The 144,179-nt window shown below is 43.7% G+C and overlaps 1 long non-coding RNA gene across 1 annotated transcript; it reads right to left on the reverse strand.

The window, feature by feature from the left end:
* Positions 1 to 33,977: 33,977 nt before the first annotated feature.
* Positions 33,978 to 86,122, reverse strand: LOC116972306. The gene is made up of 3 exons (XR_004411771.1): positions 85,746 to 86,122; positions 36,338 to 36,432; positions 33,978 to 34,157 (listed from the first exon to the last, which is right to left on the reverse strand). It is a non-coding gene; the product is annotated as an uncharacterized LOC116972306 (long non-coding RNA).
* Positions 86,123 to 144,179: the final 58,057 nt, after the last annotated feature.

Raw genomic sequence — 144,179 nt, forward strand, 5'->3', positions numbered from 1 at the left:
CAGGTGGCAAGAGTAATTGGGAAATTAGTAGCAGCATTTCCAGCTACTCAGCTTGGACCTTTGCATTACCAAAACTTACAAAGAGCAAAGGTGCAAGCGCTAAAACAACATGCAGGTCATTTTGATCGACCCATGAAATTACCAGCTAAAGTAATTTCAGAGTTACAATGGTGGAAAGTAAACATTTGGCATAGTTCAAGCCCAATCATTATCAGTAACCCAGCAATCACGATACAAACGGATGCCAGTGCTCAAGGCTGGGGAGCAACTAACATTATATCTAGTACTGGTGGTAGATGGAACATACAAGAATCATCACTACTACAGACACTGGGTATAAATTATTTAGAAATGTTGGGAGCGTTTTATGGGCTAAAAGCTTACTGTTCAGCTATGCACCATTTGCATGCCCACCTACAAATTGACAATACCACAGTGGTGGCTTATATTAACCATATGGGCGGAATAAAATCGATATCGTGTGACAATCTGGTCAACACAATCTGGCAATGGTGTGTCAACAGACATATTTGGCTATCAGCAACTTACCTACCAGGTAAGCTCAATACAGTGGCAGACACCAGGTCATGAAAATTCAATGACAACACCGAATGGATGTTGAACCCCAAAGTATTTGCTGAAATTACAAAGCGATATGGAACACCTGATATCGATCTCTTTGCATCCCGACTGAATCACCAGTTATCAACATATGTCGCTTGGGAACAAGACCCTGAGGCAGCAGCGATGGACGCGTTCTCGCTGAATTGGGGAAATGTATTTTTCTATGCCTTTCGCCCCTTCTGCCTCATCAGTCGGGACCTACGTAAAATACAAATGGAATCTGCTTCAGGTATTTTGGTAGTACCCGACTGGCCTACACAGCCATGGTTCCCTGTGGTCCTTGACATGGTCACTGAACCACTCATGACTATTCCCAAAAGACCAGATCTGTTGGTCCACCCTGTTACGGGTGAAAGTAATCCGTGCCATGACAGGATAAATCTGTTGGGTTGCAGAATTAAAAAAGGCCACTATTGGAACTGGAACTATCAAACAGGACCATGGACATGATGATGGCAGCCTACCGACAATCAACCAAGAAGCAGTACCTCTCCAGCATCCGGAAGTGGGAAGCGTACTGCTCGAGGACTGGGGTAGCATATAGAACAGCTACAATAACGAACGTCCTGGAGTTCCTATCCAGCCTTCACTTCGATGAAGGGCTGTTACAGCACAATTAATAGTGCTAGGAGTGCTCTGTCAGCCTATCTATGGCAGGCACCATGACAGCAGTCCATAGGATCACATCCACTGGTGACCAAGCTAATGAAAGGTATTTTCAATACCAATCCCCCTAGACCAAGGTACACCCAGATCTGGGACGTCAGTGTCATCCTTTCATTACTAAGGGGTTGGTCACCAGCCAGATCCCTGTCTCTGGAACAGCTCACTCTGAAAACTGTAATGCTGATGGCTTTGGTCTCAGCCCAAAGGGTCCAGTCCCTACACTATCTAAGACTGGACAATATGGTCACATCAGCTGACCAAATTACATTCAAAATCTTGGAGCTGGTCAAGCAGAGCAGACTGACGATGGAATTCTGGGCGTATCCACCTGACCCCCGTTTATGTGTCATGTCACATCTGCTGCTATACCTTAGCACAACTAAAGCATTAAGAGGGAGCGAAAAGGCACTATGGGTCAGCTTCAAAAAGCCACATGGTTGGGTGTCGGTACAAATCATCTCAAGATGGCTCAGACAGGTATTGGGAGCTGCTGGGGTGGATACTGACATTTTTAAATCTCACTCCACCAGGGCAGCAGCAACATCGGCGGCCAGGAATATGGAGGTACCAATGGACCATATCCTGGCAACAGCGGGATGGTCCACGGAAAGGATTTTCCAAATATTTTATAACAAGCCGATTGCCAAACCTGCATTGTTTGCAGAAAGAATTTTAAGTTCTGCAAATATATAATTTAAGCCCGGGGGAGCGTTATTTTCTTTGTTTAAAAATAAATATTGTTATTGTTTTTAAAAAATGGATTCATGTTTAATTACGATAACATACTTCCTCCCTTGGATGACTTCAGCAGTGAGTGAAGCATGGACTGTTACACGGCTTGAAATCACAGAGCTTTAAAATCTTCACGTAGTTACTCACGTGACTCCGAAGTAAAATAGTAAGATTAAACGAGAACTTACCAGTTTGAAGTTTGATCTTTATTTTATGAGGAGTTACGATGAGGGATTACGTGCCCTCCGCTCCCGCCCTCAATTATAAAGGTCAACTGGTATCCTAGCTCTTCTTATCTTTACTATGTTTATTTCAATTACTACTTCTGTGATTCCACACCGCTGCTTTGAAGAATGTCGCGCATGCATGCTGGCGGGGTCTTCACGTAATCCCTCATCGTAACTCCTCATAAAATAAAGATCAAACTTCAAACTGGTAAGTTCTCGTTTAATCTTACTATTCTCTGCCACAGAAGGTAGTTGAGGCCAGTTCATTGGCTATATTTAAGAGGGAGTTAGATGTAGCCCTTGTGACTAAAGGGATCAGGGGGTATGGAGAGAAAGCAGGTACAGGATACTGAGTTGGATGATCAGCCATGATCATATTGAATGGCGGTGCAGGCTCGAAGGGCCGAATGGCCTACTCCTGCACCTATTTTCTATGTTTCTATGTTTCTATGTTTCTATGACAACTATGTCCTCACTCAAGGTCAAGACCTCACATTCTAAGTGAGCTTTCCTGACATATCACCCAACACATTTGTAATAATGGCCAAGATACAATTAACCTTTCTAACTGCAAGTTTGATCTGCGTTTTTAATTTCACCTCGCTCGAACCAGCATACCATGTACTTCTGTTGATGAACATCTGCTCCCCGTTTAGTAATTATTCTGCGTTTCTTATCAAATTGCAGTCTCAAATTTTCCCTCTGTGGGGTCCACCTGCCCACAACTTACTGACTCACTAACCTGCTTCTATCCCTTTTGTGGCCACTGCATAATTCACTTGCCTTGCTAGCTTTGTGCCAACATTACTCACAAATACGTTACAAATCAATTTTTTTCAGCTGGTCAGGTCATTATTTTAAATTGCGAATAATAAGGGTCCTGTGCGCATCGCAAAAGTAAACTATTGTGAGAATGAGGAATGATGCGTTATGGCAATCCATTTTGCTTTCAATCTATGTTGCGCTTCATTTTTGAGATGAGTTTCTTGAAGAAACATTATATCAGCTTTGAGTGATTTTAAATATGCTAATACTTTACCTCTCTTGATTGGTTCATTAATACCATTGACGTTCCAACCACAACATGTACTTCCTTCACCCCCAATTTTCATATTAACATCTTGCATCTTATGGGTAGGATGGTCTATAAAAGAGCAAATGGTTCAACACACTAAACCCGACATTCTGCCAGAACACAGGATAGATGAACTTTAGATTTAATAAGTCTTCATCCCGAACATATCTCCTTAAAAAAAACTTAAGATTGAATTTAATATTAAAGTTGTAATTAGATAAAGAGTAGAAAAAGTTGAAAAATAGATGGTTAGAAGAGTGCAAAGAAAAGAAATAAACTACATCTACAATCAGTGTAGTTAGTGGCTAACCCTCTAAAGACTTCCATAGCCTTAAAAAAAATTTAATACTAGCTCCGTGCTTTAATAAAAAAGAACATTTCAATAAAAACAATTTGTAAAAGGGAGAGGGGGGGAAACATTTTTAGTTCCAAAGAGTTTGTAATCCAGTAGTAAAATATTATTATTCTCCTAAAACAAATTAGTCAAATATTAGTCAAATATATATATATTTTAAATTTATTAATAAAATACCTAAATCAAACCTTATTTACAGTTTTTATTTATAACTAATTCTAACAATATCTTGTTAATTATAGTTAGTAATAATTAGTAGCGATTAGTACTAAATAATAAGGGTTGTAAATCAATAGTAAGATAACTTGCTCAACTATCATTATAATTATCAACTATAATTTGTCCTTAAGTATAACAATTTAAAGTTCCATTTGTTCTCTGCAAGATGATGACATCATGGGTATAATGTTCAATCATCAGTCGGATTCTCAATAACCTGGGCGAACTCCAATGCTTCCTTGTAATCGGTGAAGAGATGTTCCTTCCGCTTGTAGGTGACTCTCAGTTTAGCAGGGTACATCAGTCCATATCTCAGATTTGGTATCTTCTTGAGGATTCCTCTTGTCTCATTAAAACGCACTCTCCTCCTAACAACCTCTACAGGATAGTCTCTAAATATACTGATCCTGTCTCCTTCAAATGAGAGATTTCTGTTGGCAGCAATTTTTGTCATGATGTCATCCAAAACATGGTCATATTGCACCTTCAATATCAGTTGTCTTGGGGGGGCGCTAGCACTCGGACGAAGTTTCAGTGCTCTGTGTGCCCGACCTATTAGAGGCTTTTGATCTAATCTTAAAACGTTTTGTAATAGATCTGCAGCAAGTCACGGAGGTTTCTATTTCCCTCTTTGCCCTCTTTAACACCAACAATTCTTAGATTCTGTCCCTCCAAGTCAATACATTTTTCAGTCACTTAATTCAATAATAATCACTTTGTTAAACGCTAAGTCTCGGAGAGAATTCTTTTTGTATACCAATTCTTCTTGAACATAAGCAGTGATTTCTTCTTTAAAAATTTTCAGTTCTTCTTTAAAATTCATTTCTTCTTTAACATTTTTCAGTTCTTCTCTTATACTTGCAATTCCTCTTGAAATAAAAGTACGAAGGTCCTCCATTTCAGCTTTTTTAGTCTTTGTCTTCTGGACCTGTTTTGAAACTTCCTCCTGGGACGATGCTGAAATTGAGCCCGAGGCTTCAGTCGGGCATACTTCTTCCACCGGTGGTTTAGTCTTACCGGATTTCCTTGCCTGTCCTTTTGGTGGAGTACGTTGTAACGACATCAAACCACCGCAGTCTGATGACATCACTCACCCTCGATGCAGGCTGCCGGTGAGTTCTCTGCAGGTCAGTCCCGTTTTTTTCTCCCGTTTTTGTTCGGATTTAGCGTGGAGCTAGCTGGCGCATGCCTCTACTCCAGCATAGTGCCACCGGATGTCCGATCAGTACATACCACCGGAACGTATCATTCCTCATTCTCGCATAAGTCTAGAGGGGTTGCAATTTTAATCCGTAAGGTTATACCTTTTAGACATATATCAACCATATCGATGGTAGATATATTATACTGGTGGGTGAATTATATTTTTAAAAAGTGACCCTTCTTAACGTTTATGGACCAAATTTTGACAGCCCATTGTTCTTACACTTAATACTATTCCGGAACTTACACAACATAATTTAATGTTTAAGAAGGAACTGCAGATGCTGGAAAATCGAAGGTAGACAAAAGTGCTGGAGAAACTCAGCGGGTGCAGCAGCATCTATGGAGCGAAGGAAATAGGCAACGTTTCAGGCCGTAACCCTTCTTCAGACTGATTGAGGGTGGGGGGGGGGCGGGGAGAAGAAAGGAAAAATGCGGAGGAGGAGCTCGAGGGCTGAGGGAGAGCTAGGAAGGGGAGGAGACAGCAAGGGCTAACGGAATTGGGAGAATTCAATGTTTATACCACTAGTGTGCAGACTGCCCAATTTCCTTCGCTCCATATGAGGTGCTGTTCCTCCAATTTACGGTGGTGCTCACTCTGGCCATGGAGGAGGCCCAGGACAGAGAGGTCGGATACGGAATGGGAGAGGGAGTTGAAGTGCTGAGCCACCGGGAGGTCAGGTTAGTTAATGCGGACCGAGCGGAGGTGTTCGGCGAAACGATCGCCAAGCCTACGCTTGGTCTCACCGATGTAGATCAGCTGACATCTAGAGCAGCGGATACAATAGATGAGGTTGGAGGAGATGCAGGTGAACCTCTGTCGCATCTGGAACGACTGCTTGAGTCCTTGAATGGAGTCGAGGGGGGAGGTAAAGCGCCAAGTGTAGCATCTCTTGCGATTGCAAGGGAAAGTGCCCGGGGAGGGGGTGGTGCGGGAGGGAAGGGAAGAATTGACAAGGGAGTTATGGAGGGAGCGGTCTTTGCGGAAAGCAAACGGGAGGGGGAGATGGGAAGATGTGGCGAGTGGTGGGGTCACGTTGGAGGTGGCGAAACTGATGGAGGACTATTTGTTGTATGTGACGACTAGTGGGGTGAAAGATGAGGACTAGGGGGCTCTGCTCCTGTTGCGAGTGGGAGGATGGGGAGAGAGAGCAGTGTTACGGGATATGGAAGAGACCCTGGTGCGAGCCTCATCAATCGTAGCGGAAGAGAACCCCCGTACCCTGAAAAATGAGGATATTTCCAATGCCCTGGTGTGGAACACCTCATCCTGGGAGCAGATGCGGCCTAAGCGGAGGAATTGGGAGTAGGGGATGGAGTCCTTGCAGGAAGCAGGGTGGGAAGAAGAGTAGTCCAGATAGCCATGGGAGTGAGTGGGTTTATAGTGGATGTCGGTCAGAAGTCTATCACCTGCGATGGAGATAGTGAGGTCAAGAAATGGTGGGGAAGTGTCGGAAATGGTCCAGGTGTATTTGAGTGCCGGATAGAAGTTAGTGGTGAAGCGGATGAAGTCAGTCAGTTGTGTGTAGGTGCAGGAGGTAGCACCAAAGCAATCGTCGATGTAGCGGAGGTAGAGGACGAGGATGGGGCCCTGGTACGCCTCGAACAAGGATTGTTCGACGTACCCGACAAAGAGGCAGGCGTAGCTGGGGCCCATGCACGTGCCCATAGCTACGCCTTGTATTTGGAAGAAATGGGAGGTCAAACGAGAAGTTATTGAGGGTAAGGACCAACTCCGCTAGGCGGAGGAGAGTATCAGTGGACGGGTATAGGTTGCTTCTGCGGTCAAGGAAGAACTGAAGGGCTTTGAGACCATTCTGGTGGGGGATGGAGGTGTAGAGTGACTGGACGTCCATGGTGAAAATGAGGGGATGGGGGCCTAGAGAATGGAATGCGCGGAGACGACGGAGAGTGTCTGAGGTGTCTTGAAAATAGGTAGGGAGTGATTTAACCAAGGGGGATAGGATGGAGTCAAGGTATGTGGAAATGAGTTTGGTAGGGAACGAACAGGCAGAGACAATGGGTCTACCGGGACAGTCAGGTTTGTGGATTTTGGGGCGAAGGTAAAATCAGGCCGTGCGGGGCTGGGGAACGATGAGGTTGGAGGCTCGGGGAGGCAGGGAGCCAGAGTTGATGAAGTCGGTGATGGTGCTAGAGATAGTGGCCTGGTGCTCGTCAGTGTGGTCATGATCCAGGGATAAGTAGGAGGAGATCGGTTCGCCGAACACCTCAGCTCGGTCCGCATTAACCAACCTGACCTCCCGGTGGCTCAGCACTTCAACTCCCCCTCCCATTCCGTATCCGACCTCTCTGTCCTGGGCCTCCTCCATGGTCAGAGTGAGCACCACCGTAAATTGGAGGAACAGCACCTCGTATTCCGCTTGGGCAGTCTGCACACTAGTGGTATAAACATTGAATTCTCCCAATTCCGTTAGCCCTTGCTGTCTCCTCCCCTTCTTATCTCTCCCTCAGCCCTCGGGCTCCTCCTCCTCCTCCTTTTTCCTTTCTTCTCCCTGCCCCCCCCCCCCCCCCCACCCTCCATCAGTCTGAAGAAGGGTTTCGGCCTGAAACGTTGCCTATTTCCTTCACTACATTGATGCTGCTGCACCCGCTGAGTTTCTCCAGCACATTTGTCTACCTACAACATAATTTGATAATTGGTGGAGACTTAAATTTTACATTAGATTGTTATTTTAGATAGATCAATTGAAAATTGATTTTGAATTGAAATTGAAATTGAAAATTGAATTGATCATCAAGACAAAGGAAAATAAAATCCAAGGCAAGGGAAATACTAAATTCATACATTAATACTACTAATATCAAAGATGTCTGGAGAATCGAAAATCCATCTGGACGAGAATATTCATTTTACTCACCGGTACATAAAACTTATTAAAGATTTGACTACTTTTTAGTAGATTCTAAACTTATCCCATTTACCTATAATTCGAAATATCATAATATTATAATTTTGGATCATGCACCTTTAACATTCATGACTAAACTAAATGGAATGACCGAGAAGCAGACACAATGGAGACTTAACCCTCAAATTTTAAATGATAAAGCATGCTACAATTATCTTATTACACAGATTAATATGTTTTTCGAGTCGAACGGCCGCCCTGAAACATTTGTCTCCCTTCTCTGGGAAACCTTTAAAGCATTTGTACGAGGAGCGTTATTTCTCCTCACAAGCCTTTCATAATAAAAAATAATCGAGCTAAACAACATGTATTAGAAATGGAAATAAGGCAATTAGATATAGAGAATGTGGCCGCCCCATCTATGATAAAACATAATAAAATCGCTGCACTTAAATATAAGTTAAATCAAATATATTCAGATCAAATCATAAAACTTTATCAACACACTAAACAACTACAATTTGAAATTGGTGATAAACCACAAAGACTATTAACTCGTCAACTTCGTAAATTGGATGGGGAAAAAACTATTCATAAAATTAGATCAGATATGGGAGAAACACTAACATTGCCCAAGGATATCAATGACAGATTTTTACAATATTATTAAACACTTTATTCAACCAAAACGACAGTGTTCTGCAAGAATGGAAACATTTTTACAGAAATGTAATCTTACAGGTTTAGATCTGAAAGAGAGGGAATTATTAGGTGCTGAAATATCAGTAAAAGATATTGAAGAGTCCATTAGATCTTTGAAAAATGGAAAGGCTGCAGGCCCTGATGGCTTAAACTCTGAATTCTATAAAAAATGTCATGATCTGATTTCTCCACATCTACAGACATTATATAATTATGCTTTTACTCAACAGAAACTGCCAGAAACTTTAAACGAATCAACAATAACACTTATACCAAAAATGAATAAGGGCCTTGAGGATCCAAGTTCATATAGAGCAATTGCTCTTTTAAACACTGATCAGAAGATATTAACTAAAATTTTAGCCCATAGATAACGTTTAGTGATTCATAAATTAATACATCCCGATCAAACAGGTTTTTATCCCAAAACGTTATTCATTTTATAATCTGAGATGATTATTTAATATTATATATTCAAATAGAATAGCTAATGTAGATTTAGCAGTCATTTCGTTAGATGCTGAAAATGCATTTGATCTATTTTTGGTGATGGAAAATTTTCAATTGGGTGAGAAGTTTTGTACATGGTTTAAACTCCTATATACTAACCCAACAGCTAGAATATTGACAAATCAAATGTTATCACCTAAATTTAATTTATCTAGAGGTTGTAGACAAGGATGCCCATTATCTCCGTTGTTATTCTCCCTAGCTATTGAACCACTTGCAGAAAGTGTTAGAGCCCATCCAGAAATCTATGGGTATAATACTAAAGATACAGTTAATAAAATGTCTTTATACGCAGATGATGTATTACTATACATTACAAACCTAGAAACTAGCATTCCAAACTCATAACTCAATTTGGCTCATTTTCGGGATATAGAATTAATTGGAACAAAAGTGAAATTATGCCAATAACGGAACTTAACCTACATACATTGCCACAATCTCCTTTTAAAATAGTCTATGAAAAATTTAAATATCTAGGAATTTATGTGACTAAGAAATATACTTCTTTATTTAAATTAAAATTTCCCCCTTTACTTAATAAACTGCATAAGAATATTCAGTATTGGAAAACACTTCCCATCTCAATGCTCGGTAGAATTAATGCCATAAAAATGATTTTTCTACCACAATTACTGTACCTTTTTAAATCAATTCCTATATATCTCCCAAAATTTTTTTTTTTTTAAAGTTGATTCTATTGTTACAAGTTTTATTTAGGATTATAAGAACCATAGAATAAGTTAAAAACATTTATGTAAATCCAAGATGAATGGAGGATTATTTTACCAAATTTTTTATTTTATTTTTGGGCAGTTAATATTAAAAATATAAACTTCTGGTTCGAAGATAGGGATCAACAACCAGATTGGTAAAGATGGAAAAGAAAGATTGTTTACCTTTTGAAATTGGCTCGATTTTCTTAGCTCCCACACAACTGAATAAAAAACCTTATAGTGAAAATCCGATAATATATAGTGTACTTGGAAACAATTAAAAATGACTTTAAAATTGGATAATTTATCATTCCTTCTCTCCATTGTAAATAATCCTTCATTTAAACCTTCTGTGTTGTATAAAGGTTTTGCACAATGGAAAAATTATGGAATTAAAAAGGTGGGACACCTTTACAGAAAAGGTATTTTTCTTTCATTTCAGGAGTTACATCAGAATTATGGACTACATTCAAATAATTTTTTTAGATATTTACAACTTAGAGATTATGTTAAATCACATACACAAGAATATAGAACTAGGGACCCAGAGATCCTTGATGAATGTTTGAATAAACATCCTAACACAGATAAATTAATATCTCACATTTATAATATTCTTTTAGATGGTGAGGTCCCGTCAATGGAACTATATAGACAAGCATGGGAAAATGAATTAGCTCAACCTATAATGAAAGATATATGGGATGAAAGTTTACAACATATACATCAAGGCTTGTTAAATGCCAGACATTCTTTAATACAATTTAAAGTACTACATAGACTGCACTATTCTAAAACAAAATTAAATAGAATGTTTCCAAATATTTCTCCTATCTGTGACAAATGTCAATATTTAGAAGCTAATTTAACTCATACTTTTGTAAACTGTATAAAAATTAAACATTTCTGGACAGATATTTTTTAAATTATTTCTGAAGTTGTTAATATCCAATTGGATCCTGATCCAAAACTAATAATATTAGGATTACCAGAATAAAGCCCAAAACTTACAACAAAACAAAGACATTTCCTTGATTACAGGATAATAATTGGGAAAAAATTAATATTAAAATTTTGGAAAAACCCAACAACCCCCACAATTAAAATGTGGATTATGGAGATGTCTGAGACCTAACACTTGGAAAAAATTAGACTTGTCTTAATTGACAAACCAGAATTATTTGCTAGAATATGGTCTCCATTTATTGATTTTCTGAAAGGGTAAATTGGTCCATCTTTAGCTCTATCTTTAAAAAAAATCTATAAAAAAATAAATAAATAGAAGCTGTGTTAATATGTAATTGATAAACAAATTGTGTTTTGGTTATGATATGTATATGCTTCTAATAAAAAAATATTTTAAAAAAAAAAGTAAACTATTGTTGGTGTTGGAAATTGGAAATAAAAACAGGAAAAATTGGAAATAGTCAGCAGCTGTGGTAGCATCTCCGAAAACAGAAGCAGGACTAAAGATATGTTGATGGGTTTTTATCAGAATATTAACCACTTTTCCTCTCTGGAGATGCTGCCCCATTTGCTGAGTAATTCAAGTGCTTTCAGTTCTTAATTTTGATCTGTCATAGTGGGCTCTGTGTTGGCTAATAAACCTTGCAGGAACTGTAATGGGGGGGGGCAAGCGATGGCTATTGGAGTGGTTGTGTAATGAACCGCTTTCTAGTGCTCGCAACACACGGCCTCAAGGTTCTCAGTACTATTCCGAATGCTCTTGCTTTTGATTCCTGGTGACCATTGAGAAACTTGATCTAAATTCCATGATGTGATAGGTTGTAATCATTCCACACAACAATTTTTAATCCAGGCAGCATCAAGACAGTGAAATAGTGAAGCTCCGATAAAAATGTTACAAACATTTAAGGGACCTGTCAACATCTGAAATATCTCAGGTGAAACTCTCCTATTTTGTCCACAAAGGGTGATGTGTTATACCTGGTCTATCGGCTCGTATATAATGTAGAAACAAAGAACTTGTTTACATAAAGAGGCACAATGTGCCACAAAGAGTAACTCAGCAGGTCTGAAGAAGGATCCTAACCCAAAATGTCACCTATCCATGTCCTCCAATTGGCCAAACACAGGCAGACGGGACTTACGTAGATGGGGTATCTTGGTCAGCATGGGCATGTTGGGCCAAAGGGCCTATTTCTGTGCTGTACGACTCTGTGACTAATAGCTGGCAAGAATAGATAAATGCATGAAAGCTATTTGCTGACGGATTTGGGTCTGAAAATTGAATGACGGAGTGATAAAATTGTTTCCAAAAATCTGGGAACATGTCTTCCATTCTACTATTCCTTGGGTTTTCTCAGAGAAGCCGGGTAACTTTGATGGCATCAACAAAGCTTTTAAAAAAAGCCTCTGAGAGAATGGAGGGAAAGAACAAAGAAGTGTCCAAGTCAACTGTCATTTTGTAATCAGGGAGTTTCAGGGAGTTATGGACCTGGATCCTAAGATTCCACTGTACATCAATACTGTTAAAGGTCATGCCATTAATTGTATATTTTCCCCTTACATTCGATCTTACAAAGTGCAAAGTCTCACACTTGATCAGATTAAACTCGATCTGCCGTTTCTCCGCCCATTTCTATAGCAGACCTATATCCTGCTGTATACTTTGACAGCCTTCTTCACAGTCCGTGACCTTAGCAATCTTGGTCTCCATATCATTAATAGATTTCACCAGTAGAGGTCCTAACATAGATCCCTGCGGAGCTTCACCGGACACAGACTTCCAGACTGAATATTGTCCTTCCAGCACTGTCTTCTATCAGTAAACCAGTTCTGAATCCCTTTGGCCCACAATGTCTGTGCCAAACATGATGCTAAAATAAACTAATCTAATTTGCCAGCACATGATCCATATCCTTCCATTCCCTGCATATTCATGTATCTATCAAAAAGCCTCTTGAAGGTAAGGATCATACATACCTCCACGATCACCCATGGCAGCGTTAACTTAGCCTGCACATCACCTTTAAACTTTGCACAACTCATCTTAAAGCTATTTCCTCTAGTCTTTGACATTACTATTCTGGGGAAAAGGTTCTGATTGTCCACCCTATCAATGTCTCTCATGATTTTATATACTTCTATCAAGTCTCCTCACAACCTTCAATGTTCCAGGGAAAAAAATCCAAGTTTGTCCAACCTCTCCTTATAACCAATATCCATGTATCCAGGCAGCATTCTGGATAATGAGATTATATTGTAGGGAAAATAATTATGCAAAAGGGAAAATATAGCCAATTTTGCAGTTGCATGTCATTTATTAAGTGCCTACCGGACTTCCAAATAACGATGCAATGAAGAAATAAACAAACTGATCTCAGTAATAAATATTCCTTATTACTACCCTATTTCCTTAGTATTTATCACAACTTTTTGTTAAGTGACTGCCTGAGTCCTAGATGATGAATTTATGTCTTTTTTTTCTAATAATAAAAGAACAGAAAATGATTGAAAAGGTAGGAGGTAAAACTGGAGTTTGTTGCCCCCTTCTTCCCACAAGCCCAGCATTTTCTAGGTATATAACGAGGCCCAGTTTAGGCTCATGTTTCATGCTTGAAAGAACGCTGTAGCAATCTAATTCCTACCCCACAATATTTCAGCTGCCATATTTGCCTTTTATGTATTAATTAACAATAGGTATTCTTAACCAAGAAGGCCAAGCACTGCCATAAGCTCAGGATTGAGGAGCACTTCAACAACAACTCCGACCCCCGACGCATGTGGCAAGGCATCCAGGCCATCACGGACTACAGACCCTCCAACACCACCCCCACATCCAGCGACGCCTCCTTCCTTGAGGAGCTTAACCACTTCTATGGCCGCTTCGACAGGGACAATCTAGAGACAGCCATCAAGGCTGTGCTACCTGCCGATCACCAACCCCTCACACTCACCCCCTACGACGTGTACGTGGCACTGAGTAGGACTAATGCACGTAAAGCTGCTGGCCCTGACGGCATCCTCGGGCGCGTGCTCAGGGCCTGTGCTGCGCAGCTGACAGACGTCTGGACTGACATCTTCAACCTGTCACTTGCCCAAGCAGTTGTCCCCACGTGCCTTAAAACCACCTCCATCGTGCCAGTGCCAAAACACTCCACTGCGGCAAGCCTCAACGACTTCCGCCCAGTTGCACTTACCCCCATCATCACCAAGTGCTTCGAGAGGCTGGTCCTGGCACACCTCAAAAGCTGCCTACCCCCCACACTGGATCCCTATCAGTTTGTCTACCGCAAGAACAGGAGTACGGAGGATGCCATCTCAACGGCACTTCACTCCGCCCTCTCCCACCTCGACAACAGAGACACTTACGTAAGAATGCTGTTCATCGATTACAGCTCAGCATTCAACACCATTATACCATCAAAACTGATCACCAAACTCGGTAACCTGGGCATCGACCCCTCCCTCTGCAACTGGATACTGGACTTTCTAACCAACAGACCCCAGTCTGTTAGGTTAGACAAGCACACCTCTTCAACCCTCACCCTGAACACTGGCGTTCCACAGGGCTGTGTGCTGAGTCCCCTCCTCTACTCCCTCTTCACCTATGACTGCACACCTGTACATGGTACTAACACCATCATCAAGTATGCAGATGATACAACGGTGATTGGCCTCATCAGCAACAACGATGAGTCGGCCTACAGGGAGGAGGTCCAGCACTTAGCAGCATGGTGCGCTGACAACAACCTGGCCCTTAACTCCAAGAAGACCAAGGAGCTCATTGTAGACTTCAGGAAGTCCAGGGGCGGCACGCACACCCCCATCCACATTAACGGGACGGAGGTGGAACGTGTTTCTAGCTTCAGGTTCCTGGGAGTCAACATCTCCGATGACCTCTCTTGGACCCACAATACCTCAACTCTGATCAAGAAGGCTCACCAGCGTCTCTTCTTCCTGAGGAGACTGAAGAAGGTCCATCTGTCTCCTCAGATCCTGGTGAACTTCTACCGCTGCACCATCGAGAGCATCCTTACCAACTGCATCACAGTATGGTATGGCAACTGCTCTGTCTCCGACCGGAAGGCATTGCAGAGGGTGGTGAAAATTGCCCAACGCATCACCGGTTCCTCGCTCCCCTCCATTGAGTCTGTCCAAAGCAAGCGTTGTCTGCGGAGGGCGCTCAGCATCGCCAAGGACTGCTCTCACCCCAACCATGGACTGTTTACCCTCCTACCATCCGGGAGGCGCTACAGGTCTCCCCGTTGCCGAACCAGCAGGTCCAGGAACAGCTTCTTCCCGGCGGCTGTCACTCTACTCAACAACGTACCTCGGTGACTGCCAATCACCCCCCCACCCCCCGGACACTTATTATTACTTATTATTATTTATTCAAATCATTTGCTATGTCGCTCTTCCAGGGAGATGCTAAATGCATTTCGTTGTCTCTGTACTGTACACTGACAATGACAATTAAAATTGAGTCTGAATCTGAATCTGAATCTAATAATAAGGGTGCTGTCTTGACAAAGTTTGTATGTTCTTCCTGTGACCATGTGGATTTTCTCCAGATCCTCCAGTTTCCACCCAAACTCCAAAGACATTTACTGTAGGTTTGTAGGTTGATTGGCTTTGGTAAAATTGTAACATTGTATCCTAGTATGTAGGATAGTGCTAGTGTTCAGGGTGATTGCTGGACTGTGCAGACTCAGTGGGCCAATGAGACTGCTTCCGCACTGTATCTCTAAAGTCTAAATTCTCAAGTCAAGTCTAAATATAGAGAGCAGTTTTACCAGGCAAAATGGAATGAGGAGCAAAACAAAATTTATAACTATTTTTTTTAAATTGGAAAGCAGGAATTCATTGTTTTTAATTTATGCATTGATTTTCTTGTTTTACTGCAGTCCTTTTCTACTGCCAAAAATGGTTCTTGATCTGTTGCACAATAGCATTGGCCAGAATATTAAGCTTTGAACTGAGCTACATAGCAAAAATCAGTTACATTTTACAAACGTTGTAATTAAGCAGTACTGAGGCATCAATCATCTCATCATCTGGATATTTACCATTGGGTGGCTTTTGTTCACTTGCTGAATGAGTAATTTCATTCCCTTCCAATTTTATTCCATAGATTAAGAACTGCATGTGCCCGATGATTGTCTTTGAATGAACAACTTGCACATAAATATTTCCGGAAAGCCTGATTCTCTTTTAATTCTGGATTCCTGTTAACGGTATATGTTTTTCCATAGATTTCAATCTCAAGTTCATTACTGTTCGGAGCCTAGATCGCATCTTATTTTTAGCCTCACTCCCTGACTGGTTGCTGCAGTAACCACACGATTAGAGATCTCTCTATCTGATATGCTTGTGGGACAGTAATAATATTTAAATAGCTTCTGAAAGAAGCATAATCAGGAATATAGTTCAGCGTTATGTCTGGGGAGTGGGAATAACTTACTTGTTCCTTTTAATGAGTGTGGGAAGCGTACAATTGAAAGCAGTCCTGCAGCATAGGGCTGAGTACTGGTTGATCTCGCTCCTTCCCAACTGTAATCAGGGGCGGAATTCCCGGGGGGGCCAGGAGGGACACGTCCCCCCTCTGTTTTGAGAGGTGGGGGACGACCCCCCCCAAGTTTTTGTAAGCTGGATTTTAAAACCCGGTGAAATCTCCGCTTTCCACGAGACAGTGGGGGTGCGACTGATGATCGAGGGTGCCGATTGGACGAGAGAGACGTCGGTCAGCAGGCAATGGGGCGGGACATGATAATTCAGCGCGGTCATTGGAGGAGGGAAGAGTGGGGGGGTGGGACTGAGGATAGAGTGCGGTGATTGGAGAAGGGAGACGTGCCAAAACACTCTCGGCACAGACCTGTGCCTCATCCACAGCCAGGATCGATCCCGGCTCTCCAGCGCTGTCCCATCCCCACCCGAGTGCCCCCCCCCCACGGGTGGCCAGAGATGTCGGGGTCAGACGGGAGCTGTACCCCCAAGCCCACAGCTAGCGCAGAGAAACAGCGCTAAACCCAGCTCAACTCTGCCTGTCCCGCCAGGTTAACCTACAGCCCTTCCTGGACTTGCGGGAAATATGGCCCAGGTTTACAGCCAGTGCGGAGAAGTGGTGCTGGTGTCCCGTCAGTCCAGGCAGGGCTGTAGGTTAACCCGGTGAGACAGGCAGAGTTGAGCTGCATCTAGCGCTGGATTGAGCCCCCAAAGCCTCGCGCGCGTGTGTGTGTGAGTGTGCGCATGCGCGCGCGGCCGCCAAGAAATTGTGTCCCCCCTGTCCCCCATCCCCTCCATGTTTTGATAGTGATTTCCATGCCTGACTGTAATGGTGCTACTCTCACCTTTTCAACATCACGTGACAATAACCCAATTAATTCAAAATGTAATCACATGCAGGAGCTGCTGAGAGGCTCAGAAGCAATAATAATCCTTTTGCTTAAGCAATGGACCATTCACTGCTACTTTTTTTAGGTGCTGTTTCTAAGAACGTGAAAAAAACAAAACAACCTTGAATAAAAATGATTTTAATGAGCTATTGACCTATAGGCCCCAAGCCTCAATATATACCCATGATGCTGGGGGCATAAAGTGGAGAGAACAATCCAACAATTTTGTTAAACACTGGATTTCCACATTCAACCTCGCAACAAGAAAAAGGAAAGTTCGAACTGTAGAGATATCTGTGTGTGCACACATGTCTTTGTATGGGGTTTGGTGAGGACATTTTTATGGGAGTGGTGAAGGTGTTTTTGTGGTTGTGTGTTGGTGTTCAATTGTGTGTGCTGTGCATTTGTACACATGTATGTTTGTAAGTTATTATGCGTGTGCTTGTGTGTTTATGAAAGTTAGTTTATCTGCGTGTTGGGTATTTAGCATGCAACAAACTGAGCTACAGGTTAAACTGATGAATATGGAAAATACTTTGATTTAGACCACATCATTGACACTGGTGGGAGAAGGTTGATGCAGATCAAAGAAAAGTTAAAGGTAGAATCATCTTGAATACCAATAAAACAACGTGGCCTTCAATGTTGACTTTAATTTCAATACTCAGGCTCCATCCACTTGCAGCACATGAAAGAGTCAAGGCTAGGTTAACCATTTCACGAATGGCAATTGTTGACCCAATAAACTGTTATCACAAAGTGGGTGACCTATAAATATTGATAAATCCTATTCCTGTTTTGAAACTAAACAAGTGTGGGAGTGGTTTATCACAGGCAAGCAAGGGTGCTGGAGAAAACTGCCAGGATTGATTGCCAATTGAGCAGTTTGCTGAAAATAGAGGACTGCAAGGCAAATAAAATCAAAAGAGCCACTGGTGTCATTCACCAATGTGATCACTCATTGCTTTGCTTTGTATTTTTGAGTTTCTTTTTACACAAATACCATCTGACCTGCTGAGGGCACCCAGCACTTCCTGGTTTCATTTCAGATTCACAATGTTAGATTCATTGTCATGCTTCCCTTTGCTCCTCGAGAATATTCCTTCCTATGTTTGAACAAAAGCAATGAGCATCTTTGTCTGTTGAGCTGTGCCCAGAAAGCATGATATCACCAACTCCTGCCAACGTATCAGCCACTCTAACGCATGTAGTTACATTGTCTTCAATAAGCTAAAGCCAGAACGTGACAACACCATGTAGCTGATAGTCTGACATTTTCAATGCTAACAACTAAAGTTACATTTTCTCCCCACCATCTACATCAAATATCTATATCAATAACTCAGATGGCATTCGTTTCATCCATTGAAGAAAACGTTTAGAAATAACTCATTTAGAGTCTGACCTATGGTGACAAATTTTAAATACCTCCTTTGTTGCAAACCAGACATGTGATCAGATAATGTTACCCATCTCTCAGGTCAGGACCCTTCTTCAAACTGATCAGTCTGAAGAAGAATCCCGATCTGAAACTTTGTTAGTCTATTCACTGCACAGATGCTGCCTGACCTGCTGAGTTCCACTAATATTTTGCGTTTTGCTCATGATTTCAGCATCTGTAGTTTCTTGTGTATCCAGGCTCCTTTTATATGCATCTCAAAATTATTTACATTAGCAAGAAAGGAGTTGGAACCTGAAGATGCTCAAATAAATGGTTTTCTTCACCTTCCTTATAGGGACGTGAGATGTCAGATTCTTTTTCTGGTCTTAAGAATTAAAAGTTTGGGCCCCCTACCCTTCCGCTTCTATAAAAAATAAGCTGGTTCCAAATCTGTTAAACACCTTCATCCACATGTACAAGTTTCCAATATTTCCTCCTCATTTCAACCCAGAATGGTACTTGTGACAAAATCTAATTTCTCCTGTGAGATTTCATACAATGCACCCAAAATGTTACACAGCTCCATTAATTCAAATTAGCTTACAAAAATATTAGGGCTAAATTAATGGATATGGCAAGTTGGCTGATGGGTTTTAAATGAGTTGAAATGAGTGAAACTTCAGTTCTATTGAAACCGTGGAAATTTTCAGCTTGCTACCCGTCTATAGAGAATAAGATTGTGGCCTATATAACCCGAAAAATTGTACATACAAGCAATCTCAGTCCTAATTATTCCTATGTCATCATAAAACCTAATGTGCTGTTATTTTGTGAAACAATTAGCTTGCATTATTTAATTTTAAAACGCCAATCACTTCTTCTCATTAAAAATTCCCATCTGTCATAATACATTACAAATTCCAATCTGTCCTTATCACATTACCGTATCCTCCCAACCCCCATCATTCCTCCACCCTCCCTCTCTTCCCCCACCAAAACTACCCTGCCCTAATCTGTCATCAGTTCATTAAAAGGCTGCCTTTGCAGTTGCACTTAATACCATAATCTTCCATTTAACCAAGTGCTTACACTTTGTTTATATTCCAGGTTCTATATGTCCAGCAAAATCTTTGTGTTTATTATAAACATTATGCAGCTGAAACGTTCCAGTTATTTTATTGCAATGGAGTAGTGCCTTGTATATTTGCACTGATTTGCAATGTTATCAATTAAAAAAAAAATTAGACCAAGTGGGACCCGTTGGGTCCTGTCCCCGCAAAGCACGGTTGTGGGGGGAGGCGGCCTTCGGCGTCACACACACAATAACACCTCGCCCTTGATAATCAATATTCGCTCCTTTTACCCCATCCCCCGCCCTATCCACTCACGCATAACCCCCACCTGCGCAGGCGTGGCTAGAGAGGGGGTGTGGAGAGGGAGGGGGGTAGAGAGGGAGAGGGAGGAGGGTAGAGATTGAGGGGTGGGGGGGCGTGGCTTCCCAGGGGAGGGCTGCTTCCCGAACGCAATACTCCACCACTCACCCATTGGTCCCAATATTCACCACTCCCTAGAGAGGGAGGGGGGGCAGAGAGGGAGGGGGGGGGGAGCAGAGAGGAAGGGGGGGCAGAAAGGGAGAGGACGCAGATGGAGGTGGTAGAGGCAGCACCTACCCAGGTCGTAGAGAAGCAGCCTCCCCACCAGGCGCCGGGCCTGAGCGAGGCTGCGGGTGGGCGTGTATCCGTGCGAGGCCCCCCTCCCTCCCACCTCCCCTCCCCTCTCCCCCCTCTCCCCCCTCTCTCTTCCTCCCTCTCCCTCCTCCCCCCTCCCCCCTCCCCCCTCCCCCCTCTCTCCTCTCTCCTCCCCCACTACCCCTCTCCTCCCCCTCTCCACCCCCCTCTGCTCCCCCCTCTCCTCCCCCTCTACACACCCTCTCCCCCCCACCTCTCCCTCCCCCCTTCCTCTCTCTCTTTCTCTGCCCCGGGGAGGAGGTAGAGAGGGAGGGGGAGTGGGTAGAGGCAGCACCTACACAGTTCATAGAGCAGTAGACTGCCCCAACAGGCGCCGGGCCCAAGCGAGGCCCGGAGCGATCTGAGGACTGTCAAAAGCAGTGGAGGGCAGGCCGATCGTGGTTTCAGCAAGGGGAAGCCCACCCACCCGCGTGACAAATGATTGGGCGGGGAGACGGAGAGGAGGTCGTCCCCCATGACAGCCAGAGATCGGCAGGTGGGATCGGGATAACCATCGAGGAAAAGGCGTCACAATTCCCCGAGTCCCTGTGACCGATGGAGGAATCGCAGATCTCCACAGGCGGCCTCTCCCAGAGGGAGCAATGGCCACCACGGCCACCTTCCCATCATGCTGGTCCGCACCCTCACCCACACGGCAATAATGACCGCCCCCGCCATGTTCTAGAACTTCAAGCAGCCCAGCAGAGCGTGCAGCACGACCTGATCAGCAGTTTAATCCCCTCACCCGCACCCGCGCGGCGATAACGGCCACTGCCGCCATGTTCTAGAACTTCAAGGAGCCCAGCGGAGTGCGCAGCACGACCTGAGCAGCAGTTTAAAAATGCTAAGTGACAAATTTAAAGAAGTGAAAGTTAGAAGCCAAGAAGTACAGAAGACATAACGGGGTGATGTCACTCGCAGTGCGAGCAGAGGCAGGCAGTCAGATCCATTGTGACGTCATTAGAGAGACCATCTCATTTATTTTCTAAGTTATTTGAGATTTGTGAACATTGAGATTTGTGAACATTTGTGAACAGGCAGGAACGGGGTACTGATTGGGGATGATCAACCCATGCAGCGTCACACACACTAACTACCCCCCCCCCCCCCCCCCCGCACACATGCTAACTGCTCCCTTGATATATTAATATTATTAATTTGCTCCTTTTACCCCATAACAGCCCTATCCACTGACGCATAGCCCCCAACTCACAGGCGCGTCAAGAGAGAGAGGGGGAGGGAGAGGGAAAGAGGGGGAGAGATGGGGGGGAAGGGAGGGGGAGGGAGGGTGGGGAGGGGATGGACTGGAGGGAAGAGGGTAGTGGAGGGGTGGAGGGGAGGGGGAAGGGGATTATGGGAGGGAGGGTGGGGGAGGGCATGGGGGTGGGGAGAGAGAGAGGGAGAGAGGGAGAGAGGGAGAGAGGGAGAGAGGGAGAGAGGGAGAGAGAGAGAGAGAGAGAGGGAGAGGGAGAGGGAGAGGGAGGGAGAGAGAGAGAGAGGGGGAGAGACAGAGAGAGCAAAATGCAACCGTGCGTCACGCGTTCAGAATGTTCTGTTCAGGTGCAAAGGCATTGTGAGGTCAGTGGGCGGGGCCTGGAGGCAGTTGGGCCACGTGCAAAGGCATTGTGAGGCCAGCAGCTGGGCAACCTTACCATTTTTTTAAATGTCAGGGAGGGGGAGAGATCTCCCACCCCTGTCCCATTGTGATGTGATTGTACATCTGTGAGATGGCACTGTGACATGCAGCAGTTTGGTTTTAGTGGAACCACGTGAAGGTTCCAATCTCCCATCCCTGTCCTATTGTGATGTCATATATGTAAATGAGATCCATTGTGATTGGATTTGTGAGGTGACCCTTGACTCATGCAGCAGTTTGATTTTGAAATTTTTTGATGTTTTGTGAACCATTTTATTCAAAATCTGAGGAAATAGAGAGCCAAATCTAGAGAGGAGTGGATTTCTGAAATCATAAATTAAATCCCAACCGAAATATGTAAAGATCTCCGCGTTTTTGCGTCTGCTTTTCGAGGAAATACGTTTCACATGCAAAATAACACACACACATCCACACACACATACAGAGTTTTAATAGATACTAGAACAAATGCAGACACGTTGGGTCTGTTCCCCCAACGTGCGGTTGAGGGGGAAGGGGGGGCATCATGCGGCGTCACACACATTAACCACCTCCACACACACACTAACTACCCCCCCGCACACACGCTAACTACCCCCCTTGGTAATATATTATTATTATTAATTTGCTTCTTTTTCCCCATAATCACCCTATCTACTGACGCAAAGTCCCCAACTCGCAGACACGTCTATAGAGGGGGGGGTAGAGAATGAGGGCAGAGAGAGAAGGGGGGGGAAGGAGAGGGAGGGGGAGAGGGAGGAGGGTAGAGAGGGAGGGGGGGAGAGGGAGGGGGGGAGAGGGGGGGAGAGGGGGGGGAGAGGGAGGGCGGAGGGGGGGGAGAGGGAGAGGGAGAGAGAGGTGGGGAAGAGAGAGAGAGGTGGGGAAGAGAGAGAGAGGAGGGGAGAGAGAGAGAGGGGGGGTCACAAGGTTTTTATCAAAAGGACTTGCGAGAGGCGCGACTGGCAGCACGTTGGGTTTGCAGCAGGAGGGAGGGAAGGAGGGGGGAGAGGGAAGGAGGATGGGGGAGAGAGAGGGAGAGGGCAGACCTGAACTTGGTGAGCGGGCGGGTTGGACCACGAGCGGGAGAGCCTCGTGTTCCTGCGATCAACGGAGGAATTTTGGGTTTCCCAGAGGGAGTAATGCCCCGCGCGACAATAACTGCCGCCGCCATGTTCAAGCCAGTGACCGGCTGTGACCTACAGTGACCTACCGATCTGCAGAAATTTTTGAGAACGAGGGGGGGGGGGAGGTTGGAGCAGGTGGGCGGGCGGGGGGTTGGAGTGAATGAGCGGGTGGGCAGGGGAGTTGGAGTGAGCGGGCGGGGGTGAGAGTCCAGCTACGGGAGGTGTGGCGTGAGCATACGTGTGCTTTAATCCACAGAGGCGGGGGTGCCTGGAGGCAGGTGTGCCTGGATTGGTCGGCATGTGGGCATTGTGATGTCAGCGCCGTTTAGATTTTAAAAATTGAGTTTTGTGATCAATTCTATTCAAAATGTGGGGAAATAATTGACCAAGGAGTGCATTTCTGAACACATAAGTAAAATCCCTACCGAAATGGTAAAAATCTCCGCATTTTTGCGTCCGGTTTTCGAGGAGATACGTTTCACATGCAAAACCACACACACACTCCACACACACACACACGCACACACACACACACACACACACACACACACACACACACACACACACACACACACACACAGATTTTTAAAAGTATATAGATATGATGATATGATATGATATGATATGATAAGGATAGTTCATTGGATAATAAAGTATAAGTATACACTTTAAGATGGATCTTATTTGATTGTTTTATATTTCTCTTTTTACAGTCAAGAATTTTCAGCATTTATAAACAACTTCAACTTCATTGCTTTCAAGAGATAAAGAATAAAAATTAATTTAATCAGGAACACGGTCACCCTATCCTCAGGACAAGTAAAAGAGGCTTGTTTTATTCAGTATTCTATATTTACTGACAATTCTATCCTGCAAATGACCTTTTTCTAATTATTAGTAAACAGCAGGTTACTTTTGATATCCGTGAGTTATAACTCTTGTGCTGCAATGCGCTATTTTGCTCAGTGGGGATGATGGGAGTTTAAATGCGTTAAAATAGAACACAACTCAAGAAGCAATGGGAGCACACCTGCAATAACGCCACTGAGCTCCTTGTTGAGCTGCTAATGATGCACTTAATGAACTGAAATTTTTAAAACAACTTTGTAAATGTTCTCTCTGGTGTTTTTACTTCTGATTGGCTTACCAAGGATGTGGTAAATATTTAAATATTTTTATGTACATTAAAAATAAATCATCACAAGGCCTTGCGTTTACTCAGATCCTTAAACGGACAATTATACTTGATACCAATGAAATATTCCATCCGCTGTTAAAATGATTCATGGCAAATTCAATCTTTGCTGTTTGTTTAATGAGGCTTATCACCAGCTCCAATATACTTATTCGCCAACTGTTGGACAGGAATTACATTATTTTTAAAGACGGAGAGGAGCAAATCACCTCCTATATTTCAAGAGTCATCATATCTTATTGGTGCATGTTTTTACATAACATGCAGGGAATATATAATTCAGAAGTACTTCACAGATCAGTAATGTCTTCAAAGCCTGAGGCCTCGACTTGCTGACTAGCATTAACATAATGTCAATCGGAAAACCTTGACGAGTGTTATTCATGGAATGAATAAAAAAGGAAGCAACTATGTCTGTATTACAGTAGCTGAACATCCACAAAATAACCTAATCATGAATTTGGTGATTTCTCCACAAGCTAGTGCAGTCATCTGGACATGAAAAAGAATAATATTGAAATAAATGTTCCTGGCTGTAACTTGACACTCCATGTCACTGTTTCACCGCACAATAAAGTGAAATTCCTGCAAACTGCAAAAATCTACGGACCCCAAATATAAGCCAATGATAACACAATAGTTTTTTGCTCTTGCAGTACTAGTAATAATCCATCTTAGCTTATCTACATGTTTTTCCACTGATATGTCTCAGTTTCAATTCAAATGTATCATAAGAAAAGTAAAGTGAATTCACTCAAACTGCAACATTTTACTGAACCTAAATTTAAGCTAATGATAATACAAAGTAAACACACAATAGTTCTTTCCTCTTGTAATACGTGTAATAATTTGTTTATTTTAGCTTATCTGCTCCAGAATCAGAAGGAGAGATTTCATATGAACGTATTAACTTTCATGAGGCTGCTCTCTGACTCAGATCTTGAAACACATCTTTGCCAAGCATAATTATATAATTGAAAATCAAAATGGTAATCCATAAGTTATAAAAATGTTGACAGCGCAGAATCCAGAGAAATGCTGAGTAATTGTTTACCACTATTGCTGTTGCATAAAATTTGTTTTGTTAGCAGTTTCTGTGCGTACTTCAGAAAGTAAATTTGACACATTGCAACTGTTAAATATTCCCAATGCCTAGCCAGAGAACCATATTTGAAGAAAGGATTCAAGGATGTGCTCAAATGCAAAGTGCCCACTGACTTTTGTGGAAATCTGATGTGTGACTAGAGAAGCATCTTTGGGAGAGATCTGAAGATCAGGAAACAAGAAGCCCTTAAAGTCCCTGTATAAATGGTGGAAGGAGCAGACACGCCACACAAATGCCCACACATCTACCGCATCAGATCCATTCCTGTCCTTTGGCTATAAAAAGGATGTAATTAAGCTCTAAAGGGTGCAGGAAAGATTCACAAGGATGTTACCGGGATTAGAGGGCTTGGATTAGAGGGCAGAGGAGGTTGAAGAGTAACTTTATAGAGTTGTATAAAATTATGAGGAGCGTAGATAAGGTCAATAGTCTCAAACTTTTTTTCCCAGGGTGGGGAAGTTCAAAACTAGTGGGCATAGATTCAAAGTGAGAGGAGAAAGATTTAAAAGGGACTTGTCAAGCAACTTTAATGCACAGAGAATGGTGGGTGTATGGAATGAGCAACCAGAGGAAGTTGTAGAATCAGGTACATTTACAACATTTAAAATACATATAGATAGGTACATAGATAATAAAGGTTGAGTGAGATATGAAGCTTTACCTTGCACTCAATGTTATTCCCTTATGTATCTATGCACTGTAAATGGATCAATTGTAATCACGTATTGTTTTCCGCTGACTGGATAGTACGCACCAAAAGCTTTTCAATGGTACCTTGGTGTACATGTGACAATAAACTAAACTGAACTGAAGTGAACAAATCAGACTAGCCCAGGTTGGCATCTTGGTCAATCAGCATGGATGAGTTGGGCCAAAGAGCCTGATTCCATGTTGTATGACTCCATGACACTGAGTCTATAATTCCTACATTGGGTTCAGATTCCATAATCTTTTCTGCACCCATTCCTGTTTAATGACATCGTTCCTATAGTTGGATGACCAGACCCAAAGATCAGGACAGGAGGCAGCTGATGTGGTGGGTGAGTGGGCAATTTAGGTGGCAGTCTGCTCCTTCCACCATACATACCAGGATTTCCATGGTTTTCAGTTCCATCCCTCTGCTCCTTCTCTGGTCATGGGCCAGAATTCAACACAAGCTAGCAGGCACTTTTTGAGCACATCCTTGAATGTTTTCCTACAATAGCGCTATTCTGGGCATCAATAATGCTTAAATGAGGTAATGCGTCAAATATACCTTCTGAAGTAAGCACAGAAATTACTAACAAAACTCATTTTACACAACACCAATAGCTGTAAACAATTGCTCAGCTTTTCTCTGTGGGGCACGATTGGATTCTGCGCTGTCAACATTTTTCTAACCTTTTTCATTTTCCATCATATAATCATGCTTGAAGAAAAAGTGTTCAAAGCAAGTCGCCTTGACGATGGTAGACTGTCTGAGAGGAAGATTACAGTAATAGTTAATTGAGAGTCGCTGATTTCATGTATTTTCAGAGTAAACTGGTGTGCCTGTAACATAATTGTTGACAGCATAATCGTAATCGGATTTCATGGGCCTATGTGGTAGCTCTCTGCAGTGCTGTTTCTTCATGGAATTATATCTGATGTCACAAAAACATACAGCTGACCTCTACCGGTCTGAAGTCAGGCATCAACTCTCAGACACCTCCTCCTACTTATGCTTGGACCATGACTCTACAGACGAGCACCAAGTGGGTCGCCCAAGTGGGGCTGGCCCACTTAGGCGACCTAATCCGCGAGTTAAGAAGAGTGTCTTCGACCTTCAAGCTCGAGGGCACTCGCCTGGAAATCCTCGAGCTGGATCGCCCGTCCGCGTTGATACCATTGAGACACTTTTAAGAAGTATAATAAAGTTTAGCAGGCATTTTACCTACCGGTCGGTTTTCCTTTGTCCTGCAAACTCCAATGAGCCAATCAAAATGCCCGGTCAGCGAAGGAGATTGCCTACGGCTGCCCTCGACTGCCTGTAACTAAATAGCGGCCCCACTCCACTGCACTACGAGTCAAAAAGAACCATGCCGACCAAATTTTACTCGCGGAAAAGTTTTCAACATGCTGAAATTTTTTCCGCAACCTAGCTGAGGCCACGAGTATTCGGGAACTTCCCTCGAGCATGAAGGAGAGTTCCAGCTACCTCATAGGACCTCCTAGGACCATGCTGCGAGTTTGAAGGTCGAAGACATTCTTCTAAACTCGCAGATTAAGTCGCCCAAGTGGGACAGCCCCTTAAATCTCAAGCACCATCACTGACTTCATCACTTCCAGCTCCCTGCCCTCTAAAGCCTCCAGCCTCATCGTTCCCCAGCCCCGCACGGCCCGATTTTATCTTCTCCCCAAAAATCCACAAACTTAACTGTCTTGGCAGACCCATTGTTTCTGTTTGTTCATATCCCACCAAACTAATTTCCATATACCTCGACTCCATCCTATCCCCCCTGGTCCAATCCCTCCCCACCTATGTCCAAGACACCTCATATGTTATCGGATGGTGCTGTAAGTGGCTGCCTTGCCAGCAACGCGTCAGTCATTTCTACTTTTTTTGTTTTTTTAGTATGTCTAAATGAATGTGCTAAAGTTTCTCGGTATGTTTTTATGTAGTGTGGGGGGAAATCGTTTCCAGTCACTTACCTCGATGGAGATGCAACTTTTCTCCTAGTTGCATTTTCGCCTCCCTCGCGGCCTAACAACTTGGATTGGTGCGGCCTTTCCTGGAGACGGCCCAGAGCTTCAGCAGCAGGCATGGCGCGGACTTCCATCGCGGAGCCAGAAGAAAGAATCTGACCGCCGGCCTGCTGACTTTGACATCATGAGACCGCGGTCTGCGGAGCTTCTAGCCCTGGGCGTGGCGTGGATTTATCATCCCGGAGCCAGGGATCCCTTGCCGGGGATCACCAGAGAAGAGCTCCGACCGCTGGCCTGCCTGCGGCCTATAACATCGAGAAGCCGTGGTCTCCGGTAAGAAAGTGGCTGATTTAGGCACTCCAAGCGGAGTGTGTTCCATCCATCCCGACGTCGGAGCTTCGATCATCCCGTCAAGAGGGCTTGTACATCGGGCCGTCCATAGCGGCAACTACAGAGGGTCAAAGATCCAAACACGGGTCAAAGGAGGAAGAAAGGAGGAAGATTGAACGTTATTGCCTTCCATCACAGTGATCTCTGTAGTGGATGTTTATGTTAAGTTCTATTGTGTATTGTGTTCTTTTAATTGAATGGCTGCATGGTAACTCAAATATCATTGTACTTTAATTGGTGTATGTGACAATAAATATGTACGTGAACTTGAACTTGAACGCTTTTCGTCTCCTTCATGATTTCCGTTTTCCAGATCCTCATCCCTCGTCTTCACTATGGATGTCCAGTCACTCTACACCTCCATCCCCCACCAGGATGGTCTTCAAGCCGTCCGTTTCTTCCTCGACAACAGAACCAGCCAATTTCCATCTACCAATACTCTCCTCCGCCTAGCAGAGCTGGTCCTTACCCTCAACAACTTCTCCTTTGACGCCTCCCATTTCCTCCAAATCCAAAGCGTAACCATGGGCATGCACATGGGCCCTAGCTATGCCTGCCTCTTTGTAGGGTACGTCGAACAATTCCTGTTCCAGGCATACACAGGCCCTATTCCCGAAATCTACCTCTGCTACTTTGACGACTGCATTGGTGCTACCTCCTGCACCCATGCAGAAATCACTGACTTCATCCGCTTTGCCACTAATTTCCATCCAGCACTCAAATTCACCTGGACCATTTCCAACATCTCCCTACCATTTCTAGATCTCACCATCTCCATCGCAGGCAACAGACTACTGACCGACATCTATTACAAACCTACTGACTCCCATAGCTATCTTGACTACACTTGTTCCCACCCTGCTTCCTGCAAAGACTCTATCCCCTACTCCCAATTCCTCCATCTACGCCGCACCTGCGCCCAGGATGAGGTGTTCCATACTAGGGCATCGGAGATGTCCTCATTCTTTAGGGAACGGGAGTTCCTTTCTCCCATTATAGATGAGGCTCTCAACAGAGTCTCCTCTACATCCCGCAGCTCTGCTCTTACTCCCCCTCCCTCTATTGGTAACAAGGACGGAGTCTCCCTTGCCTCACCTTCCACCCCATCAGCCGTGGATACCACCACTGGCCACATCTTTCCATCTCCGCTCCTTTCTGCTTTCTGTAGAGACCGTTCCCTCTGTAACTCCCTGGTCAATTCATTCCTTCCCAACTGACCTTTCTGTCCTGGGCCTTCTCCATTGCCAGAGTGAGGCGCAGTGCAAATTGGAGGAACAGCACCTCATATTTCGCCTGGGTAGTTTACACCCCAGCGGTATGAACATTGACCTCTAATTTTAGATAGCCCTTGCTTTCTCCCTCCTTCCCCTCCCCCTTCCCAGTTCAACCCACGTCCTACTCTCTCCGCCTACTTCCTTGCTTCCCCCCCCCCTCCCCCCTGTCATCAGTCTGAAGAAAGATCTCCACCCGAAACATCGCCAATCCCTTCTTTCCATAGATGCTGCCTTACCCGCTGAGTTTCTCCAGCATTTTTTGTCTACCTTCAATTTTTCCCGCATCTGCAGTTCTTTCTTAAATGTACAACAGTCATGTTATTTATGTCAGCAAAAAGGTCGTCACCTGCATAATGTTGGTGGCAAGATGAGCACTTACTAAGCAAGGCAAACTTGTATGTTTTCCCATTAACTCAGTGCTCCATTTCCTTTACAAACCCTGTGGTTATTTGTTTGCATTCACTGTCTGTACCTCTCATTCTTTCTGCTACAGTAGCTCCAGCTGCTCTGTGGGAAGTGCAAAGCTGAAGAATTTAGTGTGAGATTCCTTTAATTAACAAGCTATTCACAGAAACTCCCTTTCACTGGAGCCATCAGGGAGGTATTTGGAATCGTACATTTTATATGCAGGGCACAGTAGTGCAGCTGGTAGCGCTGCTGCTTCACAGGCTGTTCGGCCCAGCATGTCCATGCTTTACTGTGCCAGAGTCCCACGTTCCATCCTGACCTCGGGTGCTATCTGCAAGGAGTTTGCACATTCTCCTTGTGACCCGGTTTCTGTTGGATGTTCTGGTGCTCTGGTTCCAGTTTCCTCCCGCAGGTTTGTAGGTTAATCGTCCTATGTAAATTGCTCCTAGTGTCCAGGGAGTGGATGCGAATGTGGGATAACATAGAATTAGGATGAATGAATGTAGGAAGGAACTGCAGATGCTAGTTTACACCAAAGATAGACACAAATGCAGGAGTAACTCAGCGGATCAGGCAAGGGTCTCAATCTGAAACGTCACCTATTCCTTTTCTCTGGAGAAAAGGAACAGGTGATGTTTCAGGTTGAGACCCTTCTTCAGATGAATGGGCGATGAATGGGTGGTCGAAGGTCAGCGTGGACATGGTGGGCCAAAGGACCTGTTCCCATGCTGTATCTTTCAATCAATCAAAGTGGAAATTCCAGCCATGTGTTAACTCTGGTTCTCCATTCTCATTGGCCGTGGCCCTCACTTTAATTTGGGGTAGGGATCAAGTAGGCTGGGCTAAAGTATCAACTTGAGCCTTTCTCCTTCAGATCCAGGTTTTGCTTGCCACCAATCATAATAACTGCCCAATAATACTGGCAGCAAATGGGGGGCTGGCACCATTGGGCAGCAGCCAACAATCAATTGAAGAATCATTTGTGAAAAGAGTTTGGTGTGATGCTCACAATTGTTTGGGGTGTAACTGAAACAGGAAAAGCCTAGACGTGCCCTGTGGCATCCAGTGGGGCACTACATCAATTCCATCCTTACCAGTATGGAAATTAATAAAGTGAAAACATTCTTTAATTTATAACTTTCTCCCAAATTCTTATTCCCAAGGATTTTAACACTAAGACTTTTTGTTTGTATGAAACTTATGCCAATTAATAATTTAGTCCTTCAATAAAAGTTATGCATTTTTAAAACCAATGCATTCTATACCTTGTTTTAAAGAGGTGCAAGCTATTGTTCATGTTTATGCAAGCTGCAATAAGAAACACTTTTGCTTCAAGCATCCACACCTCCCTCTAGATAACAACAGTCTGAATAATGTTTTTAAGAAGGAACTGCAGATGCTGGAAAATCGAAGGTACACAAAAATGCTGGAGAAACTCAGCGGGTGCAGCTGCATCTATGGAGCGAAGGAATAAGGTTTTTCATTTATTCAAAATGTCCATACATTTGAGAATTTGTAGCTTCAAGTTTGCGAAGGAAACCATTGATATGAGGCAGAGTAGATATTTTGCCTACTGCATTCTTGCTTCCTGGTCCTTGTTAATAACCATTCATACAGTTAGTAAATCAAGGCTTAAAGGCTAACACACTATCAGTGGAGAAGCCTAAGATAGAGTGCAGGCTGTGATCAGTGATTAGTGATCAGGTAAATTTTTACAAGATTATTTGTATGCCCTTTGTGTGCGCAGTACAGGACACAGTTCACCCCTCCCCAAACATGTAATCCTCTCTGAGCAAAGGGGGAAGAAAGTTGGCTTGCTAAATCCATAATTCCATGTAAATTATGCAATCTCCTTATGGGCCAAACATTTGTCAGGTTTGGCTGGTGAATGGAAATGTGCTGTTCATGCCCACTCCATGTTCTCCAATTCCATCTCTGGAAACTTCCTGGCAGCTTCCATTGTTTCAAGTTTCAGAACTTCATTATGGGGGGTCTACATTAATGGTAGACACAGAATGTTGGAGTAACTCAGCGGGTCAGGCAGCATCTCTGGAGAGAAGGAATGAGTGAAGTTTTGGGTCAAGGCCCTTCTTCATACATTAGCGGTAGTCTACCTTGAAGAACTGAGGGTTTCAAGACAAGACAAGAGACATTTATTGTTACATGCACCAATTGATACAGTGAAAATTGTGGTCACCATACAGCCATACGAATAAAATAAAGAACATAGAACACGATAGTCTTTAACATAAACATCCCCACACAGTTTCCCACTGTGAGGGAAGACACCAAAGTTCAGTCCTCCTCCTCTGTTGTAACTTGACTTTTGATCCATTATTTTCCCTGCAGTGCTGTTGACTATCTTCAATATATAATGTTCAATATATAATGTTTTTACTGGCAAAACCTCCTTGTGATTTTCCTCACAATGGGACCATGTATGGATTATGGATCATGGAAAGAATGGATCTGCGGAGCTTGTATTCACTGGAGTTTAGATGGATGAGAAGGGATCCTATAGAAATATAGAAATTACTTAAAGAATTGGACAGGCTGGATGCAGGAAAAATGTTCCCGATGTTGGGGGAGTCCAGAACCAGGGGTCACAGTTTAAGAATAAGGAGTAGGCTATTTAAGAGTCAAGACAAGAGTGTTTTATTGTGGGGGCGCTGTCCTGTGCGCGGCTGCCCTGCCAACAGTTGTCTGTCTTTTCACCGTTTTATTTTTATTTTTAGTTAGTTAAAGTGTTTTGTTTGGAGGTCTTGACTTTTTTGTGTGGGGGGTGGGGGGGGGGGGGGGGACTGCCTTTCAGGGTCCCTACCTGGTCGGAGAGGCAGCTTTTCTCCGGGCTGCAGCTTTGACCCGTCCTCACAGCCTACCAGCGGGCCTGGAGCGGCGTTTCCTGTCGGGGACCGCCCAGAACCTCGGCTTCGGCGGCGGCACAGCGCTGGAGCGCTATCGCGGAGTGGGCGATGCCTTGCCCGGGTCGCCGCGCTGGAGCTCCGGTGAGCTGGACCGGCGAAAAAACATCGCGGAGCTGCGGGTCTGAGGAGCGACCAGCTGCGGGCGGTGGCGCTGAACTGTACATCGGGAGCCTGGGATCTCGCGATGAGATTGCCAGTAGTGGAGCTCCAAACGGCGCGGCCTTGTCGGATTCGGAAGCAGCGGCCTCCAGTATGGAAGTGGCCGTTCCAGGTGTCCCAAGCCGCTGAGAGGACTCTCCCGACGCCGGACCAACATCACCCGGTGAGAACGGCCTGGAACATCGGGCCTCTGTAGAGGCAACTGTGGAGGCCTCAATAGGCCCGACTATGGGTGGACATGGGGATGGGACTGGAATCTGTGCCTTCCCTCATAATGGGAACCATTGTGGGGGGATGTTTTTATGTTTAAATGTCTTTATTACTGTTATGTCTGTATTCTTTCTTTATGTGCTGCATGGCAAGAAGCATTTCACTTCACCTAGGTGTATGTGACAATAAAATAACCATTGAACCATTGAACCATTATTGTCATAAATCCCAGATAGGACAATGAAATTCTTGTTTGCTGCAGCACAACAGAATAGTACATAACGGGAGAGAAAAAGTTCAGTGTGATAATATATACACATGCACACATACTCAATAAATAAACAAATATAGTGCAATCATAATAATAATCTGTTGTAGTTCAGAGCTTATTTGTTGTTGTGTTTAATAGCCTGATGGCTGTAGGGAAGAAGTTGTTCCTGAACCTGGACGTTACAGTTTTCAGGCTCCTGTACCTTCTTCCCGATGGTGAAATGAGTGTGTGGCCAGGATGGTGTGGGTCTTTGATGATGTTGACTGTCTTTTGAGGCAGCGACTGCGGTAGATCCCTTCGATGGTGGGGAGGTAAGAGTCAGTGATGAACTGGGCATCGGTCACAACTTTTTGCAGTCTTTTCCGCTCCTGGACGTTCAAGTTGCCAAACCAGGCCACGATGCAACCAGTCAGTATGCTCTCTACTGTGCACCTGTAGAGAAGTTCAGGAGAGTCCTCTTTGACATACCGCATCTCCGTAATCTTCCCAGGAAGTAGAAGCGCTGATGTGCCTTCTTTATAATTGCATCAGTGTGCTGGGTCCAGGAAAGATCTTCGGAAATAGGCACGCCCAGGAATTTGAAGTTTTTGACCTTCTCCACCATCGTCCCATTGATATAAACAGGATTGTGGTTCCTCATCCTTCCTCTTCCAAAATCCACAATCAGTTCCTTGGTTTGACTGGTGTTAAGAGCTAGGTTGTTGTGCTGGCACCATTTGGTCAATCGGTCGATCTCATTTCTATACTCTGATTCATCAGCATCTGTCATTCGTCCAACATCAGTGGTGTCGTCGGCGAACTTGATGATGGAGTTCGCACTCTGTAAGGCTACACAGTCATGGGTATAGACTGAAAACTTTTTCTCCCAGAGTTGTGAATCAGTGGAATTCTCTGTTCAACATTGGAATTAGGATCTGTTGGAATTAGGATCTTGCTGCTTGAGAGCAGAGCAACAATCAGGTGCAAATCTGGTAGGCAACAGAGTTCTCTGGGTCCAGTAATGACAAGAGTTGTACAATGGTGAGTTTGAAAGATATGAGAGTACCCATATGCCCTGTGTGTAGAATGTGTAAACATTCCTGATGGTGAACTGTACCTTCAAGTTTCTGGACGAGGACACGGACAGAGAAATATCGTCATACGAGGCCTTGATGAGTTTACCAGCACCCAGGAACTACATGCTATTTGGCATTGGGCACTTGAGAGATACTAAATGGTCAATAACACGGGGATTGGGCTTAAAAATGTGAAACGTAATTGCTGGACGCAAGATGGGAACAAGCCATAGAAATGGCTGGCTTTTTTGTCATGTGGACACTACAAGTTGGTTCAGTGGGAAACCAATCAGTCATATGGTTGCAATAAACAGTAGACAGCAAATTGCAATGAAGACTCTGTCATTTATTTGAACAGGAAGAGAGAGTCAAGGCAACAGTTATGCCTCAACAAGAATCTACAAAGTAAACAGCAAAGACGTGTGTGTGTGTGTGTGTGTGTGTGTGTGTGTGTGTGTGTGTGTGTGTGTGTGTGTGTGTGTGTGTGTGTGTGTGTGTGTGTGTGTGTGTGTGGGGGGTGCTATCATGAGTGATAAGATTCTACAAATGAAGTAAACAGAAAAGTGCTGTAAGTGTAGGAAGGAACTGCAGATGCTGGTTTAAACTGAAGATAGACACAAAAAGCTGGAGTAACTCAGCAGGACAGGCAGTATCTCTGGAACGAAGGAATGGGCGACGTTTTGGGTCGAGACCCTTCTTCAGACTGGTATGGAAAAGGAAAACAAGAGATATAGACAATGATGTAGAGAGATAAAGAACAATGAATGAAAGATTTGCAAAAAAGTAACGATGATGAAGCAAACAGGCCATTGTTAGCTGTTTGTTGGGTGAAAACGAGAAGCCAGTGCGACTTGGGTGGGGGAGGGAAAGAGAGAGAGGGAATGCCGGGCTACCTGAAGTTAGAGAAATCAATATTCATACCACTGGGCTGTAAGCTGTCCATGCGAAATATGAGATGCTGTTCCTCCAATTTGTGTTTAACCTCACACTGACATTGGAGGAGACCTAGGACATAACATAGAAACATAGAAAAATAGGTGCAGCAGTAGGCCATTCGACCCTGCGAGCCAGCAACTCCATTCATTAAGATCATGGCTGATCATCTAAAATCAGTAACCCGTTCCTGCTTTTTCCCCATATCTCTTGATTCCTTTAGCCCTAAGAGCTAAATCTAACTGTGTGCGAATGTGAGGAGTCAAGCGAAATATGAAATGCTGTTTGTGTTGTACTATCGTGCGTAGTAAGAGTCAACAGACAAAGTAAACAACAAAGAAATGTGTGTGTGTTACCATTGTAAGGCGATATCAATAAAGTCTGAAACTTCTGACGGAGAAGATGACTGTGCAACTTCTGGAGAAGAGGTCAGTGTCTACAAGACGCTTGCACAGTAGGCTTCCGTAGCCTCTTCCGTTGACTGAGAGCTTACGTCCTTCAGTCAAGGATGTCCTGTAGATAACTCTTCATCTGATGTATGCCTATGCTGAGAAACCTACAGACACTACATTGGCCCCCACTACTAACATTTTTTACAGCACACTTAACACACAAAACAGGTACCTTTCAATCTCTGGACGTCTTTCATTCAGTTCAAGATGTGTCATCTTTAGTCTACATCACTGTCCTAGTTTCTCATTGGAGCGCCACCTCTATATCTGTAAATGAAACGTGTGTCTTGTGTTAGTCCCATCATTTACTTCATGTTGACTGCTTCAATTCCCTCTGCTATGGAAATATGCCTCTATGGAATTCCTACACAATAATATCATGCCAATTTAAGTTGCACATGTTTCAGTAAATAGGGCCCACTCTGGGGTGAGGCCAAGTTTGAAACTTGATCTTGATATGGTGAAAGTGATGAACAGTCGCTTTTGAGTTTTTGGCCTTATGAAAATAATTCACAGATTTATGTTTTTCATTTCTTACATTAACTATTCTCTGCTGTTCATTTCCCAGCAATATGCCTGCATGAAACTGCAAGACCCCTGGTTAAGTAAAACCACAGGTAGACACAAAATGCTGGAGTAAATCAGCGGGTCAGGCAGCATCTCTGGAGAGCCCTTGCTTTCCCTTTCTATCCCCTCCCCCTTCCCAGTTCTCCCACTAGTCTTACTGTCTCCAACTACATTCTATCTCTGTCCCGCCCCCTCCCCTGACATCAGTCTGAAGCAAAGATCCTATCGCTATAGGATCTTTGGTCTGAAGAAGGATCTCGACCTGAAACGTCACCCATTCCTTCTCTCCAGAGATGCTGCCTGACGTGCTGAGTTACTCCAGCATTTGGTTTACCTTTGATTTAAGCTAGCATCTACAGTTCTTTCCTAGATAAAAGTAAAACCACAAATCAGTTGAGTAACTTTTACTCTAGTTTCAAACCAATCAGAAGCAGTTCTGGGTTAATTCATAGCACCACCTCCATTGCACTAAAACATTGCAGGCAATCAACATGCTTAATAATTTCTGACTAATACAAAGACGTAGAATATCCTCACGGGTATTTGCAAGCTCCTAAAATGAAATGAATAAAGAATAATTAAAGCAGATAATGTTGGAGAAACTTAGATCAGATAATATCTGTAGAGAGGAAAATATCTACGAATTTAGGCTGAAGACCTAGCAATAGAAGAAGCAGAGGATAGCAAGTAAAATATAATGTAGCAGGTAACAATTGTACAATGTGCGAGGAAGTGTCCCAACCCAAAAAATCACCTATCCATGTCCTTCTGAAATGCTGCCTGACCCACTAATTTCTCCATCACTTTGTATTCTAAGCAAGATTCTAGCATCTGCAGTTCCCTTGTCTCAATTCTATGAAGTCTTAGCTTTACCAATTGAGCTCCACCTTAAAAGCAGGGGGAGGCTTTTTTTTCACATTTATATTTCATTTTTACAATTCAAACTTATCACTTAAGAATTTGTAACTATTTCATATTTAATTTTGAAACAAAGAAGTACAGATGCTGGTTTATATAAAAGGACACAGAGTGCTGAAGTAAGTCAATGGGTAAAGCAGCATCTCTGAAGAACATGGATGAGTGACATTTCGGTTCGGGACCCTTCTTCAGAGTCTGTTCTCCAGAGATACTGCCTACTCACTGAGTTACTCTAGCTCTTTGTGTCCTTTCATATTTAATGTTATTGCCTATTGAACATTGCCTATAGGGTATTTTTCCTTTCCTCATTTACCCTGTTATTTCTAAATGTTATCTTTAGTTCAGACCAAATGAAGTTATGCAAATATTACAATTAAAAATCATCAGTGCTGGTTCAAAGAAAAACAATATTTCAACACACAATAAATTGTGGTTTGCTACACTCTTTGAAATCTTATGATGCTGTAGCTGAAATTGCATTACAATTTAAAGACATTCTAGTTCAATATTCCTTGTCAGTAATTCTCCTGGAAAAACAGAGGTTTGTATGTTTAGTGCTGACTAATCTGGTTACTGGAAATTGGCTTTTTTTTTAAAAGGTCTACATTCTTTAAAAGAAAAAAAAATTTTAAAGAATTTTTTTTTTCCAACTGTTTTCCAAATTTGTTTTAATTTTTTTTCCAACTGCTCTTCTTCTAACATCACAACTTTATCTTCTGACTAACATAAAATGACACGTTGGCACTTGCTGCTGCTGCATACAAATTGCTTCTTAATTCATTCCAAATATATACTGGTTAATTTAATAACATGAAGAATACATCATGTGTCTACTTGTATTCTTCCTAAGAAAGTGAACTCCCTTCACCATTTAATCCTGTATCTGTTATTTTAACCTGGTTTATTTATCTGTGAATCATCATTGTCCTAGTGTGATTATGACTCCAAAGAGTATAGATCTCAGCCCACGACATCCTTAATTCTCCAGGTATTGAGAGGGGACAAGCAAGATTAGTGCCCATGCAATTGAATCATATATTTCTGGCAAAATTATATAGAGTAGAATCCTGAAGGAGTCAGTGAGATTCAAATTCTGATAGCAAGAATCCAAGAACAAATAATATGACAGATATGTCTTTTAAGATAGGGTGGTCAAGAATGCTTTCGGCACAATGGCCTTCATCTGTCAGTGTATTCAGTACAGAAGTTAGGAGATCATGTTACGGTTCCATACGACATTGGTGAGGCCACATTTAGAGTCTTGTGTTCAGTTTCGGTCACCCTGATGTAGGAAATTTGTTGTTAAGCTGGAAGAGTGCAGAGAAGATTTACGAGGTGGTTGCCAGGAATTGAGGGCCTGAGTTATAGGTAGAGGTTGAGCAGACTATGACATTATTCCTTGGAATGCAGGAGGATGAGGGGAGATCTTATAGACCATGAGAGGATTAGATAGGTAAATGCACAGAGTTTTTTTACCCAGAGTGGGGGAATCAAGAACTAGAGGACACAGGTTTAAGGTGAGGGGTGTAAGACTTAATAGGAAACTGAAGGGAAATTGTTTTTACACAAAGGATGGTAGGTATATGGAACAAGCTTCTAGAGGAGGTAGTTGAGGCAGGTACTATCACAACGTTTAAAAAACATTTGGACAGTTACATGGATAGGATAGGTATGGAGGGATATGGACCAAAGGCAAGCAGGTGGGACTAGTATAGATGGGGCATGTTGGTCAGCATAGACAAGTTGGGCCAATGGGCTTATTTCCACGTTGTATAACAGTATGATTCTAAAATGAAAACAATACAAATGACCCTTTCATTCCTAATGTAGCTATAACTCTTGGCAAAATAATCAAAAGAGTGGGTTTGAGGCATTGGTCTTGGTTACTTGGTCCTCCAAAATATTCCAACTGGAATTTAAACTGGAGGTGGTGAAGGGAGGGATTAAGCCAGAAAGGGTTATTGGAAAGAAAGTGCTACTTTAAATTTAGTTGCATCTGGTTGGGTAACTATAGTTTGGTGGAGATTATTCCATGCTTTAATTGTGCGTGGGAAGAACGAATTGCTGTACACATTTGTCTTTGTAGCTGGGATCACAAACTGGATCGAATGCCCTCGTCTGCTCCTAATTGGTTTGGGGTCGGTGTAGGTCTTGTGATCTATGTCTAGCTGACCATTTAACATTTTGTAAAAACAGGTCAAACGGTGAGAGGGTTCCACCCCAGAGAATTCAGAAGTTTGTTGACACTCGCTTCTCTCTCATAGGTGTTAGTAACAAATCGAGCGGCCTGTCTTTGGACACGTTCGATGGATGAAATGTTTTTATCTGTGTATGGGTCCCAAGCTGCAACTGCGTAGTCCAAATGAGGTCTAACGAGGGTGAAATACAGCTTCTCCTTGACAGAAGCTGAACAATGATGAAAGTTGCGCCTCAGGAAGTTTAGGACACCTGTTGCTTTCACTGTTGCATGATGAGTCTGACCATTCCAACGCAGATCATTCTGCAATTTGATGCCAAGATACTTGGTTTGTTTGGATTCTTCAAGGGTGACACCAAGTATGTTGTAGGATGTGACGCCTGGATTCCTTTTTCTGGTGACACGCATGGTTTCACATTTGGAAGGGTTGAACTGCATGCCCCATTGTTGTGACCACTCGACCATAGTATCGAGATCCTTTTGGTGAGCATCTTCATCATCAGTTGACTTAATTGGTCTCTGGAGCTCAAAGTCAAATAAGACTATAATTACAATGAAATACTGATTCTTTCAATAACACAATTGAAAAAAGTATATTACTTACTTAGGTAAAGATATATAGATGTAATCCACTGCAGGTAAAGTACTTGCGTTTGAGTCTGCAGCAAAATGCTTAGGTATGTGGTAGTATTTAAATAAAAACACAATGCAACATTTGATAATACTAAGCCATCACCAGTGCATATTTTAATATCTAAAAGATAAAGACCAAGACCTCAAGTATTATTGATGGAGTATGATATGTGAGTTTGCATATCTGAATGACTGCTGTGTACTGATGGCTTATCTGTTATGATCATCTGTGATGTTTGAGGGAAGATGTTAATTAAACCGTTGCTTGTTCTTCAATTCTCTGGTAGGATGTAGATAACTGTATATAACAGGCAGTTAAACATTCAAAGAGAATCTGGCCTGATTTTATAATTCACCAGTTACAAACCTTGTGCACCAAAGCATTAAGTATATGCACAAATGTGATATGATCAAATGTGCTGCCCCGTGCATATTTTAATTTGTATTTTCCCATCGATTGGGTTTACTATTGTAACTCAATGTTGTAGTACTTTACCTTACTACTTTCCATTGTTAAACTATGCCTAAATCACAGAGGCTAGATGAAAAACAACTCTTCACTAAATATGACACTATTGCCTGTAAGTAAAAAGGCCTTTTTATTTATTTATACACAGGATGCAAACATCATCATGAAGAACAGTGTTAATTGCTCTTTCTAATTGGTGGGGGTGGTGGTAACCCCCTATTGTGCTTCACACATGACCAAATTACCTTTTCTTTTTGTCAATACCTGGTACAATGAGTGGTACATACGCAGTTAAAGGTGCACCATCTTTGACCTGCCCTTTAAATCCCAGATACATGCACAGTTCCTTTTTTTCCAAAAATAATCGTGTCAGAATAAAAAATATGTACAACATAAAATAACTGTGCAAAGCTCTTCACACGTTCTCAGTGTCTCTACATTCAATAGTATCATACTTACACCAATCTTTAAGCTAAACACCCTTGCCAGTACCTGTCAAACAGAGGCAGTGGTCAGACCAAAATGTCAGAGAGGACCACCCAAGAGATATAATGACTATGAAATGTATTGACATATGAAAATGATGCATTATCAATGTAATGGATGCAATATCCTAAAATGATATTGGAATGTTCAGTCTCCAATGTGATGATGCAGATATCCTTTTTGTTTGATAAGGGAGGGATGTCATGGTAACTGACGTTGTATTTAAATGTGTCACGTGTTACTATGACTCAGAAAGGTCAGAGGACACATGTTGCCAGGTTGTAAAGGAATGGCGGACAAATAAAACAAAGCATTCAGTGTCCTTGAAGTATGCTTATTACATTTGGATCCGGGCGAGGATCTGACACTCATGTGGCACCCTGAGATGATATCCTTTCCCTTGTTTGAGGGGTGTCCCAATCAGACTCTGCCCCTCAATGTCCAGCAGCGGAAGGGCCCAAGACTTTGACCCTTCCTCAGAGAGCCTTCGCGTTGGCAACACCAAGCTTCAGTGAGCCCTTTAGCACATCCTCCTGATTAGACAATACAAAAGTACGAGGAGCATTGGTGGAAAGATTGCAAAATACTCTTCCCCTTAGCAGAGATGTCTATAAAAAGGGTGCATGGGTTTAAGGTAAGTGATTTAGAGGAGATTTGAAGAGGAATTATTTCATCCAGTGGGTGGTTTGAATCCTAAACTGCCTGAAGAAGTGGCGCATGTAAATACTCTCATGATATGTAAGGAGTTGGCGGCGCGACTCACCCGTTGCAGCGGCCCCTACAGCTTGTCTGTCTTTTTTTATTTTTTGTCTAGTTAAATGTAGTGTTGGTGCTTTTTTTAATACTAGTTTTAAATGTGTATATGTGGGGGGTGGGGGGGGGGAGGGGGAAACCGTTTAAAATCTCTTCCCTGTCCGGGAGACCCGACCTTTTCCCTGTCGGGTCTCCGTTGTCGTTCGGGCCTAGCACCGTGGAGCGGCCTCCAACCTGAACAACCCGGGGGCTCGGGAGACTGCGGAGCTGCGGAGCTGCGGACTACTCACCATCGTGGGGCTGGCCGGCCTCGGAGCGCGGGGAGCGGTGGTGACTCGCTGCTGCGACTCGACTCCTGGGGCTCGGAGGCTCCAGCACCGCAGCCGCAGGTCCGGTGGACTGGGACATCAGGAGCTCGCGGGTCCGGGGGGAGAGAGAGACCGCTTCCCGGAGCTCCCGCGACGCGACTTCTCCAGCCCATGTCGCGGGGTTGGAACGACCCGGAGCGGGGACGTACATCGCCCGGCGCGGCTTCATGGCCGTGGGACATTCCAGCGCCCGCCGGGGGCTCCAACTTTATGACATTTAGACCGGGAGCGGGGCCGTAAATCGCCCAAAACGGCCTAAAATGGCCGTGGGACTTATCATCGCCCGCCTGGGGCTTGGACATCGGGAGAGACATGGAGAACAGGGGAGAGAAAAGACTTTGCCTTCCATCACAGTGGGTCCACTGTGATGGATGTTTGTGTGAATTAAATTGTGTGTATGTCTAGGAAATTGTCTTTGTTTGTATGGCTGTGGAAACAGAATTTCGTTTGAGCCTCACTGAGGCTCAAATGACAATAAATTGTATTGTTGTTGTTGTATTGTATTGAAATGACCAGTTGAAACACCAAGGCATGGAAGGCTACGTGCCAAGTGCTGGAATGAGATTGGTATAAGTATAAACTTGATGGCTGAATAACCTTCTTCCATCCTGTATGAATCTATGGCATAATGATATACTGGCACAACTCAACACATGGAAGTTTGGCACTGATATTTACCCCTCACAGTCATTCACCTCAAACCATATCTTCATCAAACACTACTCATCAGAATGTGTAAGAAGGAACTGCAGTTGCTGGTTTAAACTAAAAATAGACAACTTCAAGTAACCCTTGCATCCCCACCCTCTCTGTCCTTCGCCCACCCAAGTCGTTGTTCTAGTTTCAACGTCGTCTTGTTGTCTTATTGTCTGTAACTAGTTTTCACCTAGCCCAGAGCTAACAATGGTCTGTATTCATTATCATCGGTACTTTTTTGCATATCTTTCATTCATTTGTTCTATGTCTCTCTATCACCATCTATATTTCTCGTTTCCCTTTCCCCTGACTCTCAATCCGAAGAAGGGTCTCAACCCGAAACGTCATCTACTCCTTTTCTCCAGAGATGCTGTCTGACCCGCTGAGTTACTCCAGCTTTTTGTGACTACTCCTCTGAATTTCAACTTGTATTTCTTTATCTGAGCAAACATTCTTCCTCATTCTGCTCCGTCTTACTTCAGGTATCAATCTTTAGATCACACACACTCTGCCCCATTATTTCGATCAGGTGGTAAATGACTCTCCGAGAGAGATTCAGCCTCTTCCTCGTTCTTAATGAAGCTCTTTTCAAATCTATTAACCAAGCTTCATCCTTTCTTCTTAGGCCAGAAAAAAGCATCCTTGTGACTTAACCTTCACTTGTGTCTCCTTAATCCTTTTTGTCAGCTGCCTGCCATCCTTCCAGTCCGCATAATTTACATTAAAGATTCAAGAGGTGCTATAAATTACATAAAACTTTGTCATGTAGATGTTGCATGTTCCGCAGAGTGGCATGTCACCTTTAACTGGTGTCAGCACAATTCTTTATTCCAGAAGTACCTACTATATGCTGTCAAGTGGATGTCTTTCTTCAGATTACACTAAAGATCTTCAGTTGTTTTTTCCTGGCCACAGTATCATAAACTCAGGTCAACGGTTCTGCATGAACAATGGCGATGTTGATTTCATTTAGATATGGAGTCAGCATTCAGCAAATTCACTGTGGTCAACAAGCGGCATGGGTATCAAATTTTTACTTTTAAATTTCCCTTGGCACTAGGCATTAGTGACTTCCCTTGAAATTTTGTTCCACAATACCAGATAATTAGAAGCTCAACTCTGAAGGATTATTAAAATATATTTTTTCATTTGTACCCGTAGGGGACACCAGTGGACATTGGTTTAATGTTTAAGTTGAAGGGGAAAAGATTTAATAGGAATTTGAGGTGTAACTTTTTCACGCAAAGGGTGGTGGGTGCGTGGAACGAGATGCCAGAGAAGGTAGTTGAGGCAGGGACTATTGCGATGTTTAAAAAACAATATAACAGGTACACGGATAACAGGTTTGGAAGGATCTGGGCAAAAAATAGGCAGATGGGACTAATGTAGAAGGGACATGTTGGTCGGTGTGAGCAAGTTAGGCCGAAGTGTCTGTTTCCATGCTGTATGACTCTATGACCCCTCCTATAGAAATTGATTTTAAATGCTGTACATCAGAGTTCTGGGGCCTATTGTAGAGGAGAGTGGTCTAGGAGTGCAGGTACATAGATCCTTCAAAGTGGCATCACAGGTAGATAGGGTGCTTTCGGCAGATTGGCTTCATCAGTGAACGTATTGAGTATAACAGTTGGGATGTTATGTACAAGACGTTGGTGAGGAGTACTGTATTCAGTTTTGGGTATCTTGTTATAGGAAAGATGTTGTTAAGCTCGGAAGAATACAGAGAGGATTCATGAGGATATACCAGGACTTGAGGGGCTGAGTTATAGGGAGATTTTGGACAGGTTAGGAGTTTATTCCTTGGAGCACAGGAGGAAGAGAGGTGATCTTTTCAGGTGTATAAGATGATAAGGGGAATTGATCGGGTGGATACACAAAATGTTTTCCCTGGAGTAGTGGAATCAAGAACAGGAGGTCATAGGTTCACTGTAGTTTGCCTATCATCACATCAGGACTACAGATGATGCCATCTCCTTGGCCCTACACTCATCGGTGGAGACATAAGAGAGACACCTACGTCAAACATCTATCCCGAGATCACAGCTCTGTTTTCAATTCCATAAGCATTATCCCATCAAATTCATCTCCAAAATCAGGGAACTTGGAGTCAGTACATTGGCCTTCATCAGTCCATTCACCTTCCATTCCAAGCAACAATTTGCTGCAACTGCAGGATGGCTGTGGATTTTTAGGACAGGGCAACATTTCCACTACTCAGCTATTCTAAATGGATCATGTAGCCCTACAAGTAGCCCTACCTAGCATGGTGTAGGGTATATAATTCCTTCAAAAATAATCTTGTGTGCAATCAAATAGGGAAAATGGTATTAAGCAGCTGTACAAAATAGGAAATAAGTCAGGCTATTCAAAGGTTTAATTTACAAGTTACCATGTATAAATTAATAAATGAAAGAGCTAAAGGGGCAAACACTTATTGCTAACATTTCCCAAACTTTCACACAGCCACACAACCATTTTCCAGCTGACGAGGCATATGTTTAGAAAGCTCAACTGTCACAAACAATTGACAGCATTAGATTATCACAACCAAGAGAAAAAATCATCGAAAAAATGCAATTGAAGAGCATATGACATAATCACCTGGTGATAACCAGACTAAGCTGTAACTTTAGTCCCTGCATAGCACTATACTTCAGCATAAAACATCTTTATTTGCAAGACACGATGCCACATAATATATAGGGAATCATAGAATGGTGCAGCACAGAAACAAGACATTTGGGCCCTAATCACTCATGTTGACTGTAATGCCTGTCTCTCTTATAACTACAGTTCTCCAATCCAGGAAACATCCTGGTGAATTTTGCCTGCACTTTCTTCAGTGCTACCACATCCTTCCCCTGCAGGAGTACGTGCTGAGGGACACACTGAAGCTTGATGCAGCCAACAGCAAGGCTCTGTGGAGGAGGGCGACAGCCCAGGGTCCTTCCACTGCTGGACATTGTGGGGCAGGATGTGGTGGAGACACCCCTCAAAATAAAGAAAGGAATTACACGTCAGTCGCCACATGAGTGGTAAGGGTGTGGGGTAAAATTGTGTGATTTGTGTGAACAGTATTGAATGTTATCTATAGCCTCCGAGAATGTCAGAATAATTGTTTGCATGGTTCCTCTATTGTACATATTTTTTACTTGAATAAAGTTTATTTTAATTACTTTTTTTTAAATCATTCCTTCCATATGGTAACCAGAACTATACACATTAAGTGTCAGGAAGTTATAATGCAGCTTTATAGGACTTTGGTTCGGCAGCATTTGGAGTATTGCACATCCTGCCTGGTCACCCAATTACAGGCAGGATGTGGAGGCTTTGGGAAGAGTGCAAAGGAGGTTTACCGGAATTATGCTACGATTAATTGATATTAACGACAGGGAGAAGTTGGGCAGACTTGGATTGTTTTCTCTGCATTGCCAGAGTTGGTGGGGAGACCTGTTCAAAGTATATATAATTATGAGAGGCATAAATAGGGTAGACAGTCAGAACCTATTTACCAGGATGGAAATATCAAATTCTGGAGCGCCTAGCTTTATGGGGAGAGGCACAAGGTTTAAAGGGTCTGAGCTACAGGGAGAGGTTGAGTAGGCTGATCTTATAGAGGTGTATAAAATCATGAGAGGAATAGATCAGGTAGATGCACAGAGTCGTTTGCGCAGAGTAGGTGAATCGAGGACCAGAGGACATAGCTTTAAGATGAAGGGGAAAACATTTAATTATAATCAGAGGCATAACATTTTCCACACAAAGGGTGGTGTGTGTACGGAACAAGCTGCCAGAGGAGGTAGTTGAAGCGGGAACTATCCCAACAATTAAGAAGCAGTTCGACAGGTACATGGATTGGACAGGTATGGAGGGATATGGACTAAACGCAGGCATGTGGGACTAATGTAGCTGGGATATGTGGCCAGTGTGGGCAAGTTGGGCCGAAGGGCCTGTTTCCACACTGTATCACTTTATGACTCTATGACTCTAAAGGAAATGTTCGGTGCACTTGTTTTTACACAGAGGGCGGTGAGTACCCGGAATGCACTGCTGAGGGTGGCGGTAGAGGCATATACGACAGTGGCATTTAAAAGATTTCTAGATAGGCATATGGATATGCAGGGAATGGAGGAATATGGATTATGTGCAGGCAAATAAGGGTTGGTCTTGGCATCAGGTTCAGCACAGATATTGTGGGGCGAAGGGTCTGTTCCTGTGCTGTCCTGTTCTATGTTCCATGTTCTAAGTGCAGCCTAACAAATATTTTATACAAATGCAGCATGACATTACAACTCATGTACTCGATGCCTTGACCCATATGTAAGCATATCAAAAACTTTTTCTACTGTCACAAGTTCACGTTCACAACTTACAGGAGTAGAATTACGTCATTCGGCCCATCAAATCTATTCCGCCATTCAATCATGGCTGATCTCTGCCACCTAATCCCAGTTTCCTGCCTTCTCCCCATAACCCTTGACACCCGTTTTAATCAAGAACTTGTCTATCTCTGCCTTAAAAATATCCACTGGCTTGGCCTTCACAGCCCTCTGTGGCAATGAGTTCCACAGATTAACTACCGTCAGGCTAAAGAAGTTCCTTCTCACCTCCTTTCTTAAAGAGCACCCTTTAATTCTGAGGTTATGAACCCTGGTCCTAGACTCTCCCACCAGTGGAAACATCCTTTCCATATCCACTCTATCTATGCCTTCATTATTCTGTAAGTTTCAATCCCCCCTCGACCTTCTAAACTCCAGCGAACAGAGGCCCAGTGCTGCCAAACACTTATCATATGCCAACATATTCAAACCTGGAATTATTCTTGTAACCCTCCTCTGGGCCCTCTCGAGAGCCAGCACATCCTTCCTCAGATATGGGGCCCAAATTTGCTCACAGTACCCCAAATGTAGCCTGACCCATGCCTTATAGAGCCTCAGCAAGACATCTCTGTTTTGGCTAGCATTGAATGCTAGCCACTTCTCTGCCCATTCTCCTAAACTGTCCGAGTCCTTCTGCAGAGTCCTTGCTTCCTCCACACCAGTGGCGGACTGGGTCTAAAAATATTGGTTGCCAGGTGACAAAGGGGACCCACTTCATCAGGAGCCCACTTGATATAGGGGGCCCACTTCATCAGGGGCCCACTTGCCATTGGGTAAGCTGACACCCTGGCCAGCTCGCCACTGCTCCACACCGCCTGCCCCTCCATCTATCTCAGCATCATCTGCAAACTTGGCCACAAAGCCTTCAATCCCCTTATCCAAATCATTAAAATACAACTTAAAGAGTTGTAAGGGTCCCAGTCCCGACCCTTGTGGAACTCCACTAGTCACTGGCAGCCAACCTGAAAAAGTGCCTTTTATTGCAATGCTTTTGCTTTCTGCCATCCAGTCAACTCGCTATCCATGCTAGTATCTTCCGGTGGGTGGTGTTGGGGAGGGGGGGCGGTGGATGAGGGGTGTGGGGGTAGGTGGGTTGTGGGGGTAGGAGGGGTGGGATAGGGTGTGGGGGTGGGGGAGGGGGGCGGTGGGAAGGGGGGGATGTGTGGGAAGCAGGCGTTGTGGGGGGAAGGGGGGTGTTGGAAGGGGGGGATGTGTGGGAAGCAGGCGTTGTGGGGGGAAGGGGGGCGGTGGGAAGGGGGGGATGTGTGGGAAGCAGACGTTGTGGGGGGAAGGGGGGTGTTGGAAGGGGGGGATGTGTGGGAAGCAGGCGTTGTGGGGGGAAGGGGGGTGTTGGAAGGGGGGGATGTGTGGGAAGCAGGCGTTGTGGGGGGAAGGGGGGGTGTGGAAGGGTGGGATGTGTGGGAAGCAGGCGTTGTGGGGGGAAGGGGGGTGTTGGAAGGGGGGGATGTGTGGGAAGCAGGCGTTGTGGGGGGAAGGGGGGTGTTGGAAGGGTGGGATGTGTGGGAAGCAGGCGTTGTGGGGGGAAGGGGGGTGTTGGAAGGGTGGGATGTGTGGGAAGCAGGCGTTGTGGGGGGAAGGGGGGTGTTGGAAGGGTGGGATGTGTGGGAAGCAGGCGTTGTGGGGGGAAGGGGGGTGTTGGAAGGGGGGGATGTGTGGGAAGCAGGCGTTGTGGGGGGAAGGGGGGTGTTGGAAGGGTGGGATGTGTGGGAAGCAGGCGTTGTGGGGGGAAGGGGGGTGTTGGAAGGGGGGATGTGTGGGAAGCAGGCGTTGTGGGGGGAAGGGGGGTGTTGGAAGGGGGGGATGTGTGGGAAGCAGGCGTTGTGGGGGGAAGGGGGGTGTTGGAAGGGGGGGATGTGTGGGAAGCAGGCGTTGTGGGGGGAAGGGGGGTGTTGGAAGGGGGGGATGTGTGGGAAGCAGGCGTTGTGGGGGGAAGGGGGGTTTTGGAAGGGTGGGTGGTTGCAGCAGATGCAGTTCGCACTCTGCTCATCCCACTATTTCAGCTTTCGGCTTCACGCAGTAGCTCCCGGTCCCACTCCGACTGGTCGCCGCTAGAAGCAGTCCGCACACTGCTCTCTACCCACACGCTGCTCACGGACACAGCCTCGCCTCCGGGACTTTATTCTCCAACGGATGCCGGAAGGAACGTTACATTCATGGTGACTGACAGGCGAGAAGACCAATCTGCTGATCTCACTATTTTTTAAACCTTCATAACTTTTCTAATATTACACCGATCAGAACAAAACTTGGTTCTCCTCTGCATTCAATGCTTGGAGTAAGGTGGCGAAAAATTCCTAGCGATATAGTTTACCGTTTTCATGCAAATTAAAAAAACCGCAAACCGGAAGTGGTCAAGATGAGAGTTTTAGTAATAGTATAGATATATTTGCTGTCGCTACTGGAATTAATTTGCCTGTCAATTTGCAGCAAGAGTTTCAATGTTCCAGTTTATATCAGATGTAGATGACAAATAAACACTCTTGAAACTTGAAACTCTGGAAAAACAACCTTCAGCAAAATGGCTACTCTCACCAGAGCCTTCTTCCCTTTAGCTCTGCTGCTCTTTGACTTTAGGTATGCCAGCTAGAAAACGTCACCGACCTTAACCTTGCATTGCCTTTCTACACTCCCTCCTATAACTTGACGTGAGAATAGATGGATGGTTTTGTAATTACATTTATGTGACCCCCAACACGATATATGTTCAACAATGTTTTCTGCAAAATCTGCTGCTTATAGGTAAACACTTTCAATCAGACTTACACCGACATAGAACAACAGACACAACAAATACATTTAATATTTTGTGAATTGAGCTCCTGCAGATCATTAGAAAAGGGATCAATTTTCTGATGATAGTTCAGGGCCGGACAGCACTTTCATCCTTTACTAACCGTACCCAGAGGATGCAATTAGAGAGCATGAGGAGGTGGAATTATGTGAATCGTAATATATAGAGAAGGAACATCAACTGTTGGATGAGAAATAAAATCCCTGAATTAGCTGACTAATGGAGTAAGTGGAACCTGTGCCACAAAAATCAGTATGCAGAAAACTTTGGCTGCCAGCAACAGAAAAAAGTTTGCTGTAAAATGCGATAACTCAGCTGGAGACCTTGTGAAACCCATTTCCCACAGACTTAGGTACACACCTAAGGACTATGTAGATATTATTTGGCAGATTAGAACAGGGAGAAATCAAGTGCAGCACAATGACGCAGCGGTAAAACGGCTGCCTCAAAGCACCAGAGACCCAATATCAATCTGGACTACATGCTATCTGTGCAGAGTTTGTATGATCCCCCGTGAACGCTGTGGGTTTTCTCCAGATGCTCTGGTTTCCTCCTGCATTCCAAGGACGTGCAGGATTGTAGGGTACTTGGCTTCTATAAATTGCCCCTTGTGTGTAGAATGCAAAACCGTGATAATTTAGGGCGGATGTACAGGTGATCGATGATTGGCATGCACTCGGTGGGCTGTAGGGCCTATTTCAATGCCAAACAATCTTTAAAGTTGAGCGCTTCTTATCTCTCAGGTCTGCCAATTGTAATGTCACTGTGATGATTTCCAAGCAATGCACATAGTAAGGTAATCTCAAGAAAGCATTTCACATCTTACCGCATTCACATATGCATTGAGCATTCACTGACTCACTCACCCTAAGAATTCCATTGCATATTATTTTCTGTGAGGTCGGTTTATCTCTGATATCAGTAACAATGGTACAACTGCTTCTCATAACAAATATATTTCCCTCACTTAAAAATATTATAAGAACCAGTAGTAGATGATTACAAATAAGTTAATATAGTGTAAACATTGGAAAGCAAAGACCATTTTCCAATAAATGATAATAAAGATTTTAATTTTTGTTCCCATAAATTGGGTCCTCAAAATGGCTCCCTTGGATACCCGTATTGAAGAAAATGCCACTGGCCAGGACATCTGTCAAAATGTCAAAAATATAGCAGGCCTTGCTAACCTCAATTCTTCTTCCATGTGCACACTTAATAAAGCTCCTGCTCAAATGTGGCAGGAGTGATTGCTACAGACATATGGTCCCCACAGATATGTGCATGGGACCAATTGAAATTGCTAGCCATGCGATTTTCTAGCCTCCGCTCATCCACACACTGCTAGTACAAGCAGAATTTTCCATTAAAGGTAACCGTCAGTGAAAATTATGGCTCACGGTACATTGGATGGCTAGTCAGTTTTGTTACTTCAAATTTGTTAGCACCATAGGAAAGATATTCTCCAATTATTAAATGTCAGTGGCCTCAATAGTATTGCAAAAAACAATTTTCAATTCTGCATTTTCTTGGGAAATCAACATTTTTTAAAATAAAGCATTTTTGAGTAAAATAAGAAATGTTCCTGTTAGATTTACAAGGGCATAGCCACAAGGCAGAAGAAGAAATCATCCTGAAATATGTCAGTTAATTTTGATCATCATTATTCTTTATTCTTTCTATTATATCAAAACTTTATTTTTGAATGTTCTCATCAGGTCCAGCCTAATACTTCTCACGTAGAAATCATAAGGATTATAAGGCGTGAAAATATCAAATTACTGTTGCAAACCCAGTATTGCTGGTTGGCTGTGCTTTGAAAGCAAGTATACACAAAAATCCTTCTCCTTAAAGCCGTGCACAAAAGAGACGTGACAATGACTCTAGTCTTGAAATTTTAATTGTTCCTCTTTCTGTAAAATATTTGGCTGAGGTCTGCTCATTGTATAACACTCCCAAAATTCAACGGTAAACACACCTTAATTGTAAATTCTTGAACATTTCAGGATTTAGTTCAGGATTTATTTTTTCTAAAACTATTGACTAATTGTATAATCCCTCACCTGGATTGTGCTTTACATCCTGATTCCCAAATTTCCTTTCATCGAAATTCAAAATGGGCACTTATAAGGCATTATGTAAAGGGCTATTATTTACTTTAATAATGTACTCAGCATGGGGAGAATGGTCTCCTGTATCATTTCCCAGGAAATTCAAAGATTTTGGATGGTTTTCTTCATGGAAAACATCCTTTCATATTTTCAGTTCAAGCAATTGGCACATATTCATGTTAATCTGATTTGCAATTCAAGCAAATTACATTAAATTACATTTCCAACAGAATTTTACAAAACGTTGGAGTTATATTGGTTGTGAGCACAGGCTTCAAAATAATCCACTCCACTGACTAAATCAAGAAATGAAAATATGTAACGGTGACACATTTTCTGGAAAGTTATTTCCACGTTCAGCTCTAATGTCTTCGAGGGACTACCACTGTGGAGGGTAAGTTATCAAAGACTGAACAACGCTCAAAGACTAAATGCCGACTTGCTGAAATGGATCCCAGTGGAATGAAGAACACAACACTGTTTATGTTGAGACTGGAAAACTTAAGCCAGATTGAAAAGATGTAAAATAAGAATGCTTAAGAACAAGGTACAGCAGGCAGTGAAGAAAGCTAGTAGTCTTCAATGTTAGGGGATTTGAGTTTAGGACCAAGGAGGTCCTACTGCAGTTGTACAGGGCCCTAGTAAGATTGTGTGCAATTTTGATCTCCTAATTTGAGGAAGGACATTATTACTATTGAGGGAGTGCATTGTAGGTTCACCAGGTTAATTCCCGGGAAGGTGGGACTTACATATGATGAACGAATGGGTCGACTGGGCTTGTATTCACTGGAATTTAGAAGGATGAGAGGATATCTTATTGAAACATTTAAAATTCTTAAAGGATTGGACAGGCTAGATGCAGGAAAAATGTTCCCAATGTTATACAGCATACAGCATGGAAATAAGCCCCTAAGCCCAACTCGTCCATGCCGAACAAGATGCCCCATCTCAGCTATTTCCATTTGCCCACATTTGACCCATATCCCTCTAAACCTTTCCTATCCATGTACCTGCCCAAGTTATGTGCCGAAGTTTCAGAATATCTTTGTATAAATGATACGAATGAAGCAGAATAAAGCGAGTCACCTGTTGTAAACTCCAGAGAAAGCTTTATTAAATACGAAGGAACTTCAAAACAATAGCGGTGTGGCTAATCTCAGAATAGCTGTGTGGCGCTCTGCCAGGCACACACAAAAACACAGAATAAGACCCCAGCCTTAAAAAAAGTTGGCAATAATTTTGATGGTCAGCCAGGTCAGGCTTCACGATTTGTTAGTTACATAGTTGTCAAGAACTATGATTTTCTAAATATCCCAGAATATTCAAAAATATGCAAAGACTATTAAAAATTATGAACATGTTAAAATATTTTAAATATTTTTAATTTAAAAAATGAAATATCAGAAACTGCTTAAAAACTGAACTAAAAACTTATTTATAAATTATTCGAATTAATGTGAAGGAAAGCTCGAGAATGGACAACAGAGTAAGGTCAGGGCCAATTGCGAGCGGTGCGAGGGGGGAAGTGAATACGGAGGTCAAAGTGCTGTATATGAATGCGCGAAGTATAAGGAATAAAGTGGACGAGCTTGAGGCTCAGTTAGAAACTGGCAAGTATGATGTTGTGGAATTACTGAGACATGGCTGCAAGAGGGTCAGGGCTGGGAACTGAATATTCAAGGGTATACCTCCTATCGAAAAGACAGACAGGTGGGCAGAGGGGGTGGGGTTGCCCTGTTGGTGAGGAATTAAATTTAGTCCCTTGCAAGGGGTGACATTGAAACAGGAGATGTGGAGTCAGTATGGATAGAACTAAGGAATTGTAAGGGTAAAAAGACCCTAATGGGACTAATCTTCAGGCCACCAAACAGTAGCCTGGACATAGGGCGCAAGTTGAATCAGGAGTTAAAATTGGCATGTAGTAAAAGTAATGCTGTGGTTGTTATGGGAGATTTCAACATGCAGGTAGACTGGGAAAATCAGGTTGGTCCTGGACCCCAAGAAAAGGACATTGTAGAGTGCCTTTGTGATGGATTCTTAGAACAGCTTGTATTGGAGCCTACCAGGGAGAAGGCAATTCTGGATTTAGTGTTATGTAATGAACCGGATTTGATAAAGGACCTTGAGGTAAATGAGCCATTGGGAGGCAGTGGCCATAACATGGTCAGGTTTAATCTACAATTGGAGAGGGAGAAGAGTAGATCGGAGGTGTCAGTGTTGCAGTTGAATAAAGGGGACTATGAGGCCATGAAGGAGGAGCTGGCCAAAGTTGACTGGAAAGATACACTAGCAGGGATGACAGTGGAACAAAAATGGCAGGTGTTTCTAGGAATAATACAGAAGGTGCAGGATCAGTTCATTCCTAGGAGGAAGAAAAATTCCAAGGGGAGAAACGGATGACCATGGCTGACAAGGTACGTCAGGGACAGTATAAAAATTAAAGCAAAGAAGTACAACGTAGCAAAGATGAGCGAGAAGCAGGAGGATTGGGTAATGTTTAAAGAACAACAGATAACCAAAAAGACAATACGGGGAGAAAAGATGAGGTACGAAGGTAAGCTAGCCAAGAATATAAAGCAGGATAGTATAAGCTTCTTTAGGTATGTGAAGAGGAAATAATTAGTTAAGACCAAAGTTGGACCATTGTAGACTGAAAAAGGTGAATTTATTATGGGGAACAAGGAAATGGCAGATGAGTTGAACAGGTACTTTGGATTCATCTTCACCAAGGAGGACACAAACAATCTTACTGATATAGTAGTCAGAGGATCTAGGGTGACGGAGGAACTGAAGAGAATCGACATTAGGCAGGAAATGGTGTTGGATAGACTGATGGGACTGAAGGCTGATAAATCCCCAGTGCCTGATGGTCTGCATCCCAGGGTACTTAAGGAAGTGGCTCCAGAAATCGTGGATGCATCAGTGATAATTTTCCAATGTTCTATAGACTCAGGATCAGTTCCTGTGGATTGGAGGGTAGCTAATGTTATCCCACTTTTTAAGAAAGACGGGAGAGAGAAAACTGAATTATAGACCAGTTAGCCTGACATCGGTGGTGGGGAAGTTGCTGGAGTCAATTATAAAAGATGAGATAGACGAACATTTGGATAGCAGTAACAGGATCGGTCCGAGTCAGCATGGATTTACGAAGGGGAAATCAAGCTTGACTAATCTTCTGGAATTTTTTGAAGATGTAACTAGGATAATGGACAAGAGAGAGCCAGTGGATGTAGTGTACCTGGACTTTCAGAAAGCATTTGATAAGGTCCCACATAGGAGATTAGTGGGCAAAATTAGGGCACATGCTATTGGGAGTAGAGTGCTGACATGGATAGAGAAGTGGTTGGCAGACAGGAAACAAAGAGTAGGGATTAACGGGTCCTTTTCAGAATGGCAGGCAGTGACTAGTGGGGTACCGCAAGGCTCGGTGCTGGGACCGCAGCTATTTACAATATACATCAATGATTTAGATGAAGGGATTCAAAGTAACATTAGCAAATTTGCAGATGACACAAAGCTGGGTGGCAATGTGAACTGTGAGGAGAATGCCATGAGAATGCAGGGTGACTTGGACAGGTTGGGGGAGTGGGCAGAGGCATGGCAGATTAAGTTTAATGCGGATAAATGTGAGGTTATCCACTTTGGTAGCAAAAACAGGAAGGCAGTTTACTATCTAAATGGCGTTGTTGGGAAAAGGGGAAGTACAATGGGATCTGAGGGTCCTTGACCATCAGTCTTTGTAAGTAAGCATGCAGGTACAGCAGGCAGTGAAGAAAGCGAATGGCATGTTTGCCTTTATAACAAGAGGAATCGAATATAGGAGCAAAGATGTCCTTCTGCAGTTGTACCGAGACCTTGTGAGACCACACTTGGAGTATTGTGTGCAGTTTTGGTCCCCTAATTTGAGGAAGGACATTCTTGCTATTGAGGGAGTGCAGCATAGGTTTACAAGGTTAATTCCCGGGATGGCGGGACTGTCATATGCTGAAAGAATGGAGCAGCTGGGCTTGTACACTCTGGAGTTTAGAAGGATGAGAGGAGGTCGCATTGAAAGGTATAACATTGTTAAGGGTTTAGACACGCTAGAGGCAGGAAACATGTTCCCGATGTTGGGGGAGTCCAGAACCAGGGGTCACAGTTTAAGAATAAGGAGTAAGACATTTAGAACGGAGGTGAGGAAACACTTTTTCTCAGAGAGAGTGGTGAGTCTGAGGAATTCTCTGGCTCAGAGGGTGGTGGAGGCAGGTTCTCTGGATGCTTTCAACAGAGAGCTAGACAGGGCTCTTAAAAATAGCGGAGTCATGGGATATGGGGAGAAGGCAGGAATGGGATACTGATTGGGGACGGTCAGCCATGATCGCATTGAATGGCGGTGCTGACTCGAAGGGCCGAATGGCCTACTCCTGCACCTATTGTCTATGGTCTATTATTTCTTTAAATTGGAAACAATACTTATCTTTGTCCCTTGTTCCCGTTCTTCAACTCAGAAACAGATGGACATCTTCCTTTGCCAGGTCTAATTCAGCAAAGATTCAGCATTCTTAGTGGGAAGATTCCTCAATGAGAGTGCTGAGAAATTGCAGCACTATATTCCATTGCTGAGCTCCTTGCGCAGTTTATCATCAGGGCACCATATGCAAAATCCCAGTGAACCTGGACCAAGTATGGGACTATCAGTTTAGTTTGGTAAGTTTAGTTTATTATTGCCATGTGTACTTAGGTGAAAAGCAGTGAAAAGCTTTGTGTTGCTTGCTATCCAAACAAAGAAAAGACGTGATTACAATCAAGCTGACCACACTGTACGGATAAAGGATACAACATTTAGTGCAAGATAAAGTCTGATAAAGCCCAATTAAATATAGTTCAAAGGTCTCCACTTAGGTAGATGGGAGGTTAGGACCATTCTAGCTGGTGAGAGAATGGTTCAGTTGCCTGTTAACAGCTGGGAAGAAACTGTTCTTGAATCTGAAGGTGTGTTTTTTCAAACTTCTGTACCTTTTGCCTGATGGGAGAGGGCATAAGAGGGAGTGACCAGGATGAGACTGGTCCTCGATTATGCTGGTGGCCCTGCTGAGGCAGCATGAAGTGTAGATGGATTCAATGGAAAGGAGGTAGGTTTGCGTGATGGTCTGGGCCATATCCACAACTGTCTGCAATTTCTTGCGGTTTTGGATGGAGCTGTTCCCAAACCTTGCTGAGATGCATCCTGATAATCATAGAGGATAATTGTGGTCGGTTGGTCAGGAAGTCATGGGTCCAATTGCAGAGGGAGTGCTAATCCAAGTTCCACGATTTTGTAGATGAGCATGGTTGGGATAATGGTATTGAAAGCAGAGCTGTAATCGATGAATAGGACTCTGATGTAGGTGTCCTTCTTATCTATGTATTCCAGGGATGAGTGTAGGCCCAGAAAGATGGCATTAGCTGTGGACCTGTTGAGGCGGTAGGCAAACTGCAGTGGATCAAGGTTGCTTGTTATGTTGGACTAAATGTGTGCCATAACCAGCTTCTCAAAGTCCTTTATGATAGTGGATGTCAAGGCCACTGGATGTGACCTTGCGTCAAACGCATATTGTGCGGGAGCCCTGAACATTGTGTGGTGCCATCTGATAGTCGGGCCATTGTTAAATCGAACCCTTGGAAGAAGCGTGTGACTGAGGGGCTGGATTGGAGATACGGAGATAAAAAGGGAGTTTTTGTGTGTGCCTGGCAGAGCGCCACACAGCTATTCTGAGCTTAGCTACCGCTATTGTTTTGAAGTTCCTTCGTATTTAACAAAGCTTTCTCTGGAGTATACAACAAGTGACTCGCTTTATTGTGCTTCATTGGTGACCTCGACGTTTTCCAAACTGTGGTTTTGGAAAAGCAAGCAGATAAATAAAATGCAAGCAGATAACAGCCCACCCGATACAGTCGGCCCTCTGGCTCAGCAGAAAGCTAGCCCTCTAGCTCAGCAGAATGCCGGCCCTCCAGCTCAGCAGAACGCCGTTGCGGTTAAATTACCCGTATTTTGGATGTCACAGCTGCACGTATGGTTTGAGCAGGCCAAGGCTCAATTTCATATTCGGCATATTACTGCTGACGACACAAAATACTGTTAAATGGTCGGGGCTTTGGATCAGGACACGGCCGGTCGTCTCCTTCATTTTCTTCGCCAACCGCCGGCTGCTGGAAAGTATGATGGCCTTAAGGCGCTCCTTTTGCGCACTTTCAGGTTCAGCGAGAGCGAGCGGGCTGCAAGGATTCTGAACATGGGCGGTCTCGGTGACCGCAGGTCGTCGGATATGATGAGCAAAATGCTTACCTTGATGGGCGGCATCAGCCCTGTTTCCTTTTCAAGCACGTATTCCTGGAACAGATGCCTGAGAACATCTGCCTGCTCCTTGTGGGTGATGATTTTTCTGACCCGCTGCAGCTGGCTGAACGTGCCAACGAGCTGTGGGAGGCCAAATAGCAGGGTGCCTTTCCCATCGGCCAAGTGTCAGCGGGGCCGCGATACTGCCCGCGGCCATTTCCAGTTTCAGTTGAGGGTTCCACCAGAAGGCCGGCTTCGAGTGACGTGGGTAGAGGTAGGTGGTGTTAATACCACCAACACTGGGGTCCTGCAGCCCACCAATGCCTCCCTCCCTGCTCGTATCTGGGAAATGCTGCGCATTGCCAAGGCGGAGTTCCGCCAAATGGAAGAGATGGGAATTGTGCGTCATGCTGATAGCCCATGGGCCTCTCCACTGCACATGGTTCCCAAAGCGGATGGGAACTGGAGGCCTTGTGGGAATTATCGCCGTTTAAATTATGTCCACATATCCAGGATTTCACAGCACATTTGAATGGGGCCAAATTTTTTCAAAGATCGACCTGGTGAGAGGTTATCATCAGATTCCAGTTCATCTGGCTGATGTCCCCTAAACTGCTATCACTACCCCTTTTGGGCTGTTCAAATTCATACGTATACCTTTTGGTCTTAAGAATGCTGCACAGGCTTTCCAGAGCCTCATGACATGGTGGGTCGTGGTTTAGACTTTATATTTATTTACTTGGACAATATCCTCGTCGCCAGTCGCTCTCATCAGCGTCTCAGTGAATATGGACTGGCCATCAACTTCGCAAAGTGTCAGTTTGGCCTGAGTTCTATCACTTTTCTGGGGCATCATGTTACACCACAGGGGGTGGTGCCACTCCTGAGTAAGGTTGATGCCATTTGGCATTTTTCTCGACTATCCACGGTGCGTGGCCTGCAGAAGTTTGCCGGGATGCTCAATTTTGACCATTGTTTCGTGCCCGCAGCTGCTCGGATTATGCGACCGTTGTTTAGGTTCATGTCCAGCAAGCGGCGTGACCTAGACAATAGTACAAAACGTCATACCAAGAAATCTTATTTCTTCTAAATAAAGGCAATAAATACAACAATAAACTAGTGATATCCATCTGAAATGCACCATTATTCAAGAATTTATCTTAAAACTTCATGAATTGTGTGTATTCATTAAGTGTGTTCCAATTGTGATCTCTAGTTTACAAGTCAGTTGCTCTACAAGGTAACAATGTACAATGTAATGGAGATTCCTATTATGAGAAGAACATTAATGTAATGGAAAAACTGCAGTGAATTTTCTCTCCAATTATACAAGTTATCATATTTTCCCTGTAAGTGATATTTAATTTAAAAAATCTGATCTGCATACTAGAATTAAGAAAGAGAATAAATAATGGAAGGTATTATCACTCAGTTAACAACAAGAGTGCAGACTGATCCATTCAATGAAGAGGTAATCATAGAATCAAAGGGTCATTTAAATCTATGCCCAAGGAGGCAGCCACCCACCACATCAAGTCCATGTCAGTCAACAAAAGACTTACTGTTAATCCCACTTCCAATCTTTATGTTCTTACCCTGCAGTTTTTATCCTTCAAATGCTCACCCAGATTCTTTTCAATGTGTGAGATTTTCTGCTTCCACTAATGTTATAAGCACAGAGTTCCACACCCCCAGCACTTCTTCCGTGAAATACTCCTTTCTCAATTGCTCGCTAATCTTTTGCTTGGGAGAGGAGACATTTTGTATAAGGGATAAATAGATCATTATATGATTCAGCTCAAGTGGTTATCAGCTCAGGATTCTGACATAATTTAAACAGTAAATGGCTAAGCATTTGCTAAGAAAGAACATGGAAGAATACTAGAAATGGTCATAAAGTTGGATTAGAGTTGACATTTGCATAAACCAGTGCTTAAACCAGCACGATCACAATGATCAGTAGAGGACCATTAAAAATCATAATAAACACTTTCACTCAATCTCAGAATTCCTCAGTACTGGGGTCTGCCAATATAGAGCTGGGAATTTCACAGAGAGGCACATGACAGTAATTAAATTGTAATCTAATGTGCATGATAGAACTTTGTTGATCTAGACATACTCGACTTCTATCTGGACAAACAGCATTTGTTTGACTTCAAAACAATCTTATGATTTGTTGAAGAAAAAACAATCATTAAATCTAAAGATATTTTAATCATGAATAGCTAGATTAACTGTCACATTCAGTTTTTTTCTCCATAAAATACTTGCATTGCAATGTGGTAAAACTTATGATTTTGTTGAAACTAATTTCCTGCCTGAAATTGTTTCATCTAACCCTAAGATCACGTAAAACCTTAGGCTACATTCCAGCTTACAATATTCACTGTCACTTGGCTTTAAAGTGAACAGATAAAAAATATTTTCTTGTTTAACATTATTTAGGTTACCTGAAGAAGGAAAGAATTTGCTTTGATATGATGTCTTTTATGTCCTTTTCCTTACTTCCCAAAATGTACTATAAATCTTAAATAATCTTAAGGTAGACAAAAATGCTGGAGAAACTCAGTGGGTGAGGCAGCATCTAATTAGATGCTGCCTCACCCGCTGAGTTTCTCCAGCATTTTTGTCTACTTTCGATTTTCCAGCATCTGCAGTTCCTTCTTAAACTATAAATCTTAAAGTATTTTTGAATTTATAATGCAGTAAATGCTGCAACCATTTTGTGTATAGAACAGAAACTCACGAACACCAGTGCAAAAATGAACAAATGATCCAATTTGGAAAGGTTGTTGCTTTAGATAAATATGAATTGCAACACTGGCATTTACCCAACATTGTAGAAAAGCACCCAGGTGTGTAAAGCCCACAAGAAACTGCACGTCCAACCCGACCAATAATTGCCCTTTTAATCTACTCTTTACCATTAACAAAATGATATAATGGATAACCAATAGTGTTATCAAGCGGCATTTGATTAATAATAACCCATTGACAGAACCGTGGTTTAGGTTCCACCTGTGCCTGACCTAATTACAACATTTATCCGAACACAGAGAAAAAAAGCTGAACTCCAGAGATGAAGTGAGAGTAACTGCCCTTGACATCAAGACAGCATTTGATTGAGCATTTTACTTCGGAGTCACGTGAGTGATTCCGTGAAGAACCCGCTCAGCACGCATGCGCGGCATTACGTCCAGCAGAGCAACAGTGGCACATCGGTAGTCAGGCGCTCCCGCTATGAAGGTGAAAGAACGGACCGTCAGGTAAGCTGACGTCGGGTTTTTCTTTCACAGGGAGTCTTCTGCTTTCAGGCAGAGAAGAAAGGCTCTAGAACAAACCTGTTCCCCGCTCGACTCCACGGAGGAGCGTTTCATCTGGGGGGGGGGGGCAGCAACAGAACAGACCTGTCCCCCGCTCGACTCCACGGAGGAGTGTTCCATCTGGGGGGGGGGGGGCAGCATCAAGGCGGTAGGATCACTTACCCGGCGCTCCGCTATCCCGACACCGTGCCGAGCCCAGCCCGCTAGCGCCAGAGCAGCGGGCTGAGAGTACCGCCACGGAAGAGGCGTCCGGCCGGTGGCTCCGACTTATCGGACGGGACGTCTTTCCACCCGCACGGGGGGAATGACAGAGGCGTCCGGCCGGTGGCTCCGACTTGTCGGACGGGGACGTCTCTCCACCCAGGCGGGGGAGAGACAGCCGCCTGAGCCGCATGGAGCGGCTCTTGGAGCAGGAGCTCCAGCGAGGTGCACCCCAGGAGGGGCGCTCTCGCAGAGGGGGGTCAGGAACTCCCTCCACAGTGCCTTGTGCACTGTCCATTGCTTCCTCCTTTCCAGAGGAAAGCTTTGGTGACCAGGACTGGGCTGGTCAAGAACAGGGGCAATGGCTGAAGATCTCGGGAGTATGCAAGGGGTGCAGGAACAGGAAGAGCTGCTAGGTGTGGTGGACAGCTACGTGGAAACCCCACGTGCAGGAGGCCGTTAAAAGCCTGACGTCAGCCATCACATCGTTTTTCCTCGTTCCATGGACAAATACGGAGATGACCACAACCTTCGTAAACAAGTCATAAGACCTGCCATAAAAATCCTACATTGCGGGGTTGTGCATACCCCAGCCACTGAGCCAGACCCACTGCTCTTTGGCAAAAACCTCACAAAGCATATGAAGGACATGCAGGTACACAAAAATGCTGGAGAAACTCAGCGGGTGCAGCAGCATCTATGGAGCGAAGGAAATAGGCGACGTTTCGGGCCAAAACCCTTCTTCAGACTGATAGGGGGTGGGGGGGGAGAAGGAAGGAAAAAGGGAGGAGGAGGAGCCCGAGGGCGGGGGGATGGGAGGAGACAGCTCGAGGGTTAAGGAAGGGGAGGAGACAGCAAGGGCTAGCAAAACTGGGAGAATTCAACGTTCATGCCATCGAGACGCAAGCAACCCAGGCGGAATATGAGGTGCTGTTCCTCCAATTTCCGGTGTTGCTCACTCTGGCAATGGAGGAGACCCAGGACAGAGAGGTCGGATTGGGAATGGGAGGGGGAGTTGAAGTACTGAGCCACCGGGAGTTCAGGTAGGTTATTGCGGACTGAGCGGAGGTGTTCGGCGAAACGATCGCCCAACCTCCGCTTAGTCTCGGCGATGTAAATCAGCTGACATCTAGAGCAGCAGATGCCGTAGGTGAGGTTGGAGGAGATGCAGGTGAACCTTTGTCGCACCTGGAACGACTGCTTGGGTCCTTGAATGGAGTCGAGGGGGGAGGTGAAGGGACAGGTGTTGCATTTCTTGCGGTTGCAACGGAAAGTGCCCGGGGAGGGGGTGGTACGGGAGGGAAGGGAAGAATTGACAAGGGAGTTGCGGAGGGAGCGGTCTTTGCGGAAGGCAGACATAGGACATGCAAGAGGTTTTACAAACTTTCAGCTCATGAGGGCAGGGCAGGGACGAGCAAACCAAAAACAGTAATTCCTATGCAGCAGCACCCCATCGCGTCCATCAGTCAACGTCTACCATATCGGACTGATGAAAGCTCGGGGTCCGCATTCTATCACCGAAAGTCTTCTTTAGACCAGGGCCCAGAGCGGACCCCATGGAAAATGTGCCACCCCCCAACGTCACCGCCACGTCAGATGACGTGCAACACTCGTTGGACCAGCAGGAAACAGAAGAATACCCATAACCATGGAGGTAGGTGGGTCTGGTTCCTACCAGTATATAGAGTAATACTAACACATGGGAGTCTATCACGAGTGATCAGTATATACTCAATGGCATTAGTGAATACAAATACAATTCATACTAGAAAAATTGCCACCAGGTCAACATTCACCCCAGAGAGTATTTTTCCCCTCTACGTTAAAGAAACACGAGGGACAAGCTGAACTGGTGAGAATAATTACAAAGGGGTTGTCTTACATCCAGATAAATCTAAGTTGAAGTCATCCACTATCATGGACTAATTGGGCTTCACAATTAATTCAGTCTACGTTACTGTAACATTGCCAAGAGACAGCATAGTTGAATTGGCACAATCATGCAACAATTTAATGGTCAACAAACTACCAACTACTCGACAAGTAACAGAGTAATTGGGAAAATGGTAGCAGCATTTCCGGCTACATAATTCGGACCTTTGTACCAAAAACGACATACAGGTCATTATGATCATTTCATGAAGTTACCCACTGAAGTAATATCAGAACTACAGTGGTGGGCAAAAAACGTTTGACATAGTTTCAGCCTATTATCATCACTAACCCTACGTCAGTTATCCAAACAGATGCCAGTGCTCAAGGCTGGGGAGCAACTAACTCTATATCCAGCACAAGTAGTAGATGGACTAACCCAGAATCATCGTTACCACTTACACTGGGCATTAATTATCTAGAGATGTTGGGTGATTTTTATGGTTTAAAAGCATATGCATAAATATGCATCACTTGCATGTACGGTTATAAATAGATAATACTACAGTGGTGGCCTACATTAACCATATGGGCGGCATAAAATCGGTATCATGCGACAAGTTGATCAACACAATTTGGCAATGGTGTGTCGAAAGACATATTTGGCTATCAGTAACTTACCTGCCAGGTAAGCTAAATACAGTGGCAGACACCAGGTCACGTAAATTTAATGACAACATCGAATGGATGTTAAAAAAAAAACCAATTTTTTTTTTTCCCCACAAAAGTTATCAAGCAATATGGCACGCCAGATATCGATTTATTTGCATCAAGGCTAAATCACCAGGTACCTATGTATGTCGCTTGGGAACCAGACCCTGAGGCAGCAGCGGTAGATGCATTCGCGCTGGATTGGGGAAATTCTTCTTCTATGCATTTCCTCCCTTCTGCCTCATCAGTCGGGGACTACGCACAATACAAATGGACTCTGCTTCAGGTATTTTGATAGTACCCGACTGGCCTACGCAGCCATGGTTCCCAATACTCCCTGACATGGTTGTTGAAACTCCGATGGTATTCCCCAGTGACCCAGAGTTATTAACACCCAGTGTCGGGCGCAAGCCACCCGTGCCATGAAAAAATCAAACTCCTGGGTTGCAGATTCTGCACAAACCACTTCTGGGACTGGGATTATCATAACAAACCGTCGACACCATGTTAGCATCCCTCCGAACATCCACTAAAAAACAGCACTTGTCCAGCATCAACAAATGGGAGAAGTACTGCTTGGACACAGGGACCACCTACTCAACCGCTACAGTTACCAACATACTGGAATTCCTGGCGAACCTTCACCACGATGAAGGACTCAGCTACAGAGCCATCAACACAGCTCGAATTGCCCTGCCTGTCTATTTAAAACCAGCTCCAGGACAACAGGCCATGGGGTCCCACCAGCTGGTGGTCAAACTAATGAAGGGTATTTACAACTCTAACCCCCTAGACCAAGGTACACCCATATATGGGATGTCAGTGTGGTCCTGACATACCTCAGGGGATGTCCACCAGCCAGATCCCTCAACCTGGAACCATCTATGCTCAAAACACTCATGTTGATGGCACTTGTATCTGCACAGAGGGTCCAGTCACTACACCTATTGCGACTGGACACCATGCTCACAGCTCCAGACCAGATCTCTGTCGTTATCCAGGGAATGATCAAACAGAGCAGACCAGGAACACCTAATCCAGTCGTGGAATTCCGGGCTTACCCGCCAGAAACACGGTTATGTGCCATGACCCTACTATCCTACATAGACACAACCAATATATTCGAGGGAGATGAAAAGCCTTGTGGGTCAGTCATAAAAATCCTTAAGGTCGGGTGACGAGCCATTTCGAGATGGCTCAAGCAGGTGCTAAAAGCTGCTGGGATAAAAACTAACATGTACAAATTTCATTCCACCAGGGCAGCATCCACGTCGACGGCTAAAAGAATGGGCGTGCCTATAAACCACATCCTGGCTACAGCAGGATGGTGGGGGGAAAGACCGTTCAGAAATTTTATAATAAGCCGTTGGCAAAACCTGTTTTAGTTGCAGGAAAGATTTACAGACTGCAAATATTTAATTTAAGCCCAGGGGAGCAATTTAATTTCTTTGTTGGTATTGTTAAAAAATACCATTGTGTTTTTCTACAAACAGATTCATTGGTTGGTTACGATAACACACTTCCTCCCTCAAAGACTTCGGCAGTGATGTAGTAATAACTGTTACACGGTTTGAAATCACAGAGCTTTGAAATCTTCACGGAATCACTCACGTGACTCCGAAGTAAAATAGTAAGATTAAACGAGAACTTACCAGTTTGAAGTTTGATCTGTATTTTATGAGGAGTTACGATGAGGGATTACGTGCCCTCCGCTCCCACCCTCAATAATATGGGTCAAATTCATAAACTGATGTCTCCTTATCTTTACTATGTTTACTTCAATAACTGTGTCTATCTGTGATTCCACACCGCTGCTTTGAAGTATGCCGCGCATGCATGCTGAGCGGGTTCTTCACGTAATCCCTCATCGTAACTCCTCATAAAATACAGATCAAACTTCACTGGTAAGTTCTCGTTTAATCTTACTATTTTATGGCATCAAGTAGCCCTGGCTAAACTGGAGTCAGTGCACATCTAGAAAAAACACTCTGCTGGTTGGAATCATACCTAGCACAAAGGAAGATGGTTGTGGTGGTTGCTGGTCAATCATCTCAGCCACAGGTCATCTTGGCAGGTGTTCCACAGGGTAGTGAGAGTAGGCCCAATGATCTTTAGTTGTTTCATCAATGACCTTCCATCAGTCATGTTCAAAATTGGGAATGTTTGTTGATGATTGCACAATGTTCAGCACAATTTGCTACTCCTCAGATAATGATGTAGTCCAACCCAAAATGCAGCAAGCCCTGAACAATATCCAGTCGTGGCTGATAGGTGGCAACGAACATTCATGCCACACATGTGCCATCCAATGGCAGCATTCAACAAAAGTAAAATCCAGCTATTACCCCCTGACATTCCTAAGGTCAGAAGTTATAGGTACAGAATTAGTCCATTTGGCCTAGCAAGCCTACTCCACCATTCGATCATGGTTGATCTATCTTTCCCTCTCAACCCCATTCTCCTGCCATCTTCCAATAGTCCCTGATGCCCTTGCTAATCAAGAATCTGTCAATCTGCACCTAAATATTACCCAATAACTTGGCCTCCACAGCCATCTGTGGCCATAAATTACACAGATTCACCACCTTCTGACAAAACAAATTTCTCCTCAGCTCCTTTTGAAAGGTACGTCCTTTCATTTAATGACATTATAACCACTGAATCCCCATATCAATATTCTGAGGGTTACCATTGATCTGAAACTAAAATGGAGTAGCCAAGTGCACAGTGGCTACAAGAGCAGGTGAGAGGGTAGGAATCCTGCAGCAGATAACTCACCTCCTAATTCCCCTATACCTGTCCACTATAAACAAGGCTCAAATCAGGAGTGTGATCAAATACACTACACTTGGCTGGATGGGTGCAGCTTCAACAACACTCAAGAAACTTGACACTATACAGAACATAGCAGTCCGCTTGACAGGCAAAAACTAATATTCTGGATAGTGGCAATCTGTAACAAAAATATGATAATGCTGAAAATACACAGCAGGTCTGGAGAATCAAACTTCAATACTGCAGATCCGTCATGAAAGGCCATCAACCTGAAGCATTGACTCTAGTCTCTCTCCACAGAAGCTGCTTGGCTTGCTGTCAATTTTTTATTGCTGCTTCTAACTACTGCTATTTTCTCCTCTATTATTCTCTCTCCATGCTAACATCAATTATTAATAGTCCTACTTAAGGGTCTCTGAAAATACACGACTTTACACTTAACTATACCAGTTGTACTTGAATTATGGCACAGAGATGCTTTCCAGCCAGTTTTGTTTTTGTTTTTCAACATTAAATGAACGGCGGTTGCTGATTCATTATTCCCCATATTAATTTGGAAGCAGAAACATCATATTGTGTCTTTAATATAGGAAAGCACCCCAAATCAGTTCACAGAAAAGCAGCAAATATAGACTCAGAGTGAAAGAACAGTACATTAGGAAAGGTTACTAAAATCGTAATCAATGTTGTGGGGTTTAAGGAGAATCTTGAAGAACAAATGGTAGCTGAATTTAAGAATGAACCCTGGAATGCAGGCTGAAATGGCTGACGGCAAAACCATCAACTGTGAGTTGATGTGAATAAATTGGATTATAAAAGGAATATAAGCAAAAATTTGAAGATGGAGTGTGTGTGGGGGGGGGGGGGGGGAGATTAGTGGGAGGGGGGGGGGGGATTAGTGGGGGGGGGGAGAATTTGTGGTGAGTTTGCACAAATTACATTTCAATTGACTAATTTATTTTAATACAATTGAGTCACATGTAAAATGAGCCATGGAACTTGTGGTGGTATTTAGTGCCGTTTGCTTTACCAATAGTTGAGCAAAATTTGAAAATACATCAGATTATCATTATATTTTTTCTTCCAAGAATTGGAAAATTTTCCAAGAACAAGATTTCTAAAAACATAAAACTTTGGAAGGTTTATTCAGTCAATGGCAATATTTCTACTTTTAGTGCTCCATAAATTCCATACTATTCGCTAAAACTTAAACATTTAACATTAACTGATTTTAAAATCTGTGATGTTTCTCTGTTATTTAAGCAGAGGTGTACTTGGAGGATAATTAGTGTAGTTACACTGGTCTTCACCACAAAGGATACAGAACAGTTTTGGATGTGCCTTGGCACAAATGCATAAACCGATTCTTGATCACAAGTTGAGATCAGTGCGAGATTCTTATTACCCAAGAGGATTCTCCCATTCCCGACTGAGTTTGCATTTGCTTTCGATTTAGTGTTAAACAGCATTTAAAGATGCTGGTTGATAACCTGGAAACACCAGGGACTGCAGATGCTGGAATCTTAAGCTTCTAAACGAAGTGCTGGAGGAATTTATCAAGCAAGGCTGCATCATTGACTTTTACTTTGGACTTTAGAAATACAGCGCAGAAACAGACCTTTTGGCCCACCAAGTCCGCACCGACCACCGAACACCTCGTAGACTAGCACTATCCTCAGCACTAGGGATAATTTACAATTTTACCGAAGCCAATTAACCTACAAGCCAGTACGTCTTTGGAGTGTGGGTGAAAACCGGAGCACCCAGAGAAAAGCCACGCAGTCACAGGGAGAATGTACAAACTCCATACAGACAGCACCCGTAGTCAAGATCGAACCCAGGTTTATGGCATCTAAAGGCAGCAACTCTACCGTTGCACCACTGTGGACAGACTACGTTTCAGCTGACGTAGTGTCCAGACCTAGAACATCGCCTGTCCATTTCCCTCCACAGCTGCTGCCTGGTCTGCCGAGTTCCTCCAGCACTCTGATTGATAGTCATAGAGTGATACAACATGGAACAGGCCCTTCTGTCCAACTCCTCCATGCCTACCAAGCTGCCGCATCTAATAAACATGTTTACTTTTTTATTGAGAGGTAGGCACATATGCCAATTGTTCCTAACATTAAAATTTGTACATATATCCAAGCAAGCAAGTCAATATTATTTTCTACTCTTAATTGTATGTCACAATCTTCAGATCTGAGACATTTAACTGGTAGATAATTGGAGCAATGTAAATTACAATAACAAAACTGTACAGGAATAATTTACTGATGAAGAGACAAATTTAATCTCAAACTTCTATTTGAATCTTACATTTTAAGTGTATTTTGTATATATATCTTGATATATATTTTGATATAAGGGGCTGTACGGTGGTGCAGTGGTAGAGTTACAGTGCCAGAGACCCGGGTTCGATCCAGACGACTGGTTGCTGTCTGTACAGAGTTTGTACATTATCACCGTGACTGCGTGGGTTTTCCTTGGGTGCTCTGGCTTCTTCCCACACACCAAAGATGTACAGGCTCATAGGTTATTTGGCTTTGGTAAAAATTGTAAATTGTTCCTAATGTGTAGGATAGTGCTAGTGTATGGGGATCACTTGTCGGCGCGGATTCCGTGGTCCGAAGGGACTCTTTCCACGCTGTATCTCTCAACTACGCCAAACTAAACTAATATGCTTAGCAAATGATATTAGCAAGTTGATTTTCATAGAAGATAACGAACGTTCTTAAATATCAAAGTTCCCCAAAGAACAAATTTATATCTGTAATAGATTAAAAGTCATCATGTGAAAAGCACAATCTGCATACCTATTATAATTGATCGTACACAAAAATGCTGGAGAAACTCAGCGGGTGCAGCAGCATCTGTGGAGCGAAGGAAATATTATAATTGATATTTTGCTGTCCTGCATCATATTCTTCTTACGCAGTTCCATAGACTCAAGGATGACCTACTTCCAATCCATTGTTAAAGTTCTGAGCTGGCTAACTCGGGAAATATAGATGCTTCCATGGATGGGGCAGACAATGGATAACAGAGCAAGCAAGTGGGTATTGGTGAGGAGATGCACGCCTTCTTTTGCTTATGCAAGGCCTTTACATGCCAGAAGTCAGTGGAGATATTGCATTCCATCAAGGAGATTTTGAGCACATCATTGACTCTTTTCCACTATCTGCCTGGAAATCTATTTCCTTGACAGAGCTTGGAATAGAGTTTTGGGAATCTGGTGCTTAACATATGAATGAGATGTCGTATGCACATGGGTGAGTGGACCGTAATACTGACGATGTTGGCCTGGGAGAAGAAAACGGCTTTGGTTTGCTTGACCTTCCACTGAATTTGGAGGATTTCGCAGACATAGCATGGGCTATCTTTAACAGTGCATACTCCAGATAGTTCAGGTCTCATAAGCTTTTAAGAGGGCAGGGATCACTGCTGCCTAGTGGACCTTGAGTTTTGAAACTGGTCTTGATCTTCAAAAACCCTTTTTCTCAATGGTCCAAAGGCTGAGATGGCACTGTGAAGAAGGTGATGAATTTTCGTTATCAATATCTGTCTTCATTACGGGATTCTCCTAGGATTGGGAAGTGGCCTCTGTTTCCCAGAATCTTGCCATGATCTTTTATTATTGGAGGGATGTGTAATGCAGCAATGGCAGGGAAGCGAGAAAATCTTTATCTTTCTGAAATGAAACGTAAGGCCCATTCTCTTGTATGCTTCACTCCAACGATCATCAGTGGCTTGGATTTGGCCTCTCAATGTGTGTAAATGCAAGTCCCATTTGTATTTTGCACCGTGACGAATGAGGCTTGTGTAACTTTGGGTCTGGTGTCGTCACCCAAGGTTAAAGAGCTTCCCATTAATTCTGATGGTTAGCTGCGCTCAGGCAGGAAGTTTGTTGGAGGTGCACTGCGACATTGTGCCAAGAAGTATCGATGAAAGCATTGGGGAAATGTTGCAGCTTTATTTGACACAGGATTTCATTGATTCATTCTTGTTGACCCATTGATTAGTATCACAGCTTGCTTTCCACTGTGGAGCAGGTGTATGATGCAGATGGATTTCTGTGAGCAGCCCAATTTGAAAATGGTGTTCCACAGTGTCTCTCAATTGATGGAGTCAAAGGCTTTGCTGGCATCAAAAAAGGCTATGCATGTTTGATGGTGCTATTCCCTTCATTTTTCTTACAGTTGCCACATGAAGAAGATCTTGTCCACTGGGCCTCTGGATAGACAGAAACCATGCTACGAGTTTCAGGAGTTGCACTAATCACTGGCAGAAGGTGGCTGTGGAAGACACTGACGAGGCCTGCTCATGGTTAATTTCCACAGTTGGCTTGTCTTCATTTTCAAAAGTTGCTAATGATCATAGCATCTCTGATGGTCCCCCTTCTCAAGTATGACTGGTACTAACCACTGACTAATACCTAATTACTGCCCGACTGAATACCATCTAATCCATATGATCATCTTCAACAACATGGCATCAAAGCATCAGCATCAAGAAAAGCATTGCAACGAGAAGATCAATGCCAAAGCTTCTCCAGGACTCCACGAAGCTACCACATGTCAGAAATATTCAGTCAGCCAAGACCCTACATGAATCACAAAGTAAGGAACTTTGAATGGCTAGCCACAGATTATGAACTGGCCTGGAATTGGTAGCTGTGAAGAGGTTTGATTCTGTAACAAAAAGAACGATGTCTGATTGACATCAATGGCAATAAGTTGACTAAATTAAACATAATTGGAGCTTCTCAAGGTAAAGGAAACAGGATTACAGGCACCTGAAAGCAGAGGTTAGGCTGAAAACCTATGACCTAATAAACAGTTGTTAGATGCAGAGAGAGCAGAAGATTCAGCAACTTGCAAATGGCCATAACATAGTCAAAGAGTAATACAGCATGGAAACAGGCCCTTTGGCCCAACATGTCCATGCCGACATGTGAGAGGTTTTCAGCCATCTACAAGGTCTTTGCTCGGGTCATCTTGATCCGCCTGCAGAAGCTGGCAGAACGTGTCTACCCAGAGTCACAGCGCGGTTTCCGAGCTGGAAGGTCAACAGTAGACATGGTCTTCTCCCTTCGCCAGCTCCAGGAAAAGGGCAGAGAACAGCGGATGCCCCTGTATGTTGCTTTCATTGACCTCACCAAGGCGTTCGACCTCGTCAGCAGAGATGGCCTATTTAAGGCTCTGCCAAAGATCAGCTTCCCACCAAAACTGCAGAGCATAATAGAATCCTTCCACATCAACATGAAGGGGACAGTGCAGTTCAATGGCAGCTTCTCTGAGCCCTTCGACATTCGCAGTGGAGTCAAACAAGGCTGCGTCCTCGCTCCCACACTCTTTTGGATTTTCTTTGCTCTGCTCCTGAAACATGCCTTCGGCACTGCAACAGAGGGGATATACCTGCGTACTAGATCAGATGGCAGGCTCTTCAACCTCCCCCGCCTCAGAGCAAAGACAAATCTACGTGAAGCTCTCATCAGAGACATGTTGTTTGCCGACGACGCCACAGTTGTGTCCCACACCCAGCAGGAACTACAATCACTGATGGACCGCTTCTGTCGGGCATGCAAGGACTTCGGGCTGACCATCAGCCTGAAGAAGACGAACATCTTGGGGCAGGATACAGAGGTGCCGCCTGTCATCACCATCGACGACTACAAACTTGATGCCATCCATCAGTTCACGTACCTCGGCTCCACCATCATCGACAACCTCTCCTTGGACACAGAGATTGATAAGAGGATCGGGAAGGCAGCTACAACTCTCACTCGCATCACAACTCAATTGTGGACCAACCCAAAGCTGAAGACAAAGATAGCAGTCTACAACACCTGTGTCAACAGCACGCTGCTGTACGGCAGTGAGACATGGACTACCTATGCCAGGCAGGAGAGAAGACTCAACACCTTCCACCTGAGAAGCATCTGCCGTATCCTGGGCATATCCAGGCAAGACAGAGTGTCCAACGCCGAGATCCTGTCTCGCTCCGGCCTTCCCCGTATGTGCCCTCTACTCAGGCAGCGCAGACTGCGGTGGCTGGGCCATGTCCACCGCATGGAGGATGGCGGTATTCCAAAAGACATCCTCTATGGAGAGCTGACATCTGGGAGGAGAACCATCGGCCACCCCCAGCTACTTTACAAGGATGTCTGCAAGAGAGATATGAAGGCGCTCGACATCGATGTGGAGTCCTGGGAGAGCCTTGCAGCTGACCACACAAGGTGGAGAGGTACCCTAAACCAACATCTCAAAACGGGGGAAGAGAAACTGTTGAACGCAGCGGCAGACAAGAGGGCAGGCAGAAAGGAGCGCAGCAACTTCAACAAACCAGAGACCTCACACAAATGTGACCTTTGCCACAGAGACTGTTACTCCAGCATTGGTCTCTTCAGCCACAGGTGACGCTGCTCTAGCCGAGGTTTGGAGCAAGCAGCCAACAACTAGGATGCATCACCCATGGTCAGTCATGACCGAGGGGGCCTACCACATCCCAAATATCCCGAGCTCCAACCCACTGCAAGAGAGGTAAACTCATGAGACAGAGAGATAGTTGACAACCATTGGGAGGAACACTTTGAACACATACTCATCAGTGACTCTGCCTTTGCCAGGCACACACTTGACTGCATCCCAAGGCATCGTCTCCGGACCAGCTTGCATCCATTCCTGTCGGCTTATGTAACATAACAAGGCCTTAGGGGCAAACAAGTATCTCCACAGAAATCAAAAAAATATTTAATTCATTGTCAGAAGTGCATGAATATTAAACAGTACCCTCATCTAAAAAAAACCTGTTTGCATAAGATATCCAAAATGAACAGGGAACTGAATCATCAACCTATTCAACATACCACAATGATTTATTTCATTTTACCAGTAATCTCTTTTTGCTTCCAATAAGGTTTTGAATACATGCACTCACATATATTGTGCAGAGAGAAAGTGGCAAAAACATAATAAATAGATGAGAAGAAAGACAGATGCTGGATGAATGGATGGGTGGGTGAATTGTTCGATGCATATGAAATATTAACTGAATTTTAATGAAATAAAAAGGGGGATTTAAGTAGCTAATTTATGCACATAATTCTCCCACAAACAACACTGATAGAATGGTCATATTATCTGATCTTTAAAGCGTTGGTTAGGGATGAGTGGCGCCTTTGCCCATAGCGCCCTGAAGTTAAAATCCCCCTTCCTGAAATCTAAGTAAACAAGACTCAGTACTTTCCCAGTCCAGTGACAGATGTACATCTAGAATTGGAGTCAATTAGTGCTTGTTACTTTATGCAAAAATTGTGCATAAATTGATATAGATCTTGAGTGGATCATGTTGATGATCATTTCCTGGTGAAACTGTCCACTGCAAAATTGGAAGTGACACCTCCGTGCATTATGTTCACGAGCATGCCTGACATTTTTCAGTTCAAGTTCAAGTTCAAGTGAGTTTATTGTCATGTGTCCCTGTATAGGACAATGAAATTCTTGCTTTGCTTAAGCACACAGAAAATAGTAGGCATTTACTACAAAACAGATAAATGTGTCCATATACCATGATATAAATATATGAGGTGTGACATGTTCCCATTTGATGACAGTATTATTTGCACTATGCCCATTTTGACTCTTACCAACATAAACTGGAGCTGCAATCTATGACCTTCATGGATCAGCCTCAGTGCAACCAGAAGAATGCTGTATATTTTAACCACCGTTTAAAGGAATGGCATTGGGAATCTGATTGGGCAACAGCACACCTCATTGCTGGCAGCTTTTACACCGTTCAAAACCCACATACTGTGCTCAAATTACAGGAGTGCTCTCTCTTGCATTCTAGTAAAGAAATGGAACCTCAGTGGCGGCAGTGACTCCATTAGTAAAGCCTGGCCTGTCAGTGTGCATGAGGGACCTCAGGCACCAGACAAGTATAATCCCATTTGGTAAAGAACCTCCTCCCATGAAGACTTCAAAAATACACATTCTACCTTGACTTCCCCAAAGATCAATGTATGTAAAACAGACCAAAGTGGTGATCACGGATGAATGTCACATTGTACAGAGATACCTCAGCCAAACTCCCTGCTCACGTTGGGGAGGTCAAGTATTCACACTGACTTTGAAATTCACTGCATCAGTATTTTTCCATGTGGCTCCAGCAATCTCTGGGCTATCTGCCAGCATGTTGTTTACTACTTTGAAAGGTCACCCCAGCTCATGAAGAAGCTTTGATTTCAGTGAGGAACAGGTGGCAGCTCAGGCACTTGTATTTCCCAGCATTGTCGGCTTCTCACGAGTACCACATGCGGCTTCCATTGACCGTTTCATAACTTCTTCCACGTACAGGTAGTTGAGGGTCTTCAAAAGAATTTCCTTATGGTGTCTGGCCAGTTTCTGGAAAGTACACGTGATTTATTTATTCACAGAGGGAATGCTGTCCCAGATATTCCCGATGAGCAGCACTGCCCAGAGCAATGCCCATATGAACAAGGATTATTCATGGATTCATGAACAAGGATTACCCCTACTTTCCTGCCTCCTCATAGTGTGCTCTTCAAACACCGCAGCAGAGTGACTCATGGAATGTTTATGACAAAGAAGGAGCATGTTTGGCCCTTCGGGTTCATTTGTGCCTAATTCCATTTTCTGAGGTCAGTCTAGAGCCCTGCAGGTGCCAGTTCTACAAATACAATAACCTGGATTTTTCACAACATTCTGGGGGTAACTCAGCGGGTCAGGCAGCAGAACCTTCAAACTGAGTGAAGGGTCTCAACCTGGAATGTCACCTATTCCTTTTCTCCAGAGATGCTGCCTGACCCACTGAGTTATTCCAGCAATTTTTGTCTCTCTTCAGTATAAACCAGCATCTGCAATTCATTCCTACAACCTGGATTATTCAGTTAACTGAATTTAACTTCCCCAACTACCCTGATGGGATTTGCTCTCATGTTTTGGGGACATTACCTGTCCATGGATTTTTAATCCATTACTTTAATCCATTAATCCATATCATCATCCCAGTGAAGGAGCAACAGAAACCAAGCTGAATCATCGTGGAAATTGGCCTAAAAATGAGTATGTTTTCTGCACCAGCCGGGAGAAACCTGAACTACCTGCAAAAACTAATGCAAAGAGTTCATCATGTTATGCTGCATTATGCTACATGCATGATAAAATCAGCAGAATGTGCTAGAGGAAGAACCAGGCAGGTTCAAACCCAAGTCCGCAAATTCAGTCCCCAAATAATTAAGTGCCCCGCTCCCTACCCCACCCACCCCACTCCATATTCCCCCTGGTACTAATAACACAGTCCACCAACATGCACAAGGAATGAGGCTTTTAGATAGGTACCTGGATATGCAGGGAATGGAGGGATGGAGATCTTGGGACGGGCAACTGAGATTAGTTTATCTTGACACCATGTTCGGCATGTACATGGAGGGCTGAAGGATCTGTACCTGTGCTGTACTGTTCATTTGTTCTATGAAGATAAAAGTAGAAAATATTGGAAACCCTCAAAAGACAGGCAATCAGAACAGGGATCTGACCAAGTTCCGATGAAGGGTCTTCAGCCTGAGATGTTTATCTTATGCTCTTTTCCACAGATGCAGCCTGATCTGCTGAGTGTTTCCATTTTGTTTTTGTCTCAGATTTCTAACACCTCCAGTTTTTTTTAATAATTTGCAATCAGAATCGGGAGTTTAGATGAGACATAACAATCCTTCACTCACTGCTTTACAAGTCCCCACTTGTATTGGTTTTCACACATCAATAAATGGATCCCTGATCCACACTGAAAATGGTTTGTAGCACGGTGGTCTGTGGCCCTGGCATTGTGTCTGAGGACATGAGATTTAATTGTGCATTGTTTGCTTCAATGGATAATCTCACTTCTGCAGAAGGCAACTGTAGCTGCCTCCTTCCAGTCTCTTATTGTATTGACTGCAGTAGGTCTCCAGCTGCCCTCACACTTGTCCTCGCCCCTCCCCCCCCCCCCCCCCCCCCCCCCCCCCCCACCCCCTCCCCTTCCCCACCCACCCCAGGACATAGGACGTTTGTTTCTCACCTTTGAGATTGACCGGGTTTCTTTCACTAAATTTGGGAGCTTCCTCCCACTCCTCCAGCCTCGCAAATCTCCATGGCAACCACTGTGTATGTGGCTGCTGTCTATGAATGAAGCAGGGGTGAGCCTTTCAGGGACTCGTGCTTTTCTAATTCGTTAAGTTGTTTGAAGTTACCCTAAATTGAGTGTGATTCCATCAGCTCCCAGCCAAAACAGTGCAAGTCCTGCTTTAGTGTAACTTGCTGGAAGTAAACTATCTGTTTCAAACATATTTTTTTTGCCAATTTCACATTTATTTCTAACGGGAGTTTAGAGCATTGAAGGGAGTTTAGAAGGGAGTGAAACCTGTTTTCAAGTTGTCACTGGGCTGAGGACTGGAAGCACGTCCGCATCTACTCTCTCCAGCGGATTTCAAGTTCCCAGGGTCTATTTCGTCGCTAATAATGTTCTTCTTTCAACGTTGCTGAAACAGGTTTTGTAGTTATTATCACATTGCTGATCGTGGGAGTTTACTCGGTGCGTTGGTTGGTTAGGTGTTGTTTCCTTGCATTAGAACGACAAATGTACGTCACATGGTGTAAAGTGCTTTGGGACATCCTGAAAGGAAGGAGGAATGCGCGATGTACTGCGGATCTTTCTCTTGGTGCTGTTGCCAGTCAGCATTATCATTGAAGGTTGATGGGGGGAGGGGGATGGGGGGAGGGGTAGGGGGGGGGGGGGGGGGGGCATTGGCATTACTTTAATAGTTTGGTGAAGAAACTGGGTCTCTACTGGGCATTTGAATGTGTCCCATTCAGCCTACCTGGATATATTCAATTGGATTTTCAGCGGGAGACGTCATTGTTATTAAAAAAGATATTACCATCACACTCGTCCCATCTCCCCGACCCCAAAACGCCCTCTCCTGAGCGCGCACCCCAAAGAACGCAGACCCCAACGATCCCCTCTATATCCCACCTCTCCATCCCACTTCTCACACTCTCCCTCAACTCCCTTTCCCACACCCCCTCCCTTCCCCCTCTCCCTACTCCTCCCTATCCCTTTCCCCCCCTCCCCCTCTCCCCCCACGGGTGTGCGGTGGTGGGGGGGGGGAGAGAGTGTATGGGTTAGTGTGTGTGTGACGCCGCAGGCTCCCCCCCCCCCCCCCCCCCCCCCCGCAACCGCGCGTTGAGGGGACGGGACCCAACGGGTCCCCCTTGGACTAGTCTATCTTAAATCTACCAGTCGACGATCCCTGACAGCGAAATGGAAACGCCTGCCCCATGGCCCTTTAGTTAGATGTTGTGATTCATTAAATAAATATGGCTATTGACGATAGGAAACGAACGATTAATGACAAATGTTATATTCCCATTGAAAGAAAAGTGAACTATTTCAGTTACATGAAATATGAAGGAACTGCAGCTGCTGATTTATACCAAGGATAGACACAACGAGCTGAAGTAAATCGGCCAGTCAGGCAGCAACCCTAGAGAAAAGGGATAGGTGACGGGTCGGATCGGGACCTTTCTTCAGGCTGAGAGTAGGGGGTGGGGAGAAAAGCTGGAGACGAGAATACTATCACGACGAAACGTCACCTAGCTGACGTCACCTATCCTTTTCCTCCAGAGATGCTGCCCGACTCGCCGAATTACTCCAGCACTTTGTGTCTATCTTCCAGTTACGTATTTGTTCCTAACGACAATGTTCCATATTCCTATTATGTATATGCTCAACGTCAATAACTCTATTGTAATTCACTCATCGGCGCCAGAAGCCTTGGTCGCTATCAAGGTAGTTGAGGAAATTCCCGCGACTTGTCAAGAGTCAAGAGTGTTTTATTGTCATATGTCCCAGATAGAACAATGAAATTCTTACTTGCGATCGCTTCAACTCTTGTGGAGAAAATCAATAACAAATCTGCCAACCAACAAACTCCGACGGCACGGCATCTCCAACGCCGGCACAGTAGAGAATTTGCAATTTACTTTAATTCATTAAATTGTATTGTTAAGATATAAAGTTACAAATGTAGTGCCTATTGTGCTATCTCACCACACTTACAAATAAGACATTCTTATTCTGTCCCTCTTATGGTTAATATGTTGTTTTGATTTAATGCAAATATTCGTTTTATCTGCAAAATTTGAATCAAATTAGGACTGATAATATGATTTATTAAAGGGCAATGAAAATGTTATTAACCTAGTTAAATTCTAAAATCTTTTATTATCTCTCTTTGATCTTTGTAGAATTCCCTGTTATAATTTTATTTTGTGATTTCTTACCATCTTTTAAAGTACGGATAGTGTGGAAGTCAAGTCTACACGATTTTAAGTAGGTGAAATCCACCCACGGGAATTAAATCGAGTTCCAATATGGAACTAATTTTATCCATTTCGGATTTTCTATTAAACTGTCATTTACAAACTCTGGTCTAATTTTGTTAACGTTCAAACGTGAGATTCAAAGATCGAATATTTTATGGTATGCCGCCTCAGAGCTGAATCTCAACCCTTTAATAGACAATACGGGCATCATCAAACGCTTTTCACCAACGCTTAACTGAATGAAACAAAAACAATGAATAGATTTCGTTCGATTTCTATTACCGAAAGTTTCAATAAGATACTCTTAAACTATAGTCTTAGCAACTACTCCGAACTCTCAAATAATTCAGTCATTTGTGCCCAACAACATTCTTAATTTAATCTGCATTAAAACTTAGATCAAAGTTGTGACTGTGTTCTATACGAGCAAACGAGGAATAATATAAACGTGCCGTATAATGATGGCACATTCGATGCCAAATGAAATAAGTGTGCAGTATATGTTCTTTGAACTGACAATGCTTGGTGCTTTGGAGATCCCACCAGGCATTGCAGTTCTAATTATAAAGAACGCAAATTACCATCTGAGGGGGAAGGGAAAATCAAACGTTGCTTTTGATTTAACTAAATCCAAGATAAAAACTGAACCCCTTTAGATAAAACTGCGACTATTTTCTTTAATTAAATGGGGTGTACTACCCTTAGCCTACAATCCACAGATTATGCAAAGGATTGGATTAACGATTAGAGCTGCATTCGTACAAATTGTGATTCCACCTGAATTGTTCTGCGCTCTAATGTTACCGAACGCATTGACGCTAAACTCCAGTAGGAGTTGAAAACTCTAATGAGGATCGGGTTAATAAATAAATCAGTACAACGTGACAGCTCTGAAGTCGGAGCTCTGAACAGCAAAGTTACAAGCAGCTGCTGCCAGAGAGGAGACGCTGACTTTGGCGAGGCAACCAAAAATGAAAGAAACATTATTTGAGTAATTATTGTTAAACCATACACAACATTTCCTTTATCCTTCCGGAGAGCAACCTCTGGTGAAAATGCAACTGGAATTAAAAGCAAGTCCAAGCACATGAAAAACATACCCAAGCAATTATTTGGTTAGCTAGTATTACTGACAATTTATTGCATTGTTGTTTGTTGTATATTTATATGTTGTGTTGTTGTGTTATGGTCCTTGTAAAGCTTCTGAAAGTAAGAATGTCATTGTTTTGTTCCAGATACATTTGACAATTATCCAGCTATCATTAAAGGGCGCTCATAAAATATCACAATGAGCAATAAGGAAATTGTTTCCGGTCACTTACTTCCTCCTTTAAAGTTCTTTCTAAAGGGTTCAGAAAAGAAAAGCAGTGAATAGACAAGATGGATCACAATTGATGACACCAAAAGTTGATGTTTGCTTCACCCAAATTGTATTATACATTGAGTCTAAAACTCAACATGCTATTTGCCATCCTAAACGTGCATATTAACAGGAATGTATCTTCTCTCGCTGTAACGTAAACCAAATCCAAAATCTTTTCACTAAGAATATGTACACAGATCCTAAAGAGATACGAAACAAAACCATGCATTATTTCCCCATCACAGTTCAGGTGTAGATCCAAATACTTCATTATTTGTCTTAAACTAAAAGTTGAGCTTTTAACATCCTTTATTAGTATCTGCATATAAACCTAGAAACCAGACACCATTGTGCCAACAACAAGGAAAGAAAAAAAATCCTTGCCTTTGTATTGTGGTTTCCTGGCCTAGGTCAACCCAAATGCTTTCTGACCAAATGCCATTTTGTATTCGCTGTTGCAATGTTGAAAGCTTAATGGCCAGTTTGTATGCAACAAGCTCTCACATGCAGCAGAGTATTAATGATGTGATCATCCTTTTTTTAGGACTGGTGAATGAAGGGGAAATATTGCTCAAAGGACCTGGGATAACTCTCCTGCTGTTCTTCAAAATAGCACCATAAGATCTTTTCACATTCACAGAGAGAACAGATGGGGCCTTTCTGTAAGGTCACATTTGAAAGACAGCATCTCTGTCAATGCAGCACTCCATCAGTGTTGCACTGGAGCATTCACCTGGACGTTTATGCTCAAGCCTGTGTCATGGGACTTCAACACATGAATTTTTAAGTCCCAGGTGAGAGTGCTGCATGCAAACAACACTTAAGGATTCTTTTTTGAGAAGGCACAGGTATGAGAACACATACAAACTTGGTTCAATTTAAAGACAGAAATGGCCTACAGAGCTACGAACCAATTGCCATCAAAAATGTCTCTGAAGACAAAATTCTGGCTCCAACTATTTCATCCATTAAGTTTGGCATTTTCCCTTCAGTAATGTAGAAAATAAATAAAACCAATTTTGGAAAATTAAAATATATACACCTTTAAAAATCCCATGAGAAATTTGATTAGATAGGTTTGCCGGAGTTTACATTCCTGCTGCTCCTGGAGAATGCCTGAAGGTAGAGATACTAATGCGGGATGCAGTCTTTGTTGGTAACACAGCCGGGCAGTCATTGAAGTGTGCTTTAAATATGGACAATACTGTTCCAACCACTGGAACTGACCTGATTCGAAACACTAGCAACCCTCCTCATATAGCACCTTCAGACATCATTTCAAAGAGTAATTTCATGACAGTAAGCATGCAGAACACATCTCAAATAATGCACAGATTAAATCACAGTCATGTACATCGTATCCGGGGTCAAACGATTGAGTACCAATCTTCTGATCAACACAATACATAAAATTTAGCTGTTTGGTGAAGTGAACAAATCATTTCATCCTGCTCACTCATGCCCTTGTTGAAACAATTACATTCTCTTGTTTTTCTATTGATTGAAGCTACAATGTCTTTCTGTTTCATGAAAGTTTAATCCACATTAAACAAACCTTTGCTTAAATAATTCCTCCTCAACTCTTTCTTTTGCCAATATTCCTGATTTAACTACCCCATCTGACATTATAACTGGTAAGTATTTACCAGTTACAAAATTGTTGCCCAAATATCATCTCCTCTGGAACTTTAGTGTACAACACCCTGTTCAATGACTCCGAATGCTATACAAAAATGATGTGCTCAAGACTTGAACACTGTACCCTCACCCAAGGGTGTCTTTTCTCCTACTTAACTACAACTACTATGTATGACATTAAATAACTTACTGTTTGACTTTAAGCCTCAATCTATTCTCTTCATTGTAATCCATCCAATTTCACTGAATTATTAATGATACTATGTGTTTCCCTTTAATTCCCTAACCTGTCAGTAACCCAAGTACACATTTTTGTTTTTCTATGCAGCCTCATCGAGCTGAAATCAAAATTCTTCCCTTCACCTGCTCTACCTACTTTTCGTCCGCAATACTCAAACTATGTGTACACTGCTTCCTTTTTTTTAGCATTTGATTTCAATATTCAGATTATTTTTAAACAAAGTATTGAAAACTTGATTAATACCGTTCTTTCTTAGCTATGAAAGATGCCCACCTTAACCTTTCTCTTCGGCACCTCAATTTTAAATACTGGTTATTTATACTGTACTACAAACTACAAGTTTATTTTATTTGAATAAAATAAACTCAAGCACTATCTGAGTTCTCATTGCAGACTATTATTTTCATCCTGACATGTTATACCTTCCCACCTTTTAATTGCTTCACTCCAAACACAAAATAGAAAGTTTGAATTTAAATGACACCTTATTGCATCTGTACAAAAGTGTCAATTATCTGTGAATACAGGAAAATTTGGCTGTATGCAAAGAGAAGTGACACATTTGTAGAGATGCAATTTTACACATTATGTGTAAAATAACTGTTTTACACATTATGTGTAAATTTGCATGTCTAAGAAAACACAATTATTTTACACGTTATGTACCAACAAAGGACGATGCTATGGACAATGCTATTACAATATGGTTGTTTTATCAAGAGAGAGATACTGGCCAAGACGCGGTGGGGGGGGGGGGGGGGGGGGGGGGGGGGGGGTGCTTTTCTGCTGTAATGTTGAGGTTAGTTGGAGGTATATTGCTCCTAACTAAATAGATCACGTTATCAAGGAAATATATTTCCAACAACCCGCTTCACCATTCCCATCCTGGATTGGCATTTCAACCGACCATCTTCCATGCAGCGACAATAGCGCTGCCCTTGACGCTTAAAGAGATTGGTGCCTCTTAAAGGACAAATAAAGTGTCCACTCAAAACCAAGGCTGAAATATCAAATGATGCGTCCGCTATTAACGAGATGTGGGCTACACCCAAAATAGAATTGAGGCTCGCATTGTTGACTCAGCATCAAATATAATCTAGGCCAATACACGCATTTCCAACTCCTTGGAAGCTTCCGAACGGCTTTCATATGATCATCCCGCAGTTCAACCTAACCCAATTTAAGTAAAATGCAATATACGATATTAGACCCTAGTGCTGCTTCGTCAGCTTGTATATTGACTGTATCTGCACTGTTTCTCTGGACTAAATATTGATGTAGAGACCTTCAAATATTTGATGTACACAGTGAGCGACATGTTTTACAATCTGACTTCAATGTGAAACAATCAGAATTCCGAACCATGTTCCATACCTTGCAGAATACACCAGGGAACGAGGTACAATTTGAAATCAGCTCGGTGCCTGCGTTTTACTACGTTTTATTCATAAGGTAATTATTGTGGCTTGTTTAACATCCATTGTCCACTATGAACAGACGATTTCTGAGTGCAATTGAATCGAGAAATTGGATCTGATGTTTGCTTTCATATTATTTCTTGAACAAAATATTGTATTAACTGTTCCTTTTTGAAACAATTTAGCTGGGAATACGATTTGGATTCAACACTGAAATCCAAGTGTTCTGATAATGATTACAGAAATTCGGGTTGAAAATGCTGTTTATTATCAGTGCTATTTTCTGATGCTTGCATTTGATTTAGAGCATGGGTCAGCTACGTTCATGCCTCTTGTCAATCAGGCAGCAGGTCAGGTCCGCTGCAGTAAATTAAGGATTTTGTCCACAAACAGCCCGGATCGCGCGCGCGCATTGAGGATGATCATATCTGAGGAGTACAATCGACGTTTCTGCCCGTTCGTTTTTTTTAAAATATACTCAAGCCATTAACGACTCAGGTGATTCTTGATACTCGTTTGGTTTACCGTGCATGTTGTCTTTCATCTTACATTAATCCACATGCGTTTTACAAATCATTGCCTCTGTTCATACCTTTCTCTCCCACCTCCCCCCCCCCCAAAAAAAAAATCCTCAATGCTATAGAAACGACGGCGCCCCACTCAATGTGACCTTTCACAGGCTGCAGTCACCTACAGTTTCGTTCAATTCGAATCCATTACAAAGATCGAGTTACATTTGACGAATCGTGAAATTGATCAATGAAACTATTAGCATCACCAAAATAATCTTTAGAGGTTATTCTAACACTCAAGATGCACGTGTGCTCGTACTCCTTCTAAATTTCAAGATTCCTATTAACACTTTGGACCCGCTTTTATGTCCGTGTTAATTGTCCCACTGTTCATCAACAACGTAATCATTATATTATGCAGTTCATGTTTTACTATGTGACCTAGTATCTTACCTGAAATAATTTCCCACATTACTCCAGTGAGGGGACAGGATACCGACTGCCCACTCGTCTGTCCAGTGCCGATGTTGCAACGTCAAACAAACTTTCGTCAGATAATAGCTCTTGCAGCTGAAGTGCCTATAGAAGTTCTCCCTTTCTTTTTTTTTCAATGAGGCCTGTGGTCAGTACTGATTAATAACTTTTCTCTCCCTCTCTGTTGTGAAGTGCAGGCCCATTGCAGAACAATAGAAATGCCCTATGACCAAGAAAAGACTCGACCTTGTACTATTTCATTGTGTGAAGCTGAGAAAGGTCTTTAGGGGAGAGACCCTAAGCACTGACCCGCATATCTCCCGCAGACACTTCATTCACACAGCTCGACTTGCAGTCGCCCGAAACACAATTGTTTCACCACAACAATGTGCAGATTTTTGTTATAAACGTTAAATCGTTGGTTTATTATAATGAATGTCGTACATTATAGTATATATCTTGTTTTAGTTTCCATTTGTACCTTTCAAACGGGCAGGTGTCTTTACGAATTTCGCCTTACTGTGAAAGTACTAGTTCTTTCAATATATATTTTACCTATTGGATACACCCCTTTAGATACTCTGCAATGATTATTTTAAGTGATCAACCAAGAAAGGTTAAAAAAACATTCAGAAATATCTATTTTTAAGGTGTATTTGTTATGTTAACATCGCCCATATTATGTTTCCGCATTTAAATTGAATTAAATGCGGCAAATTTACCAATAGCACGATTCAATTCCATAATATGACTATTGCATATTACCTGAAAGCGTTGTAACCAATATTTAGCTGGTCATTTTTATTCAATAACCTTACGTTTCGATTTTGAACTATTTCAATTTGATTTGACATAAACCGAATAGACAACGTGTTAAACCGAAGCATATTTTCTTCGGAACACATTGCATTTTTTTTCTTGTTTGTTTAGAAAGCATTAAAAGATTACCCATCAAATGCGGTCCAGCTGACCAATGGTGGGCCCTTCAGAACAGTTCGATGTGCACACCTCTGGAATAAGACTAATGAACCCTGATTTGACGTCATGGTAATTCTTACTTCCAAAACTGAGTTTAAAAAAGTTACACAATGCAAATTCCTAGGTATTAAACGGATGGTTAAATCATATTTCCTTACACTTTATAGTCAGATCTTATTTAAAAACATCCTTTGAAGTTATTTTGACGTCGAGTATTTTGTACTACACAGAATATTGTGTGAACATGCCAAACTTCCTTCTACAGTTCAAAGTATCATTGTAAAGTCATTGAAAATGGCATTGAGTTTAAAGTCATTTAGAAGTACACTCAATGCGGTTATTTCGAGCCACAATTGTTCCTATTGGACGCATAGGCAAATATTCCGGTGCGTGCTGTATGTATTTTAAGACATGGTGGCCTGACCCTTCTATACAATCCGCTGTATTTATATGCAAATATTCCCGGTGCTTCTTGATGTCAGTGCAAACCCGTCGAAATAAAGAGTAAAAAAACATTAAAGTTTGCTGCAATAGGGTGTAGGGTGTGTCTCAAAGATAATTGATAGGATTTTTACTTGCGAGGCAGAGCTAATAAAGTTGTGTGTTTTACATATCCACCAATATTTCAAAGTATCTGTAAATATTGCTCGTCGCGTGTGTATTGCATGCATGTTCTACACATTATACTTGGCTTTTACATCCTCGCTATTATTCCATACCCCAGCTGGCCTCAGGCTTGTAAAGAGGTTTGAGGTGTGTTACCCGAATAACATGGACATGCAAAAATAAATTCATGCATTGTGAGTGCGAGGTAAATGCCAGACACACTACAATTCAACCTTTAGCATCGCCTTTACAGAAAACTATTGCCCTAAATGAAAACGTATATAATTACTATATCATTATATATTTTTTACTAAGATTGGCCAATACTGTTATATTTAATGGAATGCCACACTCAACTGTTCCGCCCGTGTTCCTCAAATGATTTGGTTTTCGTTCTCGAAGCCAGGTTTGAAAACAGGGATAGTAAATATTATTTTCATGCAGGGGATGGCCATGAAAATACAGCAAATAGCATAAACAATGGTGGCTGCCGGGATCCTGAGGCATAGATTTCCAAATCATGGCACAGAGATTCTGAATAGGGCTGAAAGGGGCGTATTATAATGCAGCCTATGTTGAGGGGAAATTGACATGTCAAAGATATACAATAAAAACGCATCAGCTTTGAAACCATTGCCAGTGACAACGTCCCTGTATATGAGACTAAAAACAGGCATGGTGCTTGTTACGAGGTGAATGTATGTACGAATACAATAATATGATGCAATCTGTAAAGTCTCCGCAGTTAGGGGTCATTTTGTTAAGGACGTCCTTGCTGAAGAACGAGGATGACTGACTCTGGAGGGTGACAGTATATGCTGAAACGATTTGCCAGCTCTGTCGAAGCAGCGTCATTCAGTCTACCGCCGTCAATTGAGGCAGCGCGAAGGCCTTTGCGTACAACTAGGCAACGATTAGAAAATAGAATGTAAATAAATTTAATCGCTTTAGATTAGAAATCGTTCATTTCCTGTTTATAATCCCGCATTTGGAGTTATCAATAGCACGACGATGTCGCCCAGAACATGGATTAAGAACCAGACTTGGATCTAGAAAATTACCCCAGCCGGTAGGCTGATCTCCTTCTCTTAACAAACGACAACAATAGTCTTGCTAAACGGTGTATTATCAAAAATGCTGGTTTAAAATATTTGTTGATCAATATATAATAAAGGGTAAAATATGTCAGATCGCGTTCATAATAAACGTTTACTGTTTACAAATCAGACTACGTAAGTTAATTTGTGTTTTACCTATATATATATATGATCATATTAGTTCACCTCCTAATATAACTATATGATAGAATTATAAATATCGTTATAAACGTTGAGATACAAACTCAATGTTCTTGGGACATTCAGTTTGTAACTCCATGGGTTTCTGCGCGGCCATACGGTTAGAAAAAAAACTATTTTCTAACTCAGCTGTCTGCGTGGTCGTGGTAATACTTCCAATCCATTTACAATCCTCATTCCATTAGCCTGTCCATAAATTCATATTAGGTTGAAACTGCAAGTCGTCGTACCAGGGCAGGTTTTAATTTGCTTTTCGGAAACAAATTCTGTGTTCCGCAATTACACCTGGCAGAAAACATGCAAAAGTGTATTTTTCAAAGCGATGCATCTGGGTCTTAAGTGCACAATGAGTGCAGTCAGTAGTCTCTTTCAGAGCCTATAGCGAACACCCCGCCCAGTGCAACTGCGCTGGGCTTTTCGTCAAATCAAATACACCCTTTGTTGCTGCTATAAAGTAAATGTATCGGGCACGATCTTCCAATTATTCTGAAACCTCCTTGTGGGCCAGATCCTTAACATTTGCTGCATGGGCTGGAAAACTTGCACATTTAAACGAGATTGAGGGACCGAGAAGTGTTTTAGAGCGTTCAAAGCCGGGTTTTGAGACACAAAAGATGAAGCCGGGAGAGAGAGATAGAAATAAACCTTAAGTGCGAGGGGGGGAAAAAATCCCTACGTTTGGAATTGGGAAATACACATCAAGTCTGCCGAAGGCAGCGGGAGCCTGGGAGAGAGTGACTGATTTAACTCATTGTGATGCATGGTGCGACCTGCCCTCTTTTGAGAAAAAAAAGGCATGCTTTACTGAACTGGGAGCATCTGACTCAGAATGAGAGAATGCAATGCGCTCATCCCGCTATTTCAACACCTCTCCCAGAATGTGCAGACTGCTGACAAAATGCTCCGCCGCCGCAAGCCAAGATATTTGTTACCATTGTCCCACGTTATGGATGTGCGACAAGTACAGAACGGAAGACGACGGTTTAATGGGAAGACATTAATTCAATTGTAAGGTGCGTGTTTCTGTTCTAAGCAATTTATACATTGAACAACACACAATGTGCCTCTTTCCTTTGCCCAACTGGTTCACTAAGAGGTGAATGACTGCAATTTTCTCGTGGAAAAAAACGGGACATTTTCGGCAGGGACGGCGGGCGTTGCGGGAATAGGGGCGGTCTGCGCCGCGGGGAAAGACTGAACCTCACGCATACTTTCACCCCTGTTCATACAAAAATTTCGAATTATTTTCGTGCTGTGTGTAGCTAAGATTGGAACGCATATATTTGTTTCCGACCTGCTTATCTTCCTGTCTGACGTTTAGTTTAGGTGCAGAATTAATCCCATCCTTTGTGCGCGCTCCCACCCCCACCCCCACCCTCCCAATCCCACTCCTCTTCATCTTGACCTTGTCGAGTACGCGCCTCCTGGACTCCTGTGGTCAGTCAGTGCTGTCGTTTGTTAAATATTTTCTTTTGATTTGAAACTCTTTGCAAAGCGGAATCAATCTTATATTCTTCTAAATGTGTTAGGTTTCCTTGTTCTTAGCAATCGCTCTGCTTACGAGTCGTGGACATAAATCAGTGAACCCACCCCCCAAAATAATCACAAGTAAAACATGCAAATCGCCTTTGCTTTCTTTGTCTATGGTGCTGAAGCAATGGAAGCTGGTTTTGAAAGAAAAAAAATGGCGAGTCCCATTGTAACTAGACTATTTTCTTCCGGTACAAGTACTAGTGAAGAAATTCTACAGAACCGGACCTCTTTTCATTATTCTTTTGTGCCCCTCTCATTTGAAGAAAGTGACATTTCAATCGATTACATAGCACACGGAACTGCAATTAACGGGGTACCTTTTTTTTAGGTTCACGATCCCGTTTTCGTAGATTTGGCCTGTTTTGTTCCTTGCTTCTCCTTGACTGACTTATCCTCCCAGGATTTTCCTAATTGTTTTGCCTGCTTCCCATCAACTTAGTTGCCTAGAATGTTTTACTACTTCACCAGGAGAAGCTACAATTAGAGTTCAAAGTATAAAGGGAAAGGCATATGGTAACGATGGATACCAATCTTCAATGGCAATAATGTTTAGAGAAGCTCAAATGTGTTTCGGAGCTATTTCTATAGCGCTGTCCTTATTTCCTTTAATCAGCTATGAATATATTAGGATTCTTTTAGTGGACGCTCTGTTAATTGAAATAGCCTTGTTTACCAAAAAATAAACTAAAATAAGGATATTCTAACATTATCAGATTTACTATTGCCATATGCACTCCATTTATTTCTGTTATTAATGGATGTTAATTCCTAAATATTATATTTTGAAAAATTGACAATCTTTTTTCGCAGTTAAGGCCTTTGTTTAACAACAGATAAATTGACCAAATATGCCATTTGAAAATGTGTATTGCAAAGCTTCGTCTTTTGAATGAAGCTATACTACATATTGCCAACGAGGATCACGTTCCGTCCACCGTATACTATCAAAAATACTGCAACAATTACTCCGCGGGGATAAAGTCATCTGCAAAAATAAACGTTTGAAGTGTAATGTGAATATGATCATCAGCTTGGGGCACATGATCACCAGCTTTCTCTGCAGGACCATGGACAACGATCCAGTTATGACTTTCTGTCCATTTGACAACGCAGCCACCGCTGTTTACCACCCCCCCCCCCCCCCCCCCCCCCCCATTTATAAAGCGAGTAAATTGATTGTTGGAAACTATCTGCCAACACGTTTTACCTGCTAATAGATTTACATGCACAAAAACTGCGTGGTATGTGCGCGGTTACTTCTCCTGATGCACAATCTGTGTGCTTGTGTTGGTGGGATCACGGCGGTCTGCCCCAATGTGGGCCTCTCAGTTCGGACCTGTTTGCCCTCACCGACTCTGCGTATTTCTATAGCGCTCTACTTATACTCTGGGAGACAAGGAGTCAGTAAAGTACTCAATGCCCACCCACAGCAACCCCCCCCCCCCCCCCCCCCCCCCCGCCCCTCCTCCTCCCCCGCCCCCTCACAACGCAACCACCACCCTGCGCCGCCACCTCCTCATCTCCTCAGCCACTGCGAAAGTCTCCCTCCTCGAACTGAATCGGTCTGCATCAGTGGCATGCTCTGGCGCATTACCTAATTCAAGAAATGGAAAGGCAGTTCTGCATCAAATGGGTACGTGTGCCGTGGGTGTGCATAGCGGTGCCTGAGTGCACTTTGTGTATTTGCTGTTTGCATCTATTAGAGTGTAAAAAAAAAGTTGTTAGTTGTCAGTACACATTCAGAAAGAATGGAAACCGTGTTCGGGAAGAACTGGGTGAAATGGCACTACGTTATACAGTCATTCCGGAACTGTGTGTGCATGTGAACGGAGGGCCGTGCAATCTTTAAATGCTAGGATCGTTATTAACTGTCTTGCACGGTATTCCAGTGCCATCAGGCGACGCTGTCGCGATAGTCAGGGTAGCGCGAACACGAGGATAGTCTGGGTCTACTGAGTAGATTTGGTTATATGGTTATTTCCACATTGAGACCCGACATGGGTAACAATAAAACTGGTTACTGCCTTCACGACTAATTGTGCCTACGTCCAAAGACGTGTCCGTCGGACTGGAATGAGGTTATAAACAATTTTATGAAATTGCTTTGCAAGAGGTACAGCGCAGTCATGGGAATAGCTGGACTCCAGCGCTCCAGCGATATGAGCCACTTTTTTTCTATGCGAATGCTTCTTTTTAAACAAAAGCACCAGTTTGGACAGTGTAGGTCCCTCAGCCTGTTCCTACGTATAGATCTAGTATAACGTTACTCGTTGATTTGAAGAGCCTTTTAACAGTGACCCGAGGGCTTTGTTATTCGCCTTTTTCTTAAGCAGTATGGATTATTGCAAACCCTCGTGTACCCCACCCCACTCCCTCCCGCTCGTCTTACCCTCAACCCTGCTCCAGGTAACTGAGATCCTTATTAAGCAGCTAGTTGATAATATTCGCCCGTGGTGGTGGTACGGACTGGTGGGGTGGAGGGGGGGTGAATGTCAATGGGGTCATGTGTGAACAAATGATCAAAATAAGCAAATAATCGTAAATATTCACTGAATTTTTTCCAAATGGCCTTAGTCAGAAAGGAAGTAGGCGCGGGTTACCTTGAGGGGGAAGGTGCAGGAAAACTGCCGATCAGCGGCCGCCAGAGGGGATAACTGCAGTTAAACCCCCGTTTTGAATTGGCATCGCTTTCGCTTGTTGAATTTCAAAGGACTGTTTGAGAGCAAATGTCTCCAGGTGTGAATGGCCGGGAGAGGACTAGGTGGGTGCTGCGGTGGAGCCACACAAGGCCGGGCGATGCTGTGACCCGCAGCCTCTCTCCACGCTCTCAAGGACATGGAGCTGATCAGGAGTTTGGGAGCCAACATCTGCCTGCCCGCTGACGTCATCGGCCCCATGTAATCCTCTTGTGCTAAAAGCAGATCCTTATTTATTTGGCTCGAGAGCCATTAATCCCTAAATATGGATCAGAAGCACGAGGGGAAAGGACTGCAGGAGACCACTCCGGCTCGACCGTGCCGCCAAGAAACGGGAAGAGATACTCCCACCCTCTGTGCCACCGATCGGGAATGCGGTGCATGGAAAGCCAACGTTTACATACATAGAGGTTGTGACATGTTTTCCCTTTATTTGCCGGGATTATATATGAGTCTGTTGGCCGATTGCAGCTCCAGCCTTCCTGAAAGACGTGCATCTGACATGTGTGCAGCTAAACGTCGCTGCGCTTCGATTCCAAGGACGATCTCTTGGTTTGATGTTTGCTGATGGTCTTGGCCTTAGAAAAAGCCCCCATCGCCACCCCGTTCCCAACCAAATAACACCCGCTCGCGGCCGCTTTTTTTTTTGTTAGAGACTCAGTCACTCCATAGGTTGCCTCCTGCTCACTGCAGGAGAGTAGTTTGCGATGCTCCGTGTGTGTTCCCGTCCGACCTACTCGCTGATGCGACCGAAGGCTGTTAATGGGAAAGACCCCCTCAGAACAGGCGTTTTATTTATCTGCACACTACAATCGTTTCTGTGAGCTATTTACCGGCGTGGAACCGCCGATTCGTTGAGCTTTTGTTTAGTGCCTGGACGGCTAAACCTTGAATGTTTAAAGAAATGCCTTTGTTGTGTCTTTTACAGAGTCCTTGCCCTTTACCGTGCCCGATGGCCACCGAGAATCGTATCTCCTTCCTAATTCCGTGCTGTTTGTATTCTTTATAGACGACCCTTCGCTCCCGACTTGGCCCGACCGAACGCCCGCACGCCACAGAGGGCGAAAGGATCAGTCAAGAGGTAACATCCAACAAGCGCTTCCTCTCAGCATGCCAGTTCTAACGTATGTGTCAAAAGGAAGAGAGGGGGGAAATGGTCAGCACAAAGACGCTCAAATGCTTTTCTTCGGCGCGGATCTAAAGCACGGATCTTCTGCAAGGGTCAGTCATCACTGCAGGGATCGTTCTTCACAGTTGCCATGGGTAAACACGTCCACGCACTTTCCCCCTGAGCACCGGGCCCTGCACAGTGATTTTCATGGAGATGTGCTTTGGTTTGTGTGTGTTTTTTTCCATATATTATATATTTAAAATGTGATAATATTTGCCGCAGGAATATCCAAATCAGCATCTGCGGAGTGGCAAGTGTCTGACCAGATGGGCCACCCAGCACACAGGGGACTGGGCAGGTGCCCCATCTACTGCTTTTGCGCACTGCAGAGGGCGAGGGGGGGGGGGGGGGGGTTAAGAGCGATAGTGAGAAGTTACAAGAGAGGGATAACGATGGTCCATATCACCCTGTTTTTTTTTACACAAAGTTGATTCAAGATAATCAAACAGTAAACTCAGTTTCTGTAAGTTTTATCATCATCTACTCCCCCCCGCCCCCCCCCTTCAACCCCACACAATATCATCAAATCGCCCTCGTGTAGCTAAGCGCGTGTGGTGGCTACAAGGTTTGTGGCCAGATCCTTTATTGCAGTGCATACAAGCAACATTTCAGCACATCTCATCAAATCTGGACCAATCGCAGACTATTGGGATCAATTCTAATTTCATTCCGTCGCAGAAAAAGAGCTCCCAGTCATTTCAACCGGACCTACCTCGGGAAACGGGCAGAATGGCTACAATTTACATTACGGGCAGTTTAGCGAAATGAATGCAATCAGCAAAAAAAAAAAAGATGAATGTTTACATCTGTTTACGCATTCGGTTGTATATTTCTCTCGCAATGCCACCGAGTGAACCATGTATTTTGGAATTGATGATTAATTCTTCCTCTTTTTCCTTCAAGCTGATGGCAGACTCGAGCTCTCCGTGTTCACAGCGGACCTTGATTTAATGTCATACAATTAAGGCACGCGGTGAATGCCAAGAGCCGAGCCACTGACGGCACTTTCCCAGCAACTTGACCAAACTTCAAATCAGATCAACCTCACCCCCAGCGCCAAACTGCCCCCAATTGGCCCGCACCCACTTAAAACCCAGTGAAATGGAACATTAAATAAAAGAGGACCAAATTACCCGCATTCACTTCAAAGGGACGATACATCGTGGAAAACGCTATTGATAGGTACTCCAATTTTTGCGTTATCGTTTATTTTTATAAGGATAATAAAACAGTGCGATTTCATTTGTAGCAATTTGGCGTAAACTTTCTAGTGTGATTACTACCACAGTTCCACGACTGCAGAAATGTCTCGATAAAGGTGCAATAACTATCAGACGATGACAGACAGTGCTCAACGTAAATGAAAGCCACTCGGTGTCACAGCGCCCCCGACAGAGCCATTCTTGCTTGGACTAGGTGCGCACGAACTGACATTGCCTTCAGTTTCCTTTGAAATCAGGCCTCAGAATGTGTCTCGAAAATAGGAGCGCTCTAACTGCGATTGTCATGCAGGAGGCCCCATTGAAATTGTTAATTGACAGATGTGTGTAGTGACTTGACCCTCTGTAAATAACACAATACACATCACCTTTTAAAATACAAACTCCCACATCTGCAGCACAGTGTGCTCCCGACGAGTCCTTTCTTTTACTTACTGGCCTGGGTAGTCAGGCACTAATTGACTGCTGCCTCCGGGCGCTACGTGGATTGTGTTTTGCCTGCTCAAAGATGGCGAAAGAGCGAAGTTTTTAGTATAATGTGATTATTTCTTTGACGAATGGATTTTTGGAAAGAATACAATAGGAAACGGCTGACAGATGTCAGTGAATCTGTTCAACCTTCGTTACAATCAAACGCTTTCGGAGGAGTGGCGAGACCGCCATTCACCCCAACTAAACTGACAGGAAGCTTTTGTTAAACCATCTAAAGAGAATAATCAGTATTCGCACAACACTCCGGCGGAGGTTTGCAAAGCTTGTGGAAAATACATGGCATGTTTTAATCAATTGCATCATAAAATAATTTAAAAAAACCAAGAGTAATTGATTATGGGTAGTGAGAGTTTAGGCTTTCCGAAAGCCGTGGCGCAGAGCTTCAACTGGGAACCAGCGCGTATAACCTCTAAGCACATGGATGTAAATTTCTCCGTATTTTGCTTAAACTGGACTGTTTCAGCCTAACTTTGGACAGTTTGACCAGCCAGATAGAAATCTGCAGAGGCGAAACGAAATAAATAAAATGATCCTAAACCTAGGTTTAATTTCCCCGGGTAGGCCAGGCGCTGTTTGTCTGAGGAAGATCCATCGCTCCCTAAAACGCCGCAGTTAAACTGAGGCAATCGATTCCAAATAATTGGTCAACTCGCTTGAAAATATATTTATTATTTAGGAGATCGAGCCTGTACCAATCAAGCGGAATCTCTCGGTACACTTCCAATATAAATATCTGAAATAAATGGAGACGCATTCAAGAAATAGCGTTGAACTCCTGTTATAGCTTCTGAAAACCCGACCCGACCCTAAACGTCGCCTATTCATGTCCCCCAGAGTTGCTGCCTGATCCGCTGAGTTGCTCCAGCACTTGTGTCTTTTTTGTAAGTCAGCACCAGCAGTTCCTTGTGTCTACAATTTTACCGAACTGTTTTCTAACGTGAAACGGGCCATTTTAATACCACTTAGTGCCACTCTTACCCAACCTCCTAATAATAGTAGGGAATATTTTGGAAACGTTTTTCACCATAATCCGCCAAACAAGTAAAAACATGTTAATCTAAATATCTATTTTGAAATCCGCTCGCCAGTTCTACAGCAAACTTGACAGGATTGTGTTATGTCTACATGTTTGCAAATACACCTTTGGTTTCCTGCAATACAGCAATGACATCACTTCTAAAGTACACTGTGTGTGTGTGTGTGGGGGGGGGGGGGGGGGGGGGAGGTCGCGGAAGACGCGACCATATAACTCATTCACTTGCATTGACTAATTCTGTTTTGCATTTTCCTTAGTCAAATCTAACAAGCGCCTTTTAAACAAAAATCTCCAGCATCACACCGATGTCAGAGGCTTGTTTTTTATCATACATAAGAAGCACATATACCTTTCCATAATTCCATAAAAAGACGTGTTACTTGCTTCACGCGTCCATGTTAAATTATATTTCCTTACCAAATTGATTCAAATGAAGCGCCTAAAGGTGTCTGAGCTATCTTGGTCAAGTGAATTGCAACATAATAAGTCTGTCAGCATCAATAAAGGTTTGAAAAAACGGACATTACGTCATATTGGCTTAGAATTCCAAAGCGAGACTTGTTATGGTTTGGAAATTATAGAACTGGCCGGTTTAACGTCTACCGATTGACCGAGCCAGATATTGCAGATCCCAGCTGAAAGACTCTCTCGCACCCTGTTCTTTCACTTTATTCAAGGATTTGTCGTTTTGCACTGCGACTAGTAGCCCCCTGACTACAGACTTCACAACGATCAACGTAAGTGGTATCTTCATACCGTAACCAAAGCCTTAGGTACCGAAAGAGAGAAGCGGTTCGTCACAAACAGTTCAAAATAAGTTGCAGGTACCGTAACTGCCTTGCAATTCTGACACCGTTATATCTGAAGAAGGGTCTCCACCCGAAACGTCGCCTATTTCCTTCGCTCCATAGATGCTGCCTCACCCGCTGACTTTCTCCAGCATTTTTGTCTATCTTCGATTTTCCAGCATCTGCAGTTCCTTCTTAAACGTTATAGAAACATATGTTCAGTTGTTTTACCTGATAATGCTTTCCTGCAGGTAAACAACGACATTTTGCGGAGTTTCCCGCTTTTGCGCTCACAGACCAGCGATTTACCGTCTGTTAAAGTAATTTGAGAAAAAAAACATTCGCACATTGGAGGAAATTCGCGGAATAGTCCCCCCCCCCCCTCCCACATATATATATTCAGGTCAGTTCTGCACTGTTTAAGGATATGGCGATCAACGCGCAGGAGGAGGGGTTGGTGTCTGGATAATTTATGTCCAACCTGTTATTGCTTATATAAAACGCACCAATATAAGCCCCGCGTGCATATATTATGTATTAATATATTATACACATATAGTGGGAATTCAATATTGCCATTGAATAAATCAATGAACATGTGTTTCCGTAAAATCCGAATGTCCCTGCTGTTTCCTGTTCGCTCAAATTAAATCACAAAATATAACTAAGCAGAATTTTCAAATGAATTTCATTTTAAGTCGCGACATTGCAGCATTCCTGCAAACTATTATCGTTCCATAATGGAGTTCAATTTGGCTTATCAGTTTGCATCACAATGTTTTTCTTGGGCAACATTTTTTGTTCATTTCAACATTTGTGAGAAACCATTTTTATATTCCAATGTGTTATTTTTATTAGAACTATTCTTCGCAAACTCGTTTCCGTTTTCTCCTCCGGCAAGGTGACACTATGACTGAACTGATTGTATTTCTAATTGTAATACACATGGTGAAATGCTTTATTTTCAAGTAATGCTTTCCTTTATTTAAACGAAATAATTTCTAGGCGCAACGCTATTTTAAGTGGTTTTCATCGAGCTTTGTGTTTTAACAGCACACTGTTGGTCGTTGGCACGCAATTCACGTCGAAATCTGTCAGAATTTATCGATCAGCAAGTTAGAACCGTAATGTCCAAAGCGTCACAGCTTATTCAAACAAAATAATATATATATCGGGATGTGTATTAATGTGGATTGGAATTGGAGCACAGGAAAGCAAGTATGCATTCATTCAACTGCCCTTTTCAAAAAATAAATTAATGATTATACAATCTAAGTCAAATCAAATCGATGCGTTCAATTTGTTGCACGGTGCAGAAAGGGAAAGTTTGCAGTTGGAAGCGGGTCAGGGTGGAATAAATAAGCCTAACCTGCAGCTTTCGATGTTGTATGTTCGCTATAATTCCCGAAAATAATTTGTTGAAACGAAAAAACACTCTGATAACAAGATCGGCCAAAAGAGAGTGCCTTTCAGTAATAACGGTGACATCTATCGTGAAACCAGGTCAAACACAACAAAGTTGAAATAATCTTTGAATAAACCGTGAAAATTGATGTTTTATCCTCAATTGCGTGCAGCTAGCAGGGCCAAAAGAGTGTCAGCCAGATTTCCGGACAGATACCCCGTCGTTCGCTACAGCAAGCATGTCCTGAAATCCCTGGTACTTAATGGGACTCAGTGGCCGTCTCCACACAGCATAGCGTTTCCGCAGCGCCGCCCGCTGGCAAGGGCAGAATGTGCAACATTATTGCTCTCGGAAATTGGACAGAGATACAATATCTAAAAACCTGGTCACTAACAATCTAAAGTATTGAAAGTATTTTTTTAAAGTCTCATTTAAAATAGCCACACCAAAAAAAAAACCGTTTTGATCACAGGAAGTATTCAAATGTTCAAACTATTCCGCAAGCAAATATTTCCGCTTTTGTTGGCTGCAGGAAAGCAGCAAGTGAAATCTCTATCGCAGATCTGAGCTGTAGTTTGAACTGTTTGACTCCAGTACAACAATTAGGCGAATATTCACTTTGTGTTTTTCCAACCTTATCGTCTTTAATATCAAAGTTTCTATTACTTATCCCCGGAACTTAATCCAGTAACGTACAGGTCTCTATGAGGTTTCATGACATCTCACTTGAATTTGATCATGTGCGGAAAGCGGAAAGACAATACATGATTACAATCGAGCCATCCACAATGTACTGATATATGATAAAGGGAATAACGTGAATAGAGTTTAGTAAGTGCAAGAAAAGGTCCGATCAAAGATAGTCTAAAGGTCTCCAATGAGGTAGATAGTAGTTCAGGGCTGCTCTCTAGTTGTTGGTAGGGCAGTTCAGTTGCCTAATAACAGCTGGGAAGAAACTGCCCCTGAATCTGGAGTTGTGCATTTTCACATTTCTGTATGTTTTTCCCGATGGGAGAGATGAGAAGCAGGAGTGGCCAGGGTGCAACTCGGCCTTGGTTATGCTGGTGGCCTTGCTTGTGTAAAGTTAGGTGTAGAGTTCAACAAAGTGTAGCACTTCAATTTAGGAAGGATTTATGTTAGATCGGCATTATCTCCTGGCTTTTATACTCTGGCTGTTGGGACAGAATCTGGATCATTACCAATCAGAATGATTACAAAAATATATAGTTGCTGGAAATCTGAAATAATACTATTGGAAATGTTTAGTAGGTTCAGCAGCATCTGCCATAAAGAAACAGAATTAATGTTTCAGGTTATTGAACTTTCACCAGAACCATCAACTAAAATATTAACACCCTGCTGTCTGTCCCTCACGGTCAGTCTCTGACTATCCACACTTCTGTTTGTCCTTCTCTTTCCCCAGATATTGATTGATCCAGAGACCATTTCCAGCATTTTCTGTTTAGTCTCTGAAATGCCATGAGTTGTTCTTACACCTGTGTCAACCAGGAATGTTGTTGTTAATATCCTGCAGTATTTTCTCCCAGAGAGTTGTGAATCTGTGGAATTTTCACCCAGAGAGTTGTGAATCTGTGAAATTCTCTGCCACAGAAGCCAGTGGAGGCCAATTCACTGGGTGTATTCAAGAGCGAGTTAGATATAGCTCTTAGGGCTAACAGAATCAAGGCTATGGGGAGAAAGCAGGAATGGGGTACTGATTTTGGATGATCAGCCATGATCATGTTGAATGGCGGTGCTGGCTCAAAGGGCCAAATGGCCTACTCCTGCACCTATTTTGTCTGAAGACCTTCAGTCTGAAGAAGGGTTTCGGCCCGAAACGTCACCGATTTCCTTCGCTCCATAGATGCTGCTGCACCCGCTGAGTTTCTCCAGCATTTTTGTGTACCTCCTATTTTCTATGTCTATGTTTCTAAGTATTCTATTGCCCTTGGTGCCCGCATTGTTCCACACCAACGCTTTGTCTCAAAGCACTTTTTAAAAAACCTTTTAATAATAACCCTATTGCATGTATGGAAGTTGCCTAATCTGTCATAACATCATAATTATTTTTTTAAATATCCATGATTAGGCATTATACTTTATTGATGTTATCCTAATCAAGCTGGTGTTTACAAATGTGTAAGAAGGAACTGCAGATGCTGGTTTAAACCGAAGATAGACACGCACTCCAGGAATGGGTGACGTTTTGGGTCGAGACCCTTTTTCAGACAAATCTTGACAAATTCAGACAAATTGGTGTTCATTAATCTTGGTGAAATACTGTAGATGCATGCTCATTTACTCAATATAAAAACACACTTTTCCAGATGGACTTCTCAGCACCACCAAGTTGTGACTGTTATGTTGGGTGAATTAGGACAAATTTAACAAACAGAGATGGTTCTTGAGGGCTTGTTTAGTGCACCTGTAAGTAAGATCACTGAACAGTTTCTATGCTTTGCTGTTATGTCAACATAAATGCACAAAAGGGTCAGCGTCAGTTGATCAAACAAGTTAATTTTAAAAGTCATCCTTTTGGTGGAAAACTTCATCCCAGTATATATTTGAAATTCAACAAAGCATGATCCTTGGCCCGGTATCAATTGAAATGACTGGTCTTTTGTGCAGCAATATTTTGGAGGGAAATTATTTTCAGTCTTCTACTACCAAATATATTTTTCAACTGTATTCATATACCAACAGAATTGCTATATTGGTTACACTCAGATTTTTAGAAGTGATGCTCAAATCATAATTCTTAATCACTGTGGGTGGCATCACTTTTCTTTTTGTCTGTAACACGATCGTGCAATGTGGAGAATTGTGGATCATTTAGACCCAGGAACAACTATTCAAGCAAGTAGGCTTATTGTAAGAAGCAAAGGTTGTTAAGCAGAGAAAGAATCAATTTAAGACTGAAGATGGGTCTCAGCCCGAAACGTCACCCTGCTGTCCTTCTCTCCAGAGATGCTGCCTGACCCACTGAGTTACTCTAGCTTTTTGAGTCTATCTTCTATTTAAGTTAAACAACTCTAGTAAAGATCTACCCTAAATGTTATATTGCCACCATTTCCTTAAATTCCTTTTAGCAATATGTCTTGGTGTCTGCTGAATTCATGCCAATGGTCTTTGCTGTAACATATTATATGCTCAACACACTTGTGCTGTTGAATGGCAGCAGGTACAATGCAGAAAGGTGGATGTGATACTAAACCAGGCATCAGATATGAGAAACAGAAATGCTTGGGATTTGGCTCATCATAACTATATTGAGCCATTCATCCTTATTTCCCACTTCTTGGTTTCTTGGCTCACATCGCATTCTCATTCAAGAAATAGTAAATCACTTTGGTTTCTACCTCCACTGCCTTTCCAGATGGTGAGTTCTACTTCCCATTACCCATTGTATAAAAAAATCCACCAACTTCCCAATAATCTTTTCACCAATTTCCAATCTGTTTCCATTAGTTATCCATTCTGTTTTGGCCTCTTATAATTTTATACAGCTCAGATAAATACCTTCCTTCAGCCTTTACTGTGCAAAGAAAACCAACCCAGTCGGTTCAATCTTTGTCTGTAACTAAAATTGTCCAGCCCTGGCAACATTCTCATAAATCTCCTCTGTAACCCTTCTAGTGCTATACTTTCCTTCCTGTAGTCTGGTGGCCCAATATTTTCTTGTCCAGGCCCATCAGTTTTTTACAAGCATTCCATCTTGGTCTTATATTCTCTGTCTCCAGAACCTTGACACCCACCTGTGCCTGGAATTATCCACAATATTCCAAATAAGGCTTTAAAAATGATTTCTAAAAATATAGTATGAATTGGTAGGAATGGAACCATGAATGGGTAGTGAAATAGGGGGGGTGGGGGGAGGCATTAGGGAGATTGGGCAAAAAACAAAGTGCTGGAGGAACTCAACGGGCCAAGTAGCATCTGTGATGGGAATGGAAGGGTGATGTTTCAGGTCAGAACCCTTCCTCTGATTTGCGAGGTTGATCTAATCACATACTAATTTGTAGTAAGTGAGCTTTACAGAGAGTTAAATTGTGAATGCCCACAAATCTTTACTCTGAGACACAAGGTAATGCACCATGTATCACTATTTCAGCAATGGAGGAGCAGGGGGGAGGGTTACTTTGGTTTTGAGTTTTTATTAAATTGAGGTGCATTGTATTCCACAACCTTTTGGGGCATACATATTATTAAAGTATGCACATTCTTTTGCATTTCTTTTTTTATATGGGAACATTTGAGCAGCTTCAACAAAACTATTTGTACAAATAAGATGTGCTTAGAGTAGCTATACCTGAGAGAAATTACAGCACTGGCGAAACATCAATCTGAGCACTAGGGGATCTGCAAACAAGAGGCAAATGTAGAGTCCAGATCACATCTAAAGGCCCAATTCTCCAATACATAAAACCTATTCATGTCATGCTACATAAGACCTGCTACAGAAAACATATTAATTTCATGCAGTTCTGTGGGTGTAACTGCGTTAATGCTTGCGTTTGTACGGTTTTAGATTTGTATTTCTTTAATGGTTTGTAAGGTTTTTTTTAAAGGTTATGAGGATAAGGTGGGAGAATGGGGTTGAGAGGGAAAGACAGATTAGCCAACATTGAATGGCTGAATAGACTTGGTGTCAAATGACCTTATTCTGCTCCTATGACTTAGGAACTTATTATTATACTTTATTTAAACCATTAAGAACACTGTCAGTGGATTGACACAGCATTACTAATATTCGGATGCTAGAATACAGATTGGGGAGGGGTCTTTCGCTCAAAGAGGCCAGAAGATCAGGTCAGGGTAGGATATGCCATCTTTTAAGCATTTAATGGGTGGGACTTCTGCGCAGTTTCAAAATTCACTGGCACTGCACAGACTGGAATGAATGGGAAGAAATACCTGCTGCATAAAACCTATCAATTTCATGTAATTCAGTGGGTTTAAATGTATCAGATTTTTTTTAAGCTTGAATTTGTATATTTTTTAACTTGTATTTCTTTAACATCCTGTAAGTTTTAAATTGTTAAGTGGTATTGAAGTTTATGCACGTCAGAGACGTCTGCATGCAATGTCAGTTCAGAAAGCGAGTGGAGCCTCGCCGACTGGGAGAAGTGTTGTGGAGGTGACGCCGGGCTCCTACGATTGAAAGATTCTGCGGTTTGCTGGAACGCGTGTCAGCTTGGAGCCTGTCTCCTAGAGGAATACTGATTGCTGGACCGCATAGGAAGAAGCAGTGTTGAACAGGGGTAGACGGCCTGAGTTTGGATGGCATTTCTATCATGGGAGGATCTGAGTTAATGCCTCAGAAATACTCAAGTTTCAAATTACAGAAGACCTGAGAGTTCAACGATTCTGAAGATTGATGAAGCAGTGTTTGATGGAGCAGGCCTTACTTGTTATACAATTAAATTTCCACATCAAACAGTTCTTGGTTGGGTAAAAGAGGTGGATGCAGAATAAGGCGTATTCTACAGTGAGCCAACTATAACCCTTAACGTGCACCTTGGAAGGAATGCCCTTCTTAATAGCCAGATAGTTGTCAATTTCCAGTATCAGATATATGCTTTTTTGAGTAAGATTACAAAAAGATAATATATTCCTAATGCTGCAGAGCCGTTGTTCGGAATGAAAAATCATCGTCGATTGAAATTGTCCAAATCTGTCAGAAGAGAGAAAGAAAATACCAGTTTTATTTGTCTCTCGATTTGAAACTACAGTGCCCTGCTGAATAACCCATGCATAACACATATACATGTGTAGATAGACATAAAATGCTGGAGTCAGTGGCGGACTGGGTCTAAAAATATTACTTCATCAGGGGCCCACTTGCCATCGGGCAAGCTGACACCCTGGCCAGTCCGCCACTGGCTGGAGTAACTCAATGGGTCAGCCAGCATCTCTGAGGAAAGGAATAGGTGATGTTTAAGGTCGAGACATTTCTTAAAAAAGGGGAGAGTCTGAAGTCTCTAAGTCTGAAGAGGGGTCTCGACCTGAAACGTTGCCTATCCTATTCTCCAGAGATGCTGCCTGACCTGCTGAGTTGTGTCTATGTTGGGTGTAAACCAGCACCTACAGTTCCTTCCTACACATATACACGAGTAGTGTGTTAAGATTGATATCTTGTGTTTTTTCCCTGTGGAATTTTCCAATGTTATGTGACTTGGTAAGCATGGTGCCACCCTGTGGTAATATCACACCATTGCATATTGCATCTTCTGGAATCTAGATTAATTCTGATCAATTTTCCCATAACTTACAAGAGTGCTGAGATATTTGTGTTCTGCTATCAATTTAAAACCTTAACTTGTTATCCTTATTTTTTCATTCTGAGATACTATTATGCGCCCTGCCCACAACAAAAACATATTGACCCCACTTTCACACCTCAGTTTTCAAATGTCAGCAACTGGCCCAGTTCAGGAAATAATAGAATAGGGGCACCAATATGCAGGTAAAATGTTCTCAATCCTTAATTTCTTATACTTTTATTTTGTTTATTGCATTGTTTTGCCTCTCCTGTGAAAGTTCCTCCAGATAAATTGCAGGTAAGCAGAAATAATGGTTTTTAGCCCTTGCTACAAGCTGATTTTGTCAGTCAGCAACTTTTTTTCCTTCTTATCACCCATCACTGGCCAGGCTTTGTCCTACCTCCCATTTCATTTTTCCAGCTCTCCTCTTTCCCAAACCAAAACATCATCTGTCTATTCTCTCCACATATGCTGCCTGATCCACTTTCTCCAGCACTTTTTATGTTTTGCTCAAGATTCCAGCATCTACAGTTTCTTGTGTCACTTTTTTTGCTCTCTACTGTCTAGGACTGAATGGGTCCGTTTGCCAACCTGGAATGCGTTATGTACAACATCACAATGACAACATGGTCCTTTGCCCCTTTCACTTCAGCCATTTTTGCTAAAAATGTAATTCCAGTCTTCGTTAAATCTTGATATTGTAATCCTAATGCTGTTCTGGCCAGCCACTTATTTCAGCCTCCATTGGCTTGAATGCATTCAAAACTATTGTATAAATTTCAGCCTGCACCAAATCTATTCACAATTCATTGTTGCACCGGTCAACTAACATTTTTCTGGTAACGATTCCAGTTGAAATGTTACAGGTTTCCTGATCATTTCATGAAACAACATTTTACATCATTTTAATCTTCTCTGCTCTCAGCTTCTCCAATTTTGACCTCTTGGTATCCTAAACTTAAACAATTAGTTTTTTTAATACACCAATACCATGTATCTCTGTCCTTCATTAAGATCCACCTTAAAAACTACTTGAGCTGGTCCACTGTTTATGTGACTTGGTGACAAATCTTGTTTGCAAACAATTCTGGGAAATGGTGATGTTCTATTAAATTAAAGGTGCTATGAAACTCCAACGTGTTGTTGTTTAATGCATTTTTTCTCACTTATTTCCGAATTTATGCCTTGTGTTCAGACAAGCCGCCATATGCATCTAACTTTGTTATGACATTACCACATAACAATCCAAGAACTCCCAAGATAATTTCTACCAAAAGAGGAATCAATTTTAGATCAGCAAATAGATATTTAAGCCAATGTTTCCTAATCTTTCATTGAAAGTGTGATTATTACATTTACAAATGCAGAAGCACAGTTCCCATATTGTCACCCATGTTATAATGGCAGCTGTGGTTCAGTTGACAGCATTCTCATGACTGAAACTGAAAGGTTTGGTTCAAGACTTCAGGAACCCGAGCACAAATTAAAAAATGCAACTAGACCAAGTGGGATCCGTTAGGTTACTGTCACACGGGGGACGTGGTCCCCCAACACAACTGGTTCCCCCAACGCAATATTCCACCACTCACCCATAGCCCCAACGGGAGGCCTGGTCCCCCAACGCAATCGGTTCCCCCAACGCAATATTCCACCACTCACCCATAGCCCCCACGGGAGGCCTGGTCCCCCAACGCAACCCATTCCCAAACATAATATTCCACCACACACCCGTTCCCCCAACACAATGCGTTTCCACCACTCACCTGTTCCTCCAACGCAACCCGGCCCCAACGCAATATTCCACCACTCACCCATAGACTAAACTGCGTGGGTGTGGCTCATTCCCCCTCATCCCCAGCACTCCCTCCCCTCCTCTTCACCCTCCCTCTTCTTTCCCCTCTACTCCCCTCCCCCACTCCCTCACCTCTCCCTCCCTTTCCTTTCCCCTATCCTGTCATTCCCTCCCTACTTCCATAACCCATTTCCCCTCCCGACCCACCTCCTCTTCCTCTATCTGGTTAAATAACACTAAACAACAAACCTCTCCTCATCCCCTCCCCCACTCCCTCCCTCTTCTTACAACAATGTAACAAATCTCTCATTGCACTGGCAGTCCTGTCTTTGTAAACATTGTAACAGTGGAACACTGCTGCCTGGCAGTTTATGTGATGTCATAGCTGTAACTGCCCCTGCAGCTTCAAGTCATTTTTCTCAAAGTAGGGTTTTGTAAAGTTGAAAATGTGAATAACTTGTAAAATATAACATAAATCTGAATGAAACATGATACACCAGACCACAGGACAATGGTAAGTAACGTGGTCCAAAATTGTAGCACTATCGTGTACAATTTTGGCGTAGTTCCATGATCACATGGGTAGACATACGCGCACACACACACACATACATAAAAACAAACAAGATTAGACTTTTAGCAATATATATATATATATATATATATATATATATATGCTGATGGAGTGTTGTGTTGTGTTGTCAGAAACAGCAATTTTCAGACATGTTGCTAAATCAATGCCTTGTCTGTCCTCTCAGAAAGATGCAAGTGGTACTATGGATCCTGACAAAGAACAGCAGGGTAGTATCTTCAGGTTTTCTGGTCAATATTTATTCTCCAATTCATATCAGGAAAATGCTTTCCTGGCATTGCTGTTGGTGGAAGCTTGTTCTGTGTACAAATTGGGTGCTGGATAGTGGAGAGGATGTTTCCAGTAGTGGGAGAGTCTAGGTCCAGAGGGCACAGCCTCAGAATAAAAGGGCTTACCTTAGAATGGAGATGAGGAGGAATTTCTTCAGTCAGAGAGCGATGAATCTGTGGAATTCATTGCCACGGACAGCATTGAAGGTCAAATCATTGGGTATTTTTAAGTGGAGATTGATAGGTTTTTGATTAGTAAGGGAATCAAATATTACAGGGGGGGAGGCTCGAGAATGGGGTTGAGAGGGAGAAATAGATCAGCAGTGATTGAGTGGCTAAGCAGACTTGATCAGCCACATGGCCTAATTCTGCTCCTATGTCATATAATCTAATGTTTGCCACACTGTCATACTTCATTGGCTCAATAACCGTTTGTGGTAACTTATCATGAAAGGCATCATAGAAACATTTAAATCTTAGTTTTGATATGATACATTTAAATGGCAAACCTAATGACTCAACCTAAAAGACATCTCCTACCTTGTGTAGATCCTGGTGAGAACTTAGTGAGCAAAGCAGGTCAAGCTTTCAATGAAGACAGACTCAAAGTGCTGGCGTAACTCAGTGGTTTAATTTCAATGGCTAGGCCCTGCATGGCAACAGGGCCTCTGCAACATTATGTACTCAATGTGGGTGGGAGGGTAAAGAAATGGCAGGGCACCCCAACCACAAACTGCTGAAGAAAGACATGGCTGTGCAATACCCTGACTTACGTCCACACAAAGGGTGGTGGGTGTATGGAACAAGCTGCCAGAGGTAGTTGAGGCTGGGACTATCACAATGTTTAAGAAACAGTTAGACATGGATAGGACAAGTTTGGAAGGTTATGGACCAAACGCAGGCAGGTCATACTAGTGTAGCTGGGTGGGGCAAGTTGGGCTGAAGGGCCTGTTTCCACACTCTATGACTCTTATGCCCCTGTCCCACGTATGCCCCTGACCCACTTAGGAAACCTGAACGGAAACCTCAGGAGACTTTGCACCCCACCCAAGGTTTCCGTGCGGTTCCCGGAGGTTTTTGTCAGTCTCCCTAATGGTCAAAAGTGGTTTCCGCTTCTTCTATGTTCCGGCGATTATTTCAAAAAATTCAAAACCGGCCGCGACTAAAAATAGGTTGCTGTTTTAAAAATCGGTAATTTTTTAGTCGAAGCCGGTTGCGATGCTAGTTGAAGGTGGTTGCCGGAGGTTGCAGGTAGTGGAAGACCTTCCCTTTCAGAATGGCAGGCAGTGACTAGTGGGGTACTGCATGGCTCGGTGCTGGGACCGCAGCTATTTACAATATACATCAATGATTTGGATGAAGGGATTCAAAGTAACATTAGCAAATTTGCAGATGACACAAAGCTGGGTGGCAGTGTGAACTGTGAGGAGGATGTTAAGAGAATGCAGGGTGACTTAGACAGGTTGGGGGAGTGGGCAGATGCATGGCAGATTAGGCTGTGGGCCGAGCATCAAAAATGTGTCTAGAAATCAGTTTTCGTGACCCAAGTCACCAAACTACTTGAAATTTTCCACAGATTTAGATGAAATATAATTGAGAAGGAAGTCATAACTCGTCATTGCCGAAAGTTACACATTAATTAATTAAACTAATTAGAAAATGAGATCGGGAAAGTAAGCACCATCTAGTGGCCAATGCCCATATTACACGATGAGCAGTCTATTTCCGTGTTGCAGTCCATTTAAACTATATATTATTATACCTATATATATATCTATATATATTAATGGCAGGGGAGACCATCCCCTGTGGAGGTTCAGGCAGAGGCTACAAAAAAAACATCTCATAGTCATTAAGTCTGCATGGACTTCAATTCATAACATTTCAACCTCTTCTTAATGTTAATGAGAATAACACTGTTACTACCATAGATAAATTAGTTCAAGTTCAAGTTCACATACACCAATTCATTTCTACATAAACATCAGCCATTTCTTACTCCAATGGTAGCCTATAAAGTGCAATGAATATTCCTCCGGTTTTTCTCCCTTGGTCGGGGCCTGGAAACGGCCGCTACAGACGGCACTATGTACAGCCCCCCCGCCCGCGGAGATGATCCGCGGCTCTGCGTTTGCGAATTGGCCGCTTTTCAATTGAGACCGCGGCTTCACTATGTTAAATACATAGGCCTCGCGATCGGAGCACTTTTTCCCGGTAAGTTATCGCAGGCAGCTCCGAGATTAGATGGTTAAGTCTTATTACTCTACAACAAGCTGGCATTAGTGAAAATGTTTAATTTACCTTGTTATTGATACATATGGTTTAGGCCCTCAACTTCATGAATGAATGAATGAATAAGTGAATGAGTGAGTGAATGAATGAATGAATGAAAGAATGAATGAATGAATGAATGAATGAATGAATGAATGAATGAACGAATGAGTGAATGAGTGAATGAGTGAGTGACTGAGTGAGTGAATGAATGAGTGAGTGAGTGACTGAGGAATGAATGAGTGAGTGAGTGAATGAATGAGTGAATGTACAGCCTCCAAATCTCATTTTTCCACATTATAAAGGGAGCAATTAAATTAATTAAAGTCCATACAGATTAATTTTCATAAATTCAGACTTTAGATCTTACCTTTCAGTTTGAGTTGATTCACAAAGTTTCACAGCTTTGTGTTGCAGCACCTCAGCGGGGACCTTGCTTTCAAGACTTTCTTCCACTTCTATCCACTTAGCTGCACATTCTTCAGACTTCTTAATGCTCGAAATGTTTCCGTTTTTTCTCTAATTTAATAAAAAAATGTGCAAGTCTTGTTGATGACGAGTTTCAGGGGTGACATATAATTTTTCTACACAATATATGACAATTTCATGTAGTTTGGTGACTTGGGTCACGAAACACTGGAATAAAGCTCCTCGGCCCACAGCCTAGATGAAGTTTAATGCGGATAAATGTGAGCTCATCCACGTTGGTAGCAAAAACTGGAAGGCAGATTACTATCTAAATGGCATCAAGTTGGGAAAAGGGGAAGTACAACGGGATCTGGGGGTCCTTGTACATCAGTCTATGAAAGTAAGCATACAGGTACAGCAGGCAGTGAAGAAAGCGAATGGCATGTTGGCCTTTATAACAAGAGGAATCAAATATAGGAGCAAAGAGGTCCTTCTGCAGTTGTACAGAGCCTTAGTGAAACCACACCTGGAGTACTGTGTGCAGTTAGGGTCCCCTAATATGAGGAAGGACATTCTTGCTATTGAGGGAGTGCAGTGTAGGTTTACAAGGTTAATTCCCGGGATGGCGGGACTGTCATATGCTGAGAGAATGCAACAGCTGGGCTTGTACACTCTGGAGTTTAGAAGGATGAGAGGGTTTCTCATTGAAACATATAAGATTGTAGAGGGCTTGGTCACACTAGAGGCAGGAAACATGTTCCCGATGTTGGGGAAGTCCAGAACCAGGGGCCACAGTTTAAGACTAAGGAGTAAACCATTTAGAATGGAGAAGAGGAAGCACTTTTTTTCACTGAGAGTGGTGAGTCTGTAGCATTCTCTGCCTCAGAGGGCGGTGGAGGCAGGTTCTCTGGATGCTTTCAAGAGAGAGCTAGATAGGGCTCTTTAAAATAGCGGAGTCAGGGGATATGGGGAGAAGGCAAGAACGGGGTACTGATTGGGGATGATCAGCCATGATCACATTGAATGGCGGTGCTGGCTCAAAAGGCCAAATGGCCAACTCCTGCACCTATTGTCTATAGTCTATTGTCTATTGTCAAAGAGCAGTAGGGAGGTTGGGGATACCATCAAACGGGAAATTAGGAATGCGTGTAGCAAAGGTACAGCAGTTGTCATGGGTGATTTTAATCTACCTTGGGCCAACCAAATTGGTAGCAGCGCTGAGACAGAGGATTTCCTGGAATGTATACGGGATGGTATTTTAAACCAATATGTAGAAGAATCGACTAGAGGACAGGCCATCCTAGACTGGGTATTGTGCAATGAGGAAGGATTAGTTAGCGATCTTGTTGGGTAAAGCCCCTTGGGTAACAGTGACCATAATATGGTGGAAATCTGCATTAGGATGGAAAGTGACACGGTTAATTCAGAGACTAGGGTCCTGAACTTAAAGAAAGGAGACTTTGAAGGTATGAGATGGAAATTGGCGAGGAGAGACTGGAAAATTATACTTAAAGGGATTGACGGTGGAGATGCAATGGCAAAGATTTAAAGACTGCATGGATGAACTCCAAAGATTGTTCATCCCTGTCTGGTGAAAAAATAAAACAAGGAAGGGTGGCTCAACCGCAGCTAACAAGGGAATTCAAGGATAGCGTTAAATCCAAGGAAGAGGGATATAAATTGGCCAGAGGAAGCAGCAAACCGGAGTACTGGGAGAAATTTGGAACTCAACAGAGGAGGACAAAGGGGTCAATTAAGAGGAGGAAAAGAGCCTGAAAGAAAGTGTGCGGGGAATATAAAAACTGACTCTAAAAGCTTCTTTAGATATGCAAAAAGGAAAAGATTAGTGAAGACAAATATAGGTCCCTTATAATCAGACAGGTGAATTTATAATAGGAAACAAAGAAATGGCAGAACAGTTAAACTTCTCTTCATCGTAGACTCTGACTGATGAGCAGACTGCTGGTGTGGGCCGAGGAAGCCTGACCACATGGCATAGAACTTTGTGTATTTTCACCATTCCTTGTTAACAGATATTGAATTGGGACGGATAAGGGCTGACCTTAGAGTTTTCGTGTATTTTGGTTTCAGGGTTGTATCTCTTTGGGCAGGTTTTGGAGTCTCCGGTTCGACGGCTCATTGCGTGGCTGGCTGGAGCATTGTTAAATTGTTTGTCGGTTTATCCATATCCCTGACTGGGTTGTTTAAATCAGGTTTGAGTTTTGTGTTCCAATTAATAATTAAAACTGTTTTTGAACCTGAACCTGGTTTTTGACTTGTGTTACGCGGCTCTGAAGTACTTGCATTCGGGAGTCGTAACAAAAGAACTTTAGTTCTTCACTACGGAAGACACAAACAATCTCCCAGAAATACTAGGAGACCAAGGATCTAGTGGGAGGGTGTACTGAAGGAAATCCACATTAGTAAGGAAATGGTGTTAGGTAAACTGTTGGGACGGAAGGCAGAAAAATCCTCAGGGCTTGATGGTCTGCATCCCAGAGTACTCAAGGAGGCGGCCCAAGAAAACGTGGATGCATTGCTGATTGTTTTCCAATGTTCTCATGACTCTGGATCAGTTCCTGGGGACTGGAGGTGTAAGTTATTGGGGCAATTCCTCCAAAATTATGGAAGAACTCAGATAAGGACATGGACATTTTTAAACCAGATTTGCTGGCTGCAACGGAAAAACCCCCAATCCACAAAGAAAGAATCAGTTTCAAGTTTCAAACCTGTCTGGCCTGTGGACTTGGGCATCACACAACTATGCGGATGGAGTGGGCAGGAAAGGCTGAGACGGAGATAACGATATTATCTTGGATACACAAAGGAAGGTACCGAGTCTCAGCAGACGGTGGTAAACAGGCCAGCATCAAGCACAATCACCATCGTGGATGACCCATCCATCGGGACAATGGGAGCCCATCCAGGCGATGGGATAACGATCAGGCTGAGGGATCATGACATCAGCAAACCCCTTATCATCGGAAGCCTATTGTTCATGCCAGATCGAAACTGGGAATCATCAAAAGAACCCTTTTATCCAGAGGACCACCTGGGGGTTTCAAAGGAAACTCAGGTACAAAAAGCAGGAGTCAAGCCAGAACTCGCTCTTTCTGCTCTGCTGGACGGCTCGTGAGCCTGCATCAGCCTAGCTGTAAGTATCCCAGTGACCTGGTGAAGTTCCCGAAATAGGATAGAGGTTGAGAGAAGAAGGGGAAAGGGGGAGTGTACTTGCAAGTAAAATTGTGTAAAGTAAGTTTTATGACGTGCCAGATAGTTTTCCTTCCATACTCTTAGTTTAAAGCATAAGTTTAGCCACGTATTATGTAGTGTTGGTGAGATTCGATTTCTCATTGTTTAATAAAGCCTGTAAATTTTAGACTTGCTTTGAGTCCATCTTGGTTTCTGTTTTCTCTCATCAGCACACTCTGGTCAATTCAACCTTTTATCATATCCCACCATAATTCCGAGGTCTAGAACCCAGGGGAATCCCTTTTGTTGTATTCTCTCTCTTGGGAACCGCTCGAGTGGAGTGGTGGCCGTTTGATCCTCCGACAAGGGAGAGAATAACTCGGGCAGTGGAGTAAAGGGAAACGTAACCCCTACAGAAGGTAGCCAATGTAACTCCACTTTTGAAGAAAGGAGAGAGAGAGAAAATGGGGAATTATAGACCAGTTAGCCTTACATCGGTAGTGGGGAAGATGCTGGAGTCCATTGTTAAAGATTTTATAGCAGCGCATTTGGAAAGCAATGTCAGGATTGGTCAAAGTCAGCATGGATTTATGAAGGGGAAATCATGCTTGACAAATCTGTTGGAATTTTTTGAGGATGTAACACGTAGAATGGATAAGAGAGAGCCAGTGGATGTGGTGTATCTGGACTTTCAAAAATCCATTGACAAGGTCCCCCACAAGAGACTAGTGTGCAAAATTAGAGTACATGATATTGGGGGTAGTGTATTGACATGGATAGAGAACTGGTTGGCAGACAGGAAGCAAAGAGTAGGTATTAGGGGGTTCTTTTCAGCATGGCAGGCAGTGACTCATGAGGTATCACAAGGCTCGGTGCTGGGACCCCAGTTATTTACAATATTGATTAACGATTTAGACGAGGGAATTAAATGTGACATCTCCAAGTTTGCGGATTACACAAAGCTGGGTGGCAGTGTGTGCTGCGATGAGGTTGCTATGAGGCTGCAGGGTGACTTGGATAGGTAGGGTGAGTGGGCAGATTAATGGCAGATGCAGTATAATGTGGATAAATGTGAGGTTGGTGTCAAGAACAGGAAGGAAGATTATTATCTGAATGGTGTCAAATTAGGAAAATGGGATGTGCAATGAGACCTGGGTGTGCTTGTACATCAGGCACTGAAAGTAAGCATGTAGGTATAGCAGGCAGTGAAGAAAGCTAATGGCATGTTGGCCTTCATTACGAGAGGATTTGAGTTTAGGACCAAGGAGGTCCGACTGCAGTTGTACAGGGTCTTGGTGAGACCACACCTGGAGTATTGTGTGCAGTTTTGGTCTCCTAATTTGAGGAAGGACATTATTGCTATTGAGGGAGTGCAGCATACAGGCCCGTACGAAGCTTTCCAAAACAGGAGGTGGCATGACAGTATTACAAAAAATTTAATGTGAAATTGTGTGCGCGCCGCGCACATCATGAGCGCGAAGCGTAAAGTCCCTCGATGCCAGGGTCCAGAGCCTGCTTAAGGGCCCTGGAAGCTCTGGGGTTTTAGATGCTCTCTGATGCATTCTGAGCCTTATTTTGGAGCATTTTTGCACCAAATTTATGACCAATATTTCAGAAATTAACAGGAATCTGTGAGGTAGCTTTTTCACACAAAGGGTGCTGGGTGTATGGAACGAGCTGCCAGAGGAGGTAGTTAAGGCTGGGACTATCCTAATGTTTAAGAGACATTTGGACACGTACATGGATAGGACAGATTTAGATGGATATATGGGCCAAACGCGTGTGAGTGGGACTAGTTTAGATGGGACATGTTGGTCGGTGTGGGCAAGTTGGGCTGAAGGGCCTGTTTCCACACTGCATCATTCTATGACTAAAAATATAAGAAGAAATATGAATGTAGATAAGTAGAGCAGATTTGAAAGAGGAGTGAAATGTAAAGGCAGAGAGGTTTATGGGTGGAAAGGAACATAGGAAAGGTGGGGGGAGAGTGGGCTTGGGCAGATGGGTGAAGGGAAAATAGACACAAAGTGCTGGAGTAACTCAGTGGGTCAGGCAGCATCTGCGGAGAATATGAATAGGCGACGTTTCACAGAGTGCTGGAGTAACTCAGCGGGTCAGGCAGCATCTCTGGAGAACATGGATAGATGACATGTCACAGAGTACTGGAGTAACTCAGTGAGTCAGGCAGCATCTCTGGAGGTTATATTTCGGGTCAAGACCGTTCTTCAGTAATATTCATGATGTGGCATGCATAGACATTCCTGAATGTTACCCAAACCATCGTGAGCTACTTTGTTACGGTGCTTGCCCTCTCCTACAATGTCTCTGCTGCCTTGGGTGATGCAGGACAGGACACGAACTTTGGGACATGGTGTGAAGCTGTTGCAGTCTGTCACAGCCTGGTAAAAACCTGGATGGAGTGGATGTGGAGAGGATGTTTCCACTGGTGGGAGAGTCTAGGACCAGTGGCCACAGTCTCGGAATTAAAAGACATTCCTTTTGGAAGGAGATGAGCAGGAATTTCTTAAGTCCGAGGGTGGTGAACTGTGGAATTCATTGCCACAGCCAGCTGTGGAGGTCAAGTCAATGGACATTTTTCAGGAGATTGATAGATTCTTGATTGATACGGGTGTCGGAGGTAATGGGGAGAAGGCAGGAGAATGTGTTTGAGAGGGAAAGATAGATAGAGTCATAGACAGATACAGTGTGGAAACAGGCCCTTCGGCCCTGCATGTCCCATCTGCACTAGTCCCACCTGCCCACGTTTGATCCATATCCCTCCGAACCTGTCCTATCCATGTACCTGTCCAACTGTTTCTTAAATGTTGCGATAGTCCCCGCCTCAACTGCCTCCTCTGGCAGCTTGTTCCATACACCTACCACCCTTTGTGTGAAAAACATACCCCTCAGATTCCTATTAAATCTTTTGCCGTTCACCTTAAACTTATGTCCTCTGCTCCTCGATTCACCTACTCTGGGCAAAAGACTCAACCATATCTATTCAAATCATGATTTTATACACTTCTATTAGATCATCCCTCATCCTCCTGTGCTCCATGAAATAGAGTCCCAGCCTACTCAACCTCTCCCTATAGCTCTGGCCCTCTAGTGCTGGCAACAATCCTCGTAAATCTTCACTGTACCCTTTCCAGTTTGATGACATCTTTCCTATAACATGGTGCCCAGAACTGAATACAATACTCTGAATGCGGCCTCACCACCTTCTTATGCAACTGCAACATGACCTCCCAACCTCCATTCTCAGCCTGACCCACTGAGTTACTCTTGCTGATGATACAGATGTGAGTGGTTTTGCCTATAGTGAAGATGGTTGTGAAAGATTGCAGCAAGATCTGGATCAATTAGCCAGGTGGGCAGAGGAATGGTTGATGGTTGCATGGTTCCTTGAAGGTCGTGTCCCAGGTAAATCAGGTGGTCAAAACGTATTTTGGCATTTTGGCCTTCATCAGTCAGAGTATTGAGTATAGAAGTTGGGAGGTCATGTTGCAGTTGTATAAGACATTGGTGAGACCGCATTTAGAATATTGTGTTCAATTCTGGGCACCATGTTATAGGAAAGATGTCAAATTGAAAAGAGTTCAGAGATCCCCATCGTGGATCAGTCCAATCAGGGTTGTGTCATCCGTAAACTTGAGAAGCTTGACAGAGGTGTCTGTGGAGGTGCAATCATTGGTGTGGCGAGAGTAGAGGAGAGGGGAGAGTACGCATCTTGCGGTGCCCCTATGCTGAGCGTTTGCGGGTCCGAGATATGCTTTCCTGTCTCACATGCTGCTTCCTGTCTGTCAGGAAGCTGGTGATCCACTGACAGAGGGGTTCAGGCACAGTCAACTCAGAATGTTTGGAGCGTAGTAGCTCTGGCACAATGGTGTTGAATGCAGAGCTAAACTCAACAAACAAAATCCTTGCATAGGTCCCCTGGCGGTCTAGGATCTGGAGGATGAAGTGTAGGCCCAGATTGACTGCATCATCCACAGATCTATTGGCCCAATATGCAAAATGCAGAGGGTCCAGCAGAGAGATTGTGATATTTTTCAGCTTGGCCAGCACAAGCCTTTCAACGGTCTCCATGACTACAGAGGTCAGTGCAACAAGCCTATAGTCATTAAGACCAGTAATCCTTACCTTTTTGGGTACAGGGACAATAGTGGAGACTTTGAAGCAGGCAGGGACAGTGCATCTTTGCAGGGACTGGTTAAAATGAGTAATTGGGGGTGATGTGTTGGTGGGAGTGGGAAAGAGTCCACTCTTTTCATTACTGGAGTCTTGCCTTAAGTAGGTGTGAGGTGGTGAATGGGAAGGAGAGGGTGCAGGGTCCATTCTTTGCAGACTGGGGTCTGGCTGTGTTTGTTGGGGAGGGGGTACCAGGGTTACGTTTCTGATTTTCAAACCTGCATCAAAACTCATTCAGGTAGTTCGTCAGCTGATGATTGTCCAAAGAGCGGGGGGCTTTCCTCTTATAGCAGGTGATTTCTTGCAAGCCCTTCCAAACTGAAGAAGAGTCACTAGCTGAGAACTTACTCCTCAACTTCTCAGAGTACCTTTCCTTGGTAGCTCCGATTCCTCTTCTCGGCTCTTTATCGATTAGGCTATCTTTTAACTCTTTAACGATTAGGCTTTCGGCTTGACACATATTTGCCCCCCCCCCCCCGATCTCGAAATGGAAATGTTACATCTGTTATAATGATCCCATTAAAACCGATATATTTATGTCACAAACTATGGAATTCATATTTTTCATTATTATTATCAAGGAAAAGAATGCGGTTCAAATTGTTTGATATTATTTGATATTGTTTAAAATAATTCATATGGAGGAGAAAATATAATAGCTCTAAAACCTACCTTAATTTTGCAATCTCACTAAAGATAATCCCCCTTTCCCTCTTCCCTCCCCCATCTCTCTCTTCCCTCCCTTCCCCTCTCTCTCTCCCCCTCCCACATCCCTCCCCCTTTTTCTGGCGGGGGGAATGAAGATGAAGGTGGCGTGGGCCCAGCAAGGGTGGCGTGGGCCCAGTGGGGGTCAGCGGGGGCGGCGTGGGCCCAGCGGGGGTGGCTTGGGCCCAGAGGGAATGGTGTGGGCCCAGCGGGGGTGGCGTGGGCCCAGCGGGGGTGGCGTGGGCCCAGCGGGGGTGGCGTGGGCCCAGCGGGGGTGGCGTGGGCCCAGCGGGGGTGGCGTGGGCCCAGCGGGGGTGGCGTGGGCCCAGCGGGGGTGGCGTGGGCCCAGCGGGGGTGGCTTGGGCCCAGCGGGGGTGGCGTGGGCCCAGCGGGGGTGGCGAGGGCCAAGCGGGGGTGGCGAGGGCCCAGCGGGTGTGGCGTGGGCCCAGCGGGGGTGGCGTGGGCCCAGCGGGGGTGGCGTGGGCCCAGCAGGGGTGGCGTGGGCCCAGCGGGGGTGACGTGGGCCCAGCGGGGGTGGCGAGGGCCCAGCGGGGGTGGCATGGGCCCAGCGGGGGTGTCGTGGGCCCAGCGGGGGTGGCGTGGGCCCAGCGGGGGGTGGCGTGGGCCCAGCGGGGGGTGGCGTGGGCCCAGCTGGGGTGGCGTGGGGGGAAGATGGATTGGGCCCCGGCAGCTGGGGGAGGCGAGGGGAGCGGGCCCCACCACAGCGGCGTCTGGTGTTGGGGTTACAGCCGCTGCGTTCAGATTCAGCCACTCCTGCCCAGACACCGCACCCACCCCCCCACCCCCACCCAGGGCCCGGAGAAATGGGCACTCCCTTATCCCACGGGACAGATTTTTATTTCTCCTCGGGATTTTTTCTAACTCTGGGGGGAAAAAGGACGGGGTGCGGTGCCCCCCCTTCACCAACGCGTACCCCCCCTTCGGACGGCCATGGCGTAGGTTCATCAGGTTAATTGGGGGAATCCAGAATCCAGAATCAGGGTATCACAGTTTAAGAATAAGGGGTAGGCCATTTAGAACTGAGACGAGGAAAAACTTCTTCACCCAGAGAATTGTGAATTTGTGGAATTCTCTGCCACAGAAGGCAGTGGAGGCCAATTCACTGGGTGTTTTCAAGAGAAAGTTAGATTTAGCTCTTTAGTTCTAAAGGAATCAAGGGATATGGGGAAAAAGCAGGAACAGAGTACTGATTTTAGATGATCAGCCATGATCATCCATGGGGGAGGTGGGAGGTGGAGGGGATGACAGAACTAGGGGTCACAGTCCAGAACTAGGGGGTCACAGTTTAAGGATAAGAGGGAAGTCTTTTAGGACCGAGATGAGAAAATCATTTTTTACCCAGAGAGTGGTGAATCTGTGGAATTCTCTGCCAGAGAAGGTAGTTGAGGCCAGTTCATTGGCTATATTTAAGAGTGAGTTAGATGTGGCCCTTGTGGCTAAAGGGATCAGGGGTTATGGAGAGAAGGCAGGGATGGGATACTGAGTTGGATGATCAGCCATGATCATATCGAATGGCGGTGCAGGCTCGAAGGGCCGAATGGCCTACTCCTGCACCTATTTTCTATGTTTATAATTCACATTTAAGTCATCATGGTGCTCAGTAGAGCATGTAATCTGGGATCATACTCCACTGTTACACTGAGGAGGAACTGTGCTGCTTGAAGTACCGTCGTTCAGAGGAATTGGTAAACTTTGACTTCTAACATTCTTATTCAAGTACATACTGAAGCCACTGCCTGAAACAGAACTGGGAGTTTGCCTGGCATATTTGTCAAAATGTAGAACACAACATAATCACTCGTCTTATTGTTGTTATCAGATTTTGTTGCACAATATAAGTTTCCCACCAACTTCACTTCAATACAAAATATCCAATAATATGTCGGTTGGGATATTTCTTAGATTTCTTAGATCTGGGTCTCTGCGCATCTCTCTGCAATTGGATCCTCGACTTCCTCATCCACAGACCACATTCTGTCCGTATTGGTGGAAATGTGTCATCCTCGATAACAATCAGCAAGGGAGGACCTCAAGGCTGTGTGCTCAGCCCCCTGCTTTACTCACTCTATACTCATGACTGCGTAGCCCGACATATTGTGAACTCCATCATCAAGTTCGCCGACGACACCACTGTTGTGGGCCGAATCACTGATGGGGACGAGTCAGAGTATAGAAGTGAGATTGACCGATTGACCAAATGGTGCCAACACAACAACGTGGCTCTCAGCACCAGCAAAACCAAGGAACTGATTGTGGACTTTGGAAGGGGTAGGATAGGGACCCACAATCCTATTTACATCAATAGGACGATGGTGGAAAGGGTCAAGAACTTCAAATTCCTGGGCGTGCACATTTCCGAAGATCTTTCGTAGTCCCAGCACACTGATGCAATTACAAAGAAAGCACATCAGCGCCTCTACTTCCTGAAAAGACTACGGAGAGTCGGTATGTCAAAGAGGACACTCTCGAACTTCTACAGGGGCACAGTAGAGAGCATGCTGACTGGTTGCTCCTATATTCGATTCCTCCTGTTATAAAGACCAACATGTCATTCACTTTCTTCACTACCTGCTGTACCTGCATGCTTACTTTCATAGATTGATGGCACAATGGGCTAAGTGTTCGGCTGGCAACCGGAAGGTAGCCGGTTCGAATCCCGCTTGGAGTGCATACTGTCGTTGTGTCCTTGGGCAAGCCACTTCACCCACCTTTGCCTGTGTGTGAATGTGTGTGAGTGATTGGTGGTGGTCGGAGGGGCCGTAGGCGCAGATTGGCAGCCACGCTTCCGTCAGTCTGCCCCAGGGCAGCTGTGGCTACAGAAGTAGCTTACCACCACCGAGTGTGACTGAGGAGTGGATGAATAATGCGATGTAAAGCGCCTTGAGTATTAGAAAGGCGCTATATAAATCCCATCCATTATTATTATTATTATTATAGACTGATGAACAAGGACCCCCAGATCCCGTTGTACTCCCCCTTTACCCAACTTGATGCCATTTAGATAGTAATCTGCCTTCCTGTTTTTGCTACCAAAGTGGATAACCTCACATTTATCCGCATTAAACTTCATCTGCCATGCATCTGCCCACTCCCCCAACCTGTCCAAGTCACCCTGCATTCTCATAGCATCCTCCTTACAGTTCACACTGCCACCTAGCTTTGTGTCATCTGCAAATTCGCTAATGTTACTTTGAATCCCTTCATCCAAATCGTTGATGTATATTGTAAATAGCTGCGGTCCCAGCACCGAGCCTTGCGGTACCCCACTAGTCACTGCCTGCCATTCTGAAAGGGACCCGTTAATCCCTACTCTTTGTTTCCTGTCTGTCAACCACTTCTCTATCCATGTCAACACTCTACTCCCAATACCATGTGCCCTAATTTTGCCCACTAATCTCCTATGTGGGGCCTTATCAAGTGCTTTCTGAAAGTCCAGGTACACTACATCTACTGGCCCTCCCTTGTCCATTTTCCTAGTTACATCTTAAAAAATTCCAGAAGATTAGTCAAACATGATTTCCCCTTCGTAAAAATCCACGCTGACTCGGACCGATCCTGTTACTGCTTACCAAATGTTCGGCTATCTCATCTTTTATAATTGATTCCAGCATCTTCCCCACCACCGATGTCAGGCTAACTGGTCTATAATTCCCTGTTTTCTCTCTCCCGCCTTTCTTATAAAGTGGGATAACATTAGCTACCCTCCAATCCACAGGAACTGATCCTGAGTCTATAGAACATTGGAAATGTATCACCAATGCATCCACGATTTCTAGAGCCACTTCCTTAAGTACCCTGGGATGGTACCTATGGTACTTAATTGTACACTATGTCTTAAACGGCAAGACCTAAATGATTTGAAAGAATACATTTAGACATTTTGGATCAAGTATAACTGCAGGGAGTGTAGAAACCTGGAAATTCTTTGAAGTGTGGGCAACAAATAACTTTTTCAACTGTGGCCTCTACTTTTCCATCAGTATGATATCCAATGAAGGATAAAATAGTAAGATTAAACGAGAACTTACCAGTTCGAAGTTTGATCTGTATTTTATGAGGAGTTACAATGAGGGATTACGTGAAGAACCCGTCCAGCACGCATGCGCGACATACTTCAAAGCAGCGGTGTGGAATCACAGAAGACACAATAATTGAAATAAACATAGTAAAGAAAAGGAGAACTTAAATACCAGTTGATCTCTATAATTGAGGGTGGGAGTGGAAGGCACGTAATCCCTCATCGTAACTCCTCATAAAATACAGATCAAACTTCGAATTGGTAAGTTCTCGTTTAATCTTACTATTTTACTTCGGAGTCACGTGAGTGACTACGTGAAGATTTTAAAGCTCTGTGATTTCAAACCGTGTAACAGTTCATACTTCACTCGCTGCCAAAGCCATTCGAGGGAGGAAGTATGTTATCGTAATCAACCATGAATCTGTTTGTAAAACAATAATGGTGTTACAGGTGCACAACCTTTTATCCGAAAGCCTTGGGACCAGACACTTTTCGTAATTCAGAATTTGTCGGTCTTCGGAATGGAAATCTTTTAGCGTAGATTTCAATGGCTGGCTCAGTGGTAGAGTGCTCGGCTCATATCCGCAAGGTCGCGAGTTTGCGCCTTGATCCCGGCAGTTACTCGGTCGCGAGTTTGCGTCTTCAATGTAGTTTTTTCTTGCAGAATAAATGTTTGTATGAAATGCAGTGTAGGAGAGGTGTACTGACTGTGTGGGCAGAACTTTGGAAGTGATTGCCCACCAGTCTAAAAAGCCGCTGTGTCTCCCTGTCCCTGGGATAGCAGGGGGGCGATCAAACAGCACAATACCCCCTCCCCCTCCAACTCCAGAGGAATCCGCTCCCCGATGGGCCGCTACGGCGACAAGTGGCAGTTTGCCCACAGCCCGAGCTGCGCCCCCTCATCCGCCACCCCAAGAACAAGACGTACCTTGCACACCATCAGCTTCTGCCCCTACGTGTTCCTCTGGAGTTGGAGCGGGGCTGGGCTGGAGTTGCTGCTGGCTGTGGGTCTCTGGGATCTCCGTGCTTGCAGTGGGCCTGGGGGTCGGTGTCCCGTTGGTCCTGACGTCTCCGGCCACCCGCCTGGACTGGAGCTGAGACTGGGAATTGTACCGCCCTTGCCCCCTCCCTCTGCAACTGCAAACAACCCCACTCTCCTGCAAGGGCGGTACAGTTCCCGGAGGATGGCAGGTGGCCGGAGACGTCAGGACCAACAGGAACCCGCTCCCCGATGGGCCCCTACGACGCCCCGAGCTGCGCCCCGTCATCCGCAACCCAGGTTCTTCTGTAGTTGGAGCGGGGCTGGGCTGGGCTGCTGTTGGCTGTGGGTCTCTGGGATCTCCGTGCTTGCAGTGGGCCTGGGGGTCGGTGTCCCGATGAGGTGGCGCAGCTCGGTGAACGGCTTCTGGTGGTCCTGACGTCTCCGGCCAGTTTGCAGTTTTCCTCTGGAGTTGGAACGGGGCTGCGCTGCTGCTGGCTGTGGGTCTCTGGGATCTCCGTGCTTGCAGTGGGCCTGGGGGTCGGTGTCCCGTTGGTCCTGACGTCTCCGGTGACTGGCACGGTCCTGCTGGCATCGCCGACTTGAAGACAGTGCAAAGCCCCCGCGCCGGTGCAATGGGCGGGGAGCTGGAGAGGGGAGGAAAGGGGTCACACACATGGCCGGGAAGCAGAGGGGTGTAGGTGGGGTGAAACTGAAGGGAGCGACAATCTGTTGCTCGATACACTGTGTATCGTGAGTCTACCATGGGAACTTTTTAACTCAGCGGGCAGGCAGCAGCATATTGTCAATTATTAACCCTCCCACGCAATATACCCTCACCTTCTCTTTTATGAATGGGGATTTAGTTCCCCTTTCTTCGAGGACTGACCGGAGGTTCCGCTGTCACCTCTGCGGGCCGCCCTCGGTGAACGTTTTCAAGGACCTTTCTTCAAGGACCGAAAAAATGGCCGCTATTCGGAGGTTTTCGTTATTTGGATCTTCGGATAAAAGGTTGTGCACCTGTATTAACAATAATAAGACCAAAATGCTCCCCCGGGCTTAAATTATATATTTGCAGATTCTAATACTTTTTCTGCAAACGATACAGGTTCTGCCAGCGGTTTGTTATAAAAGTTTGGAACGTATACTCCCTAGACCACCCCGCTGTAGCCAGGATGTGGTCCATAGGCACGTCCATCCTCTTAGTCATCGATGTGGATGCTGCCCTGGTGGAGTAAGATTTATACACGTTAGTATTTACTCCAACAACTCCCAGTACCTGCTTGAGCCACTTGAGATAGTTTGGCTCGTCACCCGACCATGAGGTTTCTTGTGGCTGACCCATAAGGCTTTTTCTCTCCCTCGGGGATTTCTTATTGTGTCGATGTAATTCAATAAGTGGGTCATGACACATAACCGTGGTTCAGGTGGGTATGCCCGGAATTCCATGACTGGGCCTGATGTTCCTGGTCTGCTCTGTTTGACCAGCCCCTGAATGGTAAACGTGACACGGTCTGGTGTTATAACCATATTGTCCAATCGTAGTAGATGGAGGAACTGGACTCTTTGTGCTGAGACAAGGCCATCAGCATGACCGTCTTCAGGGTAGGCTGTTCCAGGGTGAGGGACCTGGCTGGTGACCATCCCCTAAGGTACGTCAGGACCATACTGACATCCCAGATTTGGGTGTACCTAGGTCTGGGGGATTAGAGTTGAATATAGTGGCTTGCAAAAGTATTTCCTTGAACTTTTCCACATTTTGTCACGTTACAACCACAAACGTAAATGTATTTTATTGGGATTTATGTGATATACCAACACAAAGTGGCGCATAATTGTGAAGTGGAAGGAAAATGATACATGGTTTTCAAATTTTTTTACAAATAAAAAACTGAAAAGTGTGGCGTGCAAAAGTATTCAGCCCCCTTTACTCTGATACCCCTAAATAAAATCCAGTGCAACCAATTGCCTTCAGAAGTCACCTAATTAGTAAATAGAGTCCACTTGTGTGAAGGCCTCAGAGGTTTGTTAGAGAGCATTAGTGAACAAACAGCATCATGAAGTCCAAGGAACACACCAGACAGGTCAGGGATAAAGTTGTGGAGAAGTTTAAAGCAGGTTTAGGTTATAAAAAAATATCCCAAGCTTTGAACATCTCACAGAGCACTGTTCAATCCATCATCCGAAAATGGAAAGAGTATGGCACAACTGCAAACCTACCAAGACATGGCCGTCCACCTGAACTGACAGGCCGGGCAAGGAGAGCATTGATCAGAGAAGCAGCCAAGAGGCCCATGGTAACTCTGGAGGAGCTGCAGAGATCCACAGCTCAGGTGGGAGAATCTGTCCACAGGACAACTATTAGTCGTGCACTCCACAAATCGGGCCTTTATGGAAGAGTGGCAAGAAGAAAGCCATTGTTGAAAAAAAGCCATAAGAAGTCCCGTTTGCAGTTTGCCACAAGCCATGTGGGGGACACAGCAAACATGTGGAGGAAGGTGCTCCGGTCAGATGAGACCAAAATTGAAGTTTTTGGCCTAAATGCAAAACGCTATGTGTGGCGGAAAACTAACACTGCACATCACCCTGAACACACCATCCCCACTGTGAAACATGGTGGTGGCAGCATCATGCTGTGGGGATGCTTTTCTTCAGCAGGGACAGGGAAGCTGGTCAGAGTTGATGGGAAAATGGATGGAGCCAAATACAGGGCAATCTTGGAAGAAAACCTGTTAGAGTCTGCAAAAGACTTGAGACTGGGGCGGAGGTTCACCTTCCAGCAGGACAACGACCCTAAACATACAGCCAGAGCTACAATGGAATGGTTTAGATCAAAGCATATTCATGTGTTAGAATGGCCCAGTCAAAGTCCAGACCTAAATCCAATTGAGAATCTCTGGCAAGACTTGAAAATTGCTGTTCACAGACGCTCTCCATCCAATCTGACTGAGCTTGAGCTATTTTGCAAAGAAGAATGGGCAAAAATTTCAATCTCTAGATGTGCAAAGCTGGTAGAGACATACCCCAAAAGACTTGCAGCTGTAATTGCAGTGAAAGGTGGTTCTACAAAGCATTGACTCAGGGGCGCTGAATACTTTTGCACGCCACACTTTTCAGTTTTTTATTTGTAAAAAAATTTGAAAACCATGTATCATTTTCCTTCCACTTCACAATTATGCACCACTTTGTGTTGGTCTATCACATAAAATCCCAATAAAATACATTTACATTTGTGGTTGTAACGTGACAAAATGTGGAAAATTTCAAGGGGTATGAAAACTTTTGCAAGCCACTGTATGACTCTCCTGAATCTGATGACCAGTGGGTGGTACCCTATGGCCTGTTGTCCTGGTGCCTGAGTTAAGTAGGCTGACAGAGCGCTTCTGGCTGTATTTATGGCGCTGTAGCTGAGTCCTTCATTGTGGTGAAGACCTGCCAGGAACTCCAGTACAGGTTTTGTTGTAGTTGAATATGTAGTTCCTGTATTTGAACAGTATCTTCCCACTTCTTGATGTTCGCCAAGTATGTTCCCTTGTGGATATGCGATGGGATGCTGTCATCGTGTCGATAGTGCTGTCTGACAACCCAGGCCCAGCAGTGGTCTTCCCAATTCTGCAACCCAGGCCCAGCAGTGGTCTTCCCAATTCTGCAACCCAGGCCCAGCAGTGGTCTTTTCAAATCTGCAACCCAGTAGTTTAATTTATCATGGCATGGGTGGCTTATGCCTGAAACTGGGTGAGTTGATAAGTCTGGGTTACTGGAAAAATCATTAGGGTTTTGATGACCATGTCGAGGACCACTGGGAACCATGACTGTGGGTTTAGTCGGGTACTATCAAAATACCTGACGCAGAGTCCATCTGTATTTTGCGTAGTACCCGACTGATGAGGCCGTAGTACCTGACTGATGAGGTAGAAAAGGGAAGAACATAGAGATTAGATTCTCCCTCCCAGTTCAGCGGGAATGTATCCATTGCCGCTGCCTCAAAGTCCGGGTTCATGCGACATACATCGGTAGGTGGTGATTCAATTGGAATACAAGGAAATCGATATCTGGTGTTCCATATTGCTTTGTAATTTCAGCAAATACTTTGGTTTCATATGTCTGTTTACAGTATTTAGCTCACCTCGTAGGTAAGTTGCTGATGGTCAAATATGTTTGACGACATACGGTTACCAATTGTTAAATAAATTGTCACATGATATCGATTTTATTCCGCACAAGTGGTTTGGTATATGCCACCACTGTGATTGTTAATTTATAAACGAACATGCAAAATGGTGCACTACTGAACAATATGCTTTTACCCATAGAACGAACTCAATATTTCCAACTAGGTTTTATGCCCAGTGTCTGTAGTGATGACGACTCCAGATTAGTCCATTTGCCACCTGTTCTGGGTATGGGTTATTTTGTTTAAACACTAGCACCTTAGCTCTAATGGGAAGGTTCAAGTTAAGTAGCTGGTAATGCTGCTACTAATTCCCAATTACTCTTGCCACTTTGTTGAATGGTTGGTTGCCATTAATTGTTACAGGTTGTGCCATACGCTGACTCTCCTTTTGACAATGTTATAGATAAGTGGATAGAGTTAATTGAATACCAGATAGTCAATAGTTGTGGATGGTGTCAACATAGATTTATCTGGATTGTATGACAGAGCCCAGGCTAAATAGGTTTTAGTAGCTAATGCTGCTGATTTAGCTATTTCCATGGTTTTGTCTGTCGTTAATATCATAGAGACACGCCATGACAATATGTTCCTTAATAGTGGAGGGAGAGTGAACGCTGGCGCGCTTTGGCTGCCGCTGCTCTCTCTTCACACTGTGTTTTTGATTTTCTGTTTTTGGACTGAATTCTGTTTTTAATTTGTGTCTCTGTGATGTCTTTATTACTTATTTTATTCTGATTATATGTTTTTATTTCTATGAATCTATGTAAGGTGTCCTTGAGATGTCTGAAAGGCGCCCATTAAATAAAATTTATTATTATTATTATTATAGTGTCAGGGCTGGTTTGAATATCTTGGAAACAGTTTTGGCTCATATTTAGCCATTGTCAATAATTTATACTGCCATAGTTACCCCATCCAGGTAAATTGTGGTATCTCCGAAGATCTTTTATGAATGGGTACTGAATAGTATGCATCTTTTAAGTCGATGTCTACCATAAAGTATCCTAGGAAATCCACGGTTAGCAGTTACAAGTTTCCATAAAGTGTGTATACCTGGTGAAATACTCAAGTGGTTAAGTCAATGATGGTGCGACATTCACCATCTTTGGGTTTTTTGGTATCAAAGGTTCATATTAGACTTCTTTATGACCCCTTTGTATATCTTCTCCAGTTAGCTAGTCCCTCATGTTCTTTTTTAGTGGGAGGGTAGACCCCTGGTGGCAAGTTTCTTAATTCAATTTTTATCCTTGAATACTTTTGGTATATAACTACCAAGTGTGATAGTTCTTCATGCTTCCAAACCCAGGTGTGATTCCCTCCCCCCCCCCCCCTGTTAGTACAAAACCTTCACCTTTTATGTGATGGTAGGAACCATACTCATCTGTCTTCACTGTTGTTTAGTGGTGTGTTCATTTCTTCGGTTTCTGTTTCCTTGTCTGTAGGGATGGTGTTGTTGGGGGGTGGCGCATTTTCCATGGGACCTGCTCTGAACCCTGGCCTGAAAAGGCTTACGGGGGCTGGCATGCGGGCCCCGAGCTTTCACCAGTACAATTAAGTAGACGCCTACTGGTGGACGCGTGGAGGTACTGCTGTCTGGTTTTGTGTGGTTTGCTCATACCACGCCCTGCCCTCTTGATGCCGAATATCTTGGACACTTCGTCCAGTTTTTAGGCTTGGTTTGGTAACTTTGCCAGATAGCAGGATCTGTGGTTGTGAGGTCGGCGTTCTCACAGTACTGTGAATTTTTTAGGTTGAGGGCAGGTTTTATGACTTCCTTCGAGAAGTTGCAGAGCATACTGTGTTGAACAGTAGGGTCAGGTATTTTGCCATACTACCCTGCCCCTCTGGAATGAGCATGCGAAAATGATAGCCGACATCAGGGGTCAAATTTAAGATATTTGGGTTTTTTAAATGCCCTGCTCAATGTACCCCCAATAATGGTAGGCACTTTGAGTAAATGCAATTTTGGGGAGGCGTGATAAAATCCAATGCCTCATGACTACCTGCCTTGGAGAGGTTTTTTGGAAAAACAGGTAGTAAGCTGGCCGTCAGTTTAGACTGAAAAGGCCATCTCGCTCGTGGTGTAGCCACGTAGCGGTATCTCACACCCAGCAGCTCTTCCTGATCCTGTACCTCAAGCATACTCCCGATGTTGTTCAGCCAGTGACCCCTCTTCTTGACCAGCCCAGCCCTGGTCGCCATCGATCCCTCGATAAGGGAGATGGCCAGTGCTGTTAGTGCACTGGAGCGGAAGTGTTATGCTCCCTTGGCGAGCTTGCTCCAGCTCCCGAGGCAAGTCTCGCTGGAGTTTTTTACTCCATGACCTTACTCTAGGCTTGGAGAACGGACACTTACTTGCTCTCGGGCGGTAGTTTGAAGTGCCGGTTCCATCTTCCGTGTCTGTCTCCAGCCCGAGGTTTGGTTGCTGACTTTGCTCTAGAGGCTGCCTGCCGTTTTTGGGCGGCATTTGATATAATTTAATTTTGATATAATTTAATTGCCACACAACCAAGGTCGGTGGTATTTGGGTTGCCAGCAGCGGTACAATAATAAAGAACACAACCACAATAAAATTTTTACACAAACATCCACCACAGCATTCATCACTGTGGTGGAAGGCACAGAGCTTGGCCAGTCCTCCTCCATTTTCCCCCGTGGTCGGGACCACCAACCTCCACAGCGGTTTCTGCGGTTCTCGGGTGGCGAGTCTCCTTGTCGGGAGTATGCAGGGATTACCGGCCGGTCTTTGAGTTTCCCTCCAGTCCGCTGCTGTTGGTCAGACAGCTATTAGCGGACTGGGCATCGGCTCAGTACCCTGACTGTGGACCGCAGCGTGTGCGGTCCAGGCGCCGCCTCTCCCCCCTCCACTGACGGAACGCTCATTCCCTGGAGTCGAACGGGGGCCGTTTCCCTCTGTGCTGCTTTGCTCTCTCCAGTTTCCCCTGGAGCAACAAAGAGGGGCAAAGTTGTAAATTCGAACCTGTGGGGAAGTACTTACCCAACGGTCCGTTCCTTCAGGCTTGTAGCGGGAGCGCCCGTGCTCCCATTCGTCGCTGTTGCATCTGCGTGAACGCTCATGTCGCGCATGCGTGCTATTCGGGTTCTTCACATAGTCACTCATGTGACTCCGGAGTAAAATTATGGATTTTATCCTCCAGTTCAGGTCCAGTTTGTTGGTTAAAGGGGAACAGCAAGGAACAAGGCTCAGGTCTCTGTCAGTGACTCTGCAAATGGATTGAGGGAAGGCCTGAAAACGACTCTCCATGGAGTTTGTTTTATTGGATATACCAAGACTAAATGAAGTATATTTCCTGCACTTGACAGACTTGGAGCTGCTTAGTCATACTGTGCATATTGATACACTACAGGAAGGATATGATTAACCAAGAGTGGGTACAGAGAAGCTTGACAGGAATGTTGCCCGAGCTGGAGTGCTTGAGTCAAAAGGTGCAGTTTGATAGGTTGGGACTATATTCTCTGGAGCAAAGGAGGCTGATCTTATAGATATTCATAAAATTATGAGGAGGTTTGATAGGGCAGTGGTCACAATTTTTTTCTCTCCAGAGTATGGAAGTCTAAAACTAAAGGGCCTAAGTTTGTGAGAGAGGAAAGATTTAAAGGGGATCTGAGAAGGCATGGTTTTCAGTCAGAGGGTGATGGGTATATGGATCGAGATGTTAGAGGCAATGGTAGAGGCAGGTAGAAATACAACATTTAAAAAGGCATAATAATAATAATAATAATAATAATAATAATCCTTTATTGTCATTGTAAATACATACAACCAAATTTCAGGCACACTACCTGAGCTTAGCTCCAACGTAACAGATAAATAATAACGACAATGGAAACAACAAAAACTGCAAGAAAAAGGTCGTCAGAATGTGCAATGTTTCACAGTAAAGTGTTGTCGCAGTAAAAAATATTGGCTATGGGGGGTGTGTGTTCAATGCAGAGTTCAGAGTGGTGATGGCCTTGGGGTAGAAACTGTTTGTTAATCTTGCGGTGTGTGATTTGATGGGCCTGTAACGCTTTCCTGAGAGCAAAAGACAAACAAGTGATGTGCGGGATGAGATGAGCCTTTTAGGATGCGTGATGCCTTCCGCAGGCAACGAGAGCTATAGATCTACTCCAGGGCAGGCAGATGTGTGTTGGTGATCTTCTGGGCTGTATTGATGACTCTCTGCTGTCTTCTTGTCAGCCGCAGAACTGTTGCCATACCACACCAGGATGCCATGTCTTAGGACACTCTCTATGAAGCAACGGTAGAATGACACTAGCAGCTGTTGAGGCAAGTTGACTTTCTTGAGTGATCTGAGGAAGTAAAGCCGTTGTTGTGCCTTCTTTACTAGGGAGTGGGTGTAAGTTGACCACCTGAGATCTATGGGGATGTGGGTGCCCAGGAACCTGAAACTGGAGACTCTGTCCACTCTTTCTCCATTTATGTGCAGTGGGGGATGGTCACACTGCTTCTTCCTGAAGTTAATGATGAGCGCTTTTGTTTTCTTTGTATTGAGTGCTAAGTTGTTCTCTGAGCACCAGCCTATTAACCTCTGTACCTCCTCCCTGTAAATTGACTCATCGCCCTCAGTGACCAGCCCTGCCACTGTCATGTCGTCTGCAAATTTAATGATGGTGTTCTGTGGGTCGGTCGGTTTGTGGGTCGGTTGGTTTGTAGATGGAAACAATTAGAGCGATTATGAATCAACTACATGCTGGCAAATGGAATGAGTTTAGATAAGCATTAACAAGTTAGTCAGAAGAGCCTATTTCCATGCTGTATAACTCTATGAATCTATATTGAATCAGGTACTGCAACAACCATGAGCCATCCACACACTGATAATTTTTTTACATGCACTGTTTGAATATATAACACCTTGTCTACGTGGTATGTTAATGCATCTGATGCATGGAGAGCCCAGAAGAAACATCGCAGGAGCGGAGCGCTAGAGCTGCTGCCTCACAACGCTTGCAGTGCTGGAGGCCCGAGTTTGATCCCGACTACGGGTGCTGTCTGTACAGAGTTTGTACATTTTTCCCGTGAGTTTTCTCTGAGATCTTCAGTTTCCTCCCACACTCCAAAGACGTACAAGTATGTAGGTAAATTGGCTTGGTATAAATGTAATGTGTCCCTAGCATGTAGGATTAGTGTTAATGTGCGGGGAACGCTGGTCGATACGGACTCGGTTGACCAAAAGGCCTGTTCCGCTCTGTATCTCTAAACTAAACATCATGCTTGTCGACGAGGAGATAGCCGCCTATCGTACGGCGGTTTCGGGCCTGCAGTTGGAGGACGTTGTCTGTGGCCCTGGGGGTACCACGCTGCTGTGCGTTGTCTCCTCTGGAGTTCCGCGACCCATCGTCCCCATCGCCTGGCGGCGCAGGGTGTTTGAGGTGCTCCATGGACTTGCACATCCCTCCATCAGGGCGACAGTAGCCGTGGTAGCCTCCCGCTTCATGTGGCACGGGCTGCGGAAGGAGGTTGGACATTGGGCGCGCACTTGCATCCCGTGCCAGACCGCCAAGGTGCAATGACACGTGCACGCGCCATTGCAGGAGTTCCCCATTCCTCATAAACGTTTCGACCACATTCACGTGGACATCGTGGGGCCGCTGCCGTCGTCCCAGGGCATGACGTATCTATTCACCGTTGTGGACCGCGTCACGCGGTGGCCTGAAGCCATTCCGCTACAGAATTCCACAACAACCACCTGTGCTCGAGCATTGTTGGCGCACTGGATCGCCCGGTTCGGTGTTCCACTGGACATAACTTCCGACCGGGGGCCTCAGTTCACGTCAGAGCTGTGGTCGGCCATGGCACGCCTCCTGGGTGTTCGTCTGCACCACACGACGGCGTACCACCCGCAGTCGAACGGCCTAGTGGAGCGGTTTCACCGGCAGCTTAAGGGTGCCCTGAGGGCGCGGCTCACTGACCCAGACTGGGTAGACGCTCTACCGTGGGTTTTGCTGGGGATACGCACCGCACCCAAGGAGGACTTGGCCTCCTCCTCCGCCGAGTTGGTGTATGGGTCTCCGTTAACGGTGCCCGGGGAGTTCATCCCGCCGGCACGTGGCCAGGTGGAGCAGCCTTCGGACGCTCTGCAACGTCTTCGGCAGACGGTGGGCAAGCTGGCGCCGGTGCCCACGTCTCGCCATGGGTCCTTCCGTCCGCACGTTCCCTCTGCTCTGGAGGACTGCCAGTTTGTTTTTCTGCGCAGGGATGCACATCGGACACCTCTACAGCGGCCGTACGAAGGTCCCTTCCGGGTCTTGGAACATGGCTCGTCGACTTTCGTCCTGGACATGGGGGGTCGGCGTGAGACCGTTTCAGTTGCGCGGTTGAAACCAGCACATATCGATATCGATTGGCCGGCGCAGGTAGCGCTGCCCCGAAAGCGAGGGCGGCCTCTGTCTAGGGTACCTCCTCCTCTGGCTACTTCGTCCCCCGCACTTGTTGACCAGGCGCCTGTTCCGGGGTCGAGCGTTGTGTGCACTCGGGCTGGCCGCCGTGTACGCCCTCCTGTCCGTTTCGTACCTCGGGTACTTGGGGGGGGGGTCCTGTGGCGGTCCCTGGGGGGTAGGCCACTCCTTGGATCATCCCCCTCGCCGATTGAGGGACAGGGGCGTTGGTCTGCCACGGGGTTTCCTGACGACTACCTAGGGGTAGAGATAAGGGTGTCGTGGTGTGTACTCGGGCTGCTGGAATTAAAAAGCTTCTTTTGAATCCGCCTGGTGTCCGGTCTTTTCCTGACCTTGACCAGGCCACTACAATGCCGAGTGCAACAAGTACTCAAATGTGCTTCATAATCACTATTCCAAAAAAAATGTCATCATTTAGTACTGGTCAACATTGCAATGAAATAAGTAGGTTGGGATGTTTTCCAATTATGTATTCATTTAATAGTCTAAGCAGCGTGAAAATGTGCAGCAGAATAGTTAATAGAAAATATGGTAGAAGTAGAATTAAGTTGCGAAAATGTCTGGCAAGAGCGATAGCCTGAGCGGACAGCATACTGCTGAGCATCACTATGGAATTTAGAAGTCATGCAACCAATCTGCTACCCAAAGAAAAAGGTTATACATTTTTTATCTCGTGTTATCCCAGGGGCTACCTTAGCACTCAAAAACCTTCCAGTAGATTATTTGAATAAATGGTAAACTTAATTCTAGATTATAGCCGTGGGCATTGAATACTGCTTTATTATACTCTGATAGTTAAAACCATTTCATGCAGTGATAGTTCAAAATGAACTATTGTGCTGAAGGCAATTTATAGAAAATAGCACCAACTAACTCTGTGTAAGCTTTGTATGTAACCCGTGCTTTCTTAGTCTTTATTGAATCAGCTACTCACAACATTAAAAAAATCTAGGCCAAAGCATTGAGGCAGATACCAAGGCAAATGCGTTTACAGTATTTTGAAAGGAAAAGGTTCCAGAAGTTAATTGATGCGCACCAGGCGATGTGTATAGTGCCACAAATCATCATTATGGTTATGGTTCCACTACTAATAAATTAAGTTGCTTTCAAGGGTAAGGCAAGATTCACAATCGGAAGTGTTTGGTTCAATTTTGGAATGGTGCAATTCAACTTGGAGAAGATCAAACACTATTCTACTAAAACAATTTCCATTTGCCTAGTCCCGAGTAAAAGATCACAAAACATCAGAATTTCTAAGCCAGAGTAGTTAATACATAATATGCACAATTTGGGTTTGGCCTAATATGTTTACCATAGACTTTGTTGATTGACATAGATGCTCTAACACTTATGAAGAGGAGCATGAGTACAGCAAGGAGAAGAGTACCTGCTGAGATTGAGGACATTCGAGTTGGAGAACATCATTATATTTGTTTCCCTCGCTAAGTCGCAGGCCGTATCACTGGCAGGACACTTTAGCTTGGTCAACATTAGTCATCATTGTGAAGTGTGCTTCATATTAGTGATATGGGGTTTCCTCATCACAGGGTTGGCAGCAATCTCAGGGCTCAATAACAGGGGAGGGGGGGGGGGGGGGTGAGAGGGGTGAAATAGCATCCATATTTCAAGCAATCCATTGTTTCTCTAGTTTCTGCTAAGACTAATGCTTCCTTTTTAGAACCTCAGAAGGCCATGAGTGATATTGCTGTACTTCCCTGTGAAAAATCTTTTATTAACGAATTAGCTGATGGACATCTCCACAAATGAGAAGGTGCTTTAGCATTCTTGAGGCAGTAAATCATATAACCATTATGCAGCAAAAAAACAAAGATCAGGTCTTTTAAAATCTTAGTTTTTTTTATACTCACAATGATTCACAATAACTTTCAATTGTTTTTTTGTATTCGGCTTAAAATGAATAAAAATCTAAATGAAGGTGGTAAGAGTTTGTGAACCAAATACCATCTTCCAATGGACAGCTTTGGTGAAGTAGCATAATGCTTCAATGGCTTAGCTAATGACCGTATAACTCTTAATTGTGATTTACAGTAAATTGGTAATATTAGACTGGGCTTTGAATGGAGAAGAGCCCTATTAAACTCAGCTGCTCTGCTTCTCTAATTGATCCCTTTCTTTTATAAAGAGTCCAGCTGCTATTTGCTTTTCATCGACCCATGTGTATACATATATACATACAATCCTTTCAACGTAGCTGCCAGGTCTGTGAATTGCCCTATTCACATGGCTATTAATGAGCATGTACATCAAGTCAAAGTGGTCAGATTAGTGAGCCTATGCCAAATGTATGCTGACATCAGGGCGCCTCTGCAAAGATTCAAAAACTTTTAACTAAGTGTGTGGTTTTGGCTTTTTAAAATTAAGTTCTTATTGTAACATTGAGGCTTGTCACTGATGGAACTGGATGGGTGTGGCATCACATGAAGCAAGCAGGGGATTTTGTGGGGCATGGTAGTAATTGTGTGTCCTTCTAAGAGTCACACAAACATTTTATTTTCACTAACTTGAGCAGACTTGCTTGCTGGTGAAAGATGGGAATAGGTTAGAATATTCAAATGATAGTCATAGAGTTATACAGCAGGGAATCAGCCCTTCAGCCCAACATGCCCATGCTGACCAAGATCCCACATTTACATGAATCCCACCTGCCTGTGTTTGGCCCATATCCCTATAAAACTTTCCTATCCATGTACCTGTCTAAATGTATTTTAAATATTGTTATAGTATCTGCTTCAACTACCTACTCTGGCAGCTCGTGCCATATACCCACCTCTTCTGTGTGAAAATGTTGCCCCTTGGGTTCCTATTAAATCTTTCTCCTTTCACCATAAACCTATGACCTTTGACTCCAGATTCCCCCGTTCTGGGTAAAAGACACTGTGCATTCACACTATCTATTCCCCTCACGATCTTGTACACCTCTGTACGATCACCGCTCATCCTCCAGTGCTCCAAAGAATAAAGACTAGCCCGTCCAACCTCTTTCAATAGCTAAGGACCTCAAATCCTGATAACATCCTCTGTACTCTTTCAAGCTTAACAGGGTCCTTCCTAAAGCTGGGTGACCAAAACTGAACACAATATTCCAATATTGCGGCCTCACAAATATCTTGTACAAGTAAGTCTTGAGCATTCTTCTTCTTAAAAGCATATTTGCTCAGGTATCATATATGCACTCAGAAAATCATAAATTGCTCAATGTGCTGGAATACTAGGGGGGGGGGGGGGGACACATTTGAAACTCTACTTCAACTAGATCAGGCAGAGGATGTGAAACCCTGTTTGTTTTAGTAGTGATCCCCAATTTTGCCGCTAACAGAAAGAAAAATATGTTGCTACTTATTTTGTATCTGTACTTTGTGTGTCAACGAATTGTAATCACTTTCCAAAAAGTCTTTATTATATACAGCAAGTTTAAACTGAATACAAGAGACATTTCAAAACTGTTAACAATGTCTCCTAGCTATGCTCGAGGGTGAATGTCTTGTCAACTGCCAAAGGCTATTTATTGAGACCCTCGGGGCAGGACAACAGGAGTATGCCATCTGTTGCTACTCATCAATAAAGGCCTTACAAATATCACCTGGGTGTTGGATGGTATGTGTGTCTGGACTCCTGCATCTGGCACACACAATTAGGGGAGCAGGAGGGCATGGCACAATGGGCGATGAGTCCAGGTGGCCGACTTAATTTAGCCTGAAGTTATTTGAGAAACGTCCAACACATTTGGAGTGCTTTGGTCTTAGAAATGTGAATCCATCTACCTACCCAAATACACACTGCATGAATATCTCATGGAGAACTAACAATTTCACCTCCAAAAATACACCAAAGTAATTCAGTACAGCTATTCTTACTCTCTATTTCTTGTTACAAAACTGACTTTAGTTTAGTTTAGAGATACAGCGTGGAAACAGGCCATTCGGCCCACCAAGTCCGCTCCGACCAGTGATCCCTGAACTTACACTATCCTACACACACCAGGAACAATTTACAATTCAATTAATTAACCTACAACTAACCTACAAACCTGCACATCTTTGGAGTGTGGGAGGAAATCAAAGATCCCAGAGAAAACCTACGCAGGTCATGTGGAGAACGTACAACTCCGTACAGACAGCACCCATGACTTGGTTGAAAAATTCCAAAATGAGACTTGGGCATTGCACCTTTTGATTCTTCACATAAAAGCTCTTTTTTTGTGATTCTCTGAAGATGAAATGGTTTCCCATACAGGTCAAACACCAACCTAATTTGGAAATGTATTAATGTTGTCATTGTCACAGTTTAAAAATCCTACAAAACTCTAGTCCTCTGCGCCTCCCGTGTCACAGCTCTATCCAGAACTGGAGGAGCTTGGTCGGTTAAGACGTCTCAGCCACCCCCTAGACTAGGGGTGGGGGTGGGTTTCCAGGGCTCAAGTGTGAGCAACCTCTGGAGTATCACCTGGAAACCAGAGTCCATACGAGCTAGTTCTTGAAGGCAACTCACTAAAGGCATATCAGGCTATTTAAAGACAGGCAATAAATGCTCTGTCAGCCGTACCCATATTCGGAATGAATTTCAGGGTGTTTAAATTACGTGATCCACAAATCCCAACCATAAATTTACCGATTTAGCAACATAAGCTGTTGCCCAAAATTCTTTCAGGCATAATAACAGGAGCACCAACAAAGAAAGTAATACTAGCAAAAGTCTATGTGTTGGTGTAACTCATCAGGTCTGGCAGTATCTACAAAGGAAGCGGATAGATGGAGTTTCAGGTTGGGACCCATCTTCAGACCCTCTGAGTCTGACCCAGACTCACTACTGCAGACATGTGTGTTTTCTCAGCACTTGCCTGTGCTGCCATCTTGTGCCATGTGGTTTCCTGCAGTCTGAAGAAGGTAGTTTCCTGCAGTCTGACAGGAAGCATCACCCATCCATTCCCTCCACAAATGCAATCTAACCACTGAGTTATTCCAGTACTTTATTTTATTCATTGGGCAGCACGGTGGAACAGCAGTAGAGTTGCTGCCTTACAGTGCCAGAGACTCGGGGTCAATCCTGACTGTGGGTGCTGTCTGTATGGAGTTTGTACGTTGTCCCCGTGGCCACATGGTTTTTCCCTGGGTGGTGCGGTTTCCTCCCACATTTCAAAGACCTACAGGTTTGTAGGTTAATTGGCTTTGGTAAAGATTGTAAATAGTGCCTCATGTGTAGGATAGTGCTAATGTATGGGATGATTGCTAAACTAAACTACTCAAGATTCCAACATCAGCAGTTCTTTGTGTCTCAACTAAAAAAAGTCTACCAAGATATTTGGAGAATATTTTCTGGTATACTTTTTGCTGTGACTGTTAGTGAGATTCATGTTATCAAAAAGCAATTTATGAAATAATAAGTATTTTAAATCATTTATAGAAAATAATTGAAATTGGGTAAATTCATATCTTACCAATAGCACATTATTTCGATTTTCCTCTCCCAGGGTAAATTTCCAGCAAAGTTTTGCGCTGAGTTTTTCAACTCTCCTAAATTAGAACACACACCCGTGGCATCCTCATTCACAAATGTTGTACAAGTACGTCATGTTAAGTCAGTCAGAAGAAAGAAGGAAACAATGAGCAAGAAAGAGACCAAAACAATGAGGCATGTTTTGGTCTCTGACATTGTCGGGTCTAGAGGATGTGGTTAGCCATATTAAGCCGTCGGGTTCCCCTTGTGATGCTGTCCCTCCTCTTCTTTTTAAAGAGGTTTTCCCGAGTATAGGGCAGTCATAAATCATAATAATCATAAACAGTAGCTTGTGTTCTGGGGTTGTCCCCGTAAATTTTAAACATGCAGTAGTGCAACCACTACTTAAGAAACCTGGCCTGGATCAAACTGTTCTGGCCAATTTTAGGCCGATCTCCAAGTTGCTATTTATCTCTAAAATCATGGAGAAAGTAGTTTATGCTCAGCTGAAACTCTTCCTGGATGAGCACAATATTCGGGAGGTTTTCCAGTCTGGATTCAAAGCTATGCATAGAACAGAGTCGGCTCTGCTAAGGGTTTTTAACGACATCCTCCTGGCAAACGACTCCGGTAATTATGTGGTTCTTGTCTTGCTGGACCTATCTGCCGCCTTCGATACAGTGGACCATGGAATTTTAATTTCCCGATTACAGCACCAAGTGGGCATTTGTGGCAGTGCCCTGGGATGGTTCAGGTCCTATCTGGCAGACAGAACCATGCGTGTAAGCCTTGCTGGCTTTGAATCCTCCTCCACTCCCTTGGCATATGGGGTTCCACAGGGCTCAATTTTAGGGCCCCTGCTCTTCTCTCTATACCTACTTCCTCTGGGCTCAATTTTAAGAAGGCATGGCATCTCCTTTCACTTTTACACAGATGATAGACAGTTATATATGCCACTCAGGAAAGAAGATGACTATTCTCTAAAATCACTTCTGTCTTGTCTTGAGGACATTAAGTCCTGGATGGCCTTAAACTTTCTGGGACTTAATGAAGAGAAGACAGAGGTGATTTTGTTTGGCCCCAATGGCTGCCGTGAACCTCCCTTTGTTGACTTGGGTCCACTGGCATTGTCCGTAAAGCCAACAGTTTTAAACCTGGGTTTTAGGATGGACGGTGATTTTAAACTAGATAAACAAATAGGCGCGGTGGTTAAGTCCAGCTTCTTTCACCTAAGGAATGTGAGATTTCTTTTTCACCAGTCCTGCAAATTGAATATGGGAAGTTGGGCATGAAATTGAAAAGCAGGACTTCAAGGGTAGTGTTTAAGAAAGAACTGCAGATGCTGGAAAAATCGAAGGTAGACAAAAATGCTGTAGAAACTCAGCGGGTGAGGCAGCATCTATGGAGCGAAGGAATAGGCGACGTTTTAGGGTCGAGATCTTTCTTCAAGGGTAGTTATCTCGAGATTTCTCCCATTGCAACATATGAATGATAGTAGGGTAGGAGGTCAGGGCAGAGGAGCACATGCAGGGATTTAGGTATTTGGTCCATTGAAATCTGATGGGTTGCAATTGAACTGGAGGGGGAATCAATATTGCTCTTAAATATTCCACCATTTGCTAACATTTGCTAGAGCTTGATGGGAGGGTTTAAAACTCATCTGATAAGAATCAGTGTTATGCACCATAGGCAATCGATCAAATGTCTTATCAATAATAGATGATTATTCAACTTTGTTGAAATATTCTGTTCATCTTTGCTTTATTGTTTGTTTGCCATTGTTGGGCTACTTCCATATTCCTGATAGCTTTATACTGTAGATCACAGAGTATTATAGAATTTGTTCATAGTTTTCCCTTTAGCAAAGAATTCAACCTGATCTGCCTTGCAGATGGCCATGTGTTTTATATCCCACAGTCCCCTTGATGTTGTTTTCACCAGCCGTTTACATATTGACATGCTGTCTTATAGACAGGCCTAATGGAGATAATGATTCTCATTAGTTATCTCCCCGCGTCAGTGTTGTTTTCATCAAAAAACTGTGTGTGCTGGAACTGAGGATACTGGATGCTGCTGAGCACATAGAATCTCTGCAGGAGTGCAGGATTCTTCAGTTGGAGTTTACATTAATTGCTCTTGGTTGGTCACAAATTCCTCAGCAAGTGATTCTGGAAGGGGTCCTGCTCAGCCAAGGTCAGCAGCAGGCATTGAGTATGCCCCAATAGCCAATCTCTATGCTCTTCTGAGCAAGGAACTGCAGATGATGCAAACATATCATTGCTACTTTTCTATCAGCCACAACCTTCCTTTTTTCTGATACACCAAAATTACAGCAGTTAAATTACTGGATTAATAATCCAGAGATCTGATTTCAAATCTCACCATGGTTCTTATAGAATTTAAATTCAGTTAATAACCTGGAATTTGGAGAAAAAAAACAATTACATTTAACAATGATGACCCCAAAAATGACTGGGATTTCATAAAACCCATGAATCTGCTTTAAGGGAGGAAATCTGCCATCTTTATCCAGCCTGATACATGTCAGACTCCAGACCCACCCTATGTGGTGATTTTTAATATGCCTAGTGTGGGATTGGGTACAACGCCTGGTTCGGCAGTGACCATACCGACACTTGCAGTAGCATGAATATGTGATTTATTTTATTTAGAGTGATAAGATCGCCCAGGACCATCCGAGGTTATTTCCCTCACTGTCAGTGTGCATGTGCGATGATGCTGGTGATCTCAGGTTTGTCCCGGCACCTATGGCCTGGTCTTCAAAGGAGGCATGGTGACCTTGGGCTTCTTCCTGTAGTTCTCCCTTGTATCGATAGGAGGTGCTGACAGTACAGGTTTATTCCTGGCTGCTCAGCTTTGGGTTTGGAGATGTGGAGCTGGCGGTCTCTGGATTATCCTGGCAACCAGTCTTTACCTGGGTGTGTTGGCGCAGTCGCTTGTTGTCTGTGGGCAAGAAGAGGTTCTAGCATCTCAGGCTTGACCCGGCCACTCCGTCTTAGCCTCAGTAGGGGCTCTGGGTGTCTAGGGATTGTTCCCGGCAACCCAGTCTTGATCCCACAGTGGCATTAATAGGTCTTGGGTTCATCCCAGTGGATCAGCCTTCTTCAAATCTGTGACAGGGGAACACACCAAGCAGGAAGGAGCTCCACTTTCCAATATGGAAAAGATGGCCACCTCCAGCAGTGTGAATGTTCTTCCTTTACAACACATGTAACAACGTGTCAAAGTTATACTGCAGTGGAAACCTTGATAGTCACCATCTATATTCAGAGTGGCATTGTACAAAGTAGTTGCCAGTCCATCAATCCATACTGCAACAAACATTTCTGCAATCCCTCTTCCCAATTCTTCTCTTTGGCAGCTCCTTCTCTCTGCAGAGCCTCTCAGACATGCTCAATGCCAAGAGGAAGCCCTGCTATGTTACTCAATAACATTCTTCAACCAGCCAGAATACTACTCAAAGAGCACTGAAGCATTCTATGCATGGAAAAACATGATAAATCAAGAATTAACCAGCAATAGAAATGTCAGCATAAGAGAAAATACCTGATCTGCTTAGCAGGCCAGGAGGCTTCTGCATTCAGAGAAATGTATTTAACATTTCAGGTCAGTCTGATGAAAAGTTAGCGATTTAAAAACATGAACTAATTTTCTCTCTCCGCAGTTGTTGCCTGACTGCGGAATCATTACACCTCTTCTGTTTTAATTTCAGATATCTAGCATCTGCAACATTTTGCATTAGGAGTAATAAGCCAGCAACTGAAATGAACCAGCAATTATAATGAACAATTATGACCATGTCAAACTCATGTTTCAAAATGTAATATCATTTCTGTATGAACAGGAGTTGCAGAAGATAAGACTTGACAAAATAATGTCAAACTGGCTGAAAGCCTCAATGCTTTGTAACCTAATGACCCATTCTCATTCCACATGTAGTTCTCACCACATGAATTGAGAATGAAGTTATGTAACTGTGTTTACCTGGTCCTTATGTAAGAGAGTAGAGTAAAGTAATTGAATGCATTATTCCATGACAGCCTAATAAAGAAACAGTTGAGAAGTGTTCTACAGTAATTATCCAAATAATAAAATGAAAATAATTACTTTTATTCTCCAGGAATTCGCTTTACTTCCATTATGTCGTAGTAGCAGACAGTTTACAAGTGAACACAAATGCTAATAAATATGATCTAGCAATTAACCTTTATCCATTAGCTTTCTGTTTCTCTACCTAATCGACAAATACATCCACATATTTTATAACTACATTATTTTCTCCAAGGTCCAATAATAAAACATCGTGGACCAACAGAAAATTTTAATTATTCGGTAACACAAGTGTCCAAAGATGGCAATAATCCTTAATAGCAATATAAAGATGATAATTATATGTTTGACATATAATTATCATCTT

The sequence above is a fragment of the Amblyraja radiata genome, chromosome 4 (assembly GCF_010909765.2).
Source record: "Amblyraja radiata isolate CabotCenter1 chromosome 4, sAmbRad1.1.pri, whole genome shotgun sequence".
Taxonomy (NCBI): Eukaryota; Metazoa; Chordata; class Chondrichthyes; order Rajiformes; family Rajidae; genus Amblyraja; species Amblyraja radiata.